Here is a 106,671-nt window from a genome sequence, read left to right as displayed (position 1 = left end):
CTCATGTGTCCCTATGGCACCCTTGTGTCCCTATGGAGTCCTCATGTGTCCCTATGGCGTCCTGATGTGCCCCTATGGCATCATTTTGTGTCCCTATGGCTTCTCATGGGTCCCTATGGCGTCCTGATGTGTCCCTATGGAGTCTGATGTGCCCCTATGGCGTCCTCATGTGTCCCTATGGCTTCTCATGTGTCCCTATGGCGTCCTCATGTGTCCCTATGGAGTCCTCATGTGTCCCTATGGCAACCTTATGTGTCCCTATGGCATCATTTTGTGTCCCTATGGAGTCCTTATGTGTCCCTATGGCTTCTCATGTGTCCCTATGGCAACCTCATGTGTCCCTATGGAGTCCTCATGTGTCCCTATGGCAACCTTATGTGTCCCTATGGCATCATTTTGTGTCCCTATGGAGTCCTTATGTGTCCCTATGGCTTCTCACGTGTCCCTATGGCGTCCTCATGTGTCCCTATGGAGTCCTCATGTGTCCCTATGGCAACCTTATGTGTCCCTATGGCTTCTCATGGGTCCCTATGGCGTCCTGATGTGTCCCTATGGAGTCTGATGTGCCCCTATGGCGTCCTCATGTGTCCCTATGGCTTCTCATGTGTCCCTATGGCAACCTCATGTGTCCCTATGGCAACCTCATGTGTCCCTATGGCGTCCTCATGTGTCCCTATGGAGTCCTCATGTGTCCCTATGGCAACCTTATGTGTCCCTATGGCATCATTTTGTGTCCCTATGGAGTCCTCATGTGTCCCTATGGCTTCTCATGTGTCCCTATGGCGTCCTTGTGGGTCCCTATGGTGTCCTGATGTGTCCCTATGGCGTCCTTGTGGGTCCCTATGGTGTCCTGATGTGTCCCTATAGTGTCCTCATGTGTCCCTATGGCGTCCTCATGTGTCCCTATGGAGTCCTCATGTGTCCCTATGGTGTCCTTGTGTGTCCCTATGGTGTCCTTGTGTGTCCCTATGGCGTCCTGTTGTGTCCCTATGGCTCCTCACGTGTCCCTATGCCCCTATGCCACCCACATATCACCCCGATGCTGTCCCTATGCTGTCCCTGTGTCACCCCTATGACATCCTTCTGGTGTCACTTTGTCATCCCCATGGTGACCCTACGGTGTTCCTATGTCACCCCTACGATGCCTCTATGTCACCCCTATGGCACCCCAATGATGTCCTCACGTCACCCCTATGGCACCCCAATGGTGTCCCTATGGTGTCCCTATGTCACCCCTTTGGGGTCCCCATGTCACCCCTGTGGTGCCCTTTGTCACCCCAAGACAGTGATGGAACGCTCTGACACCACAATGTGACCCTGATGTGACCCCAATGTCACCCCAATGTCACCTCAATGTGACCCCGATGTGACTCCAGTGTGACCCCAATGTGACCCCAATGTCACTGCAATGTCACCCCAATGTGACCCCAATATACCCTGATGTGACCCCAACGTCACCGCAATGTGACCCCGATGCGATCCCGATGTCACCGCAATGTCCCCACAGCGTGACCCCAGTGTGACCCCGATGTGACCCCAATATGACTCCAGTGTGACCCCAATGTCACTGCAATGTCACCCCAATGTTACCCCAATGTACCCTGATGTGACCCCAATGTCACCTCAATGTGACCCCGATGCGATCCCGATGTCACCGCAATGTCCCCACAGCGTGACCCCAGTGTGACCCCGATGTGACCCCATATGACTCCAGTGTGACCCCAATGTCACTGCATGTTACCCAATGTGACCCCAAGTATACCCTAGATGTGACCCCAACGTCACCGCAATGTGACCCCGATGCGATCCCGATGTCACCGCAATGTCCCCCCAGCGTGACCCCAGTGTGACCCTGATGTGACCCCACCGCCACCCCGATGTGAGCACAGTGTCACAACGGTGCGACCCCAACGTCCCCACAGCGTGACTGCAGCGTGATCCCAAAGTCACCGCAACGTCACCACGGTGTGACCCCAACGTGACCCCAACGTGACCCCAATGCCACTTCAATGTGACCCCAACGTGACCCCAATGTCATTTCAATGTGACCCCAACGTGACCTCAGTGTGACCCCAATGTCATTTCAATGTGGCCCCAATGTGGCCCCCATCCCCCAGAGCCCCCCAGTTTCCCCCAGTTTCCCCCAGTGCCCCTATTACTCCCCAGTCCCCCCAACCCCCCACACCCCCCCCAGTCTCCCCCAGTGCCCCCCCCAGAGCCCCCCAATCTCCCCATTACCCCCTCAGAGTCCCCCATTACTCCCCCAATTTCCCCCATTACTCCCCATACTTTCCCCATCACCCCCCCAGTCTCCCCCCCAGTCTCCCCTCCAGTCCCCCCAGTTCTCCCAGTTTTCCCCATCACCCCCCCAACCCTCCCATAACCCGCCATAGCCCCCCCATAAACCCCATAACGCCCCATAATCCCCCATTGCTCTCAATAACCCCCACAGCCCCCCCACACCTCCCTATAACCCTCACAAAATACCCCAGAGCCCCCCCACAGAACCTAATAGAATTCCCATAGCTCTCTCATAACCCCCCCAACCCTCCATAACACCCCCATAATCCTCCACCCCAAAATCTCCCCCCTAATCCTCCATAACACCCCCATAATCCCCCCACCCCCAATCTCCCCCCTATCCCTCCATAACACCCCCATAATCCCCCCACCCCAAAATCTCCCCCTAACCCTCCATAATACCCCCATAATCCCCCCACCCCAAATCTCCCCCCTAACCCTCCATAACACCCCCATAATCCCCCCACCCCCCAATCTCCCCCCTAACCCTCCATAACACCCCCATAATCCCCCCACCCCCAATCTCCCCCCTAATCCTCCATAACACCCCCATAATCCCCCACCCCCCAATCTCCCCCCTATCCCTCCATAACACCCCCATAATCCCCCCACCCCAAATCTCCCCCCTAACCCTCCATAATACCCCCATAATCCCCCCACCCCAAAATCTCCCCCCAACCCTCCATAACACCCCCATAATCCCCCAATCTCCCCCCAACCCTCCATAAACCCCATAATTCCCCCCACCCCAAAATCTCCCCCTTAACCCCCCATAACACCCCCATAATCCCCCCCAAACTCCCCAATCTCCCCCCTATCCCTCCATAACACCCCCATAATCCCCCCACCCCCAATCTCCCCATAGCTCCCCCCAGTCCTCTACAATCTCTCCCCCAATCTCCCCTCTAAACCCCCATAACCCCCATAACCCCCCGTAACACCCCCATAATCCCCCCAATCTCCCCATAACCCTCCATAACACCCCCCTAATCCCCTCACCTCAAAATCTCCCCCTAACCCTCCATAATCCCCCATACACCCCCATAATCCCCCAATCTCCCCCCTAACCCTCCATATAACCCCCATATTCCCCCCACCTCAAAATCTCCCCCCTAACCCTCCATAACCCCCATAACACCCCATAATCCCCCAAACTCCCCAATTTCCCCCATAGCCCCCCCAACATCCCCATAATCCCCCCACCCCCAATCTCCCCTCTAAACCCCCATAACCCCTATAACCCCCCATAACATCCCCATAATCCCCCCAATCTCCCCCTAACCCTCCATATAACCCCATATGCCCCCCCCACCCAAAATCTCCCCCTAACCCTCCATAACACCCCCATAATCCTCCCACCCCCCAATCTCCCCCATAGCCCCCCCCAACCCTCTACAATCTCTCCCCCAATCTCCCCTCTAAACCCCCATAACCCCCATAACCTCCCAGAACGCCCCCATAATCTCCTCACCCCAAAATCTCCCCCTTAACCCTCCATAACCCCCCATAACACCCCTTAATCCCCCCAATCTCCCCCCTACCCCCCCCAAAACCCCCCCAGAACGCCCCCATAATCCCCCCACAACCCTCAATCTCCTCCATAACCCCCCCCCCACCCCCCACCATGCCCACAATGTCCCCCAAACTCCCCAACCTCCCCCATAATCCCCCCAACACCCCCATAATCTCCCCCCTGAAACTCCCCACTCTCCCCCATAACCCCCACTAACACCCCTATAATCCCCCCCAAACTCCTCAATCTCCCCACAGCCCCCATAACCGCCCCCAACACCCCCATAGCCCCCATATCTCCCACTAACACCCCCATAATCCCACCATAACTCCCCGGTCTCCCCATAACCCCCCATAACACCCCATAATGCCCCCAAACCCCCAATCCTCCCATAGCCCCCTAGCCCCCCAACAGCCCCATAATCCCCCCACACTCCCCAATCTCCCCCATAATGCCCCTAACAGCCCATAATCCTCCACAAACTCCCAAATCTCACCCCTAACCCCCATAATCCCCCCAAACCCCCAATCTCCCCATAACCCCCCTAACACCCATAATCCCCAATCCCATTCCCCTAGCCCAACACCCATAATCCTCCCAAACTCCCATCTCACCCCAACACCCCCATAATCCCCCAAACTCCCAATCTCCCCATAGCCCCCCAACACCCTAATCCCCCAAACCCCATCCCCTAGCCCCACACCATAATCCCCCCCAAACCACTCCCCCAACCCCAACACCCCATAATCCCCCCAAACCCCAACCCCATACCCCAACACCCCCATAATCCCCCCAATAACCCAGTCTCCCCCCTAGCCCCCCAACACCTCCATAACCCTCCCAAACTCCCCAATCTCCCCCATAACCCCCCCAACACCCCCATAATCCCCCCAAACTCCCCAATCTCCCCCATAACTCCCCAACACCCCCATAATCCCCCCAAACTCCCCAATCTCCCCCATAACCCCCATAATCCCCCCAAAACCCCATCTCCTCCCCACCCCCCCAACCCCCCATAACCCCCCCAAACTCCCAATCTCCCCCCCATAACCGCCCCCAACACCCCCACAACCCCCTCAAACTCCCCAATCCCCCATAACCCCCCAACACCCCATAACCCCCCCAAACTCCCCAATCCCCCATAACCCCCCCAACACCCCCATAATCCCCCAAACTCCCCAATCTCCCCCATAACCCCCCAACCCCATAATCCCCCAAACTCCCAATCTCCCCCATAACCCCCCCAACACACCCCATATTCCCCCCAAACCCCAATCTCCCCCATAACCCCCCAACCCCCAAACACCCCAATCTCCCCCCATCCCCCCCAACACCCCATAACCCCCCCAAACTCCCAATCTCCCCCATAACCCCCAACACCCCCAAACCCCAAACTCCCCAATCTCCCCATAACCCCCCCAACACCCCCAATCCCCCCAAACTCCCAATCTCCCCCATAACCCCCCAACCCCCATAATCCCCCCAAACTCCCCAATCTCCCCCCATAACCCCCCAACACCCCATAATCCCCCCAAACTCCCCAATCTCCCCCATAACCCCCCCAACACCCCCACAACCCCCCAAACTCCCCAATCTCCCCCATAACCCCCCCCAACACCCCATAACCCCCCCAAACTCCCCAATCTCCCCCATAACCCCACAATCCCCCCAAACACCCCAGTCTCCTCCCATCCCCCCACCCCCATAACCCCCAACCCCAAACTCCCAATCTCCCCATAACCCCCCCAACACCCCACAACCCCCCAAACTCCCCAATCTCCCCCATAACCCCCCAACACCCCATAACCCCCCCAAACTCCCCAATCTCCCCCATAACCCCCCAACACCCCATAATCCCCCAAACTCCCCAATCTCCCCATAACCCAAACCCCCATAATCCCCCCAAACCCCCAATCTCCCCATAACCCCCCCACCCCATACCCCCAATCCCAATCTCCCCATAACCCCCCTAACCCCCAACACCCAATCTCTCCCCAGTACCCCCCAACACCCCCATAACCCCCCCAAACTCCCCAATCTCCCCATAACCCCCCCAACACCCCCACAATCCCCCCAAACTCCCCAATCTCCCCATAACCCCCCAAACCCCCAATCCCCCCAAACTCCCCAATCTCCCCCATAACCCCCCAACCCCCCAACCCCCCCCAAACTCCCCAATCCCCCATAACCCCCCACCAAACCCCCATCCAACTCCCCCAACACCCACCCCCAATCCACCCCATAACCCCCAACACCCCCATAATCCCCCTAAACTCCCCAATCTCCCCCATAACCCCCCAACACCCCATAATCCCCCAAACTCCCCAATCTCCCCCATAACCCCCCAACACCCATAATCCCCCCAAACTCCCCAATCTCCCCCATAGCCCCCCCCAACACCCCATAACCCCCCAAACTCCCATTCTCCCCCAAACCCCCCCCCAACACCCCCATAATCCCCCCAAACTCCCCAATCTCCCCCATAACCCCCCCCAACACCCCCACAACCCCCCCAAACTCCCCAATCTCCCCCCCATAACCCCCCTAACACCCCCATAATGCCTCCAATCTCCCCCACAGCCCCCCGCAAGACCCCACAGCCGCCCCACGTCCCCCCCATCCCCCCCCGCCCCCCCCCCCCCCCCCCGGCCCCCACCGGCTCCAGCCGAAGAAGGGCGGCAGGCCGACGCCGACCCCGATGAGCCACGTGGCGACCACCACCAGCAGCGCGTGCCGGGAGCTGAAGCGGAAATTGCCGAAGGGTTTGCAGATGACGATGTAGCGTTCGAAGGCCAGGAAGGCGAGGGACCAGCCGGTCACCAGCCCTGCGGGAACGGACAGACAGACGGACAGACGGGTGGCACCTGCCCTGTGGGACCAACAGGCAGACGGACAGACGTGTGGCACCTGCCCTATGGGGACAACGGACAGACAGACAGATGTGTGGCACCTGCCCTATGGGACCAACAGGCAGACGGACAGACGTGTGGCACCTGCCCTATGGGGACAGCGGACAGACAGACAGACATGTGGCACCTGCCCTGTGGGACCCACATGTGTCACCTGCCCTATGGGGACAACGGACAGACAGACAGACGTGCGGCACCTGCCCTATGGGGACAGCGGACAGACAGACAGACGTGTGGCACCTGCCCTGTGGGACCCACATGTGTCACCTGCCCTATGGGGACAACGGACAGACAGACAGACGTGTGGCACCTGCCCTATGGGGACAATGGACAGACAGACAGACGTGTGGCACCTGCCCTATGGGGACAACGGACAGACAGACAGACGTGTGGCACTTGCCCTATGGGAACGATGGACAGACAGACAGACGTGCGGCACCTGCCCTATGGGGACAGCGGACAGACAGACAGACATGTGGCACCTGCCCTGTGGGACCCACATGTGTCACCTGCCCTATGGGGACAACGGACAGACAGACAGACGTGTGGCACCTGCCCTATGGGGACAGCGGACAGACAGACAGACGTGCGGCACCTGCTCTGTGGGACCCACATGTGGCACCTGCCCTATGGGGACAACGGACAGACAGACATGTGGCACCTGCCCTGTGGGAACGATGGACAGACAGACAGATGTGTGGCACCTGTCCTGTGGGGACAACGGACAGACAGACAGATGTGTGGCACCTGCCCTATGGGACCAATGGACAGACAGACAGACGTGTGGCACCTGCCCTGTGGGACCCATATGTGTCACCTGCCCTATGGGGACAACGGACAGACAGACAGACGTGTGTCACCTGCCCTGTGGGACCCACATGTGGCACCTGCCCTATGGGGACAACAGACAGACAGACATGTGGCACCTGCCCTGTGGGAACGATGGACAGACAGACAGATGTGTGGCACCTGTCCTGTGGGGACAATGGACAGACAGACAGATGTGTGGCACCTGCCCTATGGGGACAATGGACAGACAGACAGACGTGTGGCACCTGCCCTATGGGACCAATGGACAGACAGACAGACGTGTGGCACCTGCTCTGTGGGACCCACATGTGGCACCTGCCCTATGGGGATGATGGACAGACAGACAGACGTGTGGCACCTGCCCTATGGGGATGATGGACAGACAGACAGACGTGCGGCACCTGCCCTATGGGGACAGCGGACAGACAGACAGACGTGTGGCACCTGCCCTGTGGGACCAACAGGCAGACGGACAGACGTGTGGCACCTGCCCTATGGGGACAATGGACAGACAGACAGACGTGTGGCACCTGCCCTATGGGGACAGCGGACAGACAGACAGACGTGTGGCACCTGCCTGTGGGACCACGGGCAGACGACAGACGTGTGGCACCTGCCCTATGGGACAATGGACAGACAGACAGACGTGTGGCACCTGCCCTATGGGGACAACGGACAGACAGACAGACGTGTGGCACCTGCCCTATGGGGACAACGGACAGACAGACAGACATGTGGCACCTGCCCTATGGGGACAGCGGACAGACAGACAGACATGTGGCACCTGCCCTATGGGACCAAGGCAGGGACAGACAGACAGACGTGTGTCACCTGCCCTATGGGGACAGCGGACAGACAGACAGACGTGTGGCACCTGCCCTGTGGGACCCAACATGTGGCACCTGCCCTATGGGGAGACCACGCAGAGAGCGATGTGGCCCCCTATGGGACACATGGACAGACAGACAGGACGTTGGCACCGCCCTATGGGGACCAAGCGGACGACCTAGGACAGACTGTGCACCATGCCCTATGGGACCCACATGTGCACCTGCCCTATGGGACCCACGGAGAGCAGTGGCCCTATGGGACCCACATACAGCACCCCCTATGGGACCCACATGTGCACCGCCCTATGGGACCCACAGAGCACCGGCCCTATGGGACCCACATTGCACCACCCTATGGGACCCACATGTGTCACCAGCCCTATGGGACCCACGAGAGCAGTGGCCCTATGGGACCCACATACAGCACCGCCCTATGGGACCCACATGTGTCACCAGCCCTATGGGCCCACAAGAGCAGGCCCTATGGGACCCACATACAGCACCGCCCTATGGGACCCACAGTGTCACCACCTATGGGACCCACAGAAGCAGTGCCCTATGGGACCCACATACAGCACCGCCCTATGGGACCTACATGTGTCACCAGCCCTATGGGTCCCACATACAGCACCGCCCTATGGGACCCCATACAGCACGCCTATGGGACCCACATACAGCACCACCTATGGGATCCCACATACAGCACCGCCCTATGGGACCCACATGTGTCACAGCCCTATGGACCCACATACAGCACGCCCTATGGGACCCACATGTGTCACCAGCCCTATGGGTCCCACATACAGCACCGCCCTATGGGACCCACATGTGTCACCAGCCCTATGGGACCACATGTGTCACCACCCTATGGTCCCACATACAGCACCGCCTATGGGACCCACATGTGTCACCAGCCCTATGGGACCCATGTTCACCACCCTATGGACCCACATGTGTTACCTGCCCTATGGGACCCACAGAGAGCAGTGGCCCTATGGGACCCACATACAGCACCACCCTATGGGACCCACATGTGTCACCAGCCCTATGGGACCCACGGAGAGCAGTGGCCCTATGGGACCCACATACAGCACCGCCCTATGGGATCAACATTCAGCACCTGCCCTATGGGACCCACATGTGTCACCAGCCCTATGGGACCCACGGAGAGCAGTGGCCCTATGGGACCCACATACAGCACCGCCCTATGGGACCCACATGTGTCACCGCCCTATGGGACCCACATGTGTTACCGCCCTATGGGACCCACAGAGAGCAGTGGCCCTATGGGACCCACATACAGCACCGCCCTATGGGATCAACATTCAGCACTGCCCTATGGGACCCACATACAGCACCGCCCTATGGGATCAACATTCAGCACCGCCCTATGGGGCTCACAGAGAGCAACGGCCCCATAGGGACAGATGTCACCACCCAGTAGGGTCAGCGAGCACCCTATAAGACCCATAGGGACAGACGGACAGACAGACGCCACCGGCCTTATGGGGCAGCCCTTGAACGTGAGTTCTATAGGGACAGCAAAACAGAGGGCCAACCCGATGGGGACAACTCCATGGGGTCAACCACCACCCTCGGGATCAGCCCTATAGGGACAAACCTATGGGGTCAACCACCACTCAACTGGTCCCTACGGGGTCAATGTATGGGGACAACTCTATGGGGTCAGCCTCTACCCAACATACTCCTATGGGGTCAACCCTATGGGGGCAACTCTATGGGGAAAGCTACCACCCAACCAACCCTGTGGGGTCAACCCTATGGGATCAACCACCACCCAACCAACCCTATGGGGTCAACCCTTATGGGATCAATCACCTTCCAACCAACACTATGGAGTCAACCCTTATGGGATCAAGCACCACCCAACCAACCCCATGGGGTCAACCCTTATGGGATCAACCACCACCCAACAACCCCATGGGATCAACCCTATGGGGTCAACCACCACCCAACCAACCCCATGGGATCAACGCTATGGGGTCAACCACCACCCAAACAATCCTATGGGATCAACCTATGGGGTCAACCACCACCCAACCAACCCTATGGAGTCAACCCTTATGGGATCAACCACCACCCAACCAACCCTATGGGGTCAACCCTTATGGGATCAAGCACCACCCAACCAACCCTATGGGGTCAATCCTTACGGGATCAACCACCACCCAACCAACCCCATGGGATCAACGCTTATGGGGTCAACCACCACCCAACCAACCCTATGGGATCAACCCTATGGGGTCAACCACCACCCAACCAACCCCATGGGATCAACGCTATGGGGTCAACCACCACCCAAACAATCCTATGGGGTCAACCCTTATGGGATCAATCACCTTCCAACCAACCCTATGGAGTCAACCCTATGGGATCAAGCACCACCCAACCAACCCTATGGGGTCAACGCTATGGGATCAACCACCACCCAACCAACCCCATGGGATCAACGCTATGGGGTCAACCACCACCCAAACAATCCTATGGGATCAACCCTTATGGGGTCAACCACCACCCAACCAACCCTATGGAGTCAACCCTTATGGGATCAACCACCACCCAACCAACCCTATGGGGTCAACACTTATGGGATCAACCACCACCCAACCAACCCTATGGGGTCAATCCTTACGGGATCAACCACCACCCAACCAACCCTATGGGGTCAACACTTATGGGATCAACCACCACCCAACCAACCCCATGGGATCAACCCTATGGGGTCAACCACCACCCAACCAACCCCATGGGATCAACCCTATGGGATCAACCACCACCCAACCAACCCCATGGGATCAACCCTATGGGATCAACCACCACCCAACCAACCCCATGGGATCAACCCTATGGGGTCAACCACCACCCAACCAACCCCATGGGATCAACGCTATGGGGTCAACCACCACCCAACCAACCCCATGGGATCAACGCTATGGGGTCAACCACCACCCAACCAACCCCATGGGGTCAACGCTATGGGATCAACCGCCACCCAACCAACCCCATGGGGTCAACGCTATGGGATCAACCGCCACCCAACCAACCCCATGGGATCAACGCTATGGGGTCAACCACCACCCAACCAAACCCCATGGGATCAACGCTATGGGGTTAACCACCACCCAACCAACCCCATGGGGTCAACGCTATGGGGTCAACCGCCTCCTAATCAACCCCATGGGATCAACGCTATGGGGTCAACCACCACCCAACCAACCCCATGGGATCAACGCTATGGGGTCAACCACCACCCAACCAACCCCATGGGGTCAACGCTATGGGGTCAACCACCACCCAACCAACCCCATGGGATCAACGCTATGGGGTCAACCACCACCCAACCAACCCCATGAGATCAACGCTATGGGGTCAACCACCACCCAACCAACCCCATGGGGTCAACGCTATGGGATCAACCGCCTCCTAATCAACCCCATGGGATCAACGCTATGGGGTCAACCACCACCCAACCAACCCCATGGGATCAACGCTATGGGATCAACCACCACCCAACCAACCCCATGGGATCAACCCTATGGGATCAACCACCACCCAACCAACCCCATGGGATCAACCCTATGGGATCAACCACCACCCAACCAACCCCATGGGATCAACCCTATGGGATCAACCACCACCCAACCAACCCCATGGGATCAACGCTATGGGATCAACCACCACCCAACCAACCCCATGGGGTCAACGCTATGGGATCAACCGCCTCCTAATCAACCCCATGGGATCAACGCTATGGGGTCAACCACCACCCAACCAACCCCATGGGATCAACGCTATGGGGTCAACCACCACCCAACAAACCCCATGAGATCAACGCCATGAGGTCAACCACCACCCAACCAACCCTATGGAATCAACCCCATGGGAGGAAGCACCACGAGAACGACACATGGGACCAACCCTACAGCCCCAACCACCACCCCACCCCCCCCATGGGGTCGACGATATGGGGTCCTCCAGCTCGCAACCCTCCCCAAACAGTCAAAGCTGTGGGCTCCACCGCCACCTAATCAACCCCATGGGGTCAACGCTATGGGGTCAACCACCACCCAACCAACCCCATGAGATCAACACTATGGGGTCAACCACCACCCAACCAACCCCATGGGATCAACGCTATGGGATCAACCACCACCCAACCAACCCCATGAGGTCAACCACCACCCAATCAACGCCATGAGGTCCACCACCCAACCAACCCTATGGGAACAACCCCATGGGAGGAAGCCCACGAGAACGACACAGACCCTACAGCCCCTACAGCCCCCAACCCCACCCCACAGCCCCCCCATACCCCCGGTGGTGCCGACGAATGCCTCCAGCTCGCAGACCCTCTTCCCAAAGACGAAGTATCCGCGGGCGCTGGCCACGAAGACGACGAAGACGCTGAGGACGCAGGAGACGAAGCCGCTGGCCGAGATGTTGACCAGGATGTAGTTGAGGGGCTGGCGCAGGCGCTTGTAGCGCACGGTGACCCACAGCACCACGGCGTTCAGGGGGGTCCCCACGGCGAACACGGAGCCCATGAAGGCCGTCTGCAGGTAGAACGCCCACGGGGGGGCGATGTGGTACTGAGGGCCGTCCCACGGACCCGGCACCGAGCCGTTGGTGAACAGGTAGAAGTCGTCGTCCGAGGACATGGCGGCGGGTCGGGGGTGTGGGGGGAGGGGGGGGGGGGGGTGGGGGCAGTGGTGGGGGGAGGCTGGTGGGGAGAATGGGGTGGTGATGGGGGGTGGTGGTATGGGGTGGCCTTCAGGAAGAAAGGGGTGGAGATGGGGGGTGGTGGTATGGGGTGGTGATGGGGGTGGTGGTATGGGGTGGTGATGGGGGGCGGTGGTATGGGGTGGTGATGGGGGGTGGTGGTATGGGGTGGTGATGGGGGGCGGTGGTATGGGGTGGTGATGGGGGGTGGTGATATGGGGTGGTGATGGGGGGTGGTGGTTTGGGGTGGCTTTAAGGGAGAATGGGGTGGAGATCAGAGGGCAGAGATGGGGGGCAGAGATGGGGGTGGCTATTGGGGAGGCTGTGATATGGGGTGGTGATGGGGGTGGTGGTATGGGGTGGTGATGGGGGGCGGCGGTATGGGGTGGTGATGGGGGGCGGTGGTATGGGGTGGCCTTCGGGGAGAAAGGGGTGGAGATGGGGGGCGGTGGTATGGGGTGGTGATGGGGGGTGGTGATATGGGGTGGTGATGGGGGGTGGTGGTGTGGGGTGGCTTTTAGGGAGAATGGGGTGGAGATGGGGAGCAGAGATGGGGGGCAGAGATGGGGGTGGCTATTGGGGAGGCTGTGATATGGGGTGGTGATGGGGGGCGGTGGTATGGGGTGGCCTTCGGGGAGAAAGGGGTGGAGATGGGGGGCGGTGGTATGGGGTGGTGATGGGGGGTGGTGATATGGGGTGGTGATGGGGGGTGGTGGTGTGGGGTGGCTTTTAGGGAGAATGGGGTGGAGATGGGGAGCAGAGATGGGGGGCAGAGATGGGGGTGGCTATCGGGGAGGCTGTGATATGGGGTGGTGATGGGGGGCGGTGGTATGGGGTGGTGATGGGGGGTGGTGGTATGGGGTGGTGATGGGGGGTGGTGGTATGGGGTGGTGATGGGGGGTGGTGGTTTGGGGTGGCTTTTAGGGAGAATGGGGTGGAGATCGGAGGGCAGAGATGGGGGGCAGAGATGGGGGTGGCTATTGGGGAGGCTGTGATATGGGGTGGTGATGGGGGGCGGTGGTATGGGGTGGTGATGGGGGGCGGTGGTATGGGGTGGCTTTTAGGGAGAATGGGGTGGAGATGGGGGGCAGAGATCGGGGGTGGAGATAGGGCTGGCTTTTGGGGAGAATGGGACGGTGATGGGGGCAGAGATGGGGGGGCTATGGGGGAGAACGAGGAGGAGATTGGGGTCAGAGATGGGGGGCGGAGATGGGGTGGCTATTGGGGGGAGGCTATAGGGCAGCAGTCAGGGATGACAATGGGGGGCAATGGGGTGGCGGTTGGGGGCAATGGGGATAATGGGGTGGCAATGGGGGGCAATGGGGTGGCGATGGGGGGCAATGGGGTGGCAATGGGGGATAATGAGGTGGCGATGGGGGGCAATGGGTGGTGATGGGGGGCAATGGGGTGGTGATGGGGGGCAATGGGGTGGTGATGGGGGGCAATGGGGTGGCAATGGGGGATAATGAGGTGGCGATGGGGGGCAATGGGTGGTGATGGGGGGCAATGGGGTGGCGATGGGGGATAATGGGGTGGCGATGGGGGGCAATGGGGTGGCAATGGGGGGCAATGGGGTGGCGATGGAGGATAATGGGGTGGCGATGGGGGGCAATGGGTGGCGATGGGGGATAATGGGGTGGCGATGGGGCAATGGGGTGGTGATGGAGGATGATGGGGTGGCAATGGGGGCAGCGATGGGGTGGCGGTCGGGGGTAGTGGGTGGTGATCGGGGACAGCGGGGCGGCAGTAGGGGGCTGTGACTGCTGTGGGGTCTCATATATGGGGCCAAGAGGATTAGGGGATGAGCGGGGATGAGCGCTTCATCCGCGGTAAACGGAGGGATTTGGGGCGCTAAGCCCCCGGATTTGGGACTAAGAGCCCCTAAGGGGATCAGCGGGGGGGGGAGTGGGGTGGGGGGAGGGAGGGAGGGGAGTTTGGGGCGGTTTGGGGTGGTTGTGGGGTCACTTGGGGCGGTTATGGGGTGGGGTGGTTACGGGGCGGTTGTGGGGTGGTGTGGGGTGGTTATGGGGGGATTGTGGTGGTTTGGGGTGGTTGTGGGGGGGTTGTGGGGTCGTTTGGGGTGGTTGTGGGGGGATTTGTGGTGGTTTGGGGTAGTTATGGGGTGGTTGTGGGGTCGTTTGGGGTGGTTGTGGAGTGGTGTGGGGTGGCTATGTGGGGTTTGGGGCGATTTCAGGGGGATTGGGGCGGTTATGGGGTCACTTGGGGTAGTTATGGGGTGGTTTGGGGGAGTTTGGGGGCTCAGGGGTGTTTGGGGTCACGTGGGGTGATTATGGGGCGATTGTGGGGTGGTTTGGGGGGCTGCGGTGTGATTTGGGGTGGTTGTGGGGGGCTTGTAGTGTTTTGGGGTGATTGTGGGATGGTTATGGGGCGGTTTGAGGGCAGTTTAGGGTGGCGTGGGGTGGTTCTGTGGGTTTGGGGTGGTTATGGGGGGGTTTGTGCTTGCTATGGAGTCATTTGGGGTGGTTATGGGGTGGTTTGAGGGCAGTTGAGGGTGGGGTGGTTATGGGGTGGTTTGGGGCAGTTTCGGGGTGTTTGGGGTGATGGGCGCCTGTGGGGTGGTTATGGGGGTGGTTATGAGGGGTACGGGGGAGTTTGGGGTGGTTGTGGGGTCACTTGGAGTGGCTGTGGGGCGGCTGCGGGGTGGTTTGGGGGCTTTGGGGAAGTTTGGGGGTTATGGGGTGGATATGGGGGATTTGTGGTGTGGTGTGAGGTGGCTATGGGGTGGTCGTGGGGTCGTTGTGGGGAGGCTATGAGGTGGCTATGGGGTGGTTATGGGGCCACTTAGGCTGGTTAAGGGGCGGTTGGTGGTTGTGGGGTCACTTGGGGTGGCTGTGGAGAGGTTATGGGGCAGATAGAGGGCGGCTATGGGGCAGTTATGGGACTGATGGAGCAGATATGGGGCAGTTATGGGGTGGTTTTGCGGCAGATACGGGGCAATTATGGCGTAGATATGGAGCAGTTATTGGGCAGTTAGGGGGCGTTTGGGGGCAGATTTGGGGGTTCATTTTGGGGTCAATTTGGGGACACTTTTGGGATCCCCATCCTTTTTAGGGTCCCACTTTGGGGCCGCCCCGTTTCGACCCCTTTTTTCCCAGCCCGAGGACTTCGCCCGGCGGCTCGTTGGTCTAGGGGTATGATTCTCGCTTAGGGTGCGAGAGGTCCCGGGTTCAAATCCCGGACGAGCCCGCAATCCTCATTTTGGGTTTTTTTTTTTTTGGGGGGGGGGAGGGGGAGGACCCCAAAATGGGACCCAAATGTGACATCAGCGTGACCCCGTGTGACCCCAAGTGTGACCCCAAAAGGGTCCCCAGTTGTGATCCCAAGTGACCCCAACTATGACCCCAAATGTGGACCCAAATGTGACCCCAGCTGTGACTCCAAATGTGACCCCCAAGTGGGACCCCGACGGGACCCTAAATACGAACCCAGCCGTGACCCCATGTGTCACCCCAAAGGTGACCCCAAATGGGACCCAAAACGGGACCCAAAACGGGACCCCAAATACGAACCCAGCCGTGACCCCAATGTCACCCCAAAGGTGACCCCATATAAGACCCCAAACGGGACCCCAAATACGAACCCAATGGTGACCCCAATGTCACCCCAAAGGTGACCCCACATGGGACCCCAAAGGTGACCCCAAACGGGACCCCAAACGGGACCCCAAACTTGGCTGCAGGTGACCCCAAGTGGAACTCAATGTGTGACCCCAAAGGTGACCCCAAACGGGACCCCAAATACGAACCCAGCCGTGACCCCATGTGTCACCTCAAAGGTGACCCCAAAGGTGACCCCAAACGGGACCCCAAACTTGGCTGCAGGTGACCCCAAGTGGAACTCAATGTGTGACCCCAAATGGGACCCCAAACGGGACCCCAAATACGAACCCAGCCGTGACCCCATGTGTCACCCCATAGGTGACCCCATATGGGACCCCAAAGGAGACCACAAACGGGACCCCAAATGGGACCCCAAATACGAACCCAACGGTGACCCCATGTGTCACCCCAAAGGTGACCCCAAAGGTGACCCCAAACGGGACCCCAAACTTGGCTGCAGGTGACCCCAAGTGGAACTCAATGTGTGACCCCAAATGGGACCCCAAACGGGACCCCAAATACGAACCCGATGGTGACCCCATGTGTCACCCCATAGGTGACCCCATATAAGACCCCAAACGGGACCCCAAATACGAACCCAGCCGTGACCCCAATGTCACCTCAAAGGTGACCCCATATAAGACCCCAAACGGGACCCCAAATAGGACCCCAAATACGAACCCGATGGTGACCCCAATGTCACCCCAAAGGTGACCCCAAAGGTGACCCCAAACGGGACCCCAAATGGGACCCCAACATACTGGTGTTACTGGTGCGGGTGATACTGGTGTTACTGGTGTTACTGGTGCTGGTGATACTGGTGATACTGGTGTTACTGGTGATACTGGTGCTGGTGATAGTGGAGTTACTGGTGTTACTGGTGATACTGGTTATACTGGTGATACTGGTGCTGGTGATAGTGGAGTTACTGGTGTTACTGGTGATACTGGTTATACTGGTGATACTGGTGCTGGTGATAGTGGTGTTACTGGTGTTACTGGTGATACTGGTTATACTGGTGATACTGGTGCTGGTGATACTGGTGATACTGGTGTTACTGGTGATACTGGTGCTGGTGATAGTGGAGTTACTGGTGTTACTGGTGATACTGGTTATACTGGTGATACTGGTGCTGGTGATAGTGGAGTTACTGGTGTTACTGGTGATACTGGTTATACTGGTGATACTGGTGCTGGTGATAGTGGTGTTACTGGTGTTACTGGTGATACTGGTTATACTGGTGATACTGGTGCTGGTGATACTGGTGATAGTGGTGTTACTGGTGATACTGGTTATACTGGTGTTACTGGTGCTGGTGATACTGGTGATACTGGTGATACTGGTGCTGGTGATACTGGTGATACTGGTGATACTGGTTATACTGGTGATACTGGTGCTGGTGTTACTGGTGATACTGGTGATACCGGTGTTGCTGATATTGGTGTTACTGGTGATACTGGTTATACTGGTGATACTGGTGCTGGTGATACTGGTGATACTGGTGTTACTGGTGCTGGTGTTACTGGTGATACTGGTGATACTGGTTATACTGGTGATACTGGTGCTGGTGATACTGGTGATACTGGTGTTACTGGTGCTGGTGTTACTGGTGTTACTGGTGATACTGGTGTTACTGGTGATACTGGTTATACTGGTGATACTGGTGTTACTGGTGTTACTGGTGATACTGGTGATACTGGTTATACTGGTGATACTGGTGATACTGGTGATACTGGTTATACTGGTGATACTGGTGATACTGGTGTTACTGGTGCTGGTGTTACTGGTGTTACTGGTGATACTGGTGATACTGGTTATACTGGTGATACTGGTGATACTGGTGTTACTGGTGCTGGTGTTACTGGTTATACTGGTGATACTGGTGATACTGGTGTTACTGGTGATACTGGTGATACTGGTGCTGGTGATACTGGTGATACTGGTGATACTGGTGTTACTGGTGCTGGTGTTACTGGTGATACTGGTTATACTGGTGTCACTGGTGTTACTGGTGATACTGGTGACACTGGTGTTACTGGTGCTGGTGTTACTGGTGATACGGGTGATACTGATGTTACTGGTGCTGGTGTTACTGGTTATACTGGTGATACTGGTGTTACTGGTGTTACTGGAGTTACTGGTGATACTGGTGTTACTGGTGATACCAGTGCTGGTGATACTGGTGTTACTGGTGTTACTGGTGATACCGGTGATACTAGTGTTACTGGTGCTGGTGTTACTGGTGATACTGGTGATACTGGTGATACTGGTGCTGATGTTACTGGTGATACTGGTGATACTGGTGTTACTGGTGATACTGGTGATACTGGTTATACTGGTGATACCAGTGATACTGGTGTTACTGGTGATACGGATGATACTGGTTATACTGGTGAAACCAGTGCTGCTGATATTGGTGTTACTGGTGATACTGGTTATACTGGTGATACTGGTGCTGGTGATACTGGTGTTACTGGTGCTGGTGTACTGGTGATACTGGTGATACTGGTGATACTGGTGCTGGTATTACTGGTGTTACTGGTGTTACTGGTGTTACTGGTGATACTGGTGCTGGTGTTACTGGTGATACTGGTGATACTGGTGACACTGGTGTTACTGGTGACACTGGTGATACTGGTGACACTGGTGTTACTGGTGACACTGGTGATACTGGTGTTAATGGTGTCACTGGTGTTAATGGTGTTACTGGTGATACTGGTGATACTGGTGACACTGGTGTTACTGGTGACACTGGTGATACTGGTGTTAATGGTGTCACTGGTGTTAATGGTGTTACTGGTGATACTGGGGATACTGGTGTTACTGCTGCTGGTGTTACAGGTGATACTGGTGATACTGGTGATACTGGTGATACTGGTGTTACTGGTGCTGGTGTCACTGGTGTTACTGGTGATACTGGTGACACTGGTGTTACTGGTGATACTGGTGATACTGGTGTTACTGGTGCTGGTGTTACTGGTGTTACTGGTGATACTGGTGTCACTGGTGTTACTGGTGATACTGGTGACACTGGTGTTACTGGTGATACTGGTGATACTGGTGTTACAGGTGCTACTGGTGTTACTGGTGTTACTGGTGTTACAGGTGCTACTGGTGTTACTGGTGCTCCCAGTGCTCCCGGTGCCGTTGGTTCCATTGGTGCCGTTGGTTCCGGTTCCGTCTCCCAGCGCCGGTTACCGGGACAGCGCTGCCACCATGGAGGGGGGGGGTGAGCAGAAATGGGGGGGGGCCCCATAGGGAGGGGACCCCATAGAGACTGAGACCCCATAGGGAGGAGACCCCATAGGGACTGAGACCCCATAGGGAGGAGACCCCATAGGGAGGAGACCCCATAGAGACTGAGACCCCATAGAGAGGAGACCCCATAGAGACTGAGACCCCATAGGGATGGGACCCCATAGGGACTGAGACCCCATAGGGACTGAGACCCCATAGGGAGAAGACCCCATAAGGACAGAGACTCCATAGGGAGGAGACCCTATAGGGAGGAGACCCCATAGGGAGGAGACCCCATAGGGACTGAGACCCCATAGGGAGGAGACCCCATAGAAACTGAGACCCCATAGGGAGGAGACCCCATAGGGACTGAGACCCCATAGAGACTGAGACCCCATAGGGAGGAGACCCCATAGGGACTGAGACCCCATAGAGAATGAGACCCCGTAGAGTGGAGACCCCATAGGGACTGAGACCCCTAGAGACGAGACCCCATAGGGACTGAGACCCCATAGGGAGGGGACTCCATAGGGAGCGGACCCTATAGGGACAGAGACCCCATAGGGAGCAGACCCCATAGGGACGAGACCCCATAGAGACTGAGACCCCATAGGGACAGAGACCCCATAGGGACGAGACCCCATAGGGACGGAGACCCCATAGGGAGGAGACCCTATAGGGACTGTGACCCCATAGGGAGGAGACCCCATAGGGACAGAGACCCCATAGGGAGGGGACCCTATAGGGAGGAGACCCCATAGGGAGTGGACCCTATAGGGACAGAGACCCCATAGGGAGGAGACCCTATAGGGACTGAGACCCCATAGGGAGAAGACCCCATAAGGACAGAGACTCCATAGGGAGGAGACCCCATAGGGAGGAGACCCCATAGGGACAGAGACCCCATAGGGAGAAGACCCCATAAGGAGAGGGACTCCATAGGGAGTGGACCCTATAGGGACAGAGACCCCCTAGGGAGGGGACCCTATAGGGACAGAGACCCCATAGTCCGGAGACCCTATAGGGACAGAGACCCCATAGGGAGGGGACCCTATAGGGACTGAGACCCCATAGTGCGGAGACCCCATAGGGACAGAGATCCCATAGGGAGGGGACTCCATAGGGAGGGCGACCCCATAGGGAGGAGACCCTATAGGGACTGAAACCCCATAGGGAGGGACCCTATAGAGACAGACATCCCATAGGGATGGGGGCCCATGGGGAGGGGACCCTATAGGTACAGGGGCCCCACAGGGAGGGGACTCTGTAGGGACTGAGATCTTATAGGAATGGGGACCCCATAGGGAAGGGACTCTATAGGGACAGAGACCCTATAGGAATGGGGACCCCATGGGAAGGGGACCCTGTCTATAGGAACAGGACCTCGTAAGGACAGGAACCTATAGGGATGGGGACAACGTGATGGTGGGACCCTATAGGGATGGGGATCCTATAGGGAGGGACACCCACAGGGAAGAGACCCTATAGGGACAGAGACACCTTAAGGATGGAGATCCTATAGGGACAGAGACCCCAAAGGAATGGGGGCCCTACATGGAGGAGGAGATCCTATAGAGATGGGATCCCAAAGGAGAGAGACCCTATAGGGATAGGACTGCCAGAGGGACGGGGACCTATAGGGACAGAGACCCCATAGGGATGGGAACCCTATAGGGATGGGGGCACCAATAGAGATGGGACCCCATAGGAAGGGGACCCTATAGGGATGGGACCCCATAGGGAGTGGACCCTATAGGAACAGGGACATCATAGCGACGGGGATGGGGGCAGCACGGGGAGGGGACCCTGTAGGGGTTGGGACCCATAGGGAGGGGGACCCTATAGGGACAAAGACCCCATAGAGATGGAAACCCTATAGGGATGAGATCCCACGGGGGGGGGAACCCTATAGGGACAGTGACACCACGGGACGGGGATCCTATAGCAATGGGGACACTATGGGGGACCCCACAGCCATCCCCCGACCCCCAAGTGCCCCCTCACTCCACGCCCACCCCCTCCGCCCCCTAAGTAACGCCCCCACCCCACACCCTCATCCTCCCTGCCCCACAAGTGCCCCCTCAACCCACCCACCCCCATGTGTCCCTCACCCCACAGGCAGCCCCCTGCCCCCCAAGTGCCCCCCACCCCACACACACCCCTCTGCCCCCTAAGTAACCCCACATCCCACACACCCCCTACCCCTAAATGCCCCGTGACCACACACCCACCCCTCTGCCCCCTAAGTGACCCCACATCCCACAACTTCATCCTCTCTGCCCCCCAAGTGCCCCTCACCCCACACACTCCTCTACCCCCAAGTGCCCCCTGACCCCACCCCCCCATTACCCCAAGTGCCCCCCACCCCACACCCACCCCTCTGCCCCCTAAGTAACCCCACATCCCACACACCTCCTTACCCCCATGTGCCCCCTCACCCCACAACCTCCTACCCCCAAGTGCCCCCTGACCCCACACCCACCCCATTGCCCCCAAGTGCCCCTCACCACCACACCCCTACCCCCAAATGCCCCCTGACCCCACACCCACCCCATTGCCCCCAAGTGCCCCCCACCCCACACCCACCCCTCTCCCCCCTAAGTGACCCCCCATCCCACAACTTCATCCTCTCTGCCCCCCAAGTGCCCCCACCCCACACCCACCTCACTGCCCCCTAAGTAACCCCACATCCCACACACCCCCTTACCCCCAAATGCCCCCTGACCCCACCCCCCCCATTGTGCCCAGTTGCCCCCCACCCCACACCCACCCCTCTGCCCCCTAAGTGACCCCCCATCCCACACCTTCATCCTCCCTGCCCCCCAAGTGCCCGTCATCCCACCCACCCCCCTACCCCAAGTGCCCCCTGACCCCACACCCACCCCATTGCCCCCATATGCCCCTCACCCCACATCCCCCCATTGCCTCCAAGTGCCCCCCAAGTGCCCCCCGCTTCCTCTCACCCCCCAAGTGCCCCCTGACCCCACACCCCACCCCTCTACCCCTTAAGCGACCCCACATCCCACGCACCCCCTTACCCCCAAGTTCCCCTCACCCCACACCCACCCCATTGCCCCCAAGTGCCCCCTCACCCCCCTCACCCCCTTACCCCCAAATGCCCCCTGACCCCACACCCACCCCATTGCCCCCATATGCCCTTCACCCCACATCCCCCCATTGCCCGCAAGTGCCCCCCAGCCCTCCATTGCCCCCCAAGTGCCCCCCACTCCCTCTCACCCCCCAAGTGCCCCCTGACCCCACACCCACCCCTCTATCCCTTAAGCGACCCCACATCCCACGCACCCCCTTACCCCCAAATGCCCCCTCACCCCACACCCACCCCATTGCCCCCAAGTGCCCCCCACCCCTCCATTGCCCTCAAGTGCCCCCCAAGTGCCCCCCACTCCCTCTCACCCCCCAAGTGCCCCCTGACCCCACACCCACCCCTCTACCCCTTAAGCGACCCCACATCCCACGCACCCCCTTACCCCCAACTTCCCCTCACCCCACACCCACCCCATTGCCCCCAAATGCCCCCTCACCCCACACACCCCCTACTCCCCACGTGCCCCTCACTCACCCCCGCCCTCTCCCCCCAGCCCCACTGGGGATGCTGCAGGCGGAGCTGGGGACGCTGCAGGAGGAGCTGGGCGCGCTGCAGGCCGGCCAGGTGGCCCAATGGGGGCAGATGGAGCGAGATTTGGCCACCGCCAGGGCGCAGGCGGCCACGGCAACCAGCAGGGCTGCGGCTCTGCAGGACGAGCTGGCCACGTGGCAGGAGCAGGTGGCCACGCTGGGGGCCGAGGTGGCCACGTGGAGGAAGGAGGCGACCACGGTGCGGGAGCGGGTGGCCACGTGGCAGGAGGAGGTGGCCACGTGGTGGAAGGAGGTGGCCACGGTCAGAGGGCAGGTGGCCACGGTGCAGGACGAGGTGGCCACGTGGCGGGAGCAGGTGGCCACGCTGAGGGCCGAGGTGGCCGCGTGGCACAAGGAGGTGGCCACGGTGCGGGACCGGGTGGCCGCGTGGCAGGAAGAGGTGGCCGTGGTGAGAGGAGATGTGGCCACGGTACAGGACGTGGTGGCCACGTGGTGGAAGGAGGTGACCGTGGTGCAGGACCGGGTGGCCACGCGGCAGGAGGTGACCGTGGTGAGAGGAGAGGTGGCCACGTGGCACAAGGAGGTGGACACGGTGAGAGGACAGGTGGCCACGGTACAGGACGAGGTGGCCACGTGGCAGGAGCTGGTGGCCGCACTGAGGCCGAGGTGGCCACGCTGAGGTCCGAGGTGGCCACTTTGAGAGGAGAGGTGGCCACGTGGAAGGAGGAGGTGGCCGTGGTGAGAGGAGAGGTGGCCGCGTGGCACGAGGAGGTGGCCACGGCGCAGGAGCAGGTGGCCGCAGTGAGAGGAGAGGTGGCCACGGTGAGAGGACAGGTGGCCACGTGGCACGAGGAGGTGGCCACGGCGCAAGAGCAGGTGGCCGCTGTGAGAGGAGAGGTGGCCACGGTGAGAGGACAGGTGGCCACGTGGCACGAGGAGGTGGCCACGGCGCAAGAGCAGGTGGCCGCTGTGAGAGGAGAGGTGGCCACGATGAGAGGAGAGGTGGCCACGTGGACGGAGCTGGGAGCCCAGAAGGCCACCGTACAACTGGAGAAGACGAAGGGTATGGGGACAGAGGGGAGAATGGGGACAATGGGGACAGTGGGAACATTGGGGACGGTGGGGACAGCGGGGATATTGAGGTCAATGGGGATGAAAATGACGGTGCGGTCAGTGGGGGCACTGGGGCAATGGGGACAGTGAGGAAAATGGGGACAGTGGGGACAATGGGGACAATGGAGATATTGAGGTCAGTGGGGTTGAAAATGACGTTGAGGTCAGTGGGGACACTGGGGACACTGGGGACAAGGGGGACAATGGGAGAATGGGGACAGTGGGGATATTGAGGTCAGTGGGGACGAAAATGACGCTGTGGGGTCAGTGGGGACACTGGGGCAATGAGGGCAGTGGTGACAATGGGGACAATGGGGACAGTGGGGATATTGAGGTCAGTGGGGACATTGGGGCAATGGGGTCATTGGGTACAGTGGGGTCAGTGGGGTCATTGGGACAATGGGGATCAATGGGATCAATGGAGTCAAAAGTAACATTGTGGTCAGTGGGGACAGTGGGGACATTGGGGACATTGAGGTCAATAGGGACGAAAATGATGCTGTGGTCAGTGGGGTCACTGGGGCAATGGGGGCAGTGGGGACAATGGGGACAATGGGGTCAATGGGGATAATGGGAACAGTGGGGGCAATGGGGACAGTGGGGACAATGGGGACAATGGGGATATTGAGGTCAATGGGGACAAAAATGACACTGTGGTCAATGGGGACACAATGGGGCAATGGGGGCAGTGGGGACAATGGGGACATTGGGGTCAATGGGGTCAATGGGGCCATCAGGGACAATGGGGACATTGGGGTCAATGGGGACAAAAATGACACTGTGGTCAATGGGGACACAATGGGGCAATGGGGACAATGGGGACTTTGGGGCATTGGGGACTTTGGGGCAATGGGGACAATGGGGACATTGGGGTCAATGGGGACAAAAGCAACATCGTGGTCAGTGGGGACATCATTGACAATGGGGACAATGGGGACTTTGGGGCAATGGGGACAGCGGGGCAATGGGGACAGTGGGGTTGGGACTGGGAAGAGGAAGGGGTGGCCATGGGGTGACAGAGTGGTGGCCGCATGGTGACAAGGTGATGGCCTTGGGGTGACATGGTGTTGGCCATGGGATGGTAGAATGGTGGCCGCATGGGGTGACAAGATGGCAGCCACAGTGTGACAAGATGGTGGCCATAAGGTGACAGGGTGGTGGCCATGGGGTGATGGGATGGAGGCCATGGGGTGACAGAGAGGTGACCGAAGGGTGACAAGATGGTGGCCTTGGGGTGACAGGGTGGTGGCCATGGGGTGGTGGGATGGTGGTGGCCATGAGGTGACAGTGGTGACCAAAGGGTGACAGGGTGGTGGCCATAGGGTGGTGGGATGGTGGTGGCCATGAGGTGACAGTGGTGACCGAAGGGTGACAAGATGGTGGCCATGAGGTGACAGGGTGGTGGCCATGGGGTGGTGGGATGGTGGTGGCCATGAGGTGACAGTGGTGACCGAAGGGTGACAAGATGGTGGCCTTGGGGTGACAGGGTGGTGGCCATGGGGTGGTGGGATGGTGGTGGCCATGAGGTGACAGTGGTGACCGAAGGGTGACAAGATGGTGGCCTTGGGGTGACAGGGTGGTGGCCATGGGGTGGTGGGATGGTGGTGGCCATGAGGTGACAGTGGTGACCGAAGGGTGACAAGATGGTGGCCTTGGGGTGACAGGGTGGTGGCCATGGGGTGGTGGGATGGTGGTGGCCATGAGGTGACAGTGGTGACCGAAGGGTGACAAGATGGTGGCCTTGGGGTGACAGGGTGGTGGCCATGGGGTGGTGGGATGGTGGTGGCCATGAGGTGACAGTGGTGACCGAAGGGTGACAAGATGGTGGCCTTGGGGTGACAGGGTGGTGGCCATGGGGTGGTGGGATGGTGGTGGCCATGAGGTGACAGTGGTGACCGAAGGGTGACAAGATGGTGGCCATGAGGTGACAGGGTGGTGGCCATGGGGTGGTGGGATGGTGGTGGCCATGGGGTGACGCGGTGGGGAGGTGACAATGGGAGGAGGTGACACTGTGGGAGATGACAGTGTGTGACAGTGACATGATGGGAAGGCGACACTCTGGGGAGGTGACACCGTGGGGTGGGTGACAATGGGAGGAAGTGACATTGTGGGAGATGACACCGTGGGACAGTGACACCGTGGGGTGGGTGACATGGTGGGGTGGTGACACTGGGAGAAGGTGACAATGAGGGACGGTGCCACCTCGTGGAGGTGACAGTGGGAGGAGGTGACAGTGGGATTGTGACGCTGTGGGGTGGGTGACACCGTGGGGAGGTGACACCATGGGACAGTGACATGCTGGGGAGGTGACAATGGGAGGAGGGGACACCGTGGGATGGTGACATGATGACGTGGGTGAGGTGGTGACACTGGGAGAAGGTGACACCATGGGACAGTGACACACTGGGAAGGTGACACCAGAGGGAGGCGACAGCATGGGACAGTGACACCGTGGGGTGGGTGACATGGTGGGGAGGTGACACAGGGCGAAGGTGACAGCGGGAACAGTGCCACCTCGGGGAGGTGACACCATGCTGGTGACACAGAGGAGCTGGCCGAGGAACCGCGTCACCGTCACCTCCACCTGCCCCAGCATCCGGGTGACAGCTGGGGACACCGGTACCTGTCACCTGTCACCCTGTCACCCCTGGCCACGTCCATGTCCCTGTCACCCCATGGCCACCTCCCTGCCCCACGTCCCTGTCCCATGTCCCCAGCCTCTCTGTGTCCCCTGCCCACGTCCCTCTCTCACCTCCCCATCCCCACGGCCGTGTCCCCAGTGGTGTCCCCTCTGTGTCCCCTGTCCGTGTCCCCATTGTGTCCCCTGTCCCTGTCCCCTCTGTGTCCCCTGGCTGTGTCCCAGTGGTGTCCCCAGCGGTGTCCTCTGTCCCCTGCACACATTTCCCCGAAGGCATCCCCTCTGTCCCCTCCTCTATGTCCCCATCTCCGTGTCCCCTCCCCAATGTTCTGATGTCCCCAAGTCCCCCTGTCCCACAAGTCCCCCTCCCCATGTCCCCACATCCCCCATGTCCCTCTCTCCGTGTCCCCATGTCCCCAACCCAGCCTGTGTCCCCCACCCCATGCCCTCGCATGTCCCCTCTGTCCTCCCCTGTGTCCCCTCCCTCTGTCCCCATGTCCCCCCACATCCCCATGTCCCCTCCCCAATGTCCCCATGCCCTCTTATGTCCCCCATGTCCCTCTCTCCATGTCCCCCTCTCTCCATGTCCCCATGTCCCCATGTCCCCAACCCACCCCATGTTCCCCACCCCATGTCCCCATTTGTCCCCTCTGTCTCTCCCTATGTCCCCTATATCCCCTCCCCATGTCCCCATGTCCCCAACCCACCCCATGTTCCCCACCCCATGTCCCCATTTGTCCCCTCTGTCTCTCCCTATGTCCCCTATATCCCCTCCCCATGTCCCCATGTCCCCCTACGTCCCCTATGTCCCTCTCTCCATGTCCCCATGTCCCCATCCTTGTTTGTGTCCTCCTCCTCATGTCCCCCCACATCCCCTGTGTCCCCATTGTCCCCCTCCCCAGTGTCCCTATGTTCCCCTGCCTGTGTCCCCGTGTCCCCAGCTCTGTCCCCTCCCCCCCTTTGACCGCTGTCCCCGTGCCCCTCAGGTCCCCCCCAGTCTCAGAGCCACCCCCACTGTCACCTCCCACTGTCACCTCGCAGACCCCAGAGCCCGATGTCACCGCCCCAACGTCACCGAGCACGGAGGAGACAGAGAAACAGGTATGTGGGGACACGGGGGGTGACACTGCCACCAAGGAGGGGTGACACTGCCACCAATGAGGGTGACGCTGCCACTAATGAGGGGTGACATCACCACCACCAGTGGGTGACACCACCACCACTGAGGGTGACACCACCACCAATGAGGGGTGACGCCACCATCACTGAGGGGTGACACCAAGGCCACCAGTAGGTGACACCAACACCACCGAGGGGTGACACCGCCACTACTGAGAGTGACGCTGCTGCCACCACCGAGGGGTGACACCAACGCCACCAAGGGCTGGCATCACCACCACCAAAGAGTGACACCAACACCACTGAGGGGTGACACTGCCACCACTGAGGGGTGACACCAACACCACTGAGGGGTGACACCGCCACTACTGAGGGTGACACTGCCACCATGGGGAGGTGACACCGTGGCTGTCCCCAGGTCAGTGGCCTTGTGCCTCTCCTGCTCCTCACCGCCGCCGCTGCCGCCCTCATGCTGTACCCACACCTGCAGCCACACTGATGTCACCACCATGTCACCATCGTGTCACCGTCGTGTCACCTCCGTGTCACCCTGTGGACAATACACATCGTCACCGTCTGTACCGGTGTCACTCCTGTCCTTGTCCCCACGGGTGTCGTGTGCGGATGTCACACATCGATGTCCCTGTCCCCACGGGTGTCCCCACGTCCCTCTGAATGTCACCCGTGTGCCAATGTCCCCATGGGTGCCACTTATGTCCCCATCGGTGTCCCCGTGACTGTCCCCATAGCTCTGTGCCCACAGGAGTCCCAACGTCCCTCTGAATGTCCCCGCCTCCCTGTGTCCCCATGAGTGTCACCCATGTCCCCACGTCCCTACAGGCATCCCAGTGTCCCCACTGATGCCATCCATGTCCCCGTGAGTGTCCCCATGTCCCCACAGCTGTCCGGATGTCCCTGTTCCCATGAGTGGCTCTCACGCCCCCATGTCCCTAGAGTGTCCCCCACGATGTCCCCATCCCCGTGGGTGTCCCCATGTTGCCATAAGTGTCCCCATGTCCCTGTCCCCATGGATGTCCCTGCGTCTCTATGGGGTGTCCCCATGTCCCCAAAGGTGTCCCCATGTCCCCGTCCCCACTGGTGCCACCCATGTCCCCATCAGTGCCACTCACGCCCCCATTTCCCCATGGGTGTCCCAGTGTCCCTCTGAGTGTCATCCATGTCCCCACGTCTGTCCCCGTGTCCCTGTTCCCATTGGTGCCACCCATGTCCCCACAGGTGTCCCCACATTCCTGTTCCCCATGGGTGTCACTCATGTCCCCATGTCCCTGTCCCAATGCCTCCATGGGTGTCCCCACATCCCTGTCCCCATTGGTGCCACCCATGTCCCTGTCCCCACAGGTGTCCCCATGTCCCCATCCCCATGAGTGCCACCCATGTCCCCACAGGTGTCCCCATGTTCCTGTCACCACGGGTGTCCCCACAGGTGTCCCAGTGTCTCCACGAGTGTCGCCCATGTCCCCACGTCACCACAAATGTCCCATGGGTGTCTCCATGTCCCTGTCCCCATGCGTGTCCCCATGTCCCCATTAGTGTCCCCGTGTCCTTGTCCCCATGAGTGTCACTCGTGTCCCCACATCCCCGTGGGTGTCCCATTGTCTCTATGGGTGTCCCCATGTCCCCACCCCCACAAGTGCCACCTATGTCCCTCATGAGTGTCTCTCATGTCCCCATGGGTGTCCCCATGTCCCTGTCCCCATTGGTGTCACCCATGTCCCCAAGGATGTTCCCAGGTTCCTCTCCCATTGATGCCACCCATGTCCCCATGTCCCCATGGGTGTCCCAGTGTCTCCATGGGTGTCCTTATGTCCCCAGATCTCTATGGGTGTCCCCATGTCCCCATGAGTGTCCCCATGTCCCCATCCCCATTGGTGCCACCCGTGTCCCTGTCCCTCATGAGTGTCACTCATGTCCCCATGGGGGTGTTCCAATGTCCCCATGAGTATCATTCATGTCCCCATGGGTGTCCCCATGTCCCAGTGTCCCCATGAGTGCCACCCATGTCCCCGTGCCCCCATGGGTGTCCCCACGTCCCTGTCCCCATGAGTGGCACTCGTACCCCCATGTCCCCACAGTGTTTCCATGTCTCCACAAGTGTCCCCATGTCCCCATCCCCATGGGTGTCCCCGTGTCCCTATTAGTGTCCCCATGTCCCCATCCCCATGGGTGTCCCCGTGTCCCTATTAGTGTCCCCATGTCCCCATCCCCATGGGTGTCCCCATGTCCCTATTAGAGTCCCCGTGTCCCCATCTCCAGGGGTGTCCCCATGTCCCTGTTAGTGCCCCCGTGTCCGTGTCCCCATCGATGCCACCCATGTCCCCACCCATGTCCCCACTTCCCCATGTGTGTCACCCACGTCCCCATGTCCCTACAGGTGTCCCAATGTCCCCACTGATGCCACCCACAGCCCATGGGTGTCCCCATGTCCCCACGTCCCTATGGATGTCCCCATGTCCCTGTCCCCACTGATGCCACCTGCGTCCCCACATCCCTACGGGTGTCCCAATGTCTCCGTGGGTGTCCCCACCCCTCTGTCCCCCACGAGTGTCACTCACACCCCACAGATGTCCCCCCCCCCCCCGTCCCACCGCCACCCCCCATGTCCCCCCCCCCCACCGGCGCTATTCCGGGCGGTGACACCACGCTCACGGTGACACACGGTGACACTGTAGGGTATTTTTAGCCCCCCCCCCCCCTCCCCACTTGTCGCTGGAAGCTTCCAGGGCGGGGGGTTGGGGGGGGGGGGGAGGATGACAAACAGTGACAAAGGGCTGTGCCACCACGGGGACACCCTCCCCCCCCCCCTCCACCCCGTGTCGCTGATGTCACCAACCCCCCCATGTCCCTTGTTCCCCCCCTCCATGTCCCTCACGGCACCCCCATGCCCCAACCCCTCCCCCATTCCCACTGTCCCTTTTTGTCCCCCCAGTGTCCCCTCGGTGTCCCCCAGTGTCCCCCTCGTGTCACCTCCATGCCCCCCCCCCACACCCTCTGTGTCCCCTCAATGTCCCCTCCATGTCCCCCCCCACATCCCTCATGTTCCCCCCCCCGCGCCCATTGTGTCCCCCCACGTCGCCCCGTTTTCCCTTATGTCCCTTCCATGTCCCCTCCACGTCCCCCCCCGTGTCCCCTCCATGTCCCCCCACGTCCCTCGTGTCCTCCCCCCGCACCCATTGTGCCCCCCATTGTCCCTTATGCCTCCCCCCATTGTCCCTTGTCCCCCCCACGTCCCCCCACATCCCCCCATCGTCCCTTTTGCCCCCCCACATCCCCAATATCCCCCATGTCCCCCCATTGTCCCTTGTGCCCCCAATGCCCCCCCCATTGTCCCTTATGCCCCCCATCGCCCCTTGTGGCCCCCCCCATGTCCCCATGTCCCCCCCCCATCTCCCCTCATTGTCCCCCCACGTCCCCCCCACATCACTTATGTCCCCTCCATCTCCCCCATTGTCCTTTATTGTCCCCTCCATTGTCTCTTGTGCCCCCAATGCCCCCCCACGTCCCCCTACGCCCCCCCCATTGTCCTTTGTGCCCCCCCACGTCCCCAATGTCCCCCCCAATGATGTCCCCCCATTGTCCCCCGTGCCCCCCCACGTCCCCCTACGCCCCCCCATTGTCCTTTGTGCCCCCCCACGTCCCCAATGTCCCCCCAAATGTCCCCCCATTGTCCCCCATGCCCCCCCACGTCCCCCTACGCCCCCCCATTGTCCTTTGCACCCCCCCCACGTCCCCAATGTCCCCCCCAATGATGTCCCCCCATTGTCCCCCATGCCCCCCCACGTCCCCCTACGCCCCCCCCATTGTCCTTTGTGCCCCCCCAAGTCCCCAATGTCCCCCCAATGTCCCCCAAGTCCCCCCCATGTCCCCCTCACATCCCTTATGCCCCCCCATATCCTCCCATTGTCCCCCCATGTCCCCCCCCCACGTCCCTTATGTCCCCCCATTGCCCCTTGCCCCCCCCCCACGTCCCTACTGTCCCCCCGCCCCCCCCATGTCCCCCCTCATTGTCCCTCGTGCCCCCCCCGTGTCCCCCCCCCGTCCCCCATTGCCCCTTGGACCCCCATCCCCCCCCATCGTTCCTTCTGACCCCCCCCAAGTCCCCCCCATCGCCCCCTGTGCCCCCCCCCATGTCCCTATTGTCCCCCCCCCCCCATCTGCCCCCCATTGTCCCTCGTGCCCCCCCACGTGTCCCCCACGTCACTTACGTCCCCCCCCCCCCTCCTCTCTCCCCCCCACGGTCACTCGTGTCCCCTCCCCCGGACGAGCCCCCCGCCCCTCCCCATAGCGGACAATGGGGGGGGGGGGGGGAAACTGGGGGGGTCCTGGGGGGGTTCGGGGGCACCGCGCTGTGCTGCGGGATGGGCGGGGCCGCATCTTTTGGGGTCCCATTGTTATGGGGTCCCATTGGTATGGGGTCTCATTCTTTTGGGGTCTCATTCTTTTGGGGTCCCATGGTTGTGGGGTCCCATTGTTATGGGGTCTCATTCTTTTGGGGTCCCATTCTTTTGGGGTCCCATGGTTGTGGGGTCCCATTGTTATGGGGTCCCATTCTTTTGGGGTCTCCCATTCTGGGGTCTCCATTCTTTTGGGGTCCCATTGGGGGTCCCATTGGTGCCCATGGGGTCTCATTCTTTTGGGGTCCCATTGTTGTGGGGTCCCATTCTTGGGGTCTCATTCTTTTGGGGTCCCATTGTTATGGGGTCCCATTCTTTTGGGGTCTCATTCTTTTGGGGTCTCCATTCTTGGGGTCCCATGGTTGTGGGGTCCCATTGTTACTTGGGGTCTCATTCTTTTGGGGTCCCATTGTTGTGGGGTCCCATTGGTATGGGGTCTCATTCTTTTGGGGTCCCATTGTTGTGGGGTCCCATTCTTGGGGTCTCATTCTTTTGGGGTCCCATTGTTATGGGGTCCCATTCTTGGGGTCCCATTCTTTTGGGGTCTCATTCTTTTGGGGTCCCATTGTTGTGGGGTCCCATTGTTACGGGGTCTCATTCTTTTGGGGTCCCATTGTTGTGGGGTCCCATTGTTATGGGGTCACACTTTGGGGTGCCATTGTTGTGGGGTCCCATTGTTATGGGGTCCCATTATTATGGAGTCACACTTTTGGGGTCCCCTTGTTGTGGGGTCCCATTGTTTCGGGGTTCCATTGTCTTGGAATCACACTTTTGGGGTCCCATTGTTATGAGGTCCCATTGTTATGGGGTCACACTTTTGGGGTCCCATTGTTATGAGGTCCCATTGTTATGGGGTCACACTTTTGGGGTCCCATTGTTTTGAGGTCCTCTTCTTTTGGGGTCCCATTGTTTCGGGGTCCCATTACTTTAAGGTCGTGACATTTTGGGATCCAGTAATTTTAGGGTCACGGTTTTGGGGTCCCATTCTTTCGGGGTCCCATTGTTTTGGGGTCACAGTTCTGAGGACCCATTGTTTGAGGGTCCCATTGTTTTGTGGTCCCGAAGCTTTGGAGTCCCATAATTTTGGGGTCCCACTTTTTTGGGGTCCCACAGGTTTTGGGGTTCCACTTTTTGGGATCCTGCTCTTCGGAGCTCCCATTTTTTGGGATCCCCCTTTGTGTGGTCCCTCTTTTGGGGTCCCACTTTTGGGGTTTCTCTCTTTGGGATTCCACTTTGGGGGTCCCTCTTTTTGGGGTCCCTCTCTTTGGGGTCTCACTCTTTGGGGTCTCACTTGGGGGTCCCACTTTTGAGGTCCCACTTTTTGGGGTTCCTTTGCTTGGGGTCCCACTATTGAGGTCCCACTTTTGGGGTCCCACTCTTTGGGGTTCCACTTTGGGGGTCCCTCTTTTTGGGGTCCCTCTCTTTGGGGTCTCACTCTTTGGGGTCTCACTTGGGGTTCCCACTTTTGAGGTCCCACTTTTTGGGGTTCCTTTGCTTGGGGTCCCATTTTTAGGGTCCCACTCTTTGGGGTCCCACTTTTGGCGTCTCTCTTTTTGGGGTCTCACTTTTTGGGGTCCCTCTCTTTGGGGTCCCACTTTTTGGGGTCTCTCTTGGTGGGGTCCCAATTTTGGGGTTTCTCTCTTTCAGGTCCCACTATTTGGAGTCCCACTTTTTGGGGTCGCTCTTTTTGGGGGGCGTCCCTCTTTTTGCGGTCCCTCTCTTTGGGGTCCCACTTTTTGGGGTCCCTCTTTTTGGAGTCCCACTCTTTGGGGTCCCTCTCCTTGGGGTCCCACTTTTGAGGTCCCACTTTTGGGGTCCCAGTTTTTGGGGTCCCACTTTTGGAGTCCCACTCTTTGGGGTCCCTTTCCTTGGAGTCCCACTTTTGGGGTCCCACTTTTTGGGGTCTCTCTCTTTGGGGTCCCATTTTGAGAGTCCCTCTTTTTGGGGTCCCTCTCTTTGGGGTCCCACTTTTTGGGGTCCCTCTTTTTTGGGGGTCCCACTTTTTGGGGTCCCGCTCTTTGGAGTCCCCCTTTTTGGAGTCCCCCTTTTTGGAGTCCCCCTTTTTGGGGTCCCTCATCTTGGGGTCCCAATTTTGGGGTCCCACTCTTTGAGGTCCCCCTTTTTGGGGTCCCACTCTTTGGGGTCCACTTTTGGCATCTCTCTTTTTGGGGTCTCACTTTTTGGGGTCCCCCTTTTTAGGGTCCCTCTTTTTGGGGTCCCTCTCTTTGGGGTCCCACTTTTTAGGATCTCTCTTTTCGGGGTCCCAATTTTGGGGTCCCACTCTTTGAGGTCCCCCTTTTTGGGGTCCCACTTTTTGGGGTCCCACTCTTTGGAGTCCCCCTTTTTGGGGTCCCTCACCTTGGGGTCCCAATTTTGGGGTCCCACTCTTTGAGGTCCCCCTTTTTGGGGTCCCCCTCTTTGGAGTCTCCCTTTTTGGTGTCCCTCACCTTGGGGTCCCCCTTTTTAGGGTCCCTCTTTTTGGGGTCCCTCTCTTTGGGGTCCCACTTTTTAGGATCTCTCTTTTCGGGATCCCAATTTTGGGGTCCCACTCTTTGAGGTCCCCCTTTTTGGGGTCCCACTTTGGGGGTCTCACTTTTGAGGTCCCACTTTGCGGGTCCCAATTTTGGGGTCCCTCTCTTTGGGGTCCTGCTTTTTAGGATCTTTCTTTTCGGGGTCCCAATTTTGGGGTCCCACTCTTTGGAGTCCCCCCTTTTTGGGGTCCCTCACCTTGGGGTCCCAACTTTGGGGTCCCTCTCTTTGGGGTCCCACTTTTTAGGATCTCTCTTTTCGGGGTCCCAATTTTGGGGTCCCACTCTTTGGAGTCCCCCCTTTTTGGGGTCCCACTCTTTGGAGTCCCCCTTTTTGGGGTCCCTCACCTTGGGGTCCCAACTTTGGGGTCCCTCTCTTTGGGGTCCCACTTTTTAGGATCTTTCTTTTCGGGGTCCCAATTTTGGGGTCCCACTCTTTGGAGTCCCCCCTTTTTGGGGTCCCTCACCTTGGGGTCCCAACTTTGGGGTCCCTCTCTTTGGGGTCCCGCTTTTTAGGATCTCTCTTTTCGGGGTCCCAATTTTGGGGTCCCACTCTTTGGAGTCCCCCCTTTTTGGGGTCCCTCACCTTGGGGTCCCACTTTTGGGGTCCCTCCGGTTTCGGGCGGCACTTTCCGCACTCCGCTCCTTTTCGGGCCGGTTCTGCCCTCCCCCTCCCGCTCCGTTCCGGATCCCGGTTCCATTTTGGGACCCCGCCCCCCCCCTCATCCCCCCCCCCCCCCCCCTCCCCCCCCCCCATTCCCACCCCATCCCCGCCCCACCCATGCAGTCATTGGGGGCGGCCCCGGGGGGGGGGGGGGCGGCGCCGCGCCCTTAAAACGGCCCCGAATTCGGGGGGGGGGGCGAGTGGAGCGAGAGCGGGACGGGAACCGGAGCGGGACCGGGACCGGGACCGGGAGCCGGAGCGGAGCGTCTGGAGTGGGATTCGGATCGGGATCGGAGAGCCGGGAGTGGGACCGGAGGATCGGGATCCGGACCGGAACCGGGATTGGAGCACCGCTATTGGGATCCGGATCCGGGATCGGAGAACCGGGATCGGGATCGGAGTAGTGGAAGTGGGATCGGGATCCGGACCGGGATCGGAGAACCGGGACCGGGATCGGAGTAGTGGAAGTGGGATCGGGATCCGGACCGGGATCGGAGAACCGGGACCGGGATCGGAGTAGTGGAAGTGGGATCGGAATTCGGATCGGGATCGGAGCACCGCTGTTGGGATCCGGATCCGGACCGGGTCCGGGATCGGAGCCGGGATCGGAGCACTGAAAGTGGGATCGCAGCGCCGCTGTTGGGACCGGACCGCGATCCGAACCGGGATCGGAGCGCTGGGAGTGAGATTGGGACTGGGATTGGGATCGGACCGGGAGTGGGATCGGAGCGTCGGAAACGGGATCGGAACCGGGATCCGTGCTGGGACCGGAGCCCCGTGAACAGGATCGGAACCGGGATCCGTGCTGGGATTGAGGCCGCAGCGGCGGGATCTGGGCCGGGAATTGGACCCCGCTTGGGCACAGAGTGCCGGCATTGCTGGGATTGTTGGCATCGTTGGCTGTGGGACCCCCCCTCGCTGCCCCCCACCCCCGCGGGCGTTGGCCTCCGGCACCGGGATTTGGTGCTGGCACCCCGTACAGCCGCCCCATAGCGGCACCCCATAGAGCCGCCCCATAGAGCCGCCCTACAGCGCCGCCCCATAGCGGCACCCCATAGCGGCACCCCATAGCGGCACCCCGTAGATCCGCCCCATAGCGGCACCCCATAGAGCCGCCCCATAGAGCCGCCCCATAGCGGCACCCCATAGCGGCACCCCGTAGATCCGCCCCATAGCGGCACCCCCTAGATCCGCCCCATAGCGGCGCCCCATAGAGCCGCCCTACAGCACCGCCCCATAGCGGCGCCCCATAGAGCCGCCCTACAGCACCGCCCCATAGCGGCACCCCATAGACGCACCCCGTAGATCCGCCCCATAGCGGCACCCCATAGAGGCACCCCATAGATCCGCCCTATAGCGGCACCCCATAGCGGCACCCCATAGAGCCGCCTTACAGCACCGCCCCATAGCGGCACCCCATAGAGCCGCCCTACAGCACCGCCCCATAGCGGCACCCCATAGAGCCGCCCTACAGCACCGCCCCATAGCGGCACAGCAGCCCGCCTTCCCGGCCACCAAGGTCACCCGCAGCCACCACCAGGGCCACCAGGGCCACCCCCCGGGGCCACCAGCTGTGCCAGAGTTGGCCCCAAAGGCCACCGAGGCCACCAACAGCCACCAGGGCCACCAAGACAGACCCTGAGGCCACCAAAGCCGACTCCAGAGCCGCTAAAGCCACCAAAGACCGACTCCAGAGCCACCGGGGCCACCAGAGACCCTCAAGGCCACCAAAGCTGCCTCTAGAGCCACCAGGGCCACTGAAGACCCCCAAGGCCACCTGTAGAGCCACCAAAGCCAACTCGAGAGCCACCGAAGACCGACTCGAGAGCCCCCAGGGCCACCAAAAACCAGCTCCAGAGCCACCAAAGACCAACGCTATAGCCGCCAAGGCCACCAAAGGCCACGTCTAGAGCCCTCAGGGCCACCAAGGGTCCCCAAGGCCACCAAAACCAACTCCTGAGTCTCCAGGGCCCCCAAGGCCACCTCCAGAGCCACCAAAAACCAACTTGAGAGCCCCCAGGGCCACCAAGGCCACCTCCAGAGCCACCAAAAACCAACTTGAGAGCCCCCAGGGCCACCAAGGCCACCTCCAGAGCCACCAAGGCCAACTCAAGAGCCCCCAGGGCCACCAAAGCCAACTCAAGAGCCACCAAAGCCAGCTCAGGAGCCACCAAAGGCCACCAAGGCCAACTCAAGAGCCCCCAGGGCCACCAAGGCCAACTCAGGAGCCACCAAAGGCCACCAAGGCCAACTCAGGAGCCACCAAAGGCCACCAAGGCCAACTCAGGAGCCACCAAAGGCCACCAAAGCCAACTCAGGAGCCCCCAGGGCCACCAAAGACCACCTGTAGAGCCACCAAAGCCAACTCAAGAGCCCCCAGGGCCACCAAGGCCAACTCAGGAGCCACCAAAGGCCACCAAGGCCAACTCAGGAGCCCCCAGGGCCACCAAAGACCACCTGTAGAGCCACCAAAGCCAACTCAAGAGCCACCAAAGGCCACCTGTAGAGCCACCAAAGGCCACCAAGGCCAACTCAAGAGCCACCAAAGACCACCTGTAGAGCCACCAAGGCCAACTCAGGAGCCACCAAAGGCCACCAAGGCCAACTCAAGAGCCACCAAAGCCAACTCGAGAGCCACCAAAGGCCACCAAGGCCAACTCAAGAGCCACCAAGACCACCTGTAGAGCCACCAAAGCCAACTCAGGAGCCACCAAAGGCCACCAAAGCCAACTCAAGAGCCACCAAAGGCCACCAAGGCCAACTCAAGAGCCACCAAAGGCCACCAAAGCCAACTCAGGAGCCCCCAGGCCCACTAAAGCCAACTCAAGAGCCACCAAAGGCCACCAAAGCCAACTCAAGAGCCACCAAAGGCCACCAAAGCCAACTCAAGAGCCACCAAAGGCCACCAAGGCCAACTCAGGAGCCCCCAGGGCCGCCGTCAGACGCAGCCATGAACTCGTCCGGCTACGAAGACGCGGCGCCGGCGGAGGACGCGGAGGAGCTGCCGGCGGCGGAGAAGGAGCTGGCGGAGGACGCGCCGTGGAAGAAGATCCAGCAGAACACGTTCACGCGCTGGTGCAACGAGCACCTCAAGTGCGTCAACAAGAGCATCGGAGACCTGCAGAGGGACCTGGGCGACGGGCTGCGGCTCATCGCCCTGCTGGAGGTGCTGAGCCAGAAGAAGATGGGCAGGAAGCACCACCCCAGGCCCAACTTCCGCCAGATGAAGCTGGAGAACGTCTCGGTGGCACTGGAGTTCCTGGAGAGGGAGAGGATCAAGCTGGTGTCCATCGGTGGGTGTCTGTGGGGCTGGGTGTCTGTGGGGCTGGGTGTCTATGGGGCTGGGTGTCTATGGGGCTGGGTGGCTATGGGGCTGTGTGGCTATGGGGCTGGGTGCTATGGGGCACGGGGTGATGCTGGAGTTCCTGGAGAGGGAGAGGATCAAGCTGGTGTCCATCGGTGGGTATCTGTGGGGCTGGGTGTCTATGGGGTGCTATGGGGCTGGGTGTCTGTGGGGCTGGGTGTCTGTGGGGCTGGGTGTCTGTGGGGCTGAGTGCTATGGGGTGCTATGGGGCGGGGTGCTATGGAGCGGGGTGTCTATGGGGCACGGTGTGATGCTGGAGTTCCTGGAGAGGGAGAGGATCAAGCTGGTGTCCATCGGTGGGTATCTGTGGGGCTGGGTGCTATGGGGCTGTGTCTGTGGGGTGCTATGGGGCTGTGTCTGTGGGGTGCTATGGGGCTGTGTCTGTGGGGTGCTATGGGGCTGGGTGTCTATGGGGCTGGGTGCTATGGGGCACGGGTGATGCTGGAGATCGTGGAGAGGGAGAGGAACAAGCTGGTGTCTATGGGTGGGTGTCTATGGGGCTGGGTGCTATGGGGCTGGGTGCTATGGGGCTGGGTGTCTATGGGGCTGGGTGTCTATGGGGCTGGGTTCTATGGGGCTGGGTGCTATGGGGCATGGGTGATGCTGGAGTTCCTGGAGAGGGAGAGGATCAAGCTGGTGTCCATCGGTGGGTATCTATGGGGCTGGGTGCTATGGGGTGCTATGGGGCTGGGTGTCTATGGAGCAGTGCTATGGGGCACGGGTGATGCTGGAGTTCCTGGAGAGGGAGAGGATCAAGCTGGTGTCCATCGGTGGGTGTCTGGGCTGGGTGCTATGGGGTGCTATGGGGCTGGTCTATGGGGCTGGGTGTCTATGGGGCTGGGTGCTATGGGGCTGAGTGCTATGGGGCTGGGTGTCTATGGGGCACGGGGTGATGCTGGAGTTCCTGGAGAGGGAGAGGATCAAGCTGGTGTCCATCGGTGGGTGGCTGTGGGGCTGGGTGCTATGGGGTGCTATGGGGCTGGGTGCTATGGGGCACGGGGTGATGCTGGAGTTCGTGGAGAGGGAGAGGATCAAGCTGGTGTCCATCGGTGGGTGGCTGTGGGGCTGGGTGCTATGGGGTGCTATGGGGCTGGGTGTCTATGGGGCTGTGCTATGGGGCACTGGGTGCTATGGCTGGAGTGTCTGGAGGGGAGAGGATCAAGCTGGTGTCCATGGGTGGGTATCTGTGGGGTGCTATGGGGTGCTATGGGGCTGTGTCTGTGGGGTGCTATGGGGCTGGGTGCCTGTGGGGCTGGGTGCCTGTGGGGCTGGGTGTCTATGGGGCTGGGTGTCTATGGGGCTGTGTCTATGGGACATGCTATGGGGCTGGGTGTCTATGGGGCTGGGTGCTATGGGGCTGTGTCTATGGGGTGCTATGGGGCTGTGTCTATGGGGCTGGGTGCTATGGGGCACGGGGCGATGCTGGAGTTCCTGGAGAGGGAGAGGATCAAGCTGGTGTCCATCGGTGGGTGTCTATGGGGCTGTGTCTATGGGGTGCTATGGGGCTGTGTCTATGGGGGTGGCTATGGGGCTGGGTGTCTATGGGGCTGGGTGTCTATGGGGCTGTGTCTATGGGGCTGGGTTCTATGGGGCATGGGGTGATGCTGGAGTTCCTGGAGAGGGAGAGGATCAAGCTGGTGTCCATCGGTGGGTGTCTATGGGGCTGTGTCTATGGGGTGCTGTGGGGCACAGGGTGATGCTGGAGTTCGTGGAGAGGGAGAGGATCAAGCTGGTCTATGGGGTGCTATGGGGCTGGGTGTCTATGGGGCTGGGTGTCTATGGGGCTGTGTGCTATGGGGCTGGGTGCTATGGGGCTGGGTGTCTATGGGGCTGGGTGCTATGGGGCACGGGGTGATGCTGGAGTTCCTGGAGAGGGAGAGGATCAAGCTGGTGTCCATCGGTGGGTGTCTGTGGGGCTGGGTGCTATGGGGCTGGGTGCTATGGGGCTGGGTGCTATGGGGTGCTATGGGGCTGGGTGCTATGGGGCTGTGTCTATGGGGTGCTATGGGGCTGTGTGCTATGGGTGCTATGGGGCTGGGTGTCTGTGGGGCTGGGTGTCTGTGGGGCTGGGTGTCTGTGGGGCTGTGCTATGGGACATGGGGTGATGCTGGAGTTCGTGGAGAGGGAGAGGATCAAGCTGGTGTCCATCGGTGGGTGGCTGTGGGGCTGTGTGCTATGGGGTGCTATGGGGCTGGTGTGCTGTGGGGCACGGGGTGATGCTGGAGTTCGTGGGGAGGGAGAGGATCAAGCTGGTGTCCATCGGTGGGTGGCTGTGGGGCTGTGTCTATGGGGTGCTATGGGGCTGGGTGTCTGTGGGCTGGGTGTCTGTGGGCTGGTGTGCTATGGGGCTGGGTGCTATGGGGCTGGGCGTTATGGGACATGGGGTGATGCTGGAGTTCGTGGAGAGGGAGAGGATCAAGCTGGTGTCCGTCGGTGGGTGTCTGTGGGGCTGTGCTATGGGGCTGGGCTATGGGGTGTGTGGGGCTGGGCTATGGCGTGCTATGGGGCTGGGCTATGGGGCTGTGCTATGGGGCTGGGTGCCATGTGTGGGGTGTGCTATGGGGCAGGGTGCTGTGCGTGGGGCGTGTATGGGGTGTGTGTGTGCTGTACTATGGGGCTGAAGGCTGTGCTATGGGGCTGTGCTATGGGGCTGCCCCATATGTGTGGGGCTGAAGGCTGTGCTATGGGGCTCTGTTATGGGGCTGGCCCCATATGTGTGGGGCTGAAGGCTGTGCTATGGGGCCGTGCTATGGGGCTGGCCCCATATGTGTGGGGCTGAAGGCTGTGCTATGGGGCCGTGCTATGGGACTGGCCCCATATGTGTGGGCTTGGGCTTGGGGCTGTGCTATGGGGCCGTGCTATGGGGCTGGCCCCATATGTGTGGGGCTGAAGGCTGTGCTATGGGGCCGTGCTATGGGACTGGCCCCATATGTGTGGGGCTTGGGGCTGTGCTATGGGGCCGTGCTATGGGGCTGGCCCCATATGTGTGGGGCTTGGGGCTGTGCTATGGGGCCGTGCTATGGGGCTGGCCCCATATGTGTGGGGCTTGGGGCTGTGCTATGGGGCCGTGCTATGGGGCTGGCCCCATATGTGTGGGGCTGAAGGCTGTGCTATGGGGCCGTGCTATGGGACTGGCCCCATATGTGTGGGGCTTGGGGCTGTGCTATGGGGCCGTGCTATGGGGCTGGCCCCATATGTGTGGGGCTGAAGGCTGTGCTATGGAGCCGTGCTATGGGACTGGCCCCATATGTGTGGGGCTGAAGGCTGTGCTATGGGGCCGTGCTATGGGGCTGGCCCCATATGTGTGGAGCACTTATGGGGCAGGGACTAGGGGTGGTGTCGGGGGGCGGGGATGTGCCGCCCCATAGCTGACCCCACGGCTGACCCTATGCCCCGTGGCCGCCCCATATCTGACCCCATAGCCACCTCATGGCCGGCCCTGTGGCTGACCCCAAAGAGCTGCCCCACAGCCACCCCACAGCCACCCCACTGCTGACTCCCTGACCCTAAAAGCCCAGAACCGCCCCACAGACAGCGGGGTGACTGTGGGTGGGAACCTGCAGCTGATGCTGCACCAGCTGCGTGCTGACCCCATAAGTGAGGCTCTGATCCTATAACCCCATAACTGACCCCATAAGTGGCGCTCTGATCCTGTAACCCCATAACTGACCCCATAAGTGAGGCTCTGATCCTATAACCCCATGACAGACCCTATAAATGGCGCTCTGATCCTATAACCCCATAACTGACCCCATAAGTGGCGCTCTGATCCTATAACCCCATTACTGACCCCATAAGTGAGGCACTGATCCTATAACCCCATAACTGACCCCATAAGTGAGGCTCTGATCCTATAACCCCATAACTGACCCCATAAGTGAGGCTCTGATCCTGTAACCCCATAACTGACCCCATAAGTGAGGCTCTGATCCTATAACCCCATAACAGACCCTATAAATGGCGCTCTGATCCTATAACCCCATAACTGACCCCATAAGTGGCGCTCTGATCCTATAACCCCATTACTGACCCCATAAGTGAGGCACTGATCCTATAACCCCATAACTGACCCCATAAGTGAGGCTCTGATCCTATAACCCCATAACTGACCCCATAAGTGGCGCTCTGATCCTGTAACCCCATAACTGACCCCATAAGTGAGGCTCTGATCCTATAACCCCATATCTGACCCCATAAGTGAGGCTCTGATCCTATAACCCCATAACTGACCCCATAAGTGGCGCTCTGATCCTGTAACCCCATAACTGACCCCATAAATGGCGCTCTGATCCTGTAACCCCATAACTGACCCCATAAGTGAGGCTCTGATCCTATAACCCCATAACTGACCCCATAAGTGAGGCTCTGATCCTGTAACCCCATAACTGACCCCATAAGTGAGGCTCTGATCCTGTAACCCCATAACTGACCCCATAAGTGGCGCTCTGATCCTATAACCCCATAACAGACCCTATAAATGGCGCTCTGATCCTATAACCCCATAACTGACCCCATAAGTGGCGCTCTGATCCTATAACCCCATAACTGACCCCATAAGTGGCGCTCTGATCCTATAACCCCATAACTGACCTCATAAGTGAGGCTCTGATCCTGTAACCCCATAACTGACCCCATAAGTGGCGCTCTGATCCTGTAACCCCATAACTGACCCCGTAGATGGCGCTCTGATCCTGTAACCCCATAACCGACCCTATAAATGAAATACTGACCCCATAAGTGGCGCTCTGATCCTATAACCCCATAACTGACCCCATAAGTGAGGCTCTGATCCTATAACCCCGTATCTGACCCCATAAGTGAGGCTCTGATCCTATAACCCCGTATCTGACCCCATAAGTGAGGCTCTGATTCTGTAACCCCATAACTGACCCCATAAGTGGCGCTCTGATCCTGTAACCCCATAACTGACCCCATAAGTGAGGCTCTGATCCTATAACCCCATAACTGACCCCATAAGTGAGATCCTGACCCCATAACTGAGGCTCTGATCCTATAACCCCATAACTGACCCCATAAGTGAGGCTCTGATCCTATAACCCCATAACTGACCCCATAAATGGCGCTCTGATCCTGTAACCCCATAACTGACCCCATAAGTGGCTCTCTGATCCTGTAACCCCATAACTGACCCCATAAATGGCGTTTTGAACCTGTAACCCCATAACTGACCCCATAAATGGCGCTCTGATCCTGTAACCCCATAACTGACCCCATAAGTGCCCCTGTAACGGCCCCATAGTCAACAAGGCCATCGTGGATGGGAACCTGCAGCTGATGCAGCCCCACCTCTGCTCTGACCCCATAAGCGAGGCTCTGACCCCATAAGCGAGGCTCTGACCATCTGACCCCATAACCACCCCACATCTGACCCCATAGGCCATGCTCTGACCCCATAGGCCATGCTCTGACCCCATAGGCGAGGCTCTGATCCCATAGGCGAGGCTCTGATCCCATAGGCGAGGCTCTGATCCCATAGGCGAGGCTTTGACCCCATAGGCGAGGCTCTGACCATCTGACCCCATAACCACCCCACGTCCGACCCCATAGGGGAGGCTCTGACCCCATAAGCGATGCTCTGACCATCTGACCCCATAACCACCCCACGTCCGACCCCATAGGCGAGGCTCTGACCCCATAAGCGATGCTCTGACCATCTGACCCCATAACCACCCCACATCTGACCCCATAACCACCCCACATCTGACCCCATAGTCGACCCTCTGACCCCATAGGCGAGGCTCTGACCCCATAGGCGAGGCTTTGACCCCATAGGCGAGGCTCTGACCATCTGACCCCATAACCACCCCACGTCCGACCCCATAGGGGAGGCTCTGACCCCATAGGCGAGGCTCTGACCATCTGACCCCATAACCACCCCACATCTGACCCCATAGGCGAGGCTCTGACCCCATAACCACATGTCTGACCCCACAGACAGCAAAGCCATCGTGGACGGGAACCTGCAGCTGATGCTGGGCCTGGTGTGGTGCTGGTGCTGCCCCAGCTCCGCTCTGACCCCATAGGCCATGCTCTGACCCCATAAGCGATGCTCTGACCCCATAGGCGAGGCTCTGACCCCATAGGCGAGGCTCTGACCCCATAGGCGAGGCTCTGACCCCATAGGCGAGGCTCTGACCCCATAGGCGAGGCTCTGACCCCATAGGCGAGGCTCTGACCCCATAGGCGAGGCTCTGACCCCATAGGCCATGCTCTGACCCCATAGGCCATGCTCTGACCCCATAGGCGAGGCTCTGACCCCATAAGCGAGGCTCTGACCCCATAGGCGAGGCTCTGACCCCATAGGCGAGGCTCTGACCCCATAGGCCATGCTCTGACCCCATAGGCGAGGCTCTGACCCCATAGGCGAGGCTCTGACCCCATAGGCCATGCTCTGACCCCATAGGCGATGCTCTGACCCCATAGGCGAGGCTCTGACCCCATAGGCCATGCTCTGACCCCATAGGCCATGCTCTGACCCCATAGGCGATGCTCTGACCCCATAGGCGATGCTCTGACCCCATAGGCCATGCTCTGACCCCATAGGCCATGCTCTGACCCCATAGGCGAGGCTCTGACCCCATAGGCGAGGCTCTGACCCCATAGGCGAGGCTCTGACCCCATAGGCGAGGCTCTGACCCCATAGGCGAGGCTCTGACCCCATAGGCGAGGCTCTGATCCCATAGGCGAGGCTCTGACCCCATAGGCGAGGCTCTGACCCCATAGGCGAGGCTCTGATCCCATAGGCGAGGCTCTGACCCCATAGGCGAGGCTCTGACCCCATAGGCGAGGCTCTGACCCCATAGGCGAGGCTCTGACCCCATAGGCCATGCTCTGACCCCATAGGCGAGGCTCTGACCCCATAAGCGAGGCTCTGACCCCATAGGCGAGGCTCTGACCCCATAGGCGAGGCTCTGACCCCATAGGCCATGCTCTGACCCCATAGGCGAGGCTCTGACCCCATAGGCGAGGCTCTGACCCCATAGGCCATGCTCTGACCCCATAGGCGATGCTCTGACCCCATAGGCGAGGCTCTGACCCCATAGGCCATGCTCTGACCCCATAGGCCATGCTCTGACCCCATAGGCGATGCTCTGACCCCATAGGCCATGCTCTGACCCCATAGGCCATGCTCTGACCCCATAGGCGAGGCTCTGACCCCATAGGCGAGGCTCTGACCCCATAGGCGCAGGTCTGATCCCATAAACAGCGAGGCCATCGTGGACGGGAACCTGCAGGCGAGGCTCTGCCTGGCGAGGTGCTGGTGCTGCCCCAGCGAGGCTCTGACCCCATAGGCGAGGCTCTGACCCCATAGGCGAGGCTCTGACCCCATAGGCGAGGCTCTGACCCCATAGGCGCAGGTCTGACCCCATAAGCAGCTGACCCATAGGGGACGGGACCCCATAGGCGAGGCTCTGCCTGGCGAGGTGCTGGTGCTGCCCCAGGTCCACTCTGACCCCATAGGCCATGCTCTGACCCCATAGGCGATGCTCTGACCCCATAGGCGAGGCTCTGACCCCATAGGCGAGGCTCTGACCCCATAGGCCATGCTCTGACCCCATAGGCGATGCTCTGACCCCATAGGCGAGGCTCTGACCCCATAGGCCATGCTCTGACCCCATAGGCCATGCTCTGACCCCATAGGCGATGCTCTGACCCCATAACCGCACGTCTGACCCCACAGACAGCAAAGCCATCGTGGACGGGAACCTGCAGCTGATGCTGGGCCTGGTGTGGTGCTGGTGCTGCCCCAGCTCCACTCTGACCCCATAGGCCATGCTCTGACCCCATAAGCGAGGCTCTGACCCCATAAGCGAGGCTCTGACCCCATAGGCCAGGCTCTGACCCCATAGGCCACGCTCTGACCCCATAGGCCACGCTCTGACCCCATAGGCCATGCTCTGACCCCATAGGCCACGCTCTGACCCCATAGGCCACGCTCTGACCCCATAGGCCACGCTCTGACCCCATAGGCCATGCTCTGACCCCATAGGCCATGCTCTGACCCCATAGGCGCACGTCTGACCCCGTAGGCGATGCTCTGACCCCATAACCGCACGTCTGTGACCCCATAGGCGAGGCTCTGACCCCATAGGCGATGCTCTGACCCCATAGGCGAGGCTCTGACCCCATATGCCATGCTCTGACCCCATAACTGATGCTCTGACCCCATAGGCCATGCTCTGACCCCATAGGCGATGCTCTGACCCCATAGGGGAGGCTCTGACCCCATAGGCGAGGCTCTGACCCCATAGGCCATGCTCTGACCCCATAGGCCATGCTCTGACCCCATAGGCGAGGCTCTGACCCCATAGGCCATGCTCTGACCCCATAAGCGATGCTCTGACCCCATAGGCGATGCTCTGACCCCATAGGCGAGGCTCTGACCCCATAGGCGATGCTCTGACCCCATAAGCGATGCTCTGACCCCATAGGCGAGGCTCTGACCCCATAGGCGAGGCTCTGACCCCATAGGCCATGCTCCGACCCCATAGGCGAGGCTCTGACCCCATAGGCGATGCTCTGACCCCATAGGCGATGCTCTGACCCCATAAGCGAGGCTCTGACCCCATAGGTGATGCTCTGACCCCATAGGCCATGCTCTGACCCCATAGGTGAGGCTCTGACCCCATAGGCGATGCTCTGACCCCATAGGCCATGCTCTGACCCCATAACTGATACTCTGACCCCATAGGCCATGCTCTGACCCCATAGGCGATGCTCTGACCCCATAGGCCATGCTCTGACCCCATAGGCGATGCTCTGACCCCATAACCGCACGTCTGACCCCACAGACAGCAAGGCCATCGTGGACGGGAACCTGAAGCTGATCCTGGGCCTGGTGTGGTGCTGGTGCTGCCCCAGCTCTGATGCTCTGACCCCATAGGCCATGCTCTGACCCCATAGGCGAGGCTCTGACCCCATAGGCCACGCTCTGACCCCATAACCGCACGTCTGACCCCACAGACAGCAAGGCCATCGTGGACGGGAACCTGAAGCTGATCCTGGGCCTGGTGTGGACGCTGATCCTGCACTACTCCATCTCGCTGCCCATGTGGGAGGAGGAGGACGAGGGCGCCCGGCAGCAGACCCCAAAGCAGCGCCTGCTGGGCTGGGTGCAGCACCGCGTCCCGCAGCTCCGCATCACCAACTTCAACCGCGACTGGAACGACGGCCGGGCGCTGGGGGCGCTGGTGGACAACTGTGCGCCCGGTAGGGGGAGCTGTGGGCTCCTTCTGGGGTCTTTGTGGGGTCCTTGTGGGGCCAGGGGGCTGTGGGGGGGGTTGTGGGGTGTTTGTGGGGCTAGGGGGTTGTTGGGGGTGTTGTGGGGTCCTTCTGGGGTCCTTGTGGGGTCCTTATGGGGCCGTGGGGTCCTTGTGGGGGTGATGGGGTGATGGGGGTTATGGGGTGATGGGGATGTGGGCCGTGCGCTCTGGGCGCTCGTGGACAACTGTGCGCCCGGTAGGGGGAGCTGTGGGCTCCTTCTGGGGTCTTTGTTTGTGGGGTCCTTGTGGGGCCAGGGGGCTGTGGGGGGGGTTGTGGGGTGTTTGTGGGGCTAGGGGGTTGTGGGGGGGGTTGTGGGGTCCTTCTGGGGTCCTTGTGGGGTCCTTATGGGGCCGTGGGGTCCTTGTGGGGGTTATGGGGTGATGGGGGTTATGGGGTGATGGGGGTTATGGGGTGATGGGGATGTGGGCCGTGCGCTCTGGGCGCTGGTGGACAACTGTGCGCCCGGTAGGGGGAGCTGTGGGGTCCTTCTGGGTCTTTGTGGGGTGTTTGTGGGGCCAGGGGGCTGTGGGGGGGGTTGTGGGGTGTTTGTGGGGCTAGGGGGTTGTGGGGGGGGTTGTGGGGTCCTTCTGGGGTCCTTGTGGGGTCCTTATGGGGCCGTGGGGTCCTTGTGGGGGTTATGGGGTGATGGGGGTTATGGGGTGATGGGGGTTATGGGGTGATGGGGATGTGGGCCGTGCGCTCTGGGCGCTGGTGGACAACTGTGCGCCCGGTAGGGGGAGCTGTGGGGTCCTTCTGGGTCTTTGTGGGGTGTTTGTGGGGCCAGGGGGCTGTGGGGGGGGTTGTGGGGTGTTTGTGGGGCTAGGGGGTTGTGGGGGGGGTTGTGGGGTCCTTCTGGGGTCCTTGTGGGGTCCTTATGGGGCCGTGGGGTCCTTGTGGGGGTTATGGGGTGATGGGGGTTATGGGGTGATGGGGGTTATGGGGTGATGGGGATGTGGGCCGTGCGCTCTGGGCGCTCGTGGACAACTGTGCGCCCGGTAGGGGGAGCTGTGGGCTCCTTCTGGGGGTCTTTGTGGGGTCTTTGTGGGGCCATGGGGCTGTGGGAGGGGTTGTGGGGTGTTTGTGGGGCTAGGGGGTTGTGGGGGGGGTTGTGGGGTCCTTCTGGGGTCCTTGTGGGGTCCTTATGGGGCCGTGGGGTCCTTGTGGGGGTTATGGGGTGATGGGGATGTGGGCCGTGCGCTCTGGGCGCTCGTGGACAACTGTGCGCCCGGTAGGGGGAGCTGTGGGCTCCTTCTGGGGTCTTTGTGGGGTGTTTTTCTGGGGCCAGGGGGTTGTGGGGGGGTTGTAGGGTCCTGGTGGGGTCCTTGGGGGGTACTTATGGGGCCAGGGGGTTGTGGGGTCCTTGTGGGGGTTATGGGGTGATGGGGATATGGGCCGTGCACTCTGAGCGCTGGTGGACAACTGTGCGCCCGGTAGGGGGAGCTGTGGGCTCCTTCTGGGGTCTTTGTGGGGTCTTTGTGGGGCCAGGGGGCTGTGGGAGGGGTTGTGGGGTGTTTGTGGGGCTAGGGGGTTGTGGGGGGGGTTGTGGGGTCCTTCTGGGGTCCTTGTGGGGTCCTTATGGGGCCAGGGGGTTGTGGGGTCCTTGTGGGGGTAGTGGGGTGATGGGGGTTATGGGGTGATGGGGTGATGGGGGTTGTGGGGTGATGGGGGTTATGGGGTGATGGGGGTTATGGGGTGATGGGGATGTGGGCCGTGCGCTCTGAGCGCTGGTGGACAATTGTGCGCCCGGTAGGGGGAGCTGTGGGGTCCTTCTGGGGTCTTTGTGGGGTGTTTGTGGGGTGTTTGTGGGGTGTTTGTGGGGCCAGGGGTCTGTGGGGTCCTTAGGGGGGTTATGGGGTGTTTGTGGGGGTAGTGGGGTGATGGGGGTTGTGGGGTGATGGGGGTTATGGGGTGATGGGAATGGGGGCCGTGCACTTGGGGCACAGGTGGACAACTGTGCGCCTGATAGGGGGTTATGGGGGGGTTGTGGGGTCCTGATGGGGTCCTTATGGGGCCCTTATGGGGTGATGGGGGTTATGGGGTGATAGGAGGTACGGGGGTTATGGGACATTGGGGTTGTGGGGCAATGGGGTGATGGGAGGGAATGGGGGGCCCCAGGCGGGGAGAGCTGGGACCTGTGGGTCTCCATGGAGCACTGTGGGGCGCTATGGGACTCAGTGGGGCGCTGTGGGTCTCTATGGTTTCCTATAGGGCTGTGCCCAGGCTGGCAGAGCTGAGACCTATGGGACGCTATGGGGTACTATGGGGCGCCGTGGGTCTCAGTGGGGCGCTATGGGGCGCCATGGGTCTCAGTGGGGCGCTGCTGTTTGTATAGGGCTGTGCCCAGACTGGCAGAGCTGGGACCTATGGGGCGCTATGGGGCGCTGTGGGTCTCAGTGGGGCGCTGTGGGTCTCAGTGGGGCGCTGCTGTTCCCATAGGGCTGTGCCCCGACTGGCAGAGCTGGGACCTATGGGTCTCAGTGGGTCTCAGTGGGTCTCAGTGGGGCGCTGTGGGTCTCAGTGGGTCTCAGTGGGGCACTGTGGGTCTCAGTGGGGCGCTGCTGTTCCCATAGGGCTGTGCCCTGACTGGCAGAGCTGGGACCTATGGGTCTCAGTGGGTCTCAGTGGGTCTCAGTGGGGCGCTATGGGGCGCTGTTGTCTCAGTGGGGCGCTGCTGTTCCCATAGGGCTGTGCCCCGACTGGCAGAGCTGGGACCTATGGGTCTCAGTGGGGCGCTATGGGGCGCTGTGGGTCTCAGTGGGGCGCAGTGGGTCTCAGTGGGGCGCTATGGGGCGCTGTTGTCTCAGTGGGGCGCTGCTGTTCCCATAGGGCTGTGCCCCGACTGGCAGAGCTGGGACCTATGGGTCTCAGTGGGGCGCTGTGGGTCTCAGTGGGGCGCTATGGGGCGCTGTGGGTCTCAGTGGGTCTCAGTGGGTCTCAGTGGGGCGCTGTGGGTCTCAGTGGGGCGCTATGGGGCGCTGTGGGACTCAGTGGGGCGCTGCTGTTCCCATAGGGCTGTGCCCCGACTGGCAGAGCTGGGACCTATGGGTCTCAGTGGGTCTCAGTGTGGCGCTGTGGGTCTCAGTGGGTCTCAGTGGGGCGCTATGGGTCTCCGTGGGTCTCAGTGGGGCGCTGTGGGTCTCAGTGGGGCGCTGCTGTTCCCATAGGGCTGTGCCCCAACTGGCAGAGCTGGGACCTATGGGTCTCAGTGGGTCTCAGTGGGTCTCAGTGGGGCGCTGTGGGGCGCAGTGGGTCTCCGTGGGGCGCTATGGGGCGCTGTGGGTCTCAGTGGGTCTCAGTGGGTCTCAGTGGGGCGCTGTGGGTCTCAGTGGGGCGCTGCTGTTCCCATAGGGCTGTGCCCCGACTGGCAGAGCTGGGACCTATGGGTCTCAGTGTGGCGCTGTGGGTCTCAGTGGGTCTCAGTGGGTCTCAGTGGGGCGCTGTGGGTCTCAGTGGGTCTCAGTGGGGCGCTATGGGGCGCTGTTGTCTCAGTGGGGCGCTGCTGTTCCCATAGGGCTGTGCCCCGACTGGCAGAGCTGGGACCTATGTGTCTCAGTGGGTCTCAGTGGGGCGCTATGGGGCGCTGTGGGTCTCAGTGGGGCGCTGTGGGTCTCAGTGGGTCTCAGTGGGGCGCTATGGGGCGCTGTTGTCTCAGTGGGGCGCTGCTGTTCCCATAGGGCTGTGCCCCGACTGGCAGAGCTGGGACCTATGGGTCTCAGTGGGTCTCAGTGGGGCGCTGTGGGTCTCAGTGGGGCGCTGTGGGTCTCAGTGGGGCGCTGCTGTTCCCATAGGGCTGTGCCCCGACTGGCAGAGCTGGGACCTATGGGTCTCAGTGGGGCGCTGTGGGTCTCAGTGGGGCGCTGTGGGTCTCAGTGGGTCTCAGTGGGGCGCTATGGGGCGCTGTGGGTCTCAGTGGGGCGCTGCTGTTCCCATAGGGCTGTGCCCCGACTGGCAGAGCTGGGACCTATGGGTCTCAGTGGGTCTCAGTGGGTCTCAGTGGGGCGCTATGGGGCGCTGTGGGTCTCAGTGGGGTGCTGTGGGTCTCAGTGGGGCGCTGTGGGTCTCAGTGGGTCTCAGTGGGGCGCTGTGGGTCTCAGTGGGGCGCTATGGGGCGCTGTGGGTCTCAGTGGGGCGCTGCTGTTCCCATAGGGCTGTGCCCCGACTGGCAGAGCTGGGACCTATGGGTCTCAGTGGGTCTCAGTGGGGCGCTGTGGGTCTCAGTGGGGCGCTGTGGGTCTCAGTGGGGCGCTGCTGTTCCCATAGGGCTGTGCCCCGACTGGCAGAGCTGGGACCTATGGGTCTCAGTGGGTCTCAGTGGGTCTCAGTGGGGCGCTGTGGGTCTCAGTGGGTCTCAGTGGGGCACTGTGGGTCTCAGTGGGGCGCTGCTGTTCCCATAGGGCTGTGCCCTGACTGGCAGAGCTGGGACCTATGGGTCTCAGTGGGTCTCAGTGGGTCTCAGTGGGGCGCTATGGGGCGCTGTTGGTCTCAGTGGGGCGCTGCTGTTCCCATAGGGCTGTGCCCCGACTGGCAGAGCTGGGACCTATGGGTCTCAGTGGGTCTCAGTGGGGCGCAGTGGGTCTCAGTGGGGCGCTGTTGGTCTCAGTGGGGCGCTGCTGTTCCCATAGGGCTGTGCCCCGACTGGCAGAGCTGGGACCTATGGGTCTCAGTGGGGCGCTGTGGGTCTCAGTGGGGCGCTGTGGGTCTCAGTGGGTCTCAGTGGGGCGCTGTGGGACTCAGTGGGGCGCTGCTGTTCCCATAGGGCTGTGCCCCGACTGGCAGAGCTGGGACCTATGGGTCTCAGTGGGTCTCAGTGGGGCGCTGTGGGTCTCAGTGGGGCGCTGTGGGTCTCAGTGGGGCGCTGCTGTTCCCATAGGGCTGTGCCCCGACTGGCAGAGCTGGGACCTATGGGTCTCAGTGGGTCTCAGTGGGGCGCTGTGGGTCTCAGTGGGGCGCTGTGGGTCTCAGTGGGGCGCTGCTGTTCCCATAGGGCTGTGCCCCGACTGGCAGAGCTGGGACCTATGGGTCTCAGTGGGGCGCTGTGGGTCTCAGTGGGGCGCTGTGGGTCTCAGTGGGTCTCAGTGGGGCGCTGTGGGTCTCAGTGGGGCGCTGCTGTTCCCATAGGGCTGTGCCCCGACTGGCAGAGCTGGGACCTATGGGTCTCAGTGGGTCTCAGTGGGGCGCAGTGGGTCTCAGTGGGGCGCTATGGGGCGCTGTGGGTCTCAGTGGGGCGCTGCTGTTCCCATAGGGCTGTGCCCCGACTGGCAGAGCTGGGACCCGGCGCAGCCGGTGCAGAACGCCCGCGAGGCCATGCAGCAGGCTGACGACTGGCTGGGGGTCCCGCAGGTGGGTTTGGGGTTTCTGGGGTTATGGGGTGGGTTATGGGGTGGGGGTTACGGGGTGGGGGTCCTTTTTGGGTCCCTGCGTCTGTGGGGCCGGGTACGGGGTCCGTCTGTGGGGTCCTTGTGAGTTCTTTGGGGTCTCTGTGTCTATGGGGTCCTGGTGTCTATGGGGTCTCTCTGTGGGGTCCGTGTGTCTGTGGGGTCCGTGTGTCTGCGGGGTCCGTGTGTCTGTGGGTGGGTACATGTATGGGGTCTGTGTGTGTCTGCGGGGTGTGTTTCTGTGTGGGGTCTCTCTGTCTATGGGGTCCCAGTATCTATGGGGTCTCTCTGTCTATGGGGTCTCTCTGTCTATGGGGTCTCTCTGTCTATGGGATCTCTCTATCTATGGGGTCTCTCTGTCTATGGGGTCTCTCTGTCTATGGGGTCCCAGTATCTATGGGGTCTCTCTGTCTATGGGGTCTCTCTGTCTATGGGGTCCCAGTATCTATGGGGTCTCTCTGTCTATGGGGTCCCAGTATCTATGGGGTCTTTCTGTCTATGGGGTCCCAGTATCTATGGGGTCTCTCTGTCTATGGGGTCCCAGTATCTATGGGGTCTCTCTGTCTATGGGGTCTCTCTGTCTATGGGGTCTCTCTGTCTATGGGGCCCCAGTATCTATGGGGTCTCTCTGTCTATGGGGTCTCTCTGTCTATGGGGCCCCAGTATCTATGGGGTCTCTCTGTCTATGGGGTCTCTCTGTCTATGGGGTCCCAGTATCTATGGGGTCTCTCTGTCTATGGGGTCTCTCTGTCTATGGGGCCCGGTGTCTATGGGGTCTCTCTGTCTATGGGGTTCTCTCTATGGGATCTGTGCGCATGGGGTCTGTGCGTGTGGGATCTGTCCGTGTGTCTGTATGGGATCCGTCCGTGTATGGGGTCTGTATGGGGTCTGTCTGTATATGGGGTCCGTCTGTGTGTCCATGTATGGGATCCGTCCGTGTGTCTGTATGGGATCCGTCCGTGTATGGGGTCTGTATGGGGTCTGTCTGTATATGGGGTCCGTCTGTGTGTCCATGTATGGGATCCGTCCGTGTGTCTGTATGGGATCCGTCCGTGTATGGGGTCTGTATGGGGTCTGTCTGTATATGGGGTCCGTCTGTGTGTCCATGTATGGGGTCCGTCCGTGTGTCCGTATGGGGTCCATCTGTCCGTCCTCCGTCTGTCTGTCCGTGTACGGGATCCTTCTGTCCGTCCGTTTGGGGTCCTTCTGTCCGTCCGTGTACGGGGTCCGTCTGTCCGTCCGTTTGGGGTCCGTCCGTCCGTCCGTGTACGGGGTCCGTCTGTCCATCCTCTGTCTGTCCGTCCATGTACGGGGTCCGTCTGTCCGTCCGTGTACGGGGTCCGTCTGTCCATCCTCTGTCTGTCCGTCCGTGTACGGGGTCCGTCTGTCCGTCCGTTCGGGGTCTGTCTGTCCGTCCTCCGTCTGTCCGTCCGTTTGGGGTCCGTCTGTCCGTCCGTGTACGGGGTCCGTCTGTCCATCCTCTGTCTGTCCGTCCGTGTACGGGGTCCGTCTGTCCGTCCGTGTACGGGGTCTGTCCGTCTGTTTGGGGTCTGTCTGTCTGTCCGTTCGGGGTCCGTCTGTCCGTCCTCCATCTGTCCGTCCGTTTGGGGTCCGTCTGTCCGTCCGTGTATGGGGTCCGTCTGTCTGTCCTCCGTCTGTCCGTCTGTTCAGGGTCCATCTGTCTGTCCGTGTACGGGGTCCGTCTGTCTGTCCTCCGTCTGTCCGTCCATTCGGGGTCCGTCTGTCCGTCCGTGTACGGGGTCCGTCTGTCCGTCCTCCGTCTGTCCGTCCGTGTACGGGGTCCGTCTGTCCATCCTCCGTCTGTCTGTCCGTGTACGGGGTCCATCTGTCCGTCCTCCGTCTGTCTGTCCGTGTACGGGGTCCGTCTGTCCGTCCTCCGTCTGTCCGTCCGCTCGGGGTCCGTCTGTCCATCCTCCGTCTGTCCGTCCGTGTACGGGGTCCGTCTGTCCGTCCTCCGTCTGTCCGTCCGCTCGGGGTCCGTCTGTCCGTCCTCCGTCTGTCCGTCCGCTCGGGGTCCGTCTGTCCGCCCTCCGTCTGTCCGTCCGCTCGGGGTCCGTCTGTCCGTCCTCCGTCTGTCCGTCCGTTCGCGGTCCGTCCGCGTGCCCGCGCTGAGCCGGTGCCGCCGCAGGTGATCGCCCCCGAGGAGATCGCGGACCCCAACGTGGACGAGCACTCGGTGATGACGTACCTCTCGCAGTTCCCCAAGGCCAAGCTGAAGCCCGGCGCCCCCCTGCGGCCGCGGGCGCTGCGCCCGGAGTGTGTGCGGGCCTACGGGCCGGGTACGGGGCGGGGGGGGGTGGGGGGGGTGGGGGCGTTGGGGATGGAGGGGGGGGGGTAGGAGGGGGGAAGGGGGGCGTGGGGAGCGTGGGGGGATGGGGGGGAGGTGGGGGTTGGGGGGCGTGGGGGGATGGAGGGGGGATGGAAGGGGGGTGTAGGGGGGGGGGGCGTGGGGGGATGGGGGGGGCTGGGGGGCGTGCGGGGATGGAGGGGAGATGGAGGGGGGTGTAGGAGGGGGGGGGACGTGGGGAGCATGGGGGGATGGGGGGGAGGTGGGGGTTGGGGGGCGTGGGGGGATGGAGGGGGGATGGAGGGGGGATGGAGGGGGGGTGTAGGGGGGGGGGGCGTGGGGGGATGGGGGGGATGGGGGCTGGGGGGCGTGGGGGGATGGAGGGGGGATGGAGGGGGGATGGAGGGGGGGGGGACGTGGGGGGATGGGGGGGATGGGGGCTGGGGGGCGTGGGGGGATGGAGGGGAGATGGAGGGGGGATGGAGGGGGGGGGACGTGGGGGGATGGGGGGGATGGGGGCTGGGGGGCGTGGGGGGATGGAGGGGAGATGGAGGGGGAGTGGGGGGCGTGGGGGGATGGGGGGGAGGTGGGGGTTGGGGGGCGTGGGGGCATGGAGGGGGGATGGAGGGGGGATGGAGAGGAGGTGTAGGGGGGGGGGCGTGGGGGGATGGGGGGGAGATGGAGGGGGGATGGAGGGGGGATGGAGGGGGGTGTAGGAGGGGGGGGACGTGGGGAGCATGGGGGGATGGGGGGGGATGGAGGAGGGATGGAGGGGGGATGTAGGAGGGGTGGGGGGCGTGGGGAGCATGGGGGGATGGGGGGGGCTGGGGGGCGTGGGGGGATGGAGGGGGGATGGAAGGGGGATGGAGGGGGGGTGTAGGGGGGGGGGCGTGGGGGGATGGGGGCTGGGGGGCGTGGGGGCATGGAGGGGGGATGGAGGGGTGGGGGGTATGAGGAGCATGGGGAGATGGAGGGGAGATGGGGGGTGGGGGGCGTAGGGGGATGGAGGGGGGATGGAGGGGGAGTGGGAGGCGTGGGGGGATGATGGGGGGATGGGGAGGGGGAGGGGTGAGGGGTGTGGGGGGATGGAGGGGGGATGGAGGGGGGATGTAGGAGGGGTGGGGGGCGTGGGGAGCATGGGGGGATGGGGGGGAGATGGGAGCTGGGGGGCGTGGGGGGATGGAGGGGGGATGGAGGGGGGTGTAGGAGGGGGGGGGACGTGGGGAGCATGGGGGGATGGGGGGGATGGGGGCTGGGGGGCGTGGGGGGATGGAGGGGGGATGGAGGGTTGGGGGGTATGAGGAGCATGGGGAGATGGAGGGGAGATGGGGGGTGGGGGGCGTTAGGGGATGGAGGGGGGATGGAGGGGGAGTGGGAGGGTGGGGGGATGATGGGGGGATGGGGAGGGGGAGGGTGAGGGGTGTGGGGGGATGGAGGGGGGATGGAGGGGGGATGTAGGAGGGGTGGGGGGCGTGGGGAGCATGGTGGGATGGGGGGAGATGGGGCTGGGGGGCGTGGGGGGATGGAGGGGGGATGGAGGGGGGTGTAGGAGGGGGGGGGACGTGGGGAGCATGGGGGGATGGGGGGATGGGGGCTGGGGGGCGTGGGGGGATGGAGGGGGATGGGGGACATTGGGGGCATTGGGGATGGGGGGTGGGGGGCGATAATTGGAGACGTGGGGACGTTAACTGGGAATTGGGGGGGGGGGCATTGGGGGCAGTAGGGAGCTGTCAGCTGGTGACACGGCAGGTCCTGGCAGGTGATAGCAGGGCTGTGGTCACGCAGGTCCTGGCAGGTGATAGCAGAGCCAATTTCAGGCAGGTCCTGGCAGGTGATAGCAGAGGCAATTTCAGGCAGGTCCTGGCAGGTGATAGCAGAGCCAATTTCAGGCAGGTCCTGGCAGGGTGATAGCAGAGCCAATTTCAGGCAGGTCCTGGCAGGTGATAGCAGGGCTGTGATCAGGCAGGTCCTGGCAGGTGATAGCAGGGCTGTGATCAGGCAGGTCCTGGCAGGTGCTATCAGGGCCGTGGCCAGGCAGGTCCTGGCAGGTGATAGCAGAGGCAATTTCAGGCAGGTCCTGGCAGGTGATAGCAGGGCTGTGATCAGGCAGGTCCTGGCAGGGTGCTATCAGGGCCGTGGCCAGGCAGGTCCTGGCAGGTGATAGCAGAGCCAATTTCAGGCAGGTCCTGGCAGGTGATAGCAGAGCCAATTTCAGGCAGGTCCTGGCAGGGTGATAGCAGAGCCAATTTCAGGCAGGTCCTGGCAGGGTGATAGCAGAGCCAATTTCAGGCAGGTCCTGGCAGGTGATAGCAGGGCTGTGATCAGGCAGGTCCTGGCAGGTGATAGCAGAGCCAATTTCACGCAGGTCCTGGCAGGGTGCTATCAGGGCCGTGGCCAGGCAGGTCCTGGCAGGGTGCTATCAGGGCCGTGGCCAGGCAGGTCCTGGCAGGTGATAGCAGAGCCAATTTCAGGCAGGTCCTGGCAGGTGCTATCAGGGCCGTGGCCAGGCAGGTCCTGGCAGGTGATAGCAGAGGCAATTTCAGGCAGGTCCTGGCAGGGTGATAGCAGAGCCAATTTCAGGCAGGTCCTGGCAGGTGCTATCAGGGCCGTGGCCAGGCAGGGCCTGGCAGGTGATAGCAGAGGCAATTTCAGGCAGGTCCTGGCAGGTGATAGCAGAGCCAATTTCAGGCAGGTCCTGGCAGGGTGATAGCAGAGCCAATTTCAGGCAGGTCCTGGCAGGTGATAGCAGGGCTGTGATCAGGCAGGTCCTGGCAGGTGATAGCAGAGCCAATTTCAGGCAGGTCCTGGCAGGTGCTATCAGGGCCGTGGCCAGGCAGGTCCTGGCAGGTGACAGCCCGGTGACGGCTGTGCCGGTGCTGTGCGCAGGGCTGGAGCCGCAGGGCAACACGGTGCTGCAGCCGGCGCACTTCACGGTGGAGACGCTGGACGCGGGCAGCGGGGAGGTGCTGGTGTACATCCAGGACCCCGAGGGACACACCGAGGAGGTACGGCAGCGACCGCAGCCCCGGACCGTGGGGCGCCGTGGGGCTGCGGGTCACACAGGGGTCGCTGTGGGTCCAGTTGGGTCGCTGTGGGTCCTGTTGAATATTAACGGGTTGCGGTGGGTCCATTGAGTATCGGGGGAGTCCAGTTGGGTCCTGTTGACTACCAGTGTGTTCTGTTGGGTTTTGTTGAGTACCAGTGGGTTCTCTTGGGTCACTGTGGGTCCTGTTGAGTACCAGTGGGTCCTGTTGAGTACCAGGGGAGTCCAGTTGGGTCCTGTTGAGTACCAGTGGGTTCTGTTGGGTCACTGTGGGTCCTGTTGGGTCCTGTTGAGTACCAGTGGGTTCTGTTGGGTCCTGTTGAGTACCAGTGGGTCCTGTTGGGTCCTGTTGGGTCCTGTTGGGTCCTGTTGAGTACCAGTGGGTTCTGTTGGGTCACTGTGGGTCCAGTTGGGTCCTCTTGGGTCCTGTTGAATATTAATGGGTTGCGGTGGGTCCATTGAGTACCAGGGGAGTCCAGTTGGGTCCTGTTGAGTACCAGTGGGTTCTGTTGGGTCACTGTGGGTCCTGTTGGGTCCTGTTGAGTACCGGTGGGTCCTGTTGGGTCCTGTTGGGTCCTGTTGAGTACCAGTGGGTCCTGTTGAGTACCAGGGGAGTCCAGTTGGGTCCTGTTGAGTACCAGTGGGTTCTGTTGGGTCACTGTCGGTCCAGTTGGGTCCTCTTGGGTCCTGTTGAATATTAATGGGTTGCAGTGGGTCCATTGAGTACCGGGGGAGTCCAGTTGGGTCCTGTTGAGTACCAGTGGGTTCTGTTGGGTCCTGTTGAGTACCAGTGGGTGCTGTTGGGCCACTGTGGGTCCTGTTGGGTCCTGTTGAGTACCAGTGGGTTCTGTTGGGTCACTGTGGGTCCAGTTGGGTCCTCTTGGGTCCTGTTGAATATTAATGGGTTGCAGTGGGTCCATTGAGTACCGGGGGAGTCCAGTTGGGTCCTGTTGAGTACCAGTGGGTCCTGTTGGGTCCTGTTGGATCCTGTTGAGTACCAGGGGAATCCAGTTGGGTCCTGTTGAGTACCAGTGGGTTCTGTTGGGTCACTGTGGGTCCTGTTGGGTCCTGTTGAGTACCAGTGGGTCCTGTTGGGTCCTGTTGGGTCCTGTTGAGTACCAGTGGGTCCTGTTGAGTACCAGGGGAGTCCAGTTGGGTCCTGTTGAGTACCAGTGGGTTCTGTTGGGTCACTGTGGGTCCAGTTGGGTCCTCTTGGGTCCTGTTGAATATTAATGGATTGCAGTGGGTCCATTGAGTACCGGGGGAGTCCAGTTGGGTCCTGTTGAGTACCAGTGGGTCCTGTTGGGTCCTTTTGGGTCCTGTTGAGTACCAGTGGGTTCTGTTGGGTCACTGTGGGTCCTGTTGGGTCCTGTTGAGTACCAGTGGGTCCTGTTGGGTCCTGTTGGGTCCTGTTGAGTACCAGTGGGTTCTGTTGGGTCACTGTGGGTCCTGTTGGGTCCTGTTGAGTACCAGTGGGTCCTGTTGGGTCCTGTTGGGTCCTGTTGAGTACCAGTGGGTTCTGTTGGGTCACTGTGGGTCCTGTTGGGTCCTGTTGAGTACCAGTGGGTCCTGTTGGGTCCTGTTGGGTCCTGTTGAGTACCAGTGGGTTCTGTTGGGTCACTGTGGGTCCTGTTGGGTCCTGTTGAGTACCAGTGGGTCCTGTTGGGTCCTTTTGGGTCCTGTTGAGTACCAGTGGGTCCTGTTGAGTACCAGGGGAGTCCAGTTGGGTCCTGTTGAGTACCAGTGGGTTCTGTTGGGTCACTGTGGGTCCTGTTGGGTCCTGTTGAGTACCAGTGGGTTCTGTTGGGTCACTGTGGTCCTCTTGGGTCCTGTTGAGTACCAGGGGGTTCTGTTGGGTCACTGTGGGTCCAGTTGGGTCCTCTTGGGTCCTGTTGAATATTAATGGATTGCAGTGGGTCCATTGAGTACCGGGGGAGTCCAGTTGGGTCCTGTTGAGTACCAGTGGGTCCTGTTGGGTCCTGTTGGGTCCTGTTGAGTACCAGGGGAGTCCAGTTGGGTCCTGTTGAGTACCAGTGGGTCCTGTTGGGTCCTGTTGGGTCACTGTGGGTCCTGTTGGGTCCTGTTGAGTACCAGTGGGTCCTGTTGGGTCCTGTTGAGTACCAGTGGGTCCAGTTGGGTCCTGTTGAGTACCAGTGGGTCCTGTTGGGTCCTGTTGAGTACCAGTGGGTCCTGTTGGGTTCTGTTGAATCCCAGAAGGTCCTGTTGGGTTCTGTTGAATCCCAGTGGGTCTTGTTGGGTTCTGTTGAATCCCAGTGGGTCCTGTTGGGTTCTGTTGAATCCCAGTGGGTCCTGTTGGGTTCTGTTGAATCCCAGTCGGTCCTGTTGGGTTCTGTTGAATCCCAGACGGTCCTGTTGGGTTCTGTTGAATCCCAGAGGGTCCTGTTGGGTTCTGTTGAATCCCAGTGGGTCCTGTTGGGTTCTATTGAATCCCAGTGGGTCCTGTTGGGTTCTGTTGAATCCCAGTAGGTCCTACTGGATCCCATTGGGTCCCAGTGAGCCCCAGTGGGTCCTGTTGGGTTCTGTTGAATCCCAGCGGGTCCTGTTGGGTTCTGTTGAATCCCAGTGGGTCCTGTTGGGTTCTGTTGAATCCCAGTGGGTCTTGTTGGGTTCTGTTGAATCCCAGTGGGTCCTGTTGGGTTCTGTTGAATCCCAGTGGGTCCTGTTGGGTTCTGATGAATCCCAGTAGGTCCTACTGGGTCCCGTTGGATCTCATTGAGTCCCATTGGGTCCCAGTGAGCCCCAGTGGGTCCTGTTGGGTTCCATTGGCTCCCACTGGTTCCCAGTAGATCTCATGAGTCCCATTGTCCCCTTTGGGTTCTGCTGGTCCCACAGAGTCCCACAGTGTCCCTTAGGGCCCCACAGGGTCCCGTTGGGTCCTGTTGGGTCCCGTTGGATCCTGATGGGTCATACTGAGTCCCGTTGGGTCCCGGTAGATCCAATAGAGTCCTCCTTGGTCCTTTTGGGTCGTATTGAGTCTCAGTGCGTCCCGTTGGGTCCTTTTGGGTCATATTGAGTCTCAGTGCGTCCCGTTGGGTCCTTTTGGGTCATATTGAGTCTCAGTGCGTCCCGTTGGGTCCTTTTGGGTCATATTGAGTCTCAGTGCGTCCCATTGGGTCCTTTTGGGTCATATTGAGTCTCAGTGCGTCCCGTTGGGTCCTTTTGGGTCATATTGAGTCTCAGTGCGTCCCGTTGGGTCCTTTTGGGTTGTATTGAGTCTCAGTGCGTCCCGTTGGGTCCTTTTGGGTCATATTGAGTCTCAGTGCGTCCCGTTGGGTCCTTTTGGGTTGTATTGAGTCTCAGTGCATCCCGTTGGGTCCTTTTGGGTCATATTGAGTCTCAGTGCGTCCCAATGGGTCCTTTTGGGTCGTACTGAGTCTCAGTGCGTCCCGTTGGGTCCTGTTGGGTCCCTTGGGTCCTTTCAGGTCGTATTGAGTCTCAGTGCCACCCATTGGGTCCCACTGGGTCCCATTGGGTCCTTTTGGGTCGTATTGAGTCTTAGTGCGTCCCGTTGGATCCCATTGGGTCCTTTTTTGGTTTTATTGAGTCTCAGTGCGTCCCGTTGGGTCCCATTGGGTCCCGTTGGGTCCTTTTGGGTCGTATTGAGTCTCAGTGCGTCCCGTTGGGTCCCATTGGGTCCCGTTGGGTCCTTTTTGGTCGTATTGAGTTTCAGTGTGTCTTGTTGGGTCCTTTTGGGTCGTATTGAGTCTCAGTGCATCCCGTTGGGTCCCACTGGGTCCTGATGGGTCGTATTGAGTCTCAGTGCGTCCCGTTGGGTCCCATTGGGTCCTTTTAGGTCGTATTGAGTCTCAGTACGTCCCGTTGGGTCCCATTGGGTCCCACTGGGTCCTTTTGGGTCGTATTGAGTCTCAGTGCGTCCCGTTGGGTCCCATTGGGTCCCACTGGGTCCTTTTGGGGCGTATTGAGTCTCAGTGCGTCCCGTTGGGTCCCATTGGGTCCCACTGGGTCCTTTTGGGTCGTATTGAGTCTCAGTGCGTCCCGTTGGGTCCCACTGGGTCCTTTTGGGTCATATTGAGTCTCAGTGCGTCCCGATGGGTCCTTTTGGGTCGTATTGAATCTCAGTGCATCCTGTTGGGTCCTGTTGGCTCCCGTTGGGTCCTTTCGGGTCTGTTTGGGTCATATTGAGTCTCAGTGCGTCCCGTTGGGTCCCGTTGGGTCCCACTGGGTCCTTTTGGGTTGTATTGAGTCTCAGTGCATCCCGTTGGGTCCCTTTGGGTCCCATTGAGTCCGTTTGGGTCGTATTGAGTCTTAGTGCGTCCCGTTGGGTCCCTTTGGGTCCTTTCGGGTCCTTTTGGGTCGTATTGAGTCTCAGTGCGTCCCGTTGGGTCCCATTGGGTCCCACTGGGTCCTTTTGGGTCGTATTGAGTCTCAGTGCATCCCGTTGGGTCCCGTTGGGTCCCATTGAGTCCGTTTGGGTCGTATTGAGTCTCAGTGCGTCCCGTTGGGTCCCGTTGGGTCCCATTGGGTCCTTTTGGGTCGTATTGAGTCTCAGTGCGTCCCGTTGGGTCCCGTTGGGTCCCATTGGGTCCTTTTGGGTCGTATTGAGTCTCAGTGCCTCCCGTTGGGTCCCACTGGGTGCCATTGGGTCCTTTTTGGTCGTATTGAGTCTCAGTGCGTCCCGTTGGATGCTGTTGGGTCCGTTTGGGTCGTATTGAGTCTCAGTGCGTCCTGTTGGGTCCCATTGGGTCCCACTGGGTCCGTTTGGGTCGTATTGAGTCTCAGTGCGTCCCGTTGGATCCCGTTGGGTCCTTCTGGGTCGTATTGAGTCTCAGTGCGTCCCGTTGGGTCCCATTGGGTCCCACTGGGTCCTTTTGGGTCGTACTGAGTTTCATTGTGTCCTGTTGGGTCTCACTGGGTCCTTTTGGGTCGTATTGAGTCTCAGTGCGTCCTTTCGGGTCCCATTGGGTCCTTTTTGGTCGTATTGAGTCTCAGTGCCACCCATTGGGTCCCACTGGGTGCCATTGGGTCCTTTTGGGTCGTATTGAGTCTTAGTGCGTCCCGTTGGGTCCCATTGAGTCCGTTTGGGTCGTATTGAGTCTCAGTGCATCCTGTTGGGTCCCACTGGGTCCTTTTGGGTCGTATTGAGTCTCAGTGCATCCCGTTGGGTCCCATTGGGTCCCATTGAGTCCGTTTGGGTCATATTGAGTCTCAGTGCGTCCCGTTGGGTCCCATTGGGTCCCACTGGGTCCTTTTGGGTCGTATTGAGTCTCAGTGCGTCCCATTGGGTCCCATTGGGTCCTTTTGGGTCGTATTGAGTCTCAGTGCGTCCCATTGGGTCCCATTGGGTCCCACTGCGTCCTTTTGGGTCGTATTGAGTCTCAGTGCCTCCCATTGGGTCCCATTGGGTCCTTTTGGGTCGTATTGAGTCTCAGTGCGTCCCGTTGGGTCCCGTTGGGTCCCACTGCGTCCTTTTGGGTCGTATTGAGTCTCAGTGCCTCCCATTGGGTCCCACTGGGTGCCATTGGTTCCCACTGATTCTCTTCTCACTCTCTCTCTGCTGTCACCGCAGGCCCAGGTGGTGGCCAACAACGACGAGAAGAGGAGCTTCTCTGTCACCTACGTCCCCAAAGTGGCGGGGCTGCACAAGGTGGGTGACACCAATGTGGCCCGCGTGTGCCACTGTGTCTCTGAGGTGTCCCCAGTTGTGTCACTGTGACACTCAGTTTTCCGCACGTGTATCACTGAGGTGTCCCCACGTGTGTCACTGTGTCCCTGAGGTGTCCCCACGTGTGTCACTGTGTCACTGTGCTGCCCCCATGTCTGTCATTGTATCACTGAGGTGTCCCCACGTGTGTCACTGTGCCATTGAGGTGTCCCCACGTGTGTCACTGTGTCCCCGTGCTGTGTCCCCATGCTGTGTCCCCAGGCTGTCCCCATGCTGTGTCCCCATGCCATCCCATGCCATGTTCCCATTCTGTCCCCATGCTGTGTCCCCATGCCATCCCCCATGCCATGTTCCCATTCTGTCCCCATGTCATCCCCATGCCACGTCCCCATGCTGTCCCCGTGCCATGTCCCCATTCTGTCCCCACGTCAACCCCGTGCTGTGTCCCATGCTGTCCCCAATCTGTCCCTGTGCTGTCCCCAATCTGTCCCTGTGCTGTGTCCCCATGTTGTCCCCATGCTGTGTCCTCATTCTGTCCCCATGTCATCCTCATGCCATGTTCCCATTCTGTCCCTGTGCCGTTTTGCCAAGCTGTCCCCAAGCTGTCCCCAAGCTGTGTCCCCATGCTGTCCCCATGTCATCCCCATGCCGTGTTCCCATTCTGTTCCCGTGCCGTGTCCCCAAGCTGTGTCCCCATCTGTCCCCACACCGTGTCCCCACGCCGTGTCCCCATTCCATCCCCAAGCTGTGCCCCCAAGCTGTGTCCCCATCTGTCCCCATGTCATCCCCACGCCGTGTCCCCATTCCATCCCCACACCATGTCCTCACGCCGTGTCCCCATTCTGTCCCCAAGCTGTGTCCCCAAGCTGTGTCCCCATCTGTCCCCATGTCATCCCCACGCCGTGTCGCCATTCCGTCCCCAAGCTGTGTCCCCATCTGTCCCCATGTCATCCCCACGCCATGTCCCCATTCCATCCCACGCCGTGTCCTCACGCCGTGTCCCCATTCCGTCCCCAAACTGTGTCCCCAAGCTGTGTCCCCATCTGTCCCCATGTCGTCCCCACGCCGTGTCGCCATTCCGTCCCCAAGCTGTGTCCCCATCTGTCCCCATGTCATCCCCACGCCATGTCCCCATTCCATCCCCACGCCGTGTCCTCACGCCGTGTCCCCATTCCGTCCCCAAACTGTGTCCCCAAGCTGTGTCCCCATCTGTCCCCATGTCGTCCCCACGCCGTGTCCCCATTCCGTGTCCCCATTCCGTGTCCCTACGCCGTGTCCCTATGCCGTGTCCCCATTCCATGTCCCCACACCGTGTCCCCATTCCATCCCCAAGCTGTGTGCCCAAGTTGTGTCCCCATCTGTCCCCATGTCATCCCCACGCTGTGTCCCCATTCCATCCCCACGCCATGTCCCCACGCCGTGTCCCCATTCCATCCCCACGCCGTGTCCCCACGCCATGTCCCCATCTGTCCCCATGTCCCATGCCATCCCCACACTGTGTCCCACGCCATGTCCCCATTCCGTCCCCACGCCGTGTCCCCACGCCGTGTCCCCATGTCATCCCCACGCCATGTCCCCATTCTGTCCCCACGCCGTGTCCCCACGCCATGTCCCCATTCTGTCCCCACGCCGTGTCCCCATGCCATGTCCCATGTCATCCCCACGCCATGTCCCCATTCCATCCCCACACCGTGTCCCCACGCCGTGTCCCCATTCCGTCCCCACGCCGTGTCCCCACGCCGTGTCCCCATGTCATCCCCACGCCGTGTCCCCACGCCGCGTGTGATGCCGGTTGTGCCCGCAGGTGACGGTGCTGTTTGGGGGGCAGAACATCTCCGGGAGCCCCTTTGGGGTGAACGTGGCGATGGCGCACGGCGATGCCAGCAAAGTGTCGGCGCGCGGCCCCGGCATCGAGCCCAGCGGCAACGTGGCCAACAAGGCCACCTACTTCGACATCTACACTGCAGGTGGGCGCGGCGCCTCGGGCACTGGGGGCAATGGGGGCACTGGGGGCACTGGGGGCACTGGGGGCACGTGGCCATGTCCTCATGCTGGCACTGGGTGGCACTGGGTGTCACTGGGTGACACTTGGCCACGTCCTCATGCTGGCACTGGGTGGCACTGGGTGACACATGGCCATGTCCTCATGCTGGCACTGAGTGGCACTGGGTGGCACTGGGTGACACTTGGCCACGTCCTCATGCTGGCACTGGGGGCACTGGGGTCACTGGGTGACACGTGGCCACGTCCACATGCTGGCACTGGGTGGCACTGGGTGACACTTGGCCACGTCCTCATGCTGGCACTGGGTGGTGGCACTGGGTGACACTTGGCCACGTCCTCATGCTGGCACTGGTGGCACTGGGTGACACTTGGCCATGTCCTCATGCTGGCACTGGGTGGCACTGGGTGACACGTGGACATGTCCTCATGCTGGCACTGGGTGGCACTGAGTGGCACTGGGTGACACGTGGCCATGTCCTCATGCTGGCACTGGGTGGCACTGGGTGGCACTGTGTGACACTTGGCCACGTCCTCATGCTGGCACTGGGTGGCACTGGGTGGCACTTGGCCATGTCCTCATGCTGGCACTGGGTGGCACTGGGTGACACTTGGCCATGTCCTCATGCTGGCACTGGGTGGCACTGGGTGGCACTGGGTGGCACTGGGTGACACTTGGCCATGTCCTCATGCTGGCACTGGGTGGCACTGGGTGACACTTGGCCACGTCCTCATGCTGGCACTGGGTGGCACTGGGTGACACTTGGCCACGTCCTCATGCTGGCACTGAGTGGCACTGGGTGACACTTGGCCATGTCCTCATGCTGGCACTGGGTGGCACTGGGTGACACGTGGACATGTCCTCATGCTGGCACTGGGTGGCACTGGGTGACACTAGGCCATGTCCTCATGCTGGCACTGGGTGGCACTGGGTGACACTTGGCCATGTCCTCATGCTGGCACTGGGTGGCACTGGGTGGCACTTGGCCATGTCCTCATGCTGGCACTGGGTGGCACTGGGTGACACTTGGCCATGTCCTCATGCTGGCACTGGGTGGCACTGGGTGGCACTTGGCCATGTCCTCATGCTGGCACTGGGTGGCACTGGGTGGCACTTGGCCATGTCCTCATGCTGGCACTGGGTGGCACTGGGTGACACGTGGCCATGTCCTCATGCTGGCACTGGGTGGCACTGGGTGACACATGGCCATGTCCTCATGCTGGCACTGGGTGGCACTGGGTGGCACTGGGTGACACTTGGCCACGTCCTCATGCTGGCACTGGGTGGCACTGGGTGACACCTGGCCATGTCCTCATGCTGGCACTGGGTGGCACTGGGTGACACCTGGCCACGTCCTCATGCTGGCACTGGGTGGCACTGGGTGACACGTGGCCATGTCCTCATGCTGGCACTGGGTGGCACTGGGTGACACTGGGTGACACGTGGCCATGTCCTCATGCTGGCACTGGGTGGCACTGGGTGACACTGGGTGACACATGGCCATGTCCTCATGCTGGCACTGGGTGGCACTGGGTGACACTGGGTGACACGTGGCCATGTCCTCATGCTGGCACTGGGTGGCACTGGGTGACACTGGGTGACACTTGGCCATGTCCTCATGCTGGCACTGGGTGGCACTGGGTGGCACTGGGTGACACTTGGCCATGTCCTCATGCTGGCACTGGGTGGCACTGGGTGGCACTGGGTGGCACTGGGTGACACTTGGCCATGTCCTCATGCTGGCACTGGGTGGCACTGGGTGGCACTGGGTGAAACGTGGCCATGTCCTCATGCTGGCACTGGGTGGCACTAGGTGACACTTGGCCATGTCCTCATGCTGGCACTGGCTGGCACTGGGTGGCACTGGGTGGCACTGGGTGACACTTGGCCATGACCTCATGCTGGCACTGGGTGGCACTGGGTGACACTTGGCCATGTCCTCATGCTGGCACTGGGTGGCACTGGGTGACACTTGGCCATGTCCTCATGCTGGCACTGGGTGGCACTGGGTGACACTTGGCCATGTCCTCATGCTGGCACTGGGTGGCACTGGGTGACATGTGGCCATGTCCTCATGCTGGCACTGGGTGGTGGCACTGGGTGACATGTGGCCACGTCCTCATGCTGGCACTGGGTGGGTGGCACTGGGTGACACTTGGCCATGTCCTCATGCTGGCACTGGGTGGCACTGGGTGGCATTGGGTGACACTTGGCCATGTCCTCATGCTGGCACTGGGTGGCACTGGGTGGCATTGGGTGACACTTGGCCATGTCCTCATGCTGGCACTGGGTGGCACTGGGTGGCACTGGGTGACACTTGACCACGTCCTCATGCTGGCACTGGGGGCACTGGGTGAAACGTGGCCATGTCCTCATGCTGGCACTGGGTGGCACTGGGTGACACTTGGCCACGTCCTCATGCTGGCACTGGGTGGTGACACTGGGTGGTGGCACTGGGTGGTGGCACTGGGTGATGGCACTGAGTGACACTTGGTGACAGCAGGGCAGTGTCGTGTCCTTGTGGTGGCACTGGGTGACACTGGATGGTGGCACCGGGCGACACTGGGTGGCACTTGGTGACACCGGGCCAGAGTCCTTGTGCTGGCACTGGGAGGTGGCACTGGGTGGCGGTGGGATCATGTCCTCACGGTGACATTGCCGTGGTGGCACTGGGTGACATTCCCAAGGTCACATCCCAGCGCGGTGTCACCGTGGCCACGTCCTGGTGGTGTCACCAAATCCAAACCCAATGCAGTGTCACCATGGCTGTGACCTGGTGCTGCCTCTGTTGGTGAGGCTGTTGGTGAGGCTGTTGGTGAGGCTGTTGATGAGGTTGTTGGTGGCACAGTTGGTGCGGCTGTTGGTGCTGTTGTTGGTGAGGCTGATGGTGAGGCTGTTGGTGAGGCTGATGGTGAGGCTGTTGGTGCGGCTGTTGGTGAGGCTGTTGGTGAGGCTGTTGGTGCCCCTGTTGGTGAGGCTGATGGTTCCCCTGTTGGTGAGGCTGTTGGTGCCGTTGTTGGTGCCCCTATTGGTGAGGCTGTTGGTGTGGCTGTTGGTGCTGTTGTTGGTGAGGCTGTTGGTGCGACTGTTGGTGAGGCTGTTGGTGCGGCTGTTAGTGAGGCTGTTGGTGCAGCTGTTGGTGCGGCTGTTGGTGAGGCTGTTGGTGCGGCTGTTGGTGAGGCTGTTGGTGAGGCTGTTGGTGCCCCTGTTGGTGAGGCTGTTGGTGCCGTTGTTGGTGCCCCTATTGGTGAGGCTGTTGGTGTGGCTGTTGGTGTGGCTGTTGGTGCGGCTGTTAGTGAGGCTGTTGGTGCAGCTGTTGGTGCGGCTGTTGGTGAGGCTGTTGGTGAGGCTGTTGGTGAGGCTGTTGGTGCGGCTGTTGGTGAGGCTGTTGGTGCGGCTGTTGGTGCCCCTATTGGTGAGGCTGTTGGTGCGGCTGTTGGTGCGGCTGTTGGTGCGGCTGTTGGTGAGGCTGTTGGTGAGGCTGTTGGTGAGGCTGTTGGTGAGGCTGATGGTGCCCCTGTTGGTGAGGCTGTTGGTGAGGTTATTGGTGCTGTTGTTGGTGAGGCTGTTGGTGAGGCTGTTGGTGCCCCTGTTGGTGAGGCTGTTGGTGCCCCTGTTGGTGCTGTTGTTGGTGAGGCTGTTGGTGCCCCTGTTGGTGGTGCAGTTGGCGAGGCTGTTGGTGAGGCTGTCGGTGGCTGTGATGGCGCCCCTGTTGATGCCGCCGTTGGTGACGCCGTCGTCCCCCCAAAGGCGCCGGTTCGGGTGACGTCGGGGTGGTTCTGGAGGACCCCAACGGTCGCCGTGACACGGTGGAGGTGACGCTGGAGTCCCGCGGCGACAGCACCTTCCGCTGCTCCTACCGGCCCACCGTGCCCGGCCTGCACCGCGTCGCCGTCACCTTCGCCGGCGCCCACATCCCAAACAGCCCCTTCCCCGTCAACGGTGCCGAAGGTCACCCCCAGAGCCCTCCCGTCCTCATCCGTCCCCATCCGTCCCCATCCGTGCCCCTGTGTCCCCACGTGTCCCCCATACCCCCCATTGCCCTCCGTTGACCCCATATCCCTCATATCCCATATTGCTCCCCATGTCCCCCATTGCCCCCCAGTCCCCCATGTCTCCCATATCCCCCATATCCCCAAATCCCCATGTCCCCCATGCCCCCCATTGCTCCCCATGTCCCCCATACCCCCCATGTCCCCCCATATCCCCATATCCCCATACCCCATATCCCCATTGCCCCCCATTGCCCCCCATTGCCCCCCATGTCCCCCATATCCCCCATCCCCCATATCCCCATACCCCCATATCCTCCATGCCTCCCATGTCCCCCATATCCCCCATATCCCCATACCCCCATATCCTCCATTGCCTCCCATGTCCCCCCATATCCCCCATATCCCCCATATCCCCATACCCCCATATCCCCCATTGCCCCCATGTCCCCCATGTCCCCATGTCCCCATGTCCCCCATATCCCCATATCCCCATATCCTCCATTGCCCCCCATTGCCCCCCATGTCCCCCATGTCCCCCATGTCTCCCATGTCCCCCATTGCCCCCCATATCCCCATGCCCCCCGATGCCCATGTCCCCCAATATCCCCATACCCCCATATCCCCCATTGCCCCCCATGTCCCCCATATCCCCATATCCCCATGCCCCCCCGTGTCCCCCATATCCCCATATCCCCCAATCCCCCCCATATCCCCCAACCCCCCATGTCCCCCATTGCCCCCATTGCCCCCCATGCCCCCCCGTGTCCCCCATATCCCCCATATCCCCCATATCCCCCATAGCCCCCCATATCCCCATGCCCCCCCATGTCCCCCATATCCCCCATATCCCCATACCCCCATATCCCCCATATCCCATACCCCCATATCCCCATATCCCCCCATTGCCCCCCATTGCCCCCCATTGCCCCCCATGTCCCCCATATCCCCATGTCTCCCATATCCCCCATTGCCCCCCATACCCCCATGCCCCCCCATGCCCCCCATATCCCCCATATCCCCATACCCCCATATCCCCCATATCCCCCATTGCCCCCCATATCCCCATATCCCCTATTGCCCCCCATATCCCCCATATCCCCCATATCCCCATACCCCCATATCCCCCATATCCCCATTGCCCCCCATTGCCCCCCATGTCCCCCATATCCCCATGTCTCCCATATCCCCCATTGCCCCCCATACCCCCCATGCCCCCCATGCCCCCCATATCCCTCATATCCCCATACCCCCATATCCCCCATATCCCCCATTGCCCCCATATCCCCATGTCCCCCCATGTCCCCCCATATCCCCCATATCCTCATACCCCCATATCCCCTATATCCCCCATTGCCCCCCATTGCCCCCCATTGCCCCCATGTCCCCCATGTCCCCCATATCCCCATACTCCCATATCCGCCATTGCCCCCCATTGTCCCCCATGTCCCCCATGTCTCCCATATCCCCATGTCCCCCATATCCCCCATTGCCCCCCATATCCCCCATATCCCCCATATCCCCCATTGCCCCCATTGCCCCCCATGTCCCCCATTGCCGCCCATGTCCCCCATTGCCGCCTATGTCCCCCATATCCCCATACCCCCATATCCCCCATTGCCCCCCATATCCCCCATATCCCCCATATCCCCCATATCCCCCATATCCCCCATTGCCCCCATTGCCCCCCATGTCCCCCATTGCCGCCCATGTCCCCCATATCCCCCATTGCCCCCCATACCCCTCGTGTCCCCATACCCCCCGTGCCCCCCCTGCTGACTGCCCCCCATTGCAGCGTGCAACCCGTCTGCGTGCCGCGCGTGGGGCCGCGGGCTGCAGCCCAAGGGGGTGCGCGTGCACGAGGTGGCCGACTTCCGCGTGCACACCAACGGCGCCGGCAGCGGCGAGCTGCGCGTCTCCGTGCGGGGACCGCGTGAGTGCCGGGCACCAGGGGGCGCCAGGGGGCACTCGGGGGCTGTGGGGTGGTGGGGTGCGCTTGGGGGACTGTGGGGTGATATAGGGTAAGGGATGGGGGGCACTTGGGGGGTTATGGGGGGCTATGAGTGGCTATGGGGGGCTATGGGGCAAGGGGTGGGGGGCACTTGGGGGGTTATGGGGGGCTATGAGTGGCTATGGGGGGCTATGGGGCAAGGGGTGGGGGGCACTTGGGGGGCTATGAGTGGCTATGGGGGGCTATGGGGCAAGGGGTGGGGGGCACTTGGGGGTTATGGGGGGCTATGAGTGGCTATGGGGGGCTATGGGGCAAGGGGTGGGGGGCACTTGGGGGGTTTCTGGGGGGCTATGAGTGGCTATGGGGGGCTATGGGGCAAGGGGTGGGGGGCACTTGGGGGGTTATGGGGTGCTATAGGGCAAGGGGTGGGGGGCTCTTGGGGCGTTCTGGGGGGCTATGAGTGGCTATGGGGGCTATGGGGCAAGGGTGGGGGGCACTTGGGGGGCTGTGGGGGGCTATAGTGGCTATGGGGGACTATGGGGCAAGGGTGGGGGGCACTTGGGGGGTTCTGGGGTGCTATGAGTGGCTATGGGGGCTATGGGGAAAGGGGTGGGGGCACTTGGGGGTTCTGGGGGGCTATGAGTGGCTATGGGGGACTATGGGGCAAGGGGTGGGGGGCACTTGGGGGGTTATGGGGGCTATGAGTGGCTATGGGGTGCTATGGGCAAGGGGTGGGGGGCACTTGGGGGCTGTGGGGGGCTATGAGTGGCTATGGGGTGCTATAGGGCAAGGGGTGGGTGGCACTTGGGGGGTTATGGGGGGCTATGAGTGGCTATGGGGTGCTATGGGGCAAGGGTGGGGGGCTCTTGGGGGGTTCTGAGGGGCTATGAGTGGCTATGGGGTGCTATGGGGCAAGGGGTGGGGGGCACTTGGGGGGTTCTGGGGGCTATGAGTGGCTATGGGGGGTTATGGGGCAAGGTGTGGGGGGCACTTGGGGGGTATGGGGGGCTATAGGGCAAGGAGTGGGAGCACTTGGGGGTTATGGGGGGCTATGAGTGGCTATGGGGTGCTATGGGGCAAGAGGGGGTGCACTTGGGGGCTGTGGGGGGCTATGAGTGGCTATGGGGTGCTATGGGGAAAGGGGTGGGGGGCACTTGGGGGGTTATGGGGGGCTATGAGTGGCTATGGGGGGCTATGGGGCAAGGGGTGGGGGGCACTTGGGGGTTCTGGGGGCTATGAGTGGCTATGGGGGGCTATGGGGCAAGGGGTGGGGGCACTTGGGGGGTTTATGGGGGCTATGAGTGGCTATGGGGGGCTATGGGGCAAGGGGTGGGGTGCACTTGGGGGGCTGTGGGGGGCTATGAGTGGCTATGGGGTGCTATAGGGCAAGGGGTGGGTGGCACTTGGGGGGTTATGGGGGGCTATGAGTGGCTATGGGGTGCTATGGGGCAAGGGTGGGGGGCTCTTGGGGGTTCTGAGGGGCTATGAGTGGCTATGGGTGCTATGGGGCAAGGGGTGGGGGGCACTTGGGGGGTTATGGGTGCTATAGGGCAAGGAGTGGGGAGCACTTGGGGGTAATGGGGGGCTATGAGTGGCTATGGGGAGCTATGGGGCAAGGGGTGGGGGGCACTTGGGGGGTTATGGGGGGCTATGAGTGGCTATGGGGTGCTATGGGGCAAGGGGTGGGGGGCACTTGGGGGGTTATGGGGGGCTATGAGTGGCTATGGGGAGCTATGGGGCAAGGGGTGGGGGGCACTTGGGGGGTTATGGGGGCTATAGGGCAAGGGGTGGGGGCTCTTGGGGGTTCTGGGGGGCTATGAGTGGCTATGGGGGGCTATGGGGCAAGGGGTGGGGGGCACTTGGGGGCTGTGGGGGGCTATGAGTGGCCATGGGGAGCTATGGGGCAAGGGGTGGGGGGCACTTGGGGGGTTATGGGGGGCTATGAGTGGCTATGGGGTGCTATGGGGCAAGGGGTGGGGGCACTTGGGGGTTATGGGGGGCTATGAGTGGCTATGGGGTGCTATGGGGAAAGGGGTGGGGGGCTCTTGGGGGGTTCTGGGGGCTATGAGTGGCTATGGGGGGCTATGGGGCAAGGGTGGGGGGGCACTTGGGGGGTTATGGGGGGCTATGAGTGGCTATGGGGTGCTATGGGGAAAGGGGTGGGGGGCACTTGGGGGGTTATGGGGGGCTATGAGTGGCTATGGGGGCTATGGGGCAAGGGGTGGGGGGCACTTGGGGGGTATGGGGGGCTATGGGGCAAGGGGTGGGGTGCACTTGGGGGGTTATGGGGGGCTATGAGTGGCTATGGGGTGCTATGGGGCAAGAGGTGGGGTGCACTTGGGGGGCTGTGGGGGGCTATGAGTGGCTATGGGGTGCTATGGGGAAAGGGGTGGGGGGCACTTGGGGGGTTATGGGGGGCTATGAGTGGCTATGGGGGGCTATGGGGCAAGGGGTGGGGGGCACTTGGGGGGTTCTGGGGGGCTATGAGTGGCTATGGGGGGCTATGGGGCAAGGGGTGGGGGGCACTTGGGGGGCCGTGGGGGGCTATGAGTGGCTATGGGGGACTATGGGGCAAGGGGTGGGGGGCACTTGGGGGCTGTGGGGGGCTATGAGTGGCTATGGGGTGCTATAGGGCAAGGGGTGGGGGGCTCTTGGGGGTTTCTGGGGGGCTATGAGTGGCTATGGGGGGCTATGGGGCAAGGGGTGGGGGGCACTTGGGGGGCTGTGGGGGGCTATGAGTGGCTATGGGGGACTATGGGGCAAGGGTGGGGGGCACTTGGGGGGTTATGGGGGGCTATGAGTGGCTATGGGGTGCTATAGGGCAAGGGGTGGGGGGCTCTTGGGGGTTTCTGGGGGGCTATGAGTGGCTATGGGGGGCTATGGGGCAAGGTGTGGGGGGCACTTGGGGGGCTGTGGGGGGCTATGAGTGGCTATGGGGGGTTATGGGGCAAGGTGTGGGGGGCACTTGGGGGGTTATGGGGGGCTATGGGGCAAGGGGTGGGGTGCACTTGGGGGGTTCTGGGGGGCTATGAGTGGCTATGGGTGGCTATGGGGCAAGGGGTGGGGGGCACTTGGGGGGTTATGGGGGGCTATGAGTGGCTATGGGGGGCTATGGGGCAAGGGGTGGGGGGCTCTTGGGGGGTTCTGGGGGGCTATGAGTGGCTATGGGTGGCTATGGGGCAAGGGGTGGGGGGCACTTGGGGGGTTATGGGGGGCTATGAGTGGCTATGGGGAGCTATGGGGCAAGGGGTGGGGGCACTTGGGGGGTTATGGGGGGCTATGGGGCAAGGGGTGGGGTGCACTTGGGGGGTTATGGGGGGCTATGAGTGGCTATGGGGGGCTATGGGGCAAGGGGTGGGGGGAACTTGGGGGGTTATGGGGGCTATGAGTGGCTATGGGGGGCTATGGGGCAAGGGGTGGGGGGCACTTGGGGGGCTGTGGGGGGCTATGAGTGGCTATGGGGGACTATGGGGCAAGGGGTGGGGGGCACTTGGGGGCTGTGGGGGGCTATGAGTGGCTATGGGGGACTATGGGGCAAGGGGTGGGGGGCACTTGGGGGGTTATGGGGGCTATGAGTGGCTATGGGGGGCTATGGGGCAAGGGGTGGGGGGCTCTTGGGGGGTTCTGGGGGGTTATGAGTGGCTATGGGGTGCTATGGGGCAAGGGGGTGGGGGCACTTGGGGGGTTATGGGGGGCTAAGAGTGGCTATGGAGGGCTATGGGGCAAGGATTGGGGGGCACTTGGGGGGTTCTGGGAGGCTAAGAGTGGCTATGGGGGGCTATGGGGCAGGGGGCATTTTGGGCGCTATGGAGTGGGGGATGGGGGGCACTTAGGGGGCTGTGGGGTGCTATGGGGCAGTGGGGTGGGGTGCACTTGGGGGCTGTGGGGGGGCTATGGGGTGGGGAGGGGTGCGCTTGGGGGGGCTGTGGGGTGCCATGGGTTGCTCTTGGGGGCTATGGGGTCACTATGGGGCAGCTATGGGGTCACTATGGGGCAGCTATAGGGCAGCTATGGGGCACCTAAGAGGTCGCCATGGGGCAACTGTGGGGCAGCCGTAGGGCTGCTATGGGTCAGCTATAGGGCAGCTATAGGGCAGCTAAGGGGTCGCTGTGGGGCAGCTATGGGGCAGCTATAGGGCAGCTATAGGGCACCTAAGGGATTGCCATGGGGCAGCCGTGGGGCAGCTATGGGTCAGCTATAGGGCAGCTATAGGGCACCTAAGCGGTCGCCGTGGGGCTGCTATGGGGTTGCTATGGGTCAGCTATAGGGCAGCTATGGGGCACCTAAGGGGTCGCCATGGGGCAGCCGTGGGGCTGCTATGGGGTTGCTATGGGTCAGCTATAGGGCAGCTATAGGGCACTTAAGGGGTCGCCGTGGGGCAGCTATGGGTCAGCTATAGGGCAGCTATAGGGCACCTAAGGGGTCGCCATGGGGCAGCTATAGGGCAGCTATGGGTCAGCTATAGGGCAGCTATAGGGCACCTAAGGGGTCGCCATGGGGCAGCCGTGGGGCAGCTATGGGTCAGCTATAGGGCAGCTATAGGGCACCTAAGGGGTTGCATGGGGCAGCCGTGGGGCTGCTATGGGGTTGCTATGGGTCAGCTATAGGGCAGCTACAGGGCACCTAAGGGGTTGCTGTGGGGCTGCTATGGGGTTGCTATGGGTCAGCTATAGGGCAGCTATGGGGCACCTAAGGGGTCGCCATGGGGCAGCCGTGGGGCTGCTATGGGTTGCTATGGGTTAGCTATAGGGCAGCTATGGGGCACTAAGGGGTCGCCATGGGGCAGCCGTGGGGCTGCTATGGGGTTGCTATGGGTCAGCTATAGGGCAGCTATAGGGCATTAAGGGGCCGCCGTGGGGCAGCTATGGGTCAGCTATAGGGCAGCTATAGGGCACCTAAGGGGTCGCATGGGGCAGCTATAGGGCAGCTATGGGTCAGCTATAGGGCAGCTATAGGGCACCTAAGGGGTCGCCATGGGGCAGCCGTGGGGCAGCTATGGGTCAGCTATAGGGCAGCTATAGGGCACCTAAGGGGTCGCATGGGGCAGCTGTGGGGCTGCTATGGGGTTGCTATGGGTCAGCTATAGGGCACCTAAGGGGTCGCATGGGGCAGCCGTGGGGCTGCTATGGGGTTGCTATGGGTCAGCTATAGGGCAGCTATAGGGCACCTAAGGGGTCGCCGTGGGGCAGCTATGGGTCAGCTATAGGGCAGCTATAGGGCACCTAAGGGGTCGCGTGGGGCAGCTATAGGGCAGCTATGGGTCAGCTATAGGGCAGCTATAGGGCACCTAAGGGGTCGCATGGGGCAGCTTGGGCTGCTATGGGGTTGCTATGGGTCAGCTATAGGGCACCTAAGGGGTCGCATGGGGCAGCCGTGGGGTGCTATGGGGTTGCTATGGGTCAGCTATAGGGCAGCTATAGGGCACCTAATGGGTCGCCGTGGGGCAGCCATGGGGCCACTGCGGGGCAGCCGTGGGCAGCTATGGGTCAGCTATAGGGCAGCTATAGGGCACCTAAGGGGTCGCATGGGGCAGCTGTGGGGCTGCTATGGGGTTGCTATGGGTCAGCTATAGGGCAGCTATAGGGCACCTAAGGGGTCGCCGTGGGGCTGCTATGGGTTGCTATGGGTTGCTATGGGTCAGCTATGGGGCAGCTATGGGGTTGCTATAGGTCAGCTATAGGGCAGCTATGGGCACCTAAGGGGTCGCCATGGGGCAGCGTGGGACAGCCATGGGCCGCTGCGGGGCAGCCGTGGGGCCGCTATGGGGCAGCTGTGGGGCAGCTATGGGGCAGCCGTGGGGCCGCTATGGGGCAGCTATGGGGCAGCCATGGGGCCGCTGCGAGGCTGAGCGCCGCCCCTTCCAGAGGGCACGGAGCTGCCGGTGTCGGCGTGGCCCGTCGGCGACGGCGTCTATGAGTGCGAATACCGGCCCACCAGCGCCGGGACCCACAGCGTCGCCATCACCTGGGGGGGGTACGGCATCCCCAGAAGGTACGGGTGGGGGGGGAGGCGTCTGGGGAGGGTGTGGGGGCTTGGGGGGGGATGGGGGTGAGGGATGGGGGGGGGGCATCTGGGAGGGGGTGGGGGGGGTTGGGTGAGTGGGGTGGGGGGGGCGTCTGGGGGGGTGGGGGGGGTTGGGGGTGAGGGGTGGGGGGGGCGTCTGGGGAGGGGTGGGGCATTTCGGGGGGGATGGGGGTGAGGGGGGGGGCGTCTGGTGAGGGGTGGGGGATTTGGGGGGGGATGGGGTGAGGGGTGTGGGGGGGCATCTGGGAAGGGTGGAGGGGCGGGGGGCATTTTTGGGGGGGGGATGGCGGTGGGGGCCGTTTGGGGGTGGGAGGGTGTCCCTTGGAGTCCCACGGGTGCCAGTGTGTCCCATGGGTGCCATGCTGTCCCACTGAGTCCCACGGGTGTCACGGTGTCCCTTTGAGTCCCACGGGTGCCAGTGTGTCCCACGGGTGCCACGGTGTCCCTTGGAGTCCCAAGGGTGCCATGGTCTCCCTTTGATTCCCATGGGTGCCATGGTGTGTGTCCCTTGGAGTCCCACGGGTGCCAGGGTGTCCCTTTGATTCCCACGGGTGCCATGCTGTCCCTTGGAGTCCCACGGGTGCCAGGGTGTCCCTTTGAGTCCCACGGGTGCCATGCTGTCCCTTGGAGTCCCACGGGTGCCATGCTGTCCCACGGGTGCCCGGTGCCCCGCTGAGCCCCGTTGGCGCCCCACAGCCCGCTGCAGGTGGAGGTGGGTCCGGCTGCGGGGCGCACAGAAGGTTCGGGCCTGGGGGCCGGGGCTGCACGGCGGCGTGGTGGGGAGATCCGCCGACTTCGTGGTTGAGGCCATCGGAACCGACGTGGGAACTCTGGGTGAGGGGCCGGGGGTGGGCGTGGGGGCGGGGGGCGTTGATGGGTGGCGCTGCTGAGGGGGTGCGGGGGAAGGGGGGGTGGCACTGAGGGGGGACACTGGGGACAGGCGTGGTGGCACTGAGGTGGGGACACTGGCACAGGTGTGACACTGCGGTGGGGACATGGGGGACAGGGGTGGCACTGAGGTGGGGACACTGGGGACAGGCGTGGTGGCACTGAGGTGGGGACACTGGCGACAGGTGTGACACTGCAGTGGGGACATTGGGGGCACGATGGGTGGCACTGAGATGGGGACAGCGGCACAGATGTGGTGGCACTGCGGTGGGGACATTGGGGACAGGCGTGGTGGCACTGAGGTGGGGACATTGGGGACAGGAGGGGTGGCACTGAGGGGGGGACACTGGGGACAGGCGTGGTGGCATTGAGGTGGGGACATTGGGGACAGGCGTGGCACTGCGGTGGGGACATTGGGGGCACGATGGGTGGCACTGAGATGGGGACAGCGGCACAGATGTGGTGGCACTGCGGTGGGGACATTGGGGACAGGCGTGGTGGCACTGAGGGGGGACATTGGGGACAGGCGTGGTGGCATTGAGGTGGGGACATTGGGGACAGGCGTGGTGGCACTGAGGGGGGACACTGGGGACAGGCGTGGTGGCATTGAGGTGGGGACATTGGAGACAGGCGTGGTGGCACTGAGGTGGGGACACTGGCACAGGTGTGACACTGCGGTGGGGACATTGGGGGCACGATGGGTGGCACTGAGGTGGGGACAGTGGCACAGATGTGGTGGCACTGCGGTGGGGACATGGGGGACAGGCGTGGTGGCACAGAGGGGGGACATTGGGGACAGACGTGGTGGCATTGAGGTGGGGACACTGGGGACAGGCGTGGCATTGAGGTGGGGACACTGGCACAGGTGTGACACTGCGGTGGGGACATTGGGGGCACGATGGGTGGCACTGAGATGGGGACAGCTGGGCACAGATGTGGTGGCACTGCGGTGGGGACATGGGGGACAGGGGTGGCACTGAGGTGGGGACATTGGGGACAGACGTGGTGGCACTGAGGTGGGGACATAGGGGACAGGCGTGGCACTGAGGTGGGGACACTGGCACAGGTGTGACACTGCGGTGGGGACATTGGGGGCACGATGGGTGGCCCCATACTGGGGACAGTGGCACAGATGTGGTGGCACTGAGATGGGGACACTGGGCACAGTGGGTGGCACAGCCCAAGGGCCACCACCATGGGGACATGAGAACACAGTGAGTGCCACCAGCATGGGGACACAGCCACGTGTTGGGTGCCACCAGCATGGGGACAAAGCCACGTGTTGGGTGCCACCACCGTGGGGACACAGCCATGTGTTGGGTGCCACCACCCTGGTGACACAACCGTGTGTTGGATGCCACCACCATGGGGACACAGCCACGCGTTGGGTGCCACCACCGTGGGGACACAACCACACGTTGGGTGCCACCACCCTGGGCTCACAGCCACGCGTTGGGTGCCACCACCCTGGGGACAGAACCACGCGTTGGGTGCCACCACCCTGGGGACACAGCCATGTGTTGGGTGCCACCACCCTGGTGACACAACCGCGTGTTGGGTGCCACCACCATGGGGACACAACCACGTGTTGGGTGCCACCACCCTGGGCTCACAGCCACGCGTTGGGTGCCACCACCCTGGGGACACAGCCACGCGTTGGGTGCCACCACGCTGGGGACAGAACCACGCGTTGGGTGCCACCACCCTGGTGACACAACCGCGTGTTGAGTGCCACCACCATGGGGACACAACCACGTGTTGGGTGCCACCACCCTGGGCTCACAGCCACGCGTTGGGTGCCACCACCCTGGGGACAGAACCACGCGTTTTGGGTGCCACCACCCTGGGGACACAGCCACGCGTTGGGTGCCACCAGCATGGGGACACAGCCACGTGTTGGGTGCCACCGCCCTGGGGACACAACCGCGTTTTGGGTGCCACCACCCTGGGGACACAGCCACGTTTTGGGTGCCACCACCATGGGCTCACAGACACGTGTTGGGTGCCACCACCCTGGGGACACAACCGCGTTTTGGGTGCCACCACTCTGGGGACATGGCCAGGGGCTGAGTGCCACCACCCTGGGCTCACAGCCACGCATTGGGTGCCACCAGCATGGGGACACAGCCACGCGTTGGGTGCCACCACCCTGGTGACACAACCGCGTTTTGGGTGCCACCACCCTGGGGACACAACCGCGTTTTGGGTGCCACCACCCTGGGGACATGGCCAGGGGCTGGGTGCCACCACCCTGGTGACACAACCGCGTTTTGGGTGCCACCACCCTGGGGACACAACCGCATTTTGGGTGCCACCACCCTGGGGACATGGCCAGGGGCTGAGTGCCACCACCATGGGGACACAGCCACATTTTGGGTGCCACCACCCTGGGCTCACAGACACGCGTTGGGTGCCACCGCCCTGGGGACACAACCGCGTTTTGGGCGCCACCACCCTGGGGACACAGCTGTGTGTTGGGTGACACCACCCTTGGCTCACAGCCACACGTTGGGTGCCACCGCCCTGGGGACACAACCGCGTTTTGGGTGCCACCACCATGGGCTCACAGCCACGTGTTGGGTGCCACCACCCTGGGCTCACAGCCACACGTTGGGTGCCACCGCCCTGGGGACACAACCGCGTTTTGGGTGCCACCACCATGGGCTCACAGCCATGTGTTGGGTGCCACCACCCTGGGGACACGGCCACGTGTTGGGTGCCACCACCCTGGGCTCACAGCCATGTGCTGGGTGCCACCACCCTGGGCTCACAGCCATGTGTTGGGTGCCACCACCCTGGGGACACAACCGCGTGTTGGGTGCCACCACCATGGGGACACAACCACGTGTTGGGTGCCACCACCCTGGGCTCACAGCCACGCATTGGGTGCCACCACCATGGGGACACAGCCACGCATTGGGTGCCACCACTCTGGGGACATGGCCAGGGGCTGAGTGCCACCACCCTTGGCTCACAGCCACGCATTGGGTGCCACCACCCTGGGGACACAACTGCGTGTTGGGTGCCACCACCCTGGGGACACAACCGCGTGTTGGGTGCCACCACCATGGGGACACAACCACGTGTTGGGTGCCACCACCTTGGGCTCACAGCCACGTGTTGGGTGCCACCACCCTGGGCTCACAGCCACGCATTGGGTGCCACCACTCTGGGGACATGGCCAGGGGCTGAGTGCCACCACCCTGGGCTCACAGCCACGCATTGGGTGCCACCACCCTGGGGACACAACTGCATGTTGGGTGCCACCACCCTGGGGACACAACTGCATGTTGGGTGCCACCACCATGGGGACATGGCCAGGGGCTGAGTGCCACCACCCTGGGCTCACAGCCACGCGTTGGGTGCCACCACCCTGGGGACACAACCGCGTTTTGGGTGCCACCGCCCTGGGTGCCCCTCCGCGGTCTCCCAGCCCCCCAACGAAGCCCCCTCCCCCCGTTTCCCCGCAGGTTTCTCCATCGAGGGTCCGTCCCAGGCCAAGATCGAGTGCGACGACCGCGGCGACGGCTCGTGCGACGTGCGCTACTGGCCAACGGAGGCGGGTGAGTACGCGGTGCACGTGGTGTGCGACGACGAGGACATCCTCAGCAGCCCCTTCATCGCCCGCATCCGCCCGCCTGCGCCCGACTGCAGCCCCGACAAGGTCAGCCGCCCGCCGACAGGGCGGCGCGGGGCATCCCGTGGCATCCTGTGTCATCCCGTGTCATCCCGTGTCATCCCGTGGCATCCCGTGTCATCCCGTGGCATCCCGTGGCATCCCGTGGCATCCTGTGTCATCCCGTGGCATCCCGTGGCATCCCGTGGCATCCTGTGTCATCCCGTGTCATCCCGTGTCATCCTGTGTCATCCCGTGTCATCCTGTGTCATCCCGTGTCATCCTGTGTTAGCCAATGTCATCCCGTGGCATCCTGTGTCATCCTGTGTCATCCCGTGTCATCCCGTGTCATCCTGTGTCATCCCGTGGCATCCTGTGACATCCCGTGTCATCCTGTGTCATCCCGTGGCATCCTGTGTCATCCTGTGTCATCCCGTGTCATCCCGTGTCATCCTGTGTCATCCCGTGGCATTCTCTGTCATCCTGTGTCATCCCGTGGCATCCCGTGTCATCCCGTGTCATCCCGTGGCATCCCGTGTCATCCCGTGTCATCCCGTGTCATCCTGTGTTAGCCAATGTCATCCCGTGGCATCCTGTGTCATCCCGTGTCATCCCGTGGCATCCTGTGTCATCCCGTGTCATCCCGTGGCATCCTGTGTCATCCTGTGTCATCCCGTGTCATCCCGTGGCATCCCGTGTCATCCTGTGGCATCCCGTGGCATCCTGTGTCATCCTGTGTCATCCCGTGGCATCCCGTGTCATCCCGTGGCATCCTGTGTCATCCTGTGTCATCCGTGGCATCCCGTGTCATCCCGTGGCATCCTGTGGCATCCTGTGTCATCCCGTGGCATCCGTGTCATCCCGTGGCATCCCGTGGCATCCCGTGGCATCCTGTGTCACCCTGTGTCATCCCGTGTCATCCTGTGTTAGCCAATGTCATCCCGTGGCATCCTGTGTCATCCTGTGTCATCCCGTGTCATCCCGTGGCATCCTGTGTCATCCCGTGTCATCCCGTGGCATCCCGTGGCATCCTGTGTCATCCCGTGTCATCCTGTGTCATCCCGTGGCATCCCGTGTCATCCCGTGTCATCCCGTGTCATCCCGTGGCATCCCGTGTCATCCTGTGTCATCCCGTGTCATCCTGTGTCATCCCGTGTCATCCCGTGGCATCCCGTGGCATCCCGTGTCATCCTGTGTCATCCCGTGTCATCCCGTGTCATCCTGTGTCATCCCGTGGCATCCCGTGGCATCCGTGTCATCCTGTGTCATCCCGTGTATCCTGTGTCATCCCGTGTCATCCGTGCATCGTGGCATCCGTGGCATCTGTGTATCCTGTGTCATCCGTGTCATCTGTGTTAGCCAATGTCATCCCGTGGCATCCTGTGTCATCCTGTGTCATCCCGTGTCATCCCGTGCATCCTGTGTCATCCGTGTCATCCGTGCATCCCGTGGCATCCTGTGTCAATCCCGTGTCATCCTGTGTCATCCCGTGTCATCCCGTGTCATCCCGTGCATCCCGGGCATCCTGTGTCATCCGTTCATCCTGTGTCATCCCGTGCATCCCGTGTCACCCGTGTCATCCCGTGTCAATCCTGCATCCCGTGTCATCCCGTGGATCCCGTGGCATCCGTGTCATCCTGTGTCATCCGTGTCATCCCGTGTCATCCTGATGTCATCCCGTGGCATCCCGTGCATCCGTGTCATCCGTGTCATCCCAGTTCACCTGTGTCATCCCGGGCATCCGGGCCCTGTGTTAGCCATGTCATCCCACCCCACCCACCCCATCCCATCCAACCCCATCCCAACCCCAATCTCATCCCGTCCCCCATCCCCATCCCCCATCCCATCCCCCATCCCATCCCCACCCCAACCCCAACCCCAATCCACCCCATCCCCATCCCCCAGCCGTCCCCATCCACCCATCCACCCAACCCAACCTCATTCCGCCCCCCACCCCCACCATCCCCATCAACTCCATCCAACCCCAATCCATCCATCCCCATCCGTCCCCCATCCCCATCCTACCCCATCCATCCCACCAACCCCAACCCCAATCCCCACCCACCCCCATCCCCATCCCCATCCCAACCCCCATCCGAACCCAACCCCAATCCCATCCCATCCTCCATCCATCCCAACCCAACCCCAACCCAATCCCCATCCCATCCCCATCCATCCCAAACCAACCCCAACCCCATCCCATCCCATCCTCCATCCATCCCAACCCCAACCCCAACCCCATCCCCATCCCATCCCATCCACCCAACCCCAACCCAATCCCATCCTCCATCCCATCCCAACCCCACCCCAATCCTCATCCCATCCCCATCCCTTTCCCCATCCCATCCCATCCCCCATCCCATCCCAATCCCAACCCCAACCCCAATCCCACCCCATCCCCATCCCATCCCCATCCCCATCCCCATCCCACCCCATCCCCATCCCGTCCCCCATACCAACTCCCATCTCAACCCCAATCCTCATCCCATCCCCCATCCTGTCCCCCATCCCCCATCCTATCCACCATCCCATCCCCACCCCAACCTCAACCCCAATCCCTACCCCATCCCCCATCCCCCATCCCGTCCCCCATTCCAACCCCCATCCCAACCCCAACCCCATCCCATCCCCCATCCCATCCCAACCCAACCCCAATCCCCATCCCATCCTCCATCCCATCCCAACCCCAACCCAAACCTCATCCCACCCCCATCCCCCATCCCATCCCCCATCCCTTTCCCCATCCCATCCCATCCCCCATCCCAATCCCAACCCCAACCCCAACCCCAATCCCACCCCATTCCCACCCCACCCCACCCTCCTCCCCCCACCCACTGCGCGTCCCCCCCCCAGATGAAGGTTTGGGGTCCGGGCCTGGAGCCCACCTTGTCCCCCCTGTGCCCCCCCCCTACCCACCCTGTGTCCTTCCTTGTCCCCCCCGTGCCCCCCCATGTTCCCATAACCCCCACCGCCCCCCATGTCCCACTGTAACCCCCCCATGTCCCCCCCCATGTCCACCCATGTCCCACTGTGGCCCCCCCATTTCCCCCAATGTCCCCCCCATGTCCCCCCCACGTCCCTCTGTGCCCCCCCATATCTCCCCCCAAGTCCCCCCATATCCCCCCCACGTCCCACTGTGACCCCCCATGTCCCCCCCATGTCCCACTGTGACCCCCATGTCCCCCCCATGTCCCCCCCCATGCCCCCCCATATCCCCCCCATGTCCCTCCATGTCCAACTGTGACCCCCCCCGTGTCCCACTGTGCCCCCCCCATGTCCCCCACATCCCTTCCAAATTTCCTCCATGTCCCACTGTGGCCCCCCCATGTCCCCCCCATGTCCCCCCCATGTCCCCCTCATATCCCCCCCATGTCCCTCTGTGCCCCCCCATATCCCCCCCAAGTCCCCCCAATGTCCCCCCCACATCCCACTGTGACCCCCCATGTCCCCCCCACGTCCCCCACCTCCCCTCCTCCATCCCCCTCCCCCCCCCCCCCCGAGGACCCCCCACCCCCAGACCCCCACTACCCACTCCGTGTCCCCTCCCCAGGTGAAGGTTTCCCATAACCCCCCATGTCCCCCATGTCCCACTGTGGCCCCCCCATGTCCCCCCCATGCCCCCCCCATGTCCCTCCATGTCCAACTGTGACCCCCCCTGTGTCCCACTCTGGCCCCCCCATGTCCCCCCATGTCCCCCCCATGTCCCTCTGTGTCCCCCCATATCTCCCCCCAAGTCCCCCCAATGTCCCCCCCACATCCCACTGTGACCCCCCATGTCCCCCCATGTCCCCCCCATGTCCCTCTGTGCCCCCCATATCCCCCCCATGTCCCCCCCATGTCCCCCCCATGTCCCTCTGTGCCCCCCCATATCCCCCCCAAGTCCCCCCAATGTCCCCCCACATCCCACTGTGACCCCCCATGTCCCCCCCACGTCCCCCCACCTCCCCTCCTCCATCCCCCTCCCCCCCCCCCGAGGACCCCCCCGCCCCCACTGACCCCCACTCCGTGTCCCCTCCCAGGTGAAGGTTTCCCATAACCCCCATGTCCCCCCATGTCCCACTGTGGCCCCCCCATGTCCCCCCACATCCCCCCCATGTCCCTCCATGTCCAACTGTGACCCCCCCTGTGTCCCACTGTGCCCCCCCATGTCCCCCACATCCCTTCCAAATTTCCTCCATGTCCCCCATGTCCCCCCATGTCCCCCCCATGTCCCTCTGTGCCCCCCCATATCTCCCCCCATGTCCCCCAATGTCCCCCCCACATCCCACTGTGACCCCCATGTCCCCCCCACATCCCCCCACCTCCTCTCCTCCATCCCCTCCCCCCCCCGAGGACCCCCCCGCCCCCACTGACCCCCACTCCGCGTCCCCCCCCCAGGTGAAGGTTTGGGGTCCGGGCCTGGAGCCCACTGGGGTCATCGTCAACCGCCCCACTGAATTCTGCGTGGACGCCCGCGCTGCCGGCCAGGGGGGGCTGCACATCTATGCACAGGTGGGGGGCAATGGGGGGAGGTGGGGGGCATGGGGGTGGGGGGCGGTGGGGCTGGGGGGGGGTCTGGAGGGGTCTGTGGAGCGTGGGAGGGATCTGGAGGAATCTATGGGGTGTGAAGGGGATTCTGGAGGCAGCTATGGGGTGTAGGGGGGGTCTGGTGGGGTCTATGGGGTGTAGGGGGGGGTCTGGTGGGGTCTATGGGGTGTAGGGGGGGGGATCTGGATTGATCTATGGGGTGTAGGGGGGGGTCTAGTGGGGTCTATGGGGTGTAGGGGGGGGGATCTGGATTGATCTATGGGGTGTAGGGGGGGGGTCTGGTGGGGTCTATGGGGTGTAGGGGGGGGGATCTGGATTGATCTATGGGGTGTAGGAGGGGTCTGGAGGGGTCTATGGGTGTAGGGGGGTCTGGATTGTCTATGGGGTGTAGAGGGGGTCTGGGGGGTCTATGGGGTGTAGGGGAGGATCTGGGGGGGTCTATGGGGTGTAGGAGGGGATCTGGGGGGGTCTATGGGGGGTAGGGGGGGGGATCTGGAGGAATCTATGGGGTGTAGGGGGGGATCTGGGGGGTCTATGGGTGTGGGGGGGATCTGGGGGGTATGGTGTAGGGGGGATCTGGGGGGGTCTATGGGGTGTAGGGGGGGGATCTGGGGGGGTCTATGGGGTGTAGGGGGGATCTATGGGGTGTAGGGGGGGGTCTGGGGGGGAATAAGTGGGGTCTGTGGGATCAGTGGGATGGGGGGTCTGTGGGGATCTATGGGGTCAGTGGGGTTAGTGGGGTGGGGGGCTGTGGGGTGGGAGGGTCTGCGGGGTCAGTGTGGGGGGGTCGGGGGGGGGTCCGTGGGGTGTGGGGGGATCAGTGGGGTGGGTCTGGGGGGCCCTTGTGGGGCTGTTGTGGGGCGGTTATGGGGCTGTTGTGGGGAGGTTGTGGGGCGGTTGTGGGGCGGTTGTGGGGCGGTTATGGGGCTGTTGTGGGGAGGTTGTGGGGCGGTTGTGGGGCGGTTGTGGGGCGGTTGTGGGGCTGTTGTCGGGCTGTTATGGGACTGTTATGGGGCTGTTGTGGGGTGGTTGTGGGGCTGTTGTGGGGCCATTATGGGGCCGTTGTAGGGCTGTTATGGGGCGGCTGTGGGGCCGTTATAGGGTGGCTGCGGGGTGGCTGTGGGGCCGTTGTGGGGTGGCTGTGGGGCGGCTGTGGGGCAGTTGTGGGGCTGTTGTGGGGCCGTTATGGAGCCGTTGTGGGATGGCTGTGGGATGGCTGTGGGGCAGCTGTGGGTGGGTTGCGGGGCGGCTGTGGGGCAGCTGTGCTGGGCTGTGGGGCTGTTGTGGGGTCGTTGTGGGATGGTTGGGGCGGCTGTGGGGCGGCTGTGGGCAGTTGTGGGGCTGTTGTGGGGCTTGTGGGATGGCTGTGGGGCAGCTGTGGGGTGGTTGTGGGGCTGTTATGGAGCCGTTGTGGGACGGCTGTGGGGCGGCTGTGGGGCGGCTGTGGGGCAGCTGTGGGGCGGCTGTGGGGCGGCTGTGGGGCAGTTGTGGGGCTGTTGTGGGGCCGTTGTGGGATGGCTGTGGGGCTGTTGTGGGGCTGTTGTGGGATGGTTTGGGGCGGCTGTGGGGCGGCTGTGGGGCTGTTGTGGGGCCGTTGTGGGATGGCTGTGGGGCGGCTGTGGGGCAGTTGTGGGGCTGTTGTGGGTCTGTTGTGGGGCCGTTATGGAGCCGCTGTGGGGAGGCTGTGGGGCGGCTGTGGGGCGGCTGTGGGGAGGCTGTGGGGCAGCTGTGGGGCGGCTGTGGGATGGTTTGGGGCAGCTGTGGGGCGGTTGTGGGGCGGCTGTGGGGTGGCTGTGGGGTGGCTGTGGGGCCGTTATGGGACCGTTTTGGGGAGGCTGTGGGGTGGCTGTGGGGCGGCTGCGGGGCGGCTGTGGGGAGGCTGTGGGGAGGCTGTGCGGCAGCTGTGGGGAGGCTGTGGGGCGGCTGTGGGGAGGCTGTGGGGTCGTTATGGGGCTGTTGTGGGATGGTTTGGGGCGGCTGTGGGGCGGCTGTGGGGCTGTTATGGAGCCGTTGTGGGATGGTGTGGGGCGGCTGTGGGGTGGCTGTGGGGCTGTTATGGAGCCGTTGTGGGGCGGCTGTGGGGCAGCTGTGGGGCGGCTGTGGGGCGGCTGTGGGTCTGTTGTGGGGCGTTTATGGAGCCGTTGTGGGCGGCTGTGGGGCGGCTGTGTGGGCGGCTGTGGGGCGGCTGTGGGTCTGTTGTGGGCTGTTATGGAGCCGTTGTGGGACGGCTGTGGGGCGGTTGGGGCGGCTGTGGGTCTGTTGTGGGGCTGTTATGGAGCCGTTGTGGGATGGCTGTGGGGCAGCTGTGGGGCGGCTGTGGGGCGTTGTGGGAGGTTATGGGCCGTCTGTGGGGGGTGTGGGCGTCTGTGGGGCAGCTGTGGGGCGGCTGTGGGGCGTTATGAGCGTTGTGGGAGGCTGTGGGGCGGCTGTGGGGCGGCTGTGGGGCGGCTGTGTGGCAGCTGTGGGGCGCTGTGGGGCGGTTGTGGGGCAGCTGGGGCTGTGTGGGACTGTTATGGAGCCGTTGTGGGGTGGCTGTGGGGCAGCTGTGGGGCGGCTGTGGGGCGTCTGTGGGAGGTGGGCGTTTGGGGCGGCTGTGGGGTCTGTGGGCAGCTTGGGCGGCTTTGGGCTGTTTGGCTTTTGGGCGGCTGTGGGGCGGCTGTGGGGCGGCTGTGGGGCGTGTGTGGCAGCTGTGGGGCGGCTGTGGGGCGGTGTGGGCAGCTGTGTGGCGCTGCGCAGGACGCCGAGGGCTGCCCGGTGGACGTGGCAGTGAAGGACAACGGGGACGGAACGTTCAGCTGCCGCTACGTCCCCAGCAAGGCCATCAAACACACCTTCAGCATCACGTGGGGCGGCTCTAGCGTCCCGCGGAGCCCCTGCAGGGTCCGTGCTGCCCGGCGGGGGGGGTGGGGTGGGGGGGGGGGGAGGGGGTGTGGGGTGTGGGGTGGCTATGGGGTGGGGGGGGGGGAGGGGGTGTGGGGTGTGGGGTGTGGGGTGGCTATGGGGTGGGGGGGGGGGGAGGGGGAGCGGAGGCCCTGCAGGGTCCGTGCTGCCCGGCGGGGGGGGCTGTGGGGTGGGGGGGGGGGGAGGGGGAGGGGGTGTGGGTGGTGTGGGGTGTGGGGTGGCTATTTGGGGGTGGGGGGTGGCTATGGGGTGGGGGGTGGGGGGGGGTGGGGGGTGAGAGGGAGCGGAGCCCCTGCAGGGTCCGTGCTGCCCGGCGGGGGGGCTGTGGGGTGTGGGGGGGGGGAGGGGGTGTGGGGTGGTATTGGGGGTGGGGGGTGGCTATGGGGGTGGGGGGGGGGGGGGAGGTGGGGGGGGGGGTGAGAGGGAGTGGAGACCCTGCCGGGTCCGTGCTGCCCGGCAGGGGGGGCTGTGGGGGGGGGGGGGGGAGGGGTGGGGGGTGTGGGGTGAGAGGGAGTGGAGACCCTGCCGGGTCCGTGCTGCCCGGCAGGGGGGGCTATGGGGTGGGGGGGGGGGGGAGGGGGTGTGGTGGGGTAGTGGGGTGGCTATGGGGTGGGTGTGGGGTGAGGGGGAGCGGAGGCCCTGCAGGGTCCGTGCTGCCCGGCGGGGGGGGTGTGGTGGGGGGGGGGGGAGGGGGTGGGGGGTGGGGGTGAGAGGGAGTGGAGACCCTGCCGGGTCCGTGCTGCCCGGCAGGGGGGCTATGGGGTGGGGGGGGGGAGGGTGGGGGGGGTTGGGTGTGGGGTGGCTATGGGGTGGGGTGGGGTGGTGAGGGGGAGCGGAGGCCCTGCAGGGTCCATGCTGCCCGGCGGGGGGGACTGTGGGGTGGGGGGGGGGAGGGGGTGTGGGGTGTGGGGTGTGGGGTGGCTATGGGGTGGTGGGGGGGGGAGGGGGAGCGGAGGCCCTGCAGGGTCCGTGCTGCCCGGCGGGGGGGCTGTGGGGTGGGGGGGGGGAGGGGGTGTGGGGTGGTTATTTGGGGGTGGGGGGTGGCTATGGGGTGGGGGGTGGGGGGGGGTGGGGGTGAGAGGGAGCGGAGCCCCTGCAGGGTCCGTGCTGCCCGGCGGAGGGGGCTATGGGGTGGGGGGGGGAGGGGGTGGGGGGTGGGGTGGCTATGGGGTGGGGTGGGGGGTGGGGGTGGGGTGGGGGTGAGGGGGAGCGGAGACCCTGCCGGGTCCGTGCTGCCTGGCGGGGGGGGCTATGGGGTGGGGGGGGGGTGGCTATGGGTTGGGGGGTGGGGGGCAGGTGGGGAGGGTGGCTATGGGGTGGGGGGAGTGGGGGGTGGAGTGGCTATGGGGTGGGGGGTGGGGGGGGTGGGTTGTGGGGTGGCTATGGGGTGGGGCTGTAGGGTGGCTATGGGGTGGGGGTGGTGGGTGGCTATGTGGTGTTAATGGTGTGGGGTGGCTATGGGGTGGGGGGTGGCTGGGAGTTGTGGGGTGGCAATGGGGTGGGGGGTTGAGGGTGGCTGGGGGATGTGGGGTGGCAGTAGAGTGTGGGGAGCAGAGGTGGGGTGGGGGGCTGTGGGGGTGGCAATGGGGTGGCTATGGGGTGACTATGGGATGAGGGGTTGTGGGGTGGCAATGGGGTGGGGAGGGTGGGGGGTGGGGGGTGAGTTGTGGGGTGACAATGCAGTGGGGGGTGGCTGGGGGATGTGGGGTGGCAATGGGGTGGGGGTTGGGGGGTGGCTATGGGGTGGGGGGGCTGGGGGATGTGGGGTGACATTGGGGTGGGGGGGCAGATGTAGGGTGACGTTGGGGTGTGGGGCAGCTATGGGGTGTAGAGTTGTGGGGTGGCACTGGAGGGTGGGGCAGCTGGGGGGTGGGGGGATGTGGGGTGACTGTGGAGTGTGGGATGTGGGGCAGCTGTGGGGCAGCACTGGGATGGGGGGCTGTGGGTGGCATTGGGGTGTGGGGCAGCAGTGGGGTGGATTTCTGGGGCACACAGATCTGTGGGTCCCGTGGATCTATGGGTCCCGTGGATCTATGGGGCACGGGGATCTATGGGGCATGGAGATCTATAGGGCATGGGGATTTATAGGGCATGGGGATCTATGGGGCATGGGGATCTCTGGGTCCCACGGCTGGATCTGTGGGTCCTGTGGATCTATGGGGCACGAGGATCTGTGGGGCACAGGGATCTATGGGGCACGGGGGTCTGTGGGTCCCATGGTTCCGTGTGCCCACGGCTGGATCTGTGGGTCCTGTGGATCTATGGGGCACGGGGATCTGTGAGGCACACGCATCTATGGGTCCCACGGATCTGTGGGGCACGGGGAGCTGCGGGTCCTGTGGGGCTGCGGGTCCCTTGGCTGCGCGGTGCTGACGGACGGCGCCCCCTGCAGGTGAGCGTTGGTGAGGGCAGCCACCCCGGGCGGGTCCGCGTCTACGGGCCGGGCGTGGAGCGGGCCGGGCTGAGCGCCGGGGAGCCGACCTACTTCACTGTGGACTGCAGCGACGCCGGGCAAGGTGACGGCGCACGGCGACACACCGCGATACGTAGCGATACGTAGCGACACACAGCCCCCCATAGCGACACACCGTGATACACAGCGACACACAGCGACACACAGCCCCCCATAGCGACACACCGCGATACACAGCGATACACAGCGACACACAGCGACACACAGCCCCCCATAGCGACACACCGCGATACATAGCGGTACGTAGCGATACACAGCAACACACAGCGACACACAGCGCCCCATAGCGACACACCGTGATACACAGCGATATGTAGCGCCCCATAGCGACACACCGCGATACACAGCGATACACAGCGACACACAGCCCCCCATAGCGACACACCGCGATACGTAGCGATACACAGCGACACACAGCCCCCCATAGCGACACACCGCGATACACAGCGATACGTAGCGACACACAGCCCCCCATAGCGACACACCGCGATACACAGCGACACACAGCGCCCCATAGCGACACACCGCGATACACAGTGACACACAGCGACACACCGTGATACGTAGCGATACACAGTGACACACAGCGCCCCATAGCGACACACCGCGATACACAGCGATACGTAGCGATATGTAGCGCCCCATAGCGACACACCGCGATACACAGCGATACACAGCGACACACCGTGATACGTAGCGATACACAGCGACACACAGCGCCCCATAGCGACACACCGCGATACACAGCGACACACAGCGCCCCATAGCGACACACAGCGACACACCGCGATACACAGCGACACACAGCGCCCCATAGCGACACACCGCGATACACAGCGCCCCATAGCGACACACAGCGATACACAGCGACACACAACGATACACAGCGCCCCATAGCGACACACCGCAATACACAGCGATACACAGCGACACACAGCGACACACAGCGACACACAGCGCCCCATAGCGACACACCGCGATACACAGCGACACACAGCGACACACAGCGACACACAGCGCCCCATAGCGACACACCGTGATACACAGCGACACACAGTGACACACAGCCCCCATAGCGACACACCGCGATACACAGCGATACACAGCGACACACAGCGACACACAGCCCCCCATAGCGACACACGCGATACATAGCGGTACGTAGCGATACACAGCAACACACAGCGACACACAGCGCCCCATAGCGACACACCGTATACACAGCGATAGCGCCCCATAGCGACACACCGCGATACACAGCGATACACAGCGACACACAGCGCCCCATAGCGACACACCGCGATACGTAGCGATACACAGCGACACACAGCGCCCCATAGCGACACACCGCAATACACAGCGATACACAGCGACACACAGCGCCCCATAGCGACACACCGCGATACACAGCGATACACAGCGACACACAGCGCCCCATAGCGACACACCGCGATACGTAGCGATACACAGCGACACACAGCCCCCATAGCGACACACCGCGATACACAGCGATACACAGCGACACACAGCCCCCCATAGCGACACACCGCGATACGTAGCGATACACAGCGACACACAGCCCCCCATAGCGACACACCGCGATACACAGCGATACGTAGCGACACACAGCCCCCATAGCGACACACCGCGATACACAGCGACACACAGCGCCCCATAGCGACACACCGCGATACACAGTGACACACAGCGACACACCGTGATACGTAGCGATACACAGTGACACACAGCGCCCCATAGCGACACACCGCGATACACAGCGATACGTAGCGATATGTAGCGCCCCATAGCGACACACCGCGATACACAGCGATACACAGCGACACACCGTGATACGTAGCGATACACAGCGACACACAGCGCCCCATAGCGACACACCGCGATACACAGCGACACACAGCGCCCCATAGCGACACACAGCGACACACCGCGATACACAGCGACACACAGCGCCCCATAGCGACACACCGCGATACACAGCGCCCCATAGCGACACACAGCGATACACAGCGACACACAACGATACACAGCGCCCATAGCGACACACCGCAATACACAGCGATACACAGCGACACACAGCGACACACAGCGACACACAGCGCCCCATAGCGACACACCGCGATACACAGCGACACACAGCGCCCCATAGCGACACACCGCGATACACAGCGACACACAGCCCCCCATAGCGACACACAGTGACACACAGCGCCCCATAGCGACACACAGCGCCCCATAGCGACACACCGCGATACACAGCGACACACAGTGACACACAGCCCCCCATAGCGACACACAGCGACACACAGCGCCCCATAGCGACACACAGCCCCCCATAGCGACACACCGCGATACACAGCGACACACAGCGCCCCATAGCGACACACAGCGATACACAGTGATACACAGCCCATAACCCCACACAACCCCACACAACCCCATACAATCCCCTGTAGCCCCCAATAACCCACACACCCCCACACAATTCTCTATAACCCCCTTAAACCCACACAACCCCACACAACCCCTATAACCCCACACAACCCCACAAACCCCATACAATCCTCTATAACCCCCTATAACCCCACATAACCCACACAAACCCATACAACCCACACAACCACATACAATCCTCTATAACCCCCAATAACCCCACACAACCCCATACAGTCCCCTATAACCGCAATAACCCACACAACCCCATACAATCCCCTATAACCCCCAATAACCCCACACAACCCCATATAACCCCACACACCCCCACACAACCCCATATAACCCCACACACCCCCATACAACCCCATATAACCCACACACCCCCACACAACCCCATATAACCCCACACAACCCCACACAACCCCATACAACCCCCTATAACCGCTGGTGCCCCCTGCAGGCGATGTCAGCATCGGCATTAAGTGCAGCCATAACCCCACACAACCCCATATAACCTCCTATAACCCCATACAACCCCCTATAACCGCTGGTGCCCCTGCAGGCGATGTGAGCATCGGCATTAAGTGCAGCCCATAACCCCATATAACCCCACACAACCCCATATAACCCCATACAACCCCCTATAACCCCATACAACCCCCTATAACCGCTGGTGCCCCCTGCAGGCGATGTGAGCATCGGCATTAAGTGCAGCCCATAACCCCATATAACCCCACACAACCCCATATAACCCCACACAACCCCTATAACCCATACAACCCCTATAACCGCCGGTGCCCCCCGCAGGCGATGTCAGCATCGGCATTAAGTGCAACCCATAACCCCACACAGCCCCACGCAACCCACACAATCCCCTATAACTCCCCATACAATGCTCTATAACCCCCTTTACCCCCTATAACCCCACACAACCCCACACAACCCCATATAACCCCATACAACCCTCTATAACCCCAAACAACCGCCTATAACCGCTGGTGCCCCCTGCAGGCAATGTCAGCATCGGCATTAAGTGCAGCCCATAACCCCACACAACCCCACACAACCCATATAACCCCACACAACCCCACACAACCCCATATAACCCCACACAACCCCACACAACCCCATATAACCCCACACAACCCCACACAATCCCTATAACTCCCTATAATCCCCTGTGCCCCCGCAGGCGATGTCAGCATCGGCATTAAGTGCAGCCCATAACCCCACACAACCCCATATAACCCCACACAACCCCACACAACCCCATATAACCCCACACAACCCCATATAACCCCACACAACCCCACACAACCCATATAACCCCACACAACCCCATACAACCCCATATAACCCCATACAACCCCCTATAACCGCCGGTGCCCCCTGCAGGCAATGTGAGCATCGGCATTAAGTGCAGCCCATAACCCCACACAACCCCATATAACCCCACACAACCCCATATAACCCTACACAACCCCACACAACCCCATACAACCCCATATAACCCCATACAACCCCCTATAACCGCTGGTGCCCCTGCAGGCGATGTGAGCATCGGCATTAAGTGCAGCCCATAACCCCACACAACCCCACACAATCCCCTATAACTCCCTATAACCGCTGGTGCCCCTGCAGGCGATGTGAGCATCGGCATTAAATGCAGCCCATAACCCCACACAACCCCATATAACCCCACACAACCCACACAACCCCATATAACCCCACACAACCCCACACAACCCCATATAACCCCATACAACCCCTATAACCGCTGGTGCCCCTGCAGGCGATGTGAGCATCGGCATTAAGTGCAGCCCATAACCCCACACAACCCACACAACCCCATATAACCCCACACAACCCCATACAACCCCATATAACCCCATACAACCCCCTATAACCGCTGGTGCCCCCTGCAGGCGATGTGAGCATCGGCATTAAGTGCAGCCCATAACCCCACACAACCCCATATAACCCCACACAACCCCACACAACCCCATATAACCCCACACAACCCATACAACCCCTATAACCCCATACAACCCCCTTAACCGCCGGTGCCCCCTGCAGGCGATGTGAGCATCGGCATTAAGTGCAGCCCATAACCCCACACAACCCCATATAACCCCACACAACCCACACAACCCATATAACCCCACACAACCCCACACAACCCATACAACCCCTATAACCGCTGGTGCCCCCTGCAGGCGATGTCAGCATCGGCATTAAGTGCAGCCATAACCCCACACAACCCATATAACCCACACATCCCCACACAACCCATATAACCCACACAACCCCATATAACCCCACACAACCCCATACAACCCCTATAACCCCACACAACCCCATATAACCCACACAACCCACACAACCCCATACAACCCCATATAACCCCATACAACCCCCTATAACCGCTGGTGCCCCTGCAGGCGATGTGAGCATCGGCATTAAGTGCAGCCCATAACCCCACACAACCCATATAACCCCACACAACCCCACACAACCCCATATAACCCATATAACCCCATACAACCCCCTATAACGCTGGTGCCCCTGCAGGCGGGGGGCCAGCAACCCCACCATCCCCTATAACTCCCATTACAGAGCTCTATAACCCCTTACCCCCATAACCCCAACAACCCCACAACCCCATAAACCCCATACAACCCCTATAACCCCAACACGCTATAACCGCTGGGCCACCTGCAGGCAATGTCCCGCATCGGCATTAAGTAGCCCCATAACCCCACACAACCCCAAAACCCCATATAACCCCAAAACCCACACACCCCATATAACCCCACCAACACAACCCATATAACCCACACAACCCACACAATCCCCTATAACTCCTATAATCCTGTGCCCCGAGGCGATGTCAGATCGGCATTAAGTGCAGCCATAACCCACAAACCCATATACCCACACACCCCACACAACCCCATATAACCCACACAACCCTAAACCCACACAACCCCAACAACCCATATAACCCACAACCATACAACCATATAACCCATACAACCCTATAACGCGGTGCCCTGCAGGCATGTGAGCATCGCATTAAGTGCCATAACCCCACACAACCATATAACCCACAAACCATATAACCCTACACAACCCACACAACCCATACACCATATAACCCATACAACCCTATACGCTGGTGCCCTGCAGGCGATGTGAGCATCGGCATTAAGTGCAGCCATACCACACAACCCACACAATCCCCTATAACCTATAACGCTGGTGCCCTGCAGGCGATGTGGCATCGGCATTAAATGAGCCCTAACCCACACAACCATATAACCCAAACCACAACCCCTATACCACACAACCCACACACCCATATACCCATACACCCTATAACGTGGTGCCCCTGCAGGCGATGTGAGCATCGCATTAAGTGCAGCCCTAACCACACACCACACAACCCATATAACCCACAAACCCATAAACCCTTACCCATACAACCCTATAACGCTGGTGCCCTGCAGGCGATGTGAGCATCGGCATTAGTGCAGCCATACCACACAACCCATAAACCCACACAACCACACACCCATATAACCCACACAACCCCATCACCCATACCCATCACCCTACGCGTGCCGCAGGCGATGTGGCATCGCATTAGTGCGCCCAAACCCACAACCCATACCCACACAACCCAACCATATACAAAACCCACAAACCCTCACCCTATAACCTGGTGCCCTGCAGCGATGTCAGTCGCATTAAGTGCAGCCATAACCACACACCATATAACCCCACACCCACACAACCCATATAACCCACACAACCCTTACCACAACCTACAACCCTATAACCCCCACACCCATATAACCCCAAACCACACAACCCATAACCATAACCCATACAACCCCTTAACTGGTGCCTGAGGCGATGTGAGCATCGGCATTAAGTGCAGCCATACCACAAACCATATACCCACAAACCCACACAACCCTATAACCATATACCATACAACCCTATAACGTGGTGCCCTGCAGGCGATGTGAGTCGCATTAGTCCCATAACCACACACCAAACCCATTAACCCACAAACCCACACCCTTACCATAAACCCTTACTGGTGCCCGCAGCGATTGCTCGCTAGGAGCTACCTTACCAAAACCATTAACCACAAACCTATACCTACCTAAGGGTGCCTGCAGGCGATGTGTGGATAATGCAGCCATACCATACCAAACCTTACCACACACCTATACCTCAACCCTAACCGTGCCCGAGCGATGTCGATGCATTAAGTGCACATACCCCAACAGCCCCACGCAACCCCACACAATCCCTATAACTCCCATACAATGCTCTATAACCCCTTTACCCCCTATAACCCCACACAACCCCACACAACCCATATAACCCCATACAACCCTCTATAACCCCAAACAACCGCCTATAACCGCTGGTGCCCCCTGCAGGCAATGTCAGCATCGGCATTAAGTGCAGCCCATAACCCCACACAACCCCACACAACCCCATATAACCCCACACAACCCCACACAACCCCATATAACCCACACAACCCCACACAACCCCATATAACCCCACACACCCCACACAATCCCTATAACTCCCTATAATCCCCTGTGCCCCCCGCAGGCGATGTCAGCATCGGCATTAAGTGCAGCCCATAACCCCACACAACCCCATATAACCCCACACAACCCCACACAACCCCATATAACCCCACACAACCCCATATAACCCACACAACCCCACACAACCCCATATAACCCACACAACCCCATACAACCCATATAACCCATACAACCCCTATAACCGCCGGTGCCCCTGCAGGCAATGTGAGCATCGGCATTAAGTGCAGCCCATAACCCCACACAACCCCATATAACCCCACACAACCCCATATAACCCTACACAACCCACACAACCCCATACAACCCCATATAACCCCATACAACCCCTATAACCGCTGGTGCCCCTGCAGGCGATGTGAGCATCGGCATTAAGTGCAGCCCATAACCCCACACAACCCCACACAATCCCTATAACTCCCTATAACGCTGGTGCCCCCTGCAGGCGATGTGAGCATCGGCATTAAATGCAGCCCATAACCCCACACAACCCCATATAACCCCACACAACCCCACACAACCCCATATAACCCACACAACCCCACACAACCCCATATAACCCCATACAACCCCTATAACCGCTGGTGCCCCCTGCAGGCGATGTGAGCATCGGCATTAAGTGCAGCCCATAACCCCACACAACCCCACACAACCCCATATAACCCCACACAACCCCATACAACCCCATATAACCCCATACAACCCCCTATAACCGCTGGTGCCCCCTGCAGGCGATGTGAGCATCGGCATTAGTGCAGCCATAACCCCACACAACCCCATATAACCCCACACAACCCCACACAACCCATATAACCCCACACAACCCCATACAACCCCATATAACCCCATACAACCCCCTATAACCGCCGGTGCCCCCTGCAGGCGATGTGAGCATCGGCATTAAGTGCAGCCCATAACCCCACACAACCCCATATAACCCACACAACCCCACACAACCCCATATAACCCCACACAACCCCACACAACCCCATACAACCCCCTATAACCGCTGGTGCCCCCTGCAGGCGATGTCAGCATCGGCATTAAGTGCAGCCCATAACCCCACACAACCCCATATAACCCCACACATCCCCACACAACCCCATATAACCCCACACAACCCCATATAACCCCACACAACCCCATACAACCCCCTATAACCCCACACAACCCCATATAACCCCACACAACCCCACACAACCCCATACAACCCCATATAACCCCATACAACCCCCTATAACCGCTGGTGCCCCCTGCAGGCGATGTGAGCATCGGCATTAAGTGCAGCCCATAACCCCATATAACCCCATACAACCCCCTATAACCGCTGGTGCCCCCTGCAGGCGATGTGAGCATCGGCATTAAGTGCAGCCCCGCTCAGCCCGGCGCGGCAGAGGCCGACCTGGATTTCACCATCATTAAGAACGACAACGACACGTTCACCGTCAAGTACACCCCGCCGTGCGCCGGCCTGCTCACCATCATGGTGCTCTTCGGGACGCAGGTACCGCTGCCGCCGCAGCTCACCGCCACTGCCGCCATTGGCACCGCAGCTCACCATCATTGACACCACAGCTCACCAGCACTGCCACCATTGGCACCGCAGCTCACCATCATTGACACCACAGCTCACCAGCACTGACACCACAGCTCACCTCCACTGCCGCCTTTGGCACCACAGCTCACCGCCATTGACACCACAGCTCACCAGCATTCGCACCACATCTCACCAGCATTGGCACCACAGCTCACCATCATTGACACCACAGCTCACCACCATTGGCACCACAGCTCACCATCATTGACACCACAGCTCACCATCATCGGCACCACAGCTCACCAGCACTGCCGCCATTGGCACCACAGCTCACCATCATTGACACCACAGCTCACCAGCACTGCCGCCATTGGCACCGCAGCTCACCATCATTGGCACCACAGCTCACCAGCATTGACACCACAGCTCACCAGCACTGCCGCCATTGGCACCGCAGCTCACCATCATTGGCACCACAGCTCACCAGCATTGACACCACAGCTCACCAGCACTGCCGCCATTGGCACCGCAGCTCACCATCATTGGCACCACAGCTCACCAGCATTGGCACCACAGCTCACCATCATTGACACCACAGCTCACCATCATTGGCACCACAGCTCACCACTATTGACACCACAGCTCACCACTATTGGCACCACAGCTCACCATCATTGGCACCACAGCTCACCAGCATTGGCACCACAGCTCACCAGCATTGACACCACAGCTCACCACCATTGGCACCACAGCTCACCATCATTGGCACCACAGCTCACCACCATTGGCACCGCAGCTCACCATCATTGACACCACAGCTCACCACCATTGGCACCACAGCTCACCATCATTGACACCACAGCTCACCACCATTGGCACCACAGCTCACCAGCATTGGCACCACAGCTCACCACTATTGGCACCACAGCTCACCACCATTGACACCACAGCTCACCAGCATTGGCACCACAGCTCACCATCATTGACACCACAGCTCACCACCATTGGCACCACAGCTCACCTCATTGGCACCACAGCTCACCAGCATTGGCACCACAGCTCACCATCATTGGCACCACAGCTCACCATCATTGGCACCACAGCTCACCAGCATTGGCACCACAGCTCACCATCATTGGCACCACAGCTCACCATCATTGGCACCACAGCTCACCACCATTGGCACCACAGCTCACCACTATTGGCACCACAGCTCACCATCATTGGCACCACAGCTCACCATCATTGGCACCACAGCTCACCACTATTGGCACCACAGCTCACCATCATTGACACCACAGCTCACCACCATTGGCACCACAGCTCACCATCATTGGCACCACAGCTCACCATCATTGACACCACAGCTCACCATCATTGGCACCACAGCTCACCACTATTGGCACCACAGCTCACCATCATTGGCACCACAGCTCACCATCATTGGCACCACAGCTCACCACCATTGGCACCACAGCTCACCACTATTGGCACCACAGCTCACCATCATTGGCACCACAGCTCACCATCATTGGCACCACAGCTCACCAGCACTGCCGCCATTGGCACCACAGCTCACCAGCACTGACACCACAGCTCACCACCATTGGCACCACAGCTCACCGCCACTGCCGCCATTGGCACCACAACTGACCATCAATGGCACCACAGCTCACCAGCACTGCTGCCATTGGCACCACAGCTCACCAGCACTGACACCAGTGGCACCACAGCTCACCATTGTCACAGTTGTTGCTGTCACTGTCCCTGTCCCATGGGTGTCCCTATAGGTGCCCGTCCCTATGGGTTCCCCATCCCTATGGGTTCCTCATCCCTATGGGTTCCCCCATCCCTATGGGTTCCCCATCCCTATGGGTTCCCCATCCCTATGGGTTCCCCATCCCTATGGGTTCCTCATCCCTACGGGTTCCCCCATCTCTATGGGTTCCTCATCCCTATGGGTTCCCCATCCCTATGGGTTCCCCATCCCTATGGGTTCCCCATCCCTATGGGTTCCCCCATCCCTATGGGTTCCCCATCCCTATGGGTTCCCCCATCCCTATGGGTTCCTCATCCCTATGGGTTCCCCCATCCCTATGGGTTCCCCATCCCTATGGGTTCCTCTATTCCCTCTTGGTTCCCCATCCCTATGGTTCCCATCCCTATGAGTTCCCCATCCCTATGGGTTCCCCCATCCCTATGGGTTCCCCATCCCTATGGGTTCCTCATCCCTATGGGTTCCCCCATCCCTATGGTTCCTCATCCTATGGGTTCCCCCATCCCTATGGGTTCCCCATCGGTTCCTCATCCCTATGGTTCCCCCATCCCTATGGGTTCCCCATCCCTATGGGTTCCATCCCTATGGGTTCCCCATCCCTATGGGTTCCCCCATCCCTATGAGTTCCCCATCCCTATGGGTTCCCCCATCCATGTCCCATCCCTATGGTTCCCACATGGTTCCCCATCCCTGGTTTCTCCATCCCGTAGGTTCATGGGTGCCCCATCCCTATGGGTGTCCCTATGGGTTCCCTCATCCCTATGGGTTCCCCATCTCTATGGGTTCCTCCAGCCCTATGGGTGCCCCTATGGGATCCCCACCCCTATGGGTGTCCCTATGGGATCCCCACCCCTATGGGTGCCCCTATGGGATCCCACCCCCTATGGGTGTCCCTACGGATTCCCGGTCCCTGTGGGTGCCCCCATGGGTGTCCCTGTGGGTGTCTGTGGGTTCCCAGCCCTACCTGCGCCCCATGGCCCCGTTGTTCCCCCAGGAGCTGCCCTGCAGCCCTTTCCGTATCACGGTGGCCCCGGCCCACGACAGCAGCAAAGTGCGGGCGGAGGGGCCTGGAATCAGCCGCACCGGTCAGTGCCTGGGGGTGGGGTCACTGGGGGTCAATGTGGGTCACTGGGGGTCACTGGGGGTCAATGCAGTTCACTAGGGGTCACTGGGGCTCAATGTGGGTCACTGGGAGTCACTGGGGGTCAATGCAGGTCAGTGGGGGTCAATGTGGGTCACTAGGGGTCACTGGGGTCACTGGGGGTCAATGCAGTTCACTAGGGGTCACTGGGGTCAATGCAGGTCACTGGGGGTCAATGTGGGTCACTGGGGGTCACAGCGGGTCACTGTGGGTCACTGTGGGTCACTGGGGGTCAATGCAGGTCGCTGGGGCTCAATGTGGGTCACTGGGGGTCACTGGGGGTCAATGCAGGTCAGTGGGGGTCAATGTGGGTCACTAGGGGTCACTGCAGGTCACTGGGGGTCAATGCAGTTCACTAGGGGTCACTGGGGGTCAATGCAGGTCGCAGGGGCTCAATGTGGGTCACTGGGGGTCACTGGGGGTCAATGCAGGTCACTGGGGGTCAATGTGGGTCACTAGGGGTCACTGCGGGTCACTGCGGGTCAATGCAGTTCACTAGGGGTCACTGGGGGTCAATGAAGGTCACTGGGGCTCAATGTGGGTCACTGGGGGTCACTGGGGGTCAATGCAGGTCAGTGGGGGTCAATGTGGGTCACTAGGAGTCACTGCGGGTCACTGCGGGTCACTGCGGGTCACTGGGGGTCAATGTGGGTCACTAGGGGTCATTGCAGGTCACTGCAGGTCACTAGGGGTCACTGAGGGTCACTGGGGGTCAATGTGGGTCAACTGCAGTTCACTTGGGGTCACTGGGGGTCACTAGGGGTCACTGAGGGTCACTAGGGGTCAATGTGGGTCACTGAGGGTCACTGGGGGTCAATGCGGGTCACTAGAGGTCACTGTGGGTCACTGCGGGTCACTAGAGGTCACTGGGGGTCACTGGGGGTCAATGCGGGTCACTGGGGGTCCCTGTGGGTCACTGCGGGTCACTAGGGGGCAATGTGGGTCACTGGGGGTCAATGTGGGTCACTAGGGGTCACTGGGAGTCATTGCTGGTCACTGGGGGTCGCTGGGGGTCCCTGTGGGTCGCTGTGTGTTGCTCTGGGTCCGTGTGGGTCTTTATGGGTCACTGTGGGTCCCTATGGGCCACTGTGTATTGCTATGGGTCACTATGGGTCACTATGGGTCACTATGTGTTGCTCTGGGTCCCTGTGGGTCTTTATGGGTCACTGTGGGTCCCCGTGGGTCTTTATGTATGGGTCACTATGGGTCACTGTGGGTCCTATGTGTTGCTTGGGTCCCTGTGGGTCTTTATGGGTCACTCTGGGTCCCTGTGGGTCTTTATGGGTCACTGTGGGTCCCTGTGGGTCTTTATGGGTCACTGTGGGTCCCTGTGGGTCTTTATGGGTCACTGCGGGTCCCTGTGGGTCTTTATGGGTCACTGTGGGTCCCTGTGGGTCTTTATGGGTCACTGTGGGTCCCTGTGGGTCTTTATGGGTCACTGTGGGTCCCTGTGGGTCTTTATGGGTCACTGTGGGTCCCTGTGGGTCTTTATGGGTCACTGTGGGTCTTTATGGGTCACTGTGGGTCCCTGTGGGTCTTTATGGGTCACTGTGGGTCCCTGTGGATCTTTATGGGTCACTGTGGGTCTTTATGGGTCCCTGTGGGTCTTTATGGGTCACTGTGGGTCCCTGTGGGTCTTTATGGGTCACTGTGGGTCTTTATGGGTCCCTGTGGGTCTTTATGGGTCACTGTGGGTCCCTGTGG

At 61.4% G+C, this 106,671-nt stretch overlaps 4 protein-coding genes and 1 non-coding gene across 5 annotated transcripts; 4 read left to right on the top strand and 1 right to left on the bottom strand.

Moving 5' to 3' along the window:
* Positions 1-4,213: 4,213 nt before the first annotated feature.
* Positions 4,214-13,042, bottom strand: LOC146541967 (violet-sensitive opsin). The gene is made up of 3 exons (XM_085215183.1): positions 12,697-13,042; positions 6,471-6,639; positions 4,214-4,271 (listed from the first exon to the last, which is right to left on the bottom strand). The coding sequence occupies exons 1-3, from the start codon at positions 13,040-13,042 to the stop codon at positions 4,214-4,216; spliced, it is 573 nt and encodes a 190-aa protein (XP_085071309.1).
* A 3,196-nt stretch (positions 13,043-16,238) lies between these two features.
* TRNAP-UGG (transfer RNA proline (anticodon UGG)) lies at positions 16,239-16,310 on the top strand. The gene has a single exon. It is a non-coding gene; the product is annotated as a tRNA-Pro (tRNA).
* Positions 16,311-23,557: 7,247 nt separating this feature from the next.
* Positions 23,558-24,360, top strand: LOC146541966 (uncharacterized). Its single transcript, XM_085215186.1, has one exon. The coding sequence runs from the start codon at positions 23,571-23,573 to the stop codon at positions 24,234-24,236; it is 666 nt and encodes a 221-aa protein (XP_085071312.1). The 5' UTR covers positions 23,558-23,570; the 3' UTR covers positions 24,237-24,360.
* A 14,621-nt stretch (positions 24,361-38,981) lies between these two features.
* On the top strand, positions 38,982-105,003 carry LOC104917062 (filamin-C-like). Its single transcript, XM_085215180.1, is given in 18 exon segments — positions 38,982-39,324; positions 48,381-48,626; positions 53,923-54,020; positions 56,205-56,355; positions 59,250-59,368; positions 64,955-65,032; positions 66,855-67,017; positions 70,803-71,003; positions 72,840-72,977; positions 78,860-78,986; positions 79,716-79,746; positions 79,748-79,853; positions 83,378-83,571; positions 87,901-88,014; positions 90,787-90,930; positions 93,344-93,467; positions 101,856-102,016; positions 104,821-105,003. Coding segments are annotated over 18 exon segments (2,706 nt in total). The 3' UTR covers positions 104,989-105,003.
* On the top strand, positions 54,074-56,198 carry LOC146541965 (uncharacterized; the record flags this gene model as incomplete). Its single annotated transcript, XM_085215187.1, has 1 exon — positions 54,074-56,198. A coding segment is annotated over exon 1 (2,016 nt), but the record flags the coding sequence as incomplete, so codon positions are not given.
* Positions 105,004-106,671: the final 1,668 nt, after the last annotated feature.

Source organism: Meleagris gallopavo, unplaced genomic scaffold (assembly GCF_905368555.1).
Source record: "Meleagris gallopavo unplaced genomic scaffold, MGAL_WU_HG_1.1 scaffold_8, whole genome shotgun sequence".
Taxonomy (NCBI): Eukaryota; Metazoa; Chordata; class Aves; order Galliformes; family Phasianidae; genus Meleagris; species Meleagris gallopavo.
This window is presented reverse-complemented; position numbering and strand designations above follow the sequence as displayed.

Excerpts from the sequence above, each read along its gene's own strand:
- LOC146541966 (XM_085215186.1), top strand. The coding sequence starts at position 23,571 with ATGCTGCAGGCGGAGCTGGGGACGCTGCAGGAGGAGCTGGGCGCGCTG.
- LOC146541967 (XM_085215183.1), bottom strand. The coding sequence starts at position 13,042 with ATGTCCTCGGACGACGACTTCTACCTGTTCACCAACGGCTCGGTGCCG. Across the intron at positions 6,640-12,696 it reads ATTCGTCGGCACCACCGGGG|GGCTGGTGACCGGCTGGTCC; the intron begins GTATGGGGGGGC and ends CCGTTCCCGCAG. Across the intron at positions 4,272-6,470 it reads CCCTTCTTCGGCTGGAGCCG|GGGCATTATGGGGGAGATTG; the intron begins GTGGGGGCCGGG and ends ATGGGCTGTTAG.